The sequence below is a fragment of the Heterodontus francisci genome, chromosome 2 (genome assembly GCF_036365525.1).
Source record: "Heterodontus francisci isolate sHetFra1 chromosome 2, sHetFra1.hap1, whole genome shotgun sequence".
Taxonomy (NCBI): domain Eukaryota; kingdom Metazoa; phylum Chordata; class Chondrichthyes; order Heterodontiformes; family Heterodontidae; genus Heterodontus; species Heterodontus francisci.
Genome location: NC_090372.1, coordinates 124859789 through 125003967, shown reverse-complemented (window position 1 = coordinate 125003967; position 144179 = coordinate 124859789). Strand labels below are relative to the sequence as shown.

The following is a 144179-nucleotide window of genomic DNA, read 5'->3' as shown; positions in this document are numbered from 1 at the left end:
GCGTTAATTTTTCAAAATTCCATAGATTCTGGAAAGGTTCCATCAGATTGGAAAGTAGCAAATATAACCCCTCTATTCAAGTCGGGGGGGAGGCGCGGGGGAGGAGGCTATAAAAAGATAACTATAGGCCAGTTAGCTTGACATCTTTTGTGGGGAAAATGTTAGAAGCTATTATTAAAGACATTATAACAGGGCACTTAGAAAAATTCAAGGTAATCATGCAGAGTCAACATGGTTTTGTGAAAAGGAAATCATGTTTAACCAATTTATTGGAGTTCTTTGAGGGCGTTACATGTGCTGTGGATGGTGGTGAACCAGTGGATATATGGTACTTAGATTTCCAGAAGGCATTTGATAAGATGCCACATCAAAGGTTATTGCAAAAAATAATAGCTCATGGTGTAGGGAGTAACATATTGGCATGGATAAAAGATTGGCTAGCTAACAGGAAACAGAGAGTAGGCATAAATGGGTCATTTTCTGGTTGGCAAGATGTAACGAGTGGTGTGCCACAGGGATCAGTGCTGGAGCCGCAACTTTTTATAATTTATATAAATGACTTAGATGAAGGGACTGAAGGTATCTTTGTTAAATTTGCTGGTGACACAAAGATTGGTAGGAAAGTAAGTTGTGAAGAGGGCGTGAGGCGGCTACACAGGGATATAGATAGGTTAAGTGAGTGGGCAAAGATCTGGCAAATTGAGTATAATGTGGGAAAATGTGACATTGTCCATTTTGGCAGGAAGAATTTTTTAAAAAGCATATTATCTAGATGGTGAGAGATTGCAGAGCTTTGAGATGCAGAGGGATCTGGGTGTCCTAGTGCATGAATCACAAAAGGTTAGTATGCAGGTACAGCACGTAATTAGGAAAGCTAATAGAATGTTATTATTTATTGCGAGGGGAATTGAATACAAAAACGGGGAGGTTATGCTTCAGCTATACAGGGCATTGGAGAGACCACATCTGGAGTACTGTGTACGGTATTGGTCTCCTTATTTAAGGAAGGATGTAAATGCATTGGAAGCAGTTCAGAGAAGATTTACTAGACTAATATCTGGAATAGGTGGGCTGTCTTATGACGAAAGATTGGATAGGCTAAGCTTATATCTGCTGGAATTTAGAAGAGTAAGAGGCGACTTGATTGAAACATATAAGATCCTGAGGGGTCTTGACAGGGTAGATGTGGAAAGAATGTTTCCCCTTGTGGAAGAATCTAGAACTGGGGGTGAGTGTTTAAAAAATAAGATAGAGATGAGAAACTTTTTCTCACAGAGGGTCGTGAGTCTTTGGAACTCTCTTTTTCAAAAGGCGGTGGAAGCAGAGACTTTGAATATTTTTAAGGCAGAGATAGATAGATTCTTGATGAGCAAGGGGGTGAAAGGTTATCGGGGTAGGCAGGATTGTGGAGTAATCAGTTCAGCCATGAACTTATTGAATAGCGGAGCAGGCTCAAGAGGCCGAGTAGCCTACTCCTGCTCCTAATTCATATGTTCGTATGGATAAAGGGGAGCCCATTGACGTACTGTACTTGGATTTCCAAAAGGCATTTGACAAGGTACCACATAAAATGTTATTGCACAACGTAGGAGCTCATGGTGTAGCCGGTAACATATTAGCATGGATAGAAGGTTGGCTGGCTGACAGAAAACAGAGTATGCATGAATGCGTCCTTTTCTGAATGGCAGGATGTGACGAGTGGAGTGCCTCAGGGGTCTGTGCTGGGGCCTCAACTTTTTACAATTTATATCAATGATTTAGATGAGGGAAGCAATGGCTTGGTAGCTAAATTTGCAGATGACACAAAGATAGGTAGGAAAGTAAGTTGTGAAGAGGACACAAGGAGCTTGCAGACCAATATAGATAGGTTGAGTGGGTGGGCAAAAATCTGGCAGATGAGTATAATGTGGGAAAATGTGAAGTTGTTCACTTTGGCAGGAAGAATAAAAAAGCAGAGTATTACTTAAATGGGGAACTACTGCAGAATTCCGAGGTACAGATGGATCTAGGTGTTTTAGTGCATGAGTCACAAAAGGGTAGTAAGCACGTACAGCAAGTAATAAAGAAGGCTAATGGAATGCTATCCTTTATTACGAGAGGAATTGAAAATAAAAGTAAGGATGTTATGCTTTAGTTATACAGAGCATTGGTGAGACCACATCTTGAATACTGTGTGCAGTTTTGGTCTCCTTATTTAAGGAAGGATGTGAATGCGTTGGAGGTGGTTCAAAGGAGGTTTACTAGATTGAAACCTGGAATGAGCAGGTTTTCTTTTGAGGAAAGGTTGGACAGACTGGGCTTGTTTTCACTGGAGTTTAGGAGAGTCTTGATTGAAGTATGTAAGATCCTGAACGGTCTTGACAAGGTGGATGTGGAAAGGATGTTTCCTCTTGTGGGTGAGTCCAGAACAAGGGGGCACTGTTTTAAGATTAGGGGATGCCCTTTTAGGACAGAGACAAGGAGAAATTTTTTTCTCTCAGAGGGTTGTGCAACTTTGGAACTCTCCGCTTCAGAAGGTGGTGTAGGCGGGTCATTGAATATTTTTAAGATGGAGGTAGATAGATTTATAGGCAAGAGAATCAAAGATTATCGGGGATAGATGGGAGTGTGGAATTCGAGACAGAAACAGATCAGCCATGATCTTATTGAATGGTGGAGCAGGCACGATGGGCCGACTGGCCTACATCTGCTCCTAACTCGTATGATATTTATTTTATTTTTAAATACAGCACTGAAACAGGCCCTTCAGCCCACCGAGTCTGTGCCGACCAACAACCACCCATTTATACTAACCCTGCAGTAATCCCATATTCCCTACCACCTACCTACACTAGGGACAATTAACAATGGCCAATTTATCTATCACCTGCAAGTCTTTGGCTGTGGGAGGAAACCGGAGCATCCAGCGAAAACCCACACGGTTACAGGGAGAACTTGCAAACTCCGCACAGACAGTACCCAGAATTGAACCCAGGTCCCTGGAGCTGTGAGGCTGCGGTGCTAACCACTGCGCCACTGTGCCGCCCACTATCTATCACTACCAAGATATACCCTCTTTTGCTGTGGATAGCAAGCCTGTATACTCAATCTACAATGTTTCCCAAAGGTCATCATTCAGGTGGGATGTGTCCATTGAGACCTTTTATTTGGCAGGGGCCAGATTCATTTGGGTGTAGATAAAACACAGGTCCAGGTGGTGTTGGGCATCCTGGTGCAGCATTGGCCACCAATAGCAATTATGTAGCATACCGGCATCTCTAGAAATGGAAGCATACACAAAATAATTATTCTCTGAGGCATAGAGGTATAACCCAAGTCAAATTAGAGCTATCCTTGTCCTACATTATGAGGGTTTGTATCACAAGTGGGTCCTTTCCTGATGCAAAGGTCAAGGGAAAATCTTGTGGTCTCTTTGGCCATACCCACATTAGGGTCAGTGTCTTGACAAGCTTTTAAGTCAGGTATAACTGGAGTCTGCCATATCAATTGTGCTTTGAGTGGATCTCATGGAATCTCCTCAATACTAGCTTTTCTGGCTAGAAAGTCTGCCTGTTTATTAACTTCACCCTCTTCAACAACTCCTGCCCATTGCCTTCACCTTACCAATAGCAATTTACCCCAGAGGCATACCAAGAATATCCCAAATCATTTGGCGTTCAGAGTGGTGGGTAAGCAGTTTCCCTCTTGCTGTGTAGAAGCTGCATTTTTGCCAGATGGGTAAGTATTCTGTGTGAGAATTACAAAGCAGCTGTCAGAATAGATGGTGATTTTTTATCAGTGACAGTTTAAGGGCTATGAGCACCGTAATAACCTCCATTTTTGGGGCTGAATATTGCGGTGGGTGCAACGTCATGTGGAATCCAACATGCAGCACCAGTACGGTATGACCTTATTCATAAATCTGGGAACCATCCACATAAATCCTAAAAGTGGTTTGTCTTTATTAGGTCCATTGGATACTATCTCTTCCACCTTACAAGTATACAGGGCTCCTTCATCCTGCAACATAACCAGCCAAATGGTAGTTCTGAGATTGCAAGATTGTAATTTTTTTCCTTATAACTCCATAATTCATCTACCGGGCTATGAACAAAGAACAAAGAACAAAGATAATTACAGCACAGGAACAGGCCCTTCGGCCCTCCAAGCCTGCGCCGATCCAGATCCTCTCTCTAAACATGTCACCTATTTTCTAAGGTTCTGTATCTCTTTTCTTCCTGCCCATTCATGTATCTGTCTAGATACATCTTAAAAGACTCCATCGTGCCCGCATCTACCACCTCCGCTGGCAATGCGTTCCTGGTGCCCACCACCCTCTGCGTAAAGAACTTTCCACGCATATCCCCCCTAAACTTTTCCCCTTTCACTTTGAACTCGTGTCCTCTAGTAATTGAAACCCCCACTCTGGGAAAAAGCCTCTTGCTATCCACCCTGTCTATACCTCTCATGATTTTGTACACCTCAATCAGGTCCCCCCTCAACCTCCGTCTTTCTAATGAAAATAATCCTAATCTGCTCAACCTCTCTTCATAGCTAGCGCCCTCCATACCAGGCAACATCCTGGTGAACCTCCTCTGCACCCTCTCCAAAGCATCCACATCCTTTTGATAATGTGGCGACCAGAACTGTACGCAGTATTCCAAATGTGGCCGAACCAAAGTCCTATACAACTGTAACATGACCTGCCAACTCTTGTACTCAATGCCCCGTCCGATGAAGGAAAGCATGCCGTATGCCTTCTTGACCACTCTATTTACCTACGTTGCCACCTTCAGGGAACAGTGGACCTGCACACCCAAATCTCTCTGGACATCAATTTTCCCCAGGACTTTTCCATTTACTGTATAGTTCACTCTTGAATTGGATCTTCCAAAATGCATCACCTCGCATTTGCCCTGATTGAACTCCATCTGCCATTTCTCTGCCCAACTCTCCAATCTATCTATATTCTGCTGTATTCTCTGACAGTCCCCTTCACTATCTGCTACTCCACCAATCTTAGTGTCGTCTGCAAATTTGCTAATCAGTCCACCTATACTTTCCTCCAAATCATTAATGTATATCACAAACAACAGTGGTCCCAGCACGGATCCCTGTGGAACACCACTGGTCACACGTCTCCATTTTGAGAAACTCCCTTCTACTGCTACTCTCTGTCTCCTGTTGCCCAGCCAGTTCTTTATCCATCTAGCTAGTACACCTTGGACCCCAAGGTACCCCTTGGACTGGGGTAAAGTCAAGGGACAGAGAGGTGAACAGTAATCATGTATAGTGAATAAGGTCCATACAAAGAATAATTATTTAAAAAAAATTAAAGCCTCTTTATCTGAATACATGTAGCATTCATAACAAGATAAATGAACTAGTGGTACAAATAGAGATAAATAGGTTTGATATAATTGATATAACAGAGACATGTTGCAAGATGACTAAGATTGGGAATAAATATTTGAGGGTACTTAAGATTTTAAAAAAGGCAGGCAGAATGGAAAAGAAGCATGAGTGGCCCTGATAATAAAGGATGATATAAGGACAGTAGTAAGAAAGGATCTTGGCCCACTAGATCAATAAGTAGAATCAGTATAGATGGAGAGTAGGAATAACAAGGGTCAGAGACACTGGTGGGAATAGTTTATAGGTCCCCTTACAGTAATTATAGCATTGGAGAGAACATTAAGCAATAAATAATTGCAGCCTGTAACAAAGGCAATGTAATAATTTTGGGAGAATTTTATCTTCATATAGACTGGACAAATCAAATTGGCAAAGGTAGTCTGGAAGGTGAGCTTGCGGAATGCTTTCACGACAGTTTCCTAGAACCATACAATGTGGAACCAATTAGGGAGAAAGCTACTTAGTCTAGTATTATGCAATGAGGCAGGGTTAATTAGTAATTTCATACTAAAAAGTCCTCTGGGAAAAAGTGATCATAATACAATAGAATTCCATAGAGTCATAGAGTTATACAACACAGAAACAGGCCCTTCGGCCCATCATGTCTGTACCAGCAATCAAGCACCTATTTATGCTAATCCCATTTTCCAGCACTTGGCCTGTAGCCTTGTATGCTATGGCATTTCAAGTGCTCATCTAAATACTTCTTAAATGTTGTGAGGGTTCCTGCCTCAACCACCCCTGCAGGCAGTGCGTTCCAGATTCCAACCGCCCTCTGGTGAAAACATTTTTCCCTAAATCCCCTCTAAACCTCCTGCCCCTTACCTTAAATCTATGCCCCCGGTTATTGACACCTCCGCTAAGGGAAAAAGTTTCTTCCCATCAATCCTATCAATAACCCTCATAATTTTGTATACTTCAATCATGTCCCCCCTCAGCCTTCTCTGCTCTAAGGCAAACAACCCTAGCCTTTTCAGTCTCTCTTTATAGCTGAAATGCTCCAGCCCAGGTAACATCCTGGTGAATCTCCTCTGCACCCTCTCCAGTGCAGTCACATCCTTCCTTTAGTGTGGTGCCCAGAACTGTACACTGTGCTCCAGCTGTGGCTTAACTAGTGTTTTATTTAGCTCCATCATAATCTTCCTGCTCTTATATTCTATGCCTCGGCTAATAAAGGCAAGTATCCCCATGTGTCTTCCTAACCACCTTATCTACCTGCGCTGCTGCCTTCAGTGATCTATGGACAAGTACACCAAGGTCCCTTTGACCCTTTGTACTTCCTAGGGTCTTACCATCCATTGTATATTCCTTTGCCTTGTTAGTCCTCCCAAAATGCATCACCTCACACTTCTCAGGATTAAATTCCATTTGCCACTGCTCCACCCATCTTAGCAGCCCATCTATATCGTCCTGTAATCTAAGGCTTTCCTCCTCACTATTTACGACACCACCAATTTTCGTGTCATCTGTGAACATACTGATCATACCACCTATATTCACGTTTAAATCATTAATGTACACTACAAGCAGCAAGAGTCCCAGCACCGATCCCTGCAGTACACCACTAGTCACAGGCTTCCACTCGCAAAAACAACCCTCGACCATCACCCTCTGCCTCTTGCCACTAAGCCAATTTAGGATACAATTTGCCAAATTGCCCTAGACCCCATGGGCTCTTACCTTCTTAACCAATCTCCCATGCGGGACCTTATCAAAAGCCTTACTGAAGTCTATGCATCAACTGCTTTACCCTCATCTGCACATCTAGTCAGCGCCACAAAAAATTCAATCAAGTTTGTTAGACACGATCGCCTCCTGACAAAGCCGTGCCAACTATCCCTGATTAATCCCTGCCTCTCCAAGTGGAGATTAATCCTGTCCCTCAGAATTTTTTCCAATGGCTTCCCTACCACTGATGTTAGACTCATCTCACATTTGAAAGCAAAATACTCCAGTCCAAAATAAGAATCTTAAACTCAAGCTAAGCCCATTACATAGGCATGAGGGGAAAGCTGACTAAGTTTGATTGGGTAAATAGACTAAAAGGTATGGTGGTAAATAAACAGTGGGAAATGATTTAAAATGTTCAACAAAAATACATTCCATTAAAAAAAAACTCAGCAAGAAAGATCCATCTAAGGCTTACTGGGGAAGTTATGGATCGTATGAGATTAAAAGAGGCTTATAATATTGTGAAGAGTATTAGTAAGCCTGAGGATTGGGAAAGCTTTAGAACCAGCATAGGGCAACCTAAAAGTTGATTTAAAAAAAGGGAAAAAATAGAATGAAAGTAAATGAGCTAGGAATATAAAAACAGATTGTAAGACCTTTTACAAGTATATAAAAAGGAGAGTAGCTAAAGTAAACAGTGATCCCTTAGAGGCAGAGACAGGAGAAATTAACATGGGGAATAAGGAAATAGCAGAGACATTAAACGATATTTTGTGTCTGTCCTCACAGCAGAAGACACAAATTACATCCCAGAAATAGAGTGTACCCAAAGGGCTAATAAGAATGAGGAACTTAAAGCAATTAATATCAGCAGAGAAAAAGTATTAGAGAAACCTGAAGACTAAAAGCTAACAAATCCCCATGACCTGATCACTGACATCCTAAGGTTCTAAAAGAGGTAACTGTAGAGACAGTGGATGCACTGCTAATGATTTTCCATAATTCCCTAGATTTGAGAATGGTCCCAGCGAATTGGAAATTAGCAAATGTAATACCACTATTCAAGATAGGAGGGAGGGAGAAAACAGGGAACTACAGGCCAGTTAGCCTGACATCAGCTGTTGGGAAAATGCTGGAGTCTATTAGTAAGGAAGTCTTAACAATGCACTTGAAAAAATCATAGTATGATCAGACAGAACCAACATGGTTTTACAAATGGAAAATCGTGTTTGACAGATTTATTGGAGTTTTTTGAGAATGTAACTAGTAGGGTAGATAAAGAGGAGCCAGTAGATGTGGTATACTTGGATTTCTAAAAGGTGTTTGATAAAATGCCAGACAAAAGGTTAATATGCAAGATAAGGGCTCATGGAATTGGGGTAACATATTAGCATGGATGGAGGATTAGTTAACAGACAGGAAGCAGAGAGTAGGTCTAAACACAGGGCATTTTCAAGTTGGCAGGCTAAGGCATACCAAGGAAAGACTGCAAAGTGATAACTATATGTGCCTTGGTAGTTCTGTTGCACATATCAGTGCTGGGGCCTCACCTAGTTACAATCTATATGAATGACTTAGACGAAGAGACCAAGAGTAATGTGTCCAAATTTGCTGATGATACAAAGCTAGTTGGGAATGTAGGCTGTGAGGAGGACACAAAGAAACGTAGACAGGTTAAGCGAGTAAGCAATAAGGTGGCAGATGGAGTATTATGTGGGGAAGTGTGAGGTTATTCACTTTGGCAATAATATAAAAGCAGAATATTTTTAAAAAGGCATGAAACTTTTAAATGTTGATGTTCAGAGACTTGGATGTACTCATACTAGGAACACAAAGTTAGCCTTTTTTTATATTAATTCATGGGATGTGGGCACCACTGGCTAGGCCAGCATTTATTCCCCATCTCTAATTGCCCTTGAGAAGGTGGTGGTGAGCTGCGTTCTTGAACCGCTGCAGTCCATGTGAGGTAGGTACATTCATAGTGCTGTTAGGAAGGGAGTTCCAGGATTTTGACCCAGCGACAGTGAAGGAACGGTATAGTTATATAGTTCCAAGTCAGGATGATGTGTGACCTGGAGGGGAACTTGCAGGTGGTGGTGTTCCCATGCATTTTCTGCCCTTGTCCTTTTAGTTGGTAGAGATTGTGGGTTTGGAAGGTGCTGTCAAAAGAGCCTTGGTGCATTTTTGCAGTGCTTGTAGATGGTAGATACTGCTGCCACTGTGAGTGGATGGCGGAGGGAGTGAATGTTTGTGGATGGGGTGCCAATCAAGCGGGCTGCTTTGTCCTGGATGGTGTCGAGCTTCTTGAGTGTTGGAGCTGCACCCATCCAGGCAAGTGGAGAGTATTCCATTACACTCCTGACTTATGGCTTGTAGATGGTGGACAGACTTTGGGGAGTCAGGCGGTGAGTTACTCGCCGCAGGATTCCTAGCCTCTGACCTGCTCTTGTAGCCGTAGTATTTATATGGCTACTCCAGTTCAGTTTCTGGTCAATGGTAAGCCCTCGGATGTTGATAGTGGGGGATTCAGCGATGGTAATGCCATTGAATGTCAAGGGGAGATGGTTAGATTCTCTCTTGTTGGAGATGGTCATTGCCTGGCACTTGTATGGCGTGAATGTTACTTGCCATTTATCAGACCAAGCTTGGATATTGTCCAGGTCTTGCTGCATTTCTACACGGACTGCTTCAGTATCTGAGGAGTCGCGAATGATGCTGAACATTATGCCTTCATCAGTGAACATCCCCACTCCTGACCTTATGATTGAAGGAAGATCATTGATGAAGCAGCTGAAGATGGTTGGGCCTAGGATACTACCCTGAGGAACTCCTGCAGTGATGTCCTGGAGCTGCAATGATTGACCTTCAACAACCATAACCCATCTTCCTTTGTGCTAGGTATGACTCCAACCAGCAGAGAGGTTTCCTCCTGATTTCCATTTACTTCAGTTTTGCTCGGGCTCCCAGATGCCATACTCGGTCAAACCGTGCCTTGATGTCAAGGGCAGTCACTCTCACCTCAGCTCTTGAGTTCAGCTCTTTTGTCCATGTTTGAACCAAGGCTGTAGTGAGGTCAGGAGCCGTGGAACCCAAACTGAGCTTCACTGAGCAGGTTATTACTAAGCAAGTGCCGCTTGATAGCACTGTTGATGACACCTTCCATCACTTTACTGATGATTGAGAGTAGCCTACAGGTACAGCAAGCAATTAGGAAGAAAAATGGCATGTTGGCCATTACTGCAACAGGATTAGAGTTCAAGAATAAGGAAGCTTTGCCATAATTTTATAAAGCTTTGGTGAGACCACACCTGGAATACTGTGTGCAGCTTTGGTCTCCCTATCTAAGGAAGGATATACTTGCCTTGGAGGTGGTACAGCGAAGGTTCACCAGATTGGTTCCTGGATGAGAGTGTTGTCCTATGGCTGAATCAATTGAGCTTATACTCTCTGGAGTTTATAAGAATGAGAGATTAGCTCATTGAAACACAAGATTCTGAAGGGGCTTGACAGGGTAGACACTGAGAGATTGTTTCACCTGGCTGAGAAATCTAGAACACGGGAGCTCAGTCACAGGATAAGGGGTCCATCATTTAGGACTGAGATGAGGAGAAATTTCTTCACTCAGAGGGTGGCAAATCTTTGGAATTCTTTACTCCAGAGGATTGTGAATGTGCCATTGTTGAGTATATTTAAGGCTGAGGTGGACAGATCTCTTGGGGAATCAAGGGATATGACGAAGCAGGTGGGAAAGTGGAGTTGAGGCAGAAGATCAAGCATGATCTTATTGAATGGTGGAGCAAGCTCAAGGGGATGTATGGACTACCCCTGCTCCTAGTTCTTATGTTCTTATGGATACTCCTTTAACTTGGCCTTTATTAATAATGCCACTGGTGTATGAGTGGTGTGTAGACTTATTGAATTGAAACCTACCAGGTACTCGGTGTGCTTAACTAACCAATGAACCCCAATATCTGCTTAGTACACTCTCCAAACGATGTTTCCACAGGGGTGTGCATATGAGAAATATCCTACCAGAATACCTTTCCTGCATACTTCTTGCATTACTACAACAGATGTACATGGTCTGAAATTGCCTCTTCCATAATGAAAGATTTTGAGGAATCGGGGCTCATTAAGTCTGAAGGCTGCTTGACTGTCTTTTTAAGATTTTCAAATGCTCGAGGGGATTCTGAGTTCCAACTCTCAAGCATCATCTTTACCAGGGTTATTTTGTAGATGGCGATACAGAGAGGCTGCTATCTCTCTGAAATCCTCAATAAATTCTCTGCAAAATCCCACAATACCAAGGAAAGACTGCAAAGTGATAACTGTATGTGCCTTGGTAGTTCTGTCACTAATCATATTTTAGCTGGATTGGGATTTTTCCTTCCTGTTCAATTTTGACACCCAAAAAAGTTAGTTTACTGCATAAGCGCAGCATTCTTCGGATTCATCTTAAACCCAGTCTCTTCTCTAACAGGCTTAAAACTTTCTTTAGAGGGAGGTAATGTTCTTCATCGACTCTGACTGCAACAGTATGTCAACAACATACTGAATCACATGGCTAGGTCATGAACATGACAATACATCTGCCACAGACTGATGAAACAAAGAAGGCGAGTTGTGAAAAATCGCTGGGTGGCCCTACCCAAGGGGAATGCAAATTAGTGCAAAGTGTTTGGATGCAGTGAAATGATCTAACATCCATTTGAGATGTCCAGGGTTGAATAGACGGTAATAAAAACAAAAACTGCTGGAAAATACTCAGCAGGTCTGGCAGCATCTGTGGAGAGAGAAGCAGAGTTAACGTTTCAGGTCAGTGACCTTTCATCAGAACTGGCAAAGGTTAGAAATGTAATAGGTTTTAAGCAAATAAAGTGGGGGTGGCGCAAAAGAGAACAAAAGGGAAGGTGTTGATAGGACAGAGGGTCACAGAGAATAACTGACAAAGAGGTCATGGGGCAAAGGCAAAGAGTGTATTAATGGTGCGGTGAAAGCCAAAGCTTTAGTGCAGAGAGGGTGTTAAATGACCTAATGAAAGCCTCAGTCAAAAGCACAAATATGAAAAAAAGTAGGCAGGCACATGGTAAAAAAAAAATTGAATGATGAAACAACCTAAAATAAAATGAAATAAAAATAAATAAAAAGTGAAACTAAAAATAAAAAAGGTTGGGGGGTGGAGGGGGGGGGGGGGGGGGGGTGGGGGGGGAGAGAAGCAGTCATGCTCTTATATTATTGAACTTAATGTTCAGTCCGGCAGGTGTAGTGTGCCTAATAGGTAAATGAGGTGCTGTTCTTCAAGCTTGCGTAGATGTTCACTGCAACACTGCAGCAAGCCCAAGACAGAGATGTGGGCATGAGAGCAGTGGGGGGGGAGGGGGGGTGCTGAAATGGCAACAGACAGGAAGCTCGGCGTCATGCTTTCAGACTGAGCGGAGGTGTTCCGCAAAGTGGTCATACAATCTGCGTTTGGTCTCCCCAATGTAGAGGAGACCACATTGTGAGCAGCGAATACTGTATACTAAATTGAAAGAAGTACAAGTAAATCACTGCTTCAACTGAAAGGAATGTTTGGGGCCTTGCATAGTGAGGAGACAGCAGGTAAAAGTGCAGGTATTACACCTCCTGTGATTGCATGGGAAGGTGCTGTGGGAAGGGGATGAGGTGTCGGGTGTAATGGAGGAGTGGACCGGGGTGTCGCGGAGGGAACGATCCATTCGGAATGCTGACACGGGAGGGGAGGGGAAGATGCGTTTGGTAGTGGCATCACGCTGGATGTGGCGGAAATGGCGGAGGATGATGCTTTGGATGTGGAGACTGGTGGGGTGGAAAGTGAGGACAAGGGGAACCCTGTCGTGGTTCTGGGAGGGAGGGGAAGGAGTGAGGGCAGAGGTGCAGTAATGGGCAGGACACGGTTGAGGACCCTTTCAACCACAGTCGGGGGGAATCCTTGGTTAAGGAAAAAGGAAGACATATCAGAAGTGCTGTTGTGGAAAGTAGCATCATCAGAGATGGAGAAACTGGGATATTTCAGAATACACAGAATAGATACATTTCAACGAGAAAGAAAAATGCAAGGGTGGGACCCACCATCCGTGGTTAACTAAAACAGTTAAAGATAGTATCAAACTTGAAGAAAAAGCCTATAATTGCACAAAGATAGGAGGCAGGTCAGAAGATTGGACAGAATATAAAAAACAGCAAAGAATGACTAAAAGATTGATAAGGAAGGTAAAAGTAGAATACGAGAGAAAGCTAGCTAGAAATATAAAGACAGATAGTAAGAGTTTAGATATTTTAAAAAGAAAAGAGTTAACAAAGTGAGCGTTGGTCCTGTAGAAAGTGAGTCTGGGGAATTAATAATGGATAATAAGGAGATGGCAGATGAATTGAACAGATATTTTGCATCGGTCTTCACTATTGAGGATACAAGTAACATCCCAGTATTAGCTATAAGTCAGGAAATGGAAGGGAGGGAGGAACTCAAGAAAATTACAACCACCAGGGAAGTGGTACTGAACAAATTGTTGGAGCTGCGGGCTGACAAGTCCCTGGGTCCTGATGGACTTCGTCCTAGGGTGTTAAAAGAAGTGGCTAGTGAGATAGTTGATGTGTTAGTTTCAATTTCCCTAAATTCCCTAGATTCAGGGAAGGTTCCATTAGATTGGAAAATAGCGAATGTAACTCCTTTATTCAAAAAAAGAGGGAGAGAAAGCAGGAAACTACAGGCTAGTTAGTTTAGTTTAGTTTAGTTTAGAGATACAGCACTGAAACAGGCCCTTCGGCCCACCAAGTCTGTGCTGACCATCAACCACCCATTTGTACTAATCAGACTACTAGAAAAGATCGGATGTCCACCAAAGCTACTAAGTATCATCACCTCATTCCATGACAATATGAAAGGCACAATTCAACATGGTGGCTCCTCATCAGAGCCCTTTCCTATCCTGAGTGGTGTGAAACAGGGCTGTGTTCTCGCACCCACACTTTTTGGGATTTTCTTCTCCCTGCTGCTTTCACATGCGTTCAAATCCTCTGAAGAAGGAATTTTCCTCCACACAAGATCAGGGGGCAGGTTGTTCAACCTTGCCCGTCTAAGAGCGAAGTCCAAAGTACGGAAAGTCCTCATCAGAGAACTCCTCTTTGCTGACGATGCTGCTTTAACATCTCACACTGAAGAGTGCCTGCAGAGTCTCATCGACAGGTTTGCGTCTGCCTGCAATGAATTTGGCCTAACCATCAGCTTCAAGAAAACGAACACCATGGGGCAGGACGTCAGAAATGCTCCATCCATCAATATTGGCGACCACGCTCTGGAAGTGGTTCAAGAGTTCACCTACCTAGGCTCAACTATCACCAGTAACCTGTCTCTAGATGCAGAAATCAACAAGCGCATGGGTAAGGCTTCCACTGCTATGTCCAGACTGGCCAAGAGAGTGTGGGAAAATGGCGCACTGACACGGAACACAAAAGTCCGAGTGTATCAGGCCTGTGTCCTCAGTACCTTGCTCTACGGCAGCGAGGTCTGGACAACGTATGCCAGCCAAGAGCGACGTCTCAATTCATTCCATCTTCGCTGCCTTCGGAGAATACTTGGCATCAGGTGGCAGGATTATATCTCCAATACAGAAGTCCTTGAAGCGGCCAACACCCCTAGCTTATACACACTGCTGAGTCAGCGGCGCTTGAGATGGCTTGGCCATGTGAGCCGCATGGAAGATGGCAGGATCCCCAAAGACACATTGTACAGCGAGCTCGCCACTGGTATCAGACCCACCGGCTGTCCATGTCTCCGCTATAAAGACGTCTGCAAACGCGACATGAAATCGTGTGACATTGATCACAAGTCATGGGAGTCAGTTGCCAGCATTCGCCAGAGCTGGCGGGCAGCCATAAAGACAGGGCTAAATTGTGGCGAGTCGAAGAGACTTAGTAGTTGGCAGGAAAAAAGACAGAGGCGCAAGGGGAGAGCCAACTGTGCAACAGCCCCGACAAACAAATTTCTCTGCAGCACCTGTGGAAGAGCCTGTCACTCCAGAATTGGCCTTTATAGCCACTCCAGGCACTGCTTCACAAACCACTGACCACCTCCAGGCGCGTATCCATTGTCTCTCGAGATAAGGAGGCCCAAAAGAAAGAAAGAACACTAACCCCATATTCCTACCACATCCCCACCTGTCCCTATATTTCCCTACCACCTACCTATACTAGGGGCAATTTATAATGGCCAATTTACCTATCAACCTGCAAGTCTTTTTGGCTTGTGGGAGGAACATGTCTTAACATGTCTCAGGGAAAATGTTAGAAGCTATTATTAAAGACAGTATAGCAGGGCATTTAGAAAAATTCAATGTAATCAGGCAGAGTCAACATGGTTTTGTGAAAGGGAAATCATGTTTAACCAATTTATTGGAGTCTTTGAGGGAGTTACATGTGCCGTGGATAAAGGGGAACCCGTGGATGTATTGTACTTAGATTTCCAGAAGACATTTGATAAGGTGCCACATCGAAGGTTATTGCAGAAAATAAAAGCTCATGGTATAGAGGTAACATACTGGCATGGATAGAAGATTGGCTAGCTAACAGGAAACAGAGAATAGGCATAAATGGGTAATTTTCTGGTTGGCAAGATGTAATGAATGGTGTGCCACAGGGATCAGTGCTGGGGCCTCAACTTTTTACAGTTTATATAAATCTCTTAGATGAAGGGACTGAAGGTATGGTTGCTAAATTTACTGATGACACAAAGATAGGTAGGAACGTAACTTGTGAAGAGGACATAAGGGGGCTAAGTGAGTGGGCAAAGACCTGGCAAATGGAGTATAATGTGGAAAGTGTCAAATTGTCCACTTTGGCAGGAAGAATAAAAAAGAAGCATATTATCTAAATGGTGAGAGATTGCAGAGCTCTGAGATGCAGAGGGATCTGGGTGTCCTAGTGCATGAATCACAAAAGATTAGTATGCAGGTACAGCATGTAATTAGGAAAGCTAACAGAATGTTATCATTTATCGCAAGAGGATTTGAATACAAAAGTAGGAAGGTTATGCTTCTTACGAGGAAAGATTGGACAGGCTAGGCTTGTATCTGCTGGAATTTCGAAGAGTAAGAGTTGACATGATTGAAACATGTAAGATCCTGAGAGGTCTTGACAGGGTGGATGTGGAAAGGATGTTTCCCCTTGTGGGAGAATCGAGCATTAGGGTTCTGTTTAAAAATAAGGGGTCACCCATTTAAGACAGAGATGAGAAGTTTTTTCTCTCAGAGGGTCGTGAGTATTTGGAATTCTCTTTGTCAAAAGGCTGTGGAAGCAGAGACTTTGAATATTTTTAAGGCAGAGGTCGATAGATTCTTGATAAGCAAGGGGGTGGGAGGTAATCGGGGGTAGGTGGAAATGTGGAGTAATCAGTTCAGCCACGAACTTATTGAATGGCGGAGCAAGCTCAAGGGGCTTAGTGACCTACTCCTGCTCCTAATTCGTATGGTCGTAGAATGGAATGGAGTCCTTACTGAGGAAGTGCAAAGTAGAAAAGTTGATAAAAGTTTTCCAGTTTGGGGCGGGAGCAGGAAACGGCACCAATACAGTTATCAATGTACCGGAAAAAGAGTTGGGGGAGGGGGCCTGAGTAGGACTGGAACAAGGAATGTTTGTCCTATCCCACAAAAAGACAGGCATAACTAGGACCCATGCGGGTACCCATAGCAACACCTTTTCCTCGAAGGAAGTGAGTGGAGTTGAAGGAGAGGTTGTTCAATGTGAGAACAAGTTCAGCCAGGCGGAGGAGGGTGGTGGTGGATGGGGACTGGTTGGGCCTCTGTTCAGGGAAGAAGCGGAGAGCCCTCAAACCGTCCTGGTGGGGGATGAAGGTGTATAGAGATCGAATGTTCAAAGTGAAGAGGAGGCGGTTAGGGCCAGGAAACAGGAAATTGTCAAAATGACGTAGGGCTTCAGAAGAGTCACGGATGTAGGTGGGAAGAGACTAGACCAGGAGAGAAAAGGGATAGGAAGAAATAAGTTAGTGGGGCAGGAACAGACTGAAACGATGGGTCTGCCGAGACAATCCTGTTGTGGATTTTAGGAAGGAGGCAGAAGTGGGCTGTCTGGGGTTGCGTGACTATGAGTCCCCATCCACCACCACCCTTCTCTGCCTGGCTGAACTTGCTGTCACATTGAACAACTTCTCCTTCAACTCCACTCACTTCCTTCCAGTAAAAGGTGTTGTTATGGGTACCCGCATGGGTCCTAGTTATGCCTGTCGTTTTGTGGGATATGTCGAACATTCCTTGTTCCAGTCCTACTCAGGCCCCCTCCCCCAACTCTTTTTTTCCTGGTACATTGATGACTGTATCGGAGCCATTTCCTGCTCCCGCATGAACTGGAAAATTTTATCAACTTTGCTTCCAATTTCCACCCTTCTCTCACCTTTACATGGTCCATCTCTGACACTTCTCTTCCCTTCCTCAACTTCTCTGTCCCCATCTCTGGGGATAGGCTGTCTACTAATATTCATTATAAGCCCACTGAATCCCACAGCTACCTTGGCTACACTTCCTCACACCCTGCCTCCTGTAAGGACTCCATTCCATTCTCCCAGTTTCTCCGTCTCCGATATATCTGCTCTGATGATGCTACCTTCCACGACAGTGCTTCTGATATATCTTCCTTTTTCCTTAACCTGGCCCATTTCCCACACCCCTTCCCCTCCCTCCCAGAACGGCAATAGGGTTCCTGTTGTCTTCACTTTCCACCCCATCAGTCTCCACATTCAAAGGATCATCCTCCACCATGTCCAGCGTGATGCCACTACCAAACGCACCTTCCCCTCCAGTGTCAGCATTCCGAAGGGATCGTTCCCTCAATGACACCCTCGTCCACTCCTCCATTACCCCTGACACCTCATCCCCTTCCCACGGCACCTTCCCATGCAATCGCAGGAGGTGTAATACTTGCACTTTTACCTCCTCTTTCCTCAGTTTCTAAAGCCCCAAACACTCCTTTCAGGTGAAGCAGCGATTTACTTGTACTTCTTTCAATTTAGTATACTGTATTCGCTGCTTACAATGTGGCCTCTTCTACATTAGGGAGACCAAATGCAGAAAGTCCGAAAACATGACCCTGAGCTTCCTGTCACTTGCCATTTCAACATTCCACCCTGCTCTCATGCCCACATCTGTCTTGGGCTTTCTGCAGTGTTTCAGTGAATATCAATGCAAGCTCGAGGAACAGCACCTCATTTACTGTTTAGGCACACGATAGCCTGCCGGACTGAACATTGAGTTCAATAATTTCAAAGCATGACTTTTAATTTTAGTTTCACTTCTTATTTATTTTTATTTCATTTTGTTTTTGTTGGTTTCATCATTCAATTTTTTCACTATGTGCCTGCCTACTGTTTTTTTTCATGTTTGTGCTTTTGGCTGAGGCTTTCATTATTCTGTCATTTAACACCCTCTCTGCACTAATACTTTGGCTTTCATCACACTATTGACACACTCTTTGCCTTTGCCCCATGACCTCGGTTAGTTATTCTTTGTGACCCTCTGTCCTATCAACACCTTCCCTTTTGTTCTCTTTTGCCGCACCCCCCAGAATCACAGAATAATACAGTGCAGAAGAGGCCCTTCGGCCCATCGAGTCTGCACCGATGCATTAAAGACACCTGACCTGTCTACCTAATCCCATTTGCCAGCAATTGGCCCATAGCCTTGAATGTTATGACGTGCCAAATACTCATCCAGGTACATTTTATAGGATGTGAGGCAACCCGCCTCTACCACCCTCCCAGGCAGGGCATTCCAGACCGTCACCACCCTCTGGGTAAAAAAGTTCTTCCTCAAATCGCCCTTAAACCTCCTGCCCCTCACCTTAAACCTGTGTCTCCTCGTAACTGACCCTTCAACTAAGGGGAACAACTGCTCCCTATCCACCCTGTCCATGCCCCTCAATCTTGTACACCACGATCAGGTCACCCCCCAGTCTTCTCTGGTCCAGCGAAAACAACCCAAGCCTATCCAACCTCTCTTCATAGCTTAAATGTTCCATCCCAGGCACCATCCTGGTGAATCGCCTCTGCACCCCCTCCAATGCAATCACATCCTTCGTATAATGTGGCGACCAGAATTGCACACAGTACTCCAGCTGTGGCCTTACCAAAGTTCTATACAACTCCAACATGACCTCCCTGCTTTTGTAATCTATGCCTCGATTGATAAAGGCAAGTGTCCCATATGCCTTTTTCACCACCCTATTAACCTGCCCTTCTGCCTTCAGAGATCTATGGACAAACACGCCAAGGTCCCTTTGTTCCTCAGAACTTCCCAGTGTCAGGCCATTCATTGAATACTTTCGTGTCACATTACTCCTTCCAAAGTGTATCACCTCACACTTTTCAGGGTTAAATTCCATCTGCCACTTTTCTGCCCATGTGAACATCCTGTCTATATCTTCCTGTAACCCAAGACACTCAACCTCACTGTTAACCACTCAGCCAATCTTTGTGTCATCCGCGACCTTACTGATCCCACCCCCCACATAGTCATCCATGTCGTTTATATAAATGACAAACAATAGGGGACGCAGCAAAGATCCCTGTGGTACGCCACTGGACACTGGCTTCCAGTCACTAAAACAACCATCTGTCATCACTCTCTGTCTCCTACAGCTAAGCCAATTTTGAATCCACCTTATCAGGTTACCCTGTATCCCATGTGCATTTGCTTTCTTGATAAGTCTCCCATGTGGGACCTTGTCAAAGGCTTTGCTGAAATCCACATAAACTACATCAACTGCACTACCCTCATCTACACACCTGGTCACATGCTCAAAAAATTCAAATTTGTTAGGTATGACCTCCCTCTGACAAAGCCATGCTGACTATTCCTAATCAAATTTTGCCTCTCCAAGTGGAGGTAGATTCTCTCCTTCAGAATTTTCTCCAATAGTTTCCTTGTGAGACTCACTGGTCTATAGCTCCCTGGCTTATCTCTGCAACCTTTCTTAAATAGTGGGACAACATTAGGTGTTCTCCAGTCCTCTGGCACCTCCCCCGTGGCCAGAGAGGAATTAAAAATTAGGGTCAGAGCCCCTGCAATCTCCACCCTCGCCTCCCACAGCATCCTGGTACACAAATCGTCCGGACCTGGAGATTTGTCTACTTTTAAGCCTGCCAAAACCTCCAATACCTTGTCACTCATTATGACAATCTCTTTTCCTTCTCATCGTACCCTGAATGTTTCTGGTCATCCATGGTTCTCTGGGCTTATTGCTCCTACCCGTTACCCTAGAGGGAACATGTTGGGCCTGTACCCTCCCCATTTCCTTTTTGAATGCCCCCCACTGCTCTTCTGTAGAGTTCCCGACAAGTAACTCTTTCCAGTCTACCTTGGCCAGATCCTGCCTTATTTTACTAAAATTCGCTCTCCCCCAATCCAAAACCTTTTTTGCAACTTGTCTATTTCTTTCTCCATAACAAGCTTAAATTGTACCATGTTGTGGTCATTATCACCAAAATGCTCCGCCACCAACACATCAACCACCTGTCCAGCTTCATTCCCCAGAATTTATTTGCTTAAAACCAATACATTTTAACCGTTGCCAGTTCTGATGAAAGGTCACTGACCTGAAATGTTAACTTTGCTTCTCTCGCCACAGATGCTGCCAAACCTGCTATTTTCCAGCAGTTTTTGTTTATTTCAGATTTCCAGCATCTGCAGTATTTTGCTTTTATTTAATTGAATAGACGGTAGCTGTGCCATGTAACTTGGACATTGTATCAGGATGATTTACTATGAACAGAGTGGTAGATGGGGTATAACTTACTTAACTGGCAGTAATCGTAGGCAGTTTCTTTGCAGGGCATATGGGTACATTATTCCAGGAGAGAAATTCCCATTGTATCCCCTATCTAATAGAGATTTAATAATTTCCCCAGTTGCTTGTTCTGCATCCTTTGGATAGATACGGCTTCTGAGGTGGGTTGGGTTTCCTTAGCAAACTGCTACCACCATATTTGTTACCCTTGCAAAATCATACTGATGTGCCCAAACTTGCTGATGTTTCCAAATTATACCTGCAAGACATTGATCGGGCATCTGCAATATTTGGGGACGATAGATCTCTACGCCTTCTAAGGCAAATACCGAGTGCACATCATGTTCAACATTCAGCTCATCATTGGGGGTGGGGTGATGGGGGAAGCACTGCTCAGGTCATTGCCAAATCATATGATTTGCAACATCAATGATGAACCTCCACTTTCTGATGCTATAGACAATAGTAATTCAAATTTAACATCCAATTGGAGGGGAATGGTAATGTCTGCTGGAATATCTTCCCATCCTACTCCCAATAATTGCAAGTAATGCCTGCTAGAAGGGAAATCTTCATCGAGTGATAGAACAGGAAGCTCCGATGTCCACGAACAAGTTGCGTCAGTGGCTTCCTGCCAAGATTGGAAGACATGCTCTACCCTCTGCATTGTATGCAAGCTGACTCGCTGCAGCTGTTGAGGCCTGTCCACATCAATCCTTCGTAAAAGGACTTGTAGTGCTAATGTTTTTAACTTGTCATTATCCTCTTACCATCTTCTGTAAGGTCCATAAAGCATTCAAGTACAAATTTGGAGTAGAAACAAAGCTCCCTGTTGCTGTTTCTATTTAGATCCTTGTCCATAAGCACCTTCTCCCTGTAACCAGCATTGCTCTTTGGTGTGCCCTTGCTTGCCACAATGATCTGTTTTTCAGAGCATTACTTCGCTGGCAAAATGTCCCCCATCTCCTGCAACTAAAGCAACATCTCACTGCCTTCACTCCCTCACTTGCCATGAGAGTTGCTGCTCGCTTAATTTTTTGGGATCTCTGATAGTTTCCAGTCAAGCTGGGCCTCATACTAGGCATTCGGAGGCCTCTGGATGTCCCTACCTATTTTCCTTCGTGTAGCATACCGGTGGAATCTATCATCACAAATCAGGCTTAGAAAGGTCTTATACTTATTAATCACCAACTCCAGAAATGTGGAGAAAAATGGAGATCAGCTATAACATCTGCACTTTAACAGTGGGGTGGGTCACCTACACCCTCTTACTTTGGTAGTTGTGTACCCATCTGAAACAACTCACCAAGAGCCAAATCCCTATCATCTGCTGCTCCTATTTGTAAGCTGCTGTCCCATACTTGGGTCAAATTCACCCTTGGACTTTATCTTCCTAGTTACTGGGAGGCTCGTTTGCACTTGAGGAATATGCACTTGAGACCTCATACAAGCAGAAACATGGCTCTCATCACTGGAAGAGTGACGAGGGGCTTGTGGCCTTACTGGATGCCCCCACTCTGTCGTTTCTTCTTATCCCGCTCTCTTCCCTGTTGCTCCTCTCTCTATTTCCTCACACCTTGTCTTTGTTCTCCTGGGACAAGCTTGATAGGGTCTCTAGTAACCTTTTTTAATATTTAATTTTCCCTGTGTTTTAATCAATGGCATTCTATAGTTGGGTAAGTGAGCTAGCTATTTCCTGGCACAAAGCAAACTTTTGGGAAATGACTAATTTACATTCAGCCAACATAGTTTTTAATTCATTTTTCAAACTTTCCACCTTTTTCTGAAGGACCTGGTTCGAATTAGTTTGTTTGGAGTCCTGCTCTTTAGAGCTAGTGCTTCTTCCATTCAGATTAACTGCTACCTGTATCATAGCCATCACACAGCTACCCTTTCTCAGATCACTTTTTCCATTTGCATTAGTTATTACATTTAATGGAAAATTTTTCACATGGGCCTTCAATTTTTCATCCCCAAAAGGTCCTTTAAAATGCTTTTAACATTCTTCTGCCCACATCCTCCATAAGGATGCCTCTTTATTAATTTAATCCACCTTATTACAGCTGTATCAAATTTGGCCCTTTCCCTTCGATTTACTCCTTTTTCGAGGTGATCGCTCTCCCGACAACTTTTCCTGCAACCTTCCTTTTCTGTGATGCCTAAAAGGATTGAGGTCATATAATTTATACAATGACTCTTCCCATTGTCACATTAAGACACCATATAATTTTGTATCTGTTCTACACACCTAGGGCTCAATTTTATGAGGCTTCTGGGGTTGGAGGTCATGGCAGGGGGAGGGGTGAGGGGTCCTGGAAAATTCCAGTGGGAGAGGCCTGTCACGACCCCCAATGCCAGGAATGGCCCGCTCCATTTAACCAGCGGCGGCAGAACCTTGGTGCGGCCCATCCGCTGCTTGGTGACAGCACCCTACTTTACATATGGTAACCGATACTTGCTTGCTTGATTATGCATTCCGCTGCTCGCCGATCCTCAGTTCCACATTTTTTGCTGAACGGGTGGCTGCCACGTGTCGTCCCAGTTACGAATGAGGAGCCAGTGGGCCAGAAGAGGCAGCAATCTGAGACAGTGCAGGTAAGTCTCTGTACAGCGGGGTCTGCACTCTACATAATGGAAGGGAGGTGGATGGTGTTATTGGAGATAGAACTCTGCACATTGGGAGGGAGGTGAAAGTGGGCATGTTATTACAGGGATCTCCACTCTGCATATTGGGAGGTGGGGGGATGTTATTACAGGGGTCTGCACTGTATATTGGAAGGGAGGTGGGGGATGTTATTACAGGGGTCTGCACTGTATATTGGAAGGGAGGTGGGGGGATGGATGTTATTACAGGGGTCTGCACTGCATATTGGAAGGGAGGTGGGGGGGATGTTATTACAAGGGTCTGCACTCTGCATATTTCCATTATAATAGAGGGGAAAAAAATTCAAGTAATGAAATGAACCCTTATCCACCAAGAACTCAATCACGAGCAAGCTCTGGGCCAGGAGTAGACTACTTCCACCGTGGGCAGCTTATAGTGACAATTAGGCAGCAGGGTGCAGAATGAAGAACCTATACAGGAGAGTATTGCCTAATTTACTAGGGGCTGCATTTTCTGAGCGTGCTGCAAATTGCAGCGGCACACTCCCATCTGGGCGGCCCGCTCGCGTTGAGCTGCAGTCACAGAGCCCCTGTGATATTTAGTGTGGGGGCTCATTAACATGACAGCGATGCACCGTGCCGCCCTTCTCTTCACCGCCACCCCCCTCCCCATTACATGGGGGGAGATGGCACAGACGGCGCAGCTGACAGCCATGTGCTGGGGCCCTATTTAAAGGGCAGCCAGCACATCAGCTATCCCTGTACCTACAGAGACCATGAATTAAACATCAGTTGAACTGCAGATTCAGATTAATCAGAGGAAAAGGAAAACTTACTTGCATGGAGACAGAGGGGCATGCCAGGGCGGCCCCATGTTTCAATGATGCCTCCAGGCTGTGCGGACAAGGCAGGAGGTCCTCTTCCCCAGCAATGGTAAGAAGGGGCCCTCCTGCCAGACCAAGGCAGCCTGGCTTCAGGTGGTAGAGGAGGTCGCTAGCCGTGGGGCCATCTGGCATGACTGGACACTCTGTTGGGAAAGGATGAATGACCTGCTGTGAACTGTAAAAGTAAGTGCAGCTTTACATCAGGGCTCCACTCAAACTGGGTGTGCCACTGCTATGCCTATGTAAGGGAGGTTGGGCAGGGAGGAAAGGCGTGACATGAATGGAGAAATGTATGATAGAACTTACCCTTGTCGGCTGTTCAGAGAATGGCACCTGCACGCCTGGCTCACTCAGTAGTGCGCACCAGGTATCTCCACCTTTGTGCCCACCAATCCTATTATGACATGTCATTCTGATGAAATGCCATCCGTATTAGCTGCCTCCTTGCTCCTCTAGGCGAAGAGAGTCCACAATGCCAGGGAGGTCACCTGTACCGGTGTATGTGCTGCTGACGTCAGATGGCTGACAGATGCTGAGGAAGAGGCCCTCGAGATAGCAGCCACCGAGTTGACCTGCTCACTCGTTAAAGTAGACATTGGGGTCCATGGTGAACATACTTCTGATAAATATGAACACTGATAAATGTGGAATTGCAATTCTCTGATGCAATGCTGTTGTAATTATGAAATGTGCTACATCAGGACTGACAGTGTGCTCTTCCTATTGTGTCTTAAACCCTGCCTCGGGTATAAAATTAAGGCCCGACCAGACCCGATAACAGCCAACCCGGGCTGGAGTCCTTCAATTTTTTTGAATGCCTAACCCGACCCGAATCCCACACGTAGTCAGGTTTGGTCGGGAGCCAGGCTTTACTGCAGAGTGCGGAGTCTGGACTGCACGTTTGCCGCCTTGACATCTTGAATGTTCATTTGAAGATCACTTCCCAGAGCGAGACAGCACTGTCCACGTCCAGCCCGACCCGACCCAAGCCAAGCCCGAATGCTGGACCTGGAAGAGAGATCCGACCTGCCCCGAACCCGACACGTCACGGGGTCTGGTCGGGTGGCTATGCTTTATAGCGTTTTCCAGCTGGACGCTGGCACCAACTCCAGCTGTGCAGGACCCTTCACACACCTCAGAGGAACAGTCACCTCTGAGGGCCCAGCTTCCCCAGACACTAACGCACCTTCCACCAGCGCAGATACAGCCACCTCGGTGGGTTTCTGTTCGGCCTTAGAGTCTGGGTCACAAGCTGGTGAGATCACTGCACACTCACCCAAGCAGCTGACAGGATGACACAGCCGAGGCCACTGACAGTCAGAGGGCTGTGGGTGTCTAGGCCTATGCCGAGCCCCAGGCTACTGCTGAACTTCTGCTGTTAACAGTACAGGGCATGCTGGAGCTGATGCAGAAGTCCTGGCAACATATGGTGGAGATGCTACAGACTGTGCGCAGCCTTGAGTAGACAGTGGGGAGTCCATCCACGCCAAGACAGCTGCCATGTCCCTGGCATGAGAGCCTGGTGTCATCCACTGAGGCGGCTGTAGCCCTCTTGGTGAGCCAGAATTAATACGCGCTGACTTGCAATTCCTCGCCACAGCCGTGACATCCATTCAGTAGTGGCTAGGCAAGAGAGTGACCAGGGGCATGGAGACTGCCCCTGATCCTTCCTGGGAGAGTGGAGGGGTTCCAAGGAACCCTGCGATGTAGGAGGTGAACCATCCTGACACATCTGGGCCCCCCCCCTCCTCAAGGTGATCCCAATGTGAATGCCTACCCCTCCACCTGTGAGCCAAGCTCCAGCAGTCACAACAGCTGAGGAGAGTTCTGTGAAGGCGCAGGACTCCCCTAGCCAGCTGGGGCCTCTCCAAGCCTCGTGTGCGCAGAGGACGACCGCCGAAGTCATCCACAGCCAAAAGGCAATGAGATCAGCAGCCTTCCTCCTGTCAGTCTGCTAGCACTGAGGTTGCACCGAGAAGGGGCACTCACAAGCATTTAAAAGAAAACACACTGACACAAATGGGAATGCACGTGTCACTGCAACATATATACGTATTTCACTAAATGTTCTTCACTGACGCGTGTCGTTTTTTCTGTGAGAATGATGTGTGCCAGCATTTACTGCTAATGTCTCATCCCTTTTCATCATTGACCTTTCAGGAATGCCAATGTATGCAATGTCATTGCTATGCCACCATTACTCATGTGCGTCTCCGCAGATGCAGTGACGTGGACAATGTCTCAGTCTGCCGCTGCCTCTAACGGTTTAGACAAAGATGTTGCAGATGCGGACTGCTGCACAGCAGGTGAGTGAGGGTGCAGTGTGTGGCTTGCAGGGCTCATGTCTGTTCCTATGGAGCAGAGAGCCTTTGAAAAGCCACTGCTGTACATCCCCAGCCTGCTGCTTGCCCTGCAAGCAGAGCCTGGGTGCCCTCCCATGCACCTTTCCTGTTGTAAGTCCTCAGTGTACTCCTAGTCCAAGGAGGAATCCTGCTGACGTCTCATCATGCCAGGCCTGCCCCCTATTGGGTACATAGTTGTGCAGAGCATAGCGAGCAGCAAAGAAAGCCTTTGCGGCTCTTGGTACAGGGCACCACCCAATGCATCCAGGCGTTGAGTGCATTTTCAGCATGCCAAATCGCCTGCTCAATGGTGGCTCCTGTAGTTCTGTGTCTGGCGTTGTATCGCCCCTCTGCAACAGTGGTGGGGTCACTCACTGGCGTCAGGAACCATGTCTGCAAGGGGTATCCCTCATCTCCAAGAAGCCACCCCTCAATCTGAGACAGTTCAGTGAACAGCAGCGTTAGCTGGGACTGGCGCGAGATGAAGGAGTCATGGCAGCTGCCTGAGAAGCAGGCACAGATTTGCATGAAGCGTGTCCAGTGATCAAATACCAGCTGTACCTAGATTGAGGGGATCCCTTAATGCTGGTAGCCTGGCTGGAGTCCTGATGGCCACATGGGTGCAGTCTATGACCCCTTGCACCTTTGATTACCAGCGATGGTGCCAAAACCAACGGCCCTCTGGGCCTGGCCGTCAGGGTCTGTCTTGAAGCGGAGATACTCACTGGCCCTCTGGTACAAGATCTCCGGTGGGCCCTTGGAATGATGCATAGGCATAAAAGTTAAGATCCGTTGTCATTATGAGGGCCACAGGCATAGGATGTCCACCGAATCCCATGGGCTGCAAGTCATCATAGAGCAGGGCATAGAGCTGTATCACCATCTGCCTCTGACACTGGCGCTCTGACACGCGCTGGAATGTCATGCGGGATCCGTAGATGAGCAGCGTTCTATAGTGGCGAGCTCCCCTTGGGAACTGCTGCCCACGTCCAGGGGCCTCTATGTGGTCTGCACCTACCTGTTGGGTCAGCCTGCAGTGCATATGGATCCTCAGGAGAAGCGGATCAGATCATGTAGGATGAGATATACGCATCTCCGAAGTGCCAAGTAAAACTGTGTTCTTCGCTTTTTTGAAGGTTCCTAACAGGGTAGGCATTGTTGCTGACAGGTACTTTCATGGATCATCTACGTGGCATGGCATTGCCTGTCTTAGTTCTCGCGAAGCGTGGTGCAGCATGAGCACATTAAGATTCTACCAGCTACATCGATTGCCCCACGGGCCAGGTAAACTTTACATGCCTATTGTTTATGGCACCCCCCCCATTCACAGGGTGACTGGAGTGTTATTAATCCATCACACGCCCAAACAATGGTGCAGAGTGGCCACTGTTTTTGGAGGGTGGTGGTACACAGTACCTTCCTTGATGCCTAAGGAGGAAAAAAACCCTTTGAAGAGACCATTTATATTGCTGGAGGTAGCAAAATTATTTTTCTTTACTTCCAATCTAAGAGTCTTTGCTTCAAGATTGACTCTCTCTTGACTGATTGTGTTTGCTGGAATTCGCAGTGAAGTTTCAACTGAGACACTGTCTATTTTTTTTTAAATTCAAGTAGACCTATTGCTATGCTCATCATTGAAAGAACTGTCTGATGCCTGCTGCAGAAGAGACTGTTTCAGCAAATCAGTGTGGAGACTTAGAGTGGAATTTGATTATTTTTACATTACTCACCACCTCCAGGCGCTTACCCATTGTCTCTCGAGATAAGGAGGCCAAAGAAGAAACATTAGGATACTTCACCAATCAGAAACGTAACTCACAAAGACCAACACAGTTATTTATTTATTCTTAAGAAACAGCTAATTTTTTACATTTAAAAAAAAAGGTTAGCTGTTTTTGAGTGTGTGTGTGAATGGGGGAGGTTATGTTACAATAAGAAGTTATAAGGTCTTTAGACATAGGTTTATCTTAAACATCAACTATTTATTAAAATCTAAATAGTGTTTATTTGTTGTTGTCTAAAGATACCTGGTTTGGTCTGTTTTATTCTGGGGGGTTACTAGAGTGTTTAGTTTGGCTGTTTTCCAGTTGGGTGGGAAAACTTTAATATGCTGCGACCTGTGGAGCGATGGGACTGAATTGACAGTGCATTGCTCCTGCCTCAGTCGTGACACTACACATATCTGACATTCACTTTCCTCGCCAGACATTTATAAGGCTACATTTCCCTCTGCCAGAGAAATCGAAGAAAGCAGCAGAAAATGAACAAAAATGGGATGGGAACATCTACTGCAATGCTATCCAGAATCTTCTTCCACCATCCCAACTTTACCACGATTCCACATTTAAATATTGGCATGGGATGCCAAGGAAACAGCTCCTTACACACCATCCCAGGACACCTCCAAACATAACTTGCACCACTGACTGATGAAACCAGACACTCTTATTTTACAAATGGCTCAAAAGGAAATCAGGTCTCACAAGAAAACAGTCATACAATATTTATTTTACCCAAAACACAGAAGTGAAAGATTTCTCATCAGAACAAATAAAATATATGCTTGTACTGAAAATTACTGTCTATAATGATTACATGTGGCAGAAGGGCATTCAAATGAAAGTAGAGCAACTCTTGACAAATGATGAGTTTGAAAAAAGGCATTAATGCCATTTCTTGAAGGTGTTGCTGAAAATTAAATTGAGTTTTCAAACACAAAATTGCAATTGTGTTCTACGATCAAGATGATGGGCAATGACTGACTGCATTTCTCAATGGCTCAGTAAAATGTTAATATGAGCTGATGGAGGGGGAAATATTTGTATTTGTAAAGATTAATCCTTCAGCATATACAACTTTGCACCAATAAGCTTGTGGAGTCTTTAAAGCATCAACTCTATGAACAAACACTGGTTACACTTTTTTCAATTACATACAACTGTGGCGTAACAAAGGTCTTAGGCAATAAATGATTCCTTTACTATCTATCTTCACTGCAGTTCATTAATGACTAACAAATTATCAAGCAAGCAGGATTTCTAAAGTCATACATTTGGGGATACAGGTAAGCATGCTCCTGTAAAAAAAAACCTTAGTTTGTTTTGTAATGTTCACAAGAAATCCTCAAATTAATGAATTAAAACTTCCAAAAGCAAAGCATCAGCTCATAACAGATGGCTTCCATCTGTGTTAAGGGACATACTGATGGCAATGTGAAAATTATTACAGGTATTAAGAGAATACAAGTACCTTTTGGAACTACAGGTCAGTCAGTAGTCAAAAGATTTACTTTACTTATCTTGAGCATCAATCCCCTGCTGTGAATCAAAATGGTTTGAGTTTGTGTTAAATAAATAATGGGATCTCTCATTAGATGTGCATATTGTTGTTGGGGCAGCCTTCGAGACTACTACTTTCAGGTCAATGCCAGTCATCTTTTAACTATCAAAATGTTTGATCTTCACATTTCTAATGATTTCAGCAAACGAACGAACAGAACACTTCAGCTAACTTTGAAATTCAGAAGGTTAAAGCTTTGTTGCGGCCAGAATTTAAAGACCTACATCAAAGCTGTAAATCAACCGCACCCACAGAAGTTAATTTTGTTCTACAGACATACTTAACTGACATTTCAACATCTTGGAATGCACAAAACAAGCTTTTTCCCTAATCTAAGCATATAAACAAGGTTTAAAAAAGGAATTTTTTATTGATTCATAGGTGTTTTCTTGTAGGTGACCAGCTGGATAGGGTGCTGAATAGTATATCTTAATTTGGTCTTTTACTAAGCACACCAGCCTCCATCAGCACAGTAACCAAGGTTGAAATCCTTATACCTAGAAAGAAGACAGCAAGGTATTGATGAACATAGTTTTCTGCCAATCAACTGCTACAAAACAAATTAAAATATTTTAATGATGTATTTTAATCATATTAGCATCTTTGAGGGAAGATGCTGCTTGTGATCCTTTCCTGATGAACAGCAGAGATGGTCAATGGGCACGTGAAGGCTGAACAATTTAACATTAAGCTTCTATATTCAATAATGCTGTAGATCTGGAAGGTAATATAAATCGTAATTCGGAGTCCTGACCAACAATTATCCTTTAACTAACAATAATACCAAAAAACAAATTAATTGGTCATTCATCTCACTGCTGTTTGAGGAACCTTGCTTTGTGCTGCATTTTCATAAATAAAAAAAATAGTAAATACTTAATTGGCTGTGACGTACTTTGGGACACAATATAAAAAATGCAAGTTCATTCACTATTTTTTCTTGATGCAGTTTAAAAAGTAGTTTACCTTCAAATGCAGGGTTGTTGGCAGCCAGCCTAGTCAGAGTATTAGTAATTGTATTCACATCCATTCCACGAATAGAATTCAGTAGTGAGGGGGTCAGGAGGTTACTGTGTATCGATGACATTGACGCACCCCCAATGTTACGCACAGCAGGTTGAGCTGTAGGATATGAGGAGCTTCTGGTTAGAGTACCAGAGGATGGATATGATGAATATTCACCAGACTGCCTCATACTTTGATCCCTGCCAAGACCACCTACAATATTTAGAATACACAACATAAAAATAATCCAGTAATGGTCAAACTGGAAGCATTCAACATCTCTGTAAAATGCAACATATTACAAATGCATTCACTCAAAAGCAATAAATTACATGAGAGCTCGTTTCTGTATACATTTTCAGGCCAAATATCAATGTGTTGGCCTTTTACTATATTTACGTCTGTACGATAACTTGTTTATACAAAATGAAAGCAAAATTCAGGTAAGTATAAAACAACACGTTCTGCCATTCTTCGGGGGAGAAGTGTGCAACCTTAAAATAAAACTGTTGTTCTGTACCTATTTAAAAGTGAAAATGTTTTAATGAAAACCTTCACTATAACATAGCTCTCAATAAACAGGGGAGCTCTATCAGCATATAATGCTGCTGTATAAGCTTCCAAGATCTAACCAACTGAATCCTTCCACTGAAAATGTGTGATGGAACCCACTTTTTTCTGTTTTTTGGGATGTGGACAATGCTGGCAAGGCCACATTTATTGCCCATCCCTAGCTGCCCAGAGGTGGTGGTAGTGGGCTCTCTGAACAGCTTAAGTCCTTGTGATGATGATACTCCCATGGTGGTAGAAGATGGGGTATTCCAAGATATTGACCCAACAACTCCAAAGGAACAAGTCAGGATGGCGCGTACTTTGGAGGCAATCACATCTCCATGACATTTCTGCTCTGGTTCTTTGGTGGTCAAAGTTATAGAGGAAAGAGGTACTAATTAAAGTAATTGTGTTCAGTTGTGCAGTGCATCCTACAGATGGTACAAACTGCACCTACAGTGCATTAGTGATGGAGCAGGTGGATACGGAATCTAGAGGCAGAGGCATCAATCAAACAAACTGCTGGGTCTTGGATGGTGTTGAACTTCAGTGTTATGGTTGCATCCAGGTGAGTGGTGAGCGTTGCATCAAATTCTTGATTTCAGCCTTGTAGATGAAAGATAGACTTTGGAGGGGCCAGGTTAGCTACTCACCACAGAAACCAGCCTACTCTACTCTTGGAGTCTTGGTGACAAAACAGTTGGTCCAATTAAGCTTCTGGGGAATAGTAATCCAAATGATGCCAATGGTTGAGGATTAGGAGATATTGAAAGTCAAAGGCAGAGGTTGAAAGTCAGGGTAGGTGATTGGTAATTTTCTTGGTAAAAATGGTCATTATCTGGAACTAATGTGGCATAACTGTTACCTGCACTTGACAGACCAAGTCTATATGCTTTCCATTTCCTCTGCAGGCTGCTTTTTTTGGGAGGAATTTTTAATGCAGCGGAACACAGTGGAATCATTTTTTAGATTTATTTTAGATTTTTAGATTTAGAGATACAGCACTGAAACAGGCCCTTCGGCCCACCGAGTCTGTGCCGACCATTAACCACCCATTTATACTAATCCCATATTCCTATCACATCCTCATCGGTCCCTATATTTCCTTACCACCTACCTATACTAGTGACAATTTGTAATTGCCAATTTACCTATCAACCTCCAAGTCTTTTAGCTGTGCGAGAAAACCGGACCCACGCAGACACAGGGAGAACTTGCAAACTCCACACAGGCAGTACCCAGAATTGAACCCGGGTCGCTGGAGCTGTGAGGCTGCGGTGCTAACCACTGCGCCACCCTTATTTGCAAGCAATTTATGACAGAGGAAAGGTCACTGATGCTGTAGCTAAGGATTATTGGCTCAAGGACACTCTGGTGGTAGTTCTGGGGCTGTGATGACTGGCATCTAACAATTATGACTATGTCCCTTTATGTCAGGTTTGACAAAGCAATGGAGAGGTTTCCCCTCAACATCCATTAACCTCAGTTTTGTTAGCCCTCCTTGCTGCCATACTCAATCAAATACCGACTAAATATTTAGGGCAAATAACCTCAACTCTCCTGTCATTCAGCTCTTGCATCTATGCCTAGATGAAGCTCATGATGAGACAGAGCCAAATAGTCTTGACAGAACCAGGTTATTAAGTGATATTTGATGGTACTACTGATGATTGGGGGAATGATACGATAGCCAGGAGCAGCACCAGGCGTACCTCAAAATGAGGAGTCAATCTGATGAAGCTACAATACACTTGCTTAGCAATAACCTGCTCAGTGACACTCAGTTTGGGTTCTGCCAGGGCCACTCAGCTCTTGACCTCATTACAGCCTTGGTTCAAACATGGACAAAAGGGCTGAACGCAAGAGGTGAGGGGAGAATGACTGCCCTTGACATCAAGACAGCATATGACCAACTATGGCATCAAGGAGCCAGAGCAAAACTGGAGTCAATGGGCATCAGGAGGAAAACTCTCCGCTGGTTGGAGTCATACCTAGCACAAAAGGAAGATGGTTATAGTTGTTAGAGATCATCTCAGCTGCAAGACATCACTGCAGGAGTTCCTCAGAATAGTATCCTAGGCCCAACCACCTTTAACTGCTTCATCAATGACTTTCCTTCAGTCATAAGGTCAGAAGTGGGGATGTTTGCTGATGATTGCACAATGTTCAGCACCATTCATGACTCCTAAGATACTGAAGCAGTCCGTGTAGATATGCAGCAAGACCTGGACATTATCCAGGCTTGGACTGATAAGTGGCAAGTAACATTCATACCACACAATGACTATCTCAAACAAAAGAGAATCTAACCAACTACCCTTTACATTCAATGGCATTACCATCGCTGAATCCCCCACTATCAACATTCTGGGGGTTACCACTGGCCAGAAACTGAACAGTAGCAGCCATATAAATACCATGGCTACAAGAGGAGGTCAGAGGCTAGCAATCCTGCAGCAAGTAACTCACTTCCTGACTCTCCAAAGCCTGTCCACCATCTACAAGGCACAAGTCAGGAATGTGATGGAATATTCTCCACTTGCCTGGATGGATGTAGCTCCAACAACTCTCAAGAAGCTGGACAGCATCCAGGACAAAGCAGCCCGCTTGATTGACACCTTACTCACCACCTTCAACATTCACTCACTCCACTACTGATGCAGTGGCAGCAGTGTGTACCATCTACAAGATGCACTGCAGCAACGCACCAAGACTCCTTCGACAACACCTTCCAAACTTGTGATTTCTACCACCTAGAAGGACAAGGGCAGCAGGTGCATGGGAACACCACCTGCAAGTTCCCCTCCAACCCACACACCATTCTGACTTGGAACTATATCATTGTTCCTTCACTGTCACTGGGTCAAATAACAGCACTGTGGGTGTACCTACCCCACTGCAGTGGTTTAAGAAGGTGGCTCACCAGCGCCTTCTCAAGGGCAATTAAGGATGGGCAATAAAGGCTGACCTAGCCAGCGAAGCGCACATCCCACTACCAACTAAGTCAAGCAGCCTTCCTAAGGATGCATTTGTATTTCAGACTATTTTGCATCCAACTGTTCAGTGCCTACAATCAGGGATGTCACAAAACTTGGATCTTCACAATTTTTATCTTACAACGTTAAACAGATGACAAAGGTTTTCTTGCAATTACCACAAAACTTTTCAAAACCATGCGTCTTAACAGACAAGCTATTAGTTTGAGACTGAATGAGAGCAAAATACACATTAGGGGAAAAGACGAGACTAAAATGTCTGTTAGGAGAAAAGATCTCTCCTGTTGGACTAACAATGTGTCTCCAAAAATGGGAATAGCTCAAAATCACAGCTAACTGAGCCAATTGTAAGGTAATGTTAGATTACCTAATGCACATATGGGGTCCCTCATTCTTTGAAAGAATCTCACTATCCAACTACAAATATAAACTGCTGTTTCACATATCTTCCCAGTTCAAAAATGTAGTGCAAAGAGCTGGCCTGAAACAAAACTAGACCAATAACAGAACCAAGAAGTACTGATGTAGGAGACTTTGAATGTTAGGATTAACTGCTTTCGAATAACAAGTATACCCAAAGCAGCTAATCTAGCACGCTCTCTCACGTTATCAACTTTTAAAACATTTTACTTGTGCAAGTTTGAACATGTACATATTCAAGCCGGCTTGGAGTGTTGTAACTCCAAATATAAAATATTTGGAAGTGTACAAACTGTTTCAGCAGCTATTTCAAGGGGTTCAACTAAACGGTTAGTCTCTGTTCAGTTTAAGAAAAACAAATCATGCAAGGGAGTTTGTGATAAGAGACACCGGAGCACTAAAAACTGCTTGTAGGCCAGCTCGCCACTTGCTGTAACACTGACGTGACATTGTTGGCATGGTTGGCCAGAATCTGGCCCACCAATCTGTGAGACTGACAGCAGGCTGCTTGTGGCAGGACTCTGACAGCAGGATTACTGGGACTGGTCAACAGCCACTGGAGAAGGGGCATAGTTTGGCTTTGATTGACAGCTCTCTTATTAAAGTGTACAAAGTGACGACTGACAGCACAGCCCAGCACCAACGTCATCATAGTGCTCCCATGTTCACACATGCGCAGAAAGGTCTCTTGCTGTCAGTATGGTGCTGCGCATGCACAGCCTACGTCAGCACTCGGCTTACTAGGACTAATTTGCGCATGGGCGAGAAACATCATCACGTACTGCAACGTCTGCTCACCGCTTGCTCCCCCATCGGCCACTGCCTCAACCCCCCACCCATCTGTGGGTCACTCACTCCCTGCCTCGCCACTTCTACACACTCTGCTGTGCATCTGCTTCCCGCTCCCTCTTGCTTTTGGTCTCCGCATCCTCCTGCGATCGCCACCTCTCTTCCCGCACAGGGGGGGGGGGGGGGGGTGAAGCGGGGGAGAGAGTGACAAGATAGTCAGGGGAGGAGGAGACTGCAAGCGGGAAGCAGTGGGACACTGTTGGGGGTGGGATGGAGATGGCAATCACAGCCAATGTGGGGATCTGGGTTACATTTGTTTCTGTGATGAATTGAGCAGTGCCATCTTTACTACTGGTAGCTGCCAAAAAACATCTCAGACAGTGACGTTTCAGCGCATGAGGCTGCATTTGCACATGTGCAAGTACTGCACCACCGTAAGTCAGGTGGAGGGGGTAGCCAGGAACGACAGTGACAAGAAAGGTGATAAATTAGTCTTATTTAAAGCTTGTTCACAAAAATGCACATTTTCTGTTGTTTTAATAGCAAGATAAATTTCTAATGCCTTTATCTTTCCAAAGTTTGCTCACCGGCGTCCCAAATAGGATAAAAATTGTAATGTGGCCCCTCACTCGAAAAAGTTGGACACCCCTGGTCTGTAACATCCTTAGGACATGACAAAGTGCAGCTAGGAGTGATTAAAAACCCTCAACTAATCAATATGTACTATACAGATTGAGCAAAGTCTAACATCTGAAACCCAAATTACCTGGGTAACTCCCTAAGGTCGCTCCCATACGAGTTTCATGTCTGAGATTTTCATCTGGTATACGTGCTTTTGTTTCTTCAAGTAATTTTTCAGCAGAACCCTGAATGAATAATACTGATTCAAATATCAGATGTACATACCTACAGTAAGTGACATTTGTAACAGAGAGAGATGTAAAACAGTAACATGATTACATGAACAATTTTCCTGGCTGGGGAACACTGGCCTGGTGAAAAAATAAAGAAGTGTGGGAATTATTGTAACATACATTTTTGAAGGCAAATCAATCCAGGTCACTATGGCATCTGTACTAGCAACTGGTTTAACAATAACTGATGTTAATGTCTGAGAATTGACTAGGAGCAGAGAAACAAGAAACAAAATTAAGATTTTATTCACATGTATTTGTATCTGTTGGAAGGGACAGTGATAAAACATAATGAAAACATGCCTAAAATTAGCCCAGTAAGCAAACATACTGTATGGCTTGATGGTAAGCTACACAAATCAGAAAAAGGCCATAGGTTCCATCCCTTATTAGTGCTAATTTTGCTAATCCGAGCCAAGGTGGAGTCGGGGCACTGCATTTTGCGCTCGTGTCTCCAACATCAGAAAGAAAAAGCAAAACATACTTTAAAAGAAATAAAAAACAGGGCTTCGGTTCCTCTATCTCTGCTCTCTATACAATGACCCCACTAAAAGTTTGAGCACTTTATGTGGCTATACAATCAATTAGCCCAGCTACACATACTGGCCAGGGTCACACATGAAGATGACCATTTAACCAGATACTATTGCCGATGGAACTGTACCTTGGCATAAGTTATTGACTTCAGCAAAGGGAAACGTGGAGATTGGGAAAGATTAACAATTACATGGAGTTAAGTATTCTTCAAAATATTTACCGTGATCTTCATGGCCTTTTGACCAAACTGCAGCAGTCGATTGCTAAGCTTGTACATAATCCCCTTGACATATCCAGCATCAGTATCATTAATAACTTTAAAACTGGTCTGAAATAAAATATAGAATAGATTAATTTCTAATCAAAAATCTTAATTGACAACTTTTCTAACAGAGCTGTTTTAACACTTCAACAGGAAACTTGTGGCTTTAAAAATCTACAGTACATCTGAACATCCCTTTAACAATGCATGCGATTTTCAATCTACTCAGCAGCATCCATTTATTTGGTCTTCTCCAGCATTGCATCAAGTCTCACGTGTTGGTTCTCTCATCAGAAGAGCAAAATACAAAAAGAACACAACACCTGGGTGCAATTACTCCTTGGAGAGACAAGAGCAGCAATCTTGGTATGTGGAGAATGCTTCAAAGAATGAATGAAGGTGACTCTAGAAACTAGAGAACATTAGAGTACCAAATAATGATGTAAATTAACAACATTTTAGTATCGATTTCATTGAATACAGATGTGAACATCGGAGAACATTCAGGAATTCACTCTACCCAGGATAGGGGAAAAAAGTGAATCACCTATTAACAGTCCCCTTGAAAAAAATTTCAACTTTCAAATTGTTTTCTTTCTCCAGTTTCATTTTGAGGCAGGCAAGCATCCAATATAAGAGTTCCATTAAAATGGTGCTAAAATCCAACTATAAAAAGGTACAACTGTATATCATAACTGGCAACACAGTTCAGAAAATAAATGGTCAGGCTGGGAGAGAGCTTGTATAAAGGCTGAAGTTCAATAAAGTCTGCACCTATACTTTTATTCGTCAACCGGCGTGCAATCAGGATGTACGTCACAGTAATACAAGAACAAGAATATTCGAGATAAACCTCTAAGTATTTACACTTTCAAGTCAAAATGAACAGCATGCAATGCCAATAATGCTTTAAGGCTCCAAACAGACAGCTTATACAGGAACCTTCCACAAGCTGGCCCATACAGGTAGTTATTGTGCAAGTAGAGTTAATTTATTTTATCTGATGGCACCGACTAGGGGACAATGTAAGCACCAACAACCAGTTTTGAAATCTCTGCATAGTAATGGGTTTCCCTAATAGTTTGTTTCTGAAGGAAAAAAAAAAATTCTGTTTAGGTTCAATATCCTATTTCCATCTATATAGGAAGCAAGTACCCACATAAATCAACTTTCTTTCAATAGATAAAAATATGAAAAGGTAGATAAACTTTCAGCAGGATGATTTCAAAAAGCCAATAGAATTCAACTGACTTTAGGTCAAAATTAATAGAATTACGCATGGTATCTTCTTCGGCATGCAGGTCTCGAGTTCACGGAATTAAAACAGAAAATTTTCATAACTCAATAGGTTTGGCAGCATCTGTGAAGGGAGAAATAGTTAATGGGCTGCATTTTGAAAGCCCGCGGGCAGGCGAAAAACATGGCTGCCCACACGCTATGGAGCAACCACAATTTCAAACGTGGCAGCTCATTAGCATGGCCAAACAGCTCCCCCATCCCCCACCCCACCCACTGGCATGGAAGGTGCAAGTGAACTGTCCCCAGCAACGACGTCCATGCGCAGGTGCCATCTTAAAGGGCTTACAGCCCTAACTGATCATTAACATTTTTAAAGGTAAAAAGTGCTATACAAATTATTGTAAGTAATTTAAAAAAACTCTTTCCAGCCCCTCTCCCACTACCCCCCCAACAAATATCATTACACTTCATTCCTGCCTTTCCCCCTCCCTGGAATATCTACCTTGAATATATCATCACCCTCCCAACCAATCCAAAGTGTTTGACACCCCCCCACCCCCCCCCATGAAGGAAAGTACCTGCTTCCCCCCCTCCCCACAGGAATCGAGCCTCATTTCCCCGGATGGGAACTCGAAGGTGCAACATTGCTGGCTGCCAGAATGAAGATCGGTGCGGCAAATAAGGAGGTGACAGGACCTTTGTTAATTCAGGTAGATTAATTTATTTACATATGAAAATCGTGGCTCTGTTGCCGAGTGGCAAGGGGATCGCCAAGAGGCCTCTCCACCTCCACTGAGATCAGGCCGGAACCCAGCCGGTGTTGGGCCTCATCTGTAGCAATCTTCATACCCACCGCCCCCCACAACCACCGTTCCCGGTGTCGGGGACCCTCTAAAACCCAACCCGAACTCTTTCCAGAATCCCAAAGGCCGACCCTTCACCAGCTGCATGAAAAAGATACTAACGTGCTATGTTCACTGACCCTGGGTTCAACATTTAAATGAGTGTACCAGCATATGAGTAGAAAACTAGGCTTTACTTCCTCTTAGGTAATCCTACAGCTTCCCTGTGTGCCTATCTTAGCATTCGCTGAAGGGCCCATTAAACTACTCGTCACTGCCTCCTTACGAGTACCAACTCCAACTGCCCATTCAACTCTCTTGCTGACTTTCCTCACCCAGTGCGTCTACTGGGAGCTAATCTCTCCAACCTCCTCCTTGTTCCATGCAGCCCTCCCAACAGTGGCCCTGTGGACTCTGCCAGCGGATCAGCTATACTGCACTCTCCCTCCAGAACATCATTCACATATGAACAAGGTCCTCGCCATCCATGAGCTTATTTGGATGACTGGATCGACATCATGGCCTTGATGCAAAGCTGACTTAGGGGCGATGATACCTGCCCCCATAAAGTAGGCTTCCCTCTTGGGTATTCCTTCTACCACTTGCCCAGACCAAAGTGCTGTGGCGACAGTGTGGCCATCACACCCTGGGCTGCCACCTATCCCTTTGGCCCGGTTTCTTTATTTGAGCATATGGTCTTGTTCTAACCCGCTCACCTACCATTTGAAATCTTTGCTCTCTACTGCCCACGTGAGTACCATGCCAAGCTTCTCAGGAATATCTTCACTGCTTTTACTGCCTTAGCCTCTGCCACCAAGTGACTCCCCAACCTCAGTCATCTCAACCCATCATGCTCTCTCATTGTCCTCCCACCCTCCCATAATCTTTCCCTCCATATAACCTCCCCATATTCATGGTCACCCACTTGACCTTGCCATCTAACATGGACTGTCTGCTCCCACTGTCAATCACAGACAAGGCCATCTCTGTTCACTACCTTGTATCAATCCCCACCTATATTCACATGCCACCCTGCTTCCTTCTGTGTCCATCCCTTGAAAACCTCTCCCCAATTCACTTACAACTACACTTTCAAATTCTCAACTGTCTAGACTTTGGCCCTCCAAATTTCTGTAGCTACCTTATTGACCTTCTCAATCACACCCTCAACTCCCTTTTGATGCCCTTGTCTATTAAAACCATTATCACCCTCTCTCTTTGGTTGTTCCCACTGGCACAGCCCTCATTTATGCTCCCTTAAGTCCAAGGTAGAGATCTGAACGTTTATGGCAGACAACTGGTTTAGCCATTCATCACCAGATCTGTCTGGACCACACAAAGCACTACTGGGTCCTGCTCTCCCCTGCCAAAACTGCTCTATTCCAGGAACATCCTGGAATGCAAAGATAACCCCTGGCTCCTCATCTCTAACAGAAACAGTCTTCTTTAACCGTTTTCCCCCTGCTTCCTCCACCCTTGCCCCAAACATGTGGGAGGAGCTCCTGGATTTCTTTATCACTAAGATTGAGACCACCTGCTCAGCTGCTTTTCTCCCTTCCCCTAGTCACTGGCCAAACTTTCTCCAAGGTAGCCACCTGCCCTAATGTTGCAGCTTTCTCTAGTTTCTCTCCCCTCTCATGCCCTCTCCAAGTTTATCTTGTCCATGAGAGCCACTTCCTGCTCCCTCGAACCTATTCCTACCAAACTGCTAACCACCCAATTTCCCATCCTGGTCCCATGTTAGCTAATACAGTTTCCTGCCCCGCAGGTACTAATCCCCCTCCCTTCAAATCTGCCGTCATTAATCCTCTCAAAAATACCCACCCATAATGTCTCTAGACTAGCAAACTGCTGGGCATACAGACAGATCATCAGAGCTATTTGCCCAATGTTCCTCAATTTGGAGCAGAATGCCAGTAACCTCTTGTTCTCAAAGTTAGCTTGGACTGCATCCTTATGTAGTGATTCCCTGCACAATCAAACTTCAACACTGCTGAGAGAACCTTCTGTTTCAATTAACATCCCACTACCTCAGCTACTCACAAGTTGCTCCTATTCTTCTCGACCTCTATCACCTAGAACAAGGGCTGCAGACTCATGAGACCACCACCTGCAAGATCCCCTCCAAGTCACACACCACCCTGATTTAGAAATAAATCGCTGTTCCTTCACCGTCACTGGGTCAAAATCCTGTAACTCCCACCCCAACAACACTGTGGGAGTACTTAAAATCACAGACTGTAGCAGTTCAAGGCAGTGGCTCACCACCACCTTCTCAAAGACAACTGGGGATGGGCAATAAATGTTCGCCTTGCCAGTGACACCCACATCCCATGAACAACTAATAAACTTGTACAATGGGAAAATAGTTGGCAAATGAAGAACACCGATAAATGTGACGTAGTACATTTTGGTAGGAAGAACACTTATATGACTTGAGATGCATAGAATCATAAAAGGTTTACGGCACATAGAGGCCACTTGGCCCATCATGTCTGTGCCAGCTAAAAAACGTTCCACCCATTCTAATCCCACCTTCCAGCATTTGGTCCTTAGCCCTGCAGATTATGGCACTTGAGGCGCATATCCAGACTCTGTCGAGTAGAGGAACAAAGGGATGTTGGAGTACAAATACAGTAACCACTAAAAGCTGTGCTACAGGTTAGCAAGGCCATTAAAAAAGCAAACCAAAGATGAGGCTTCATTTCTAGAGGGACAGAATTGAAAAGTAGGGAAGTTATGCTAAACATCTATTGAACCTTGGCAGACCACAGAGTACTGCCTGCAGTTCTGGTCACTATGTTATTAAAAGGAGAGGGTGCAGAGAAGATTTACAAGCAGGATACCAGAAATGTGTAGGTATACATATCAGTAAAGGATGAATAGGCGGGGTCTCTTTTTTTCTTGAAAGGCGGCAGTTAAAGGGTGACTTAATAGAACTCTTTAAAATTATGAAAGGTTTTGACTGAGTGGATACAGAGTGTGCTTCCAATTGTGGGGAAGAGCACAACTAGGGGCCATCAATGGAAGGTAGCTACCAAGAAATCCAATAGGGAATTCAGAAGAAGCTTTATCAAAGAGTGATGAGAACTTGCTACCACAGGAAATGGTTGAAGTGAATAGTATAGATGCATTTAAGGGGAAGTCAGACAAGTATATAAGGGAGAAGGGATTAGAGGGTTTTGATGATCGATTTAGATGGGGAGGCTCGAGTGGAGCATAAACAGCAGCATGGACTGACTGGGCCGAATGGCCTGTTTCTGTGCCGTATATCTTATGTAAACATACAGGTTTGTCCTCGTCTACATAACTTGAATTCTGGTTGTCCGAATTAAATATGTTTTTATTCAGACGACGACACTGGAATACTGTACATATTAACATCAGTAATTCAGTGCTTAGGCCCCAGCTGTTCACAATATATATTAATGATTTGGATGTGGGGACCAAATGTAATATTTCCAAGTTCGCGGATGACACAAAACTAGGTGGGAATGTGTGTTGAGAGGAAGATGCAAAGGGGATTTGGACAGACTTAGAGAGTGGGCAAGAACATGGCAGATGGAATATAATGTGGAAAAATGTGAGGTTATCCACTTTGGTAGGAGGAACAGATGTGCAGAATATTTTTTAAATGGTGAGATTAGAAAGTGTAGATGTACAAAGGGACCTGAGAGTCCTTGTCAATAAGTCAGGTGCAGCAAGCAATTAAGGTGGCTAATGGTATGTTAGCCCTTATCGCAAGAGGATTTTAGTACAGGAGTAATGAAATCTTCACTGGCATCACTGATGCCATTGATTCTCTAGCCAGCGGAAAAGCCCCTGGGAAGGACAGCATTACCCCTGAAATAATCAAGAGTGCCAAGCCTGCTATACTCTCAGCACTACATGAACTGCTATGCCTGTGCTGGGACGAGGGAGCAGTACCCCAGGACATGCGCGATGCCAATATCATCACCCTCTATAAAAACAAAGGTGAACGTGGTGACTGCAACAACTACCGTGGAATCTCCCTGCTCAGCATAGTGGGGAAAGTCTTTGCTCGAGTCGCTCTGAACAGGCTCCAGAAGCTGGCCGAGCGCGTCTACGCTGAGGCACAGTGTGGCTTTCGTGCAGAGAGATCGACCGTTGACATGCTGTTTTCACTTCGTCAGATACAGGAGAAATGCCGTGAACAACAGATGCCCCTCTACATTGCTTTCATTGATCTCACCAAAGCCTTTGACCTCGTCAGCAGACGTGGTCTCTTCAGACTACTAGAAAAGATTGGATGCCCACCAAAGCTACTAAGTATCATCACCTCATTCCATGACAATATGAAAGGCACAATTCAACATGGTGGCTCCTCATCAGAGCCCTTTCCTACCCTGAGTTGCGTGAAACAGGGCTGTGTTCTCGCACCCACACTTTTTGGGATTTTCTTCTCCCTGCTGCTTTCACATGCGTTCAAGTCCTCTGAAGAAGGAATTTTCCTCCACACAAGATCAAGGGGCAGGTTGTTCCGATGAAGGGTCACTGACCCGAAACGTTAACTCTGCTTCTCTTTTCAGATGCTGCTAGACCTGCTGAGTGGTTCCAGCATTTCTTGTTTTTATTTCAAATTTCCAGCATCTGCAGTATTTTGCTTTTATTTTTAAGGAATATGGGGAGTTGAGGCAGAAAATCAGCCATGATGGTACTGAATGGCGCAGTAGGCTCGAGGGGCCATAGGGTCACATGTGCTCCTATTTCTTACATGCTAGTAGCAGGGGAGTTATTACTGGTGTCCTAGCCAATATTTATTCCAAAATCATCATAAAAACAGGTTATCTGGTCATTATCACAATACTGTTTGTTGGAGCTTGTTGGCTGCTGTGTTTCCTACAACAGTGACTACACTTCAAAAAGTACTTCATTGGCTGCAAAGTGCTTTGGGACTTCCTGTGGTCATGAAAGGCATTAAGTAAATGCAAGTCTGTCTTTCTTTCACACAGAAAGCCTTTAAATTCAAATTATAGCATTTGTAGAAGAAAGTTAACTGCAGTTAAATTGGGACTTACTTCATCAACACAAAAGCTGCAGTAAACCCAGAGTCAGATTACAATCTGTCTCCTGAGCGCATTAAAGTCAAGCAATGCAAGATGCCTTTCAGGTGACTGTCGCATATCATTTGGATTTTGTATTCGGTGGAGTGTAACTCCAGCCCAGTAGACAGCTGTGTTTAAACAGAACTCAGATCATTGGATCCCATGGACACTTTACACATCCAGTAAATAGCCTTTTGGATGTCATATGAACGTTCTTTGCTAATATTACAAATATTAAAACGTGGAGCTCTCTTCTGACAGAGGCTGTAAACTACAGTGCAATAGAATTCTGGTCTTGCCAGCTGCACTTCCCACTCTACAGTTACCATCTTAAACCAGCACTGCAGTACAACTGTAGTCTTGGAGACTTGCCATCAGTAAATATACAATGGTCAACTTCCAAACAAGTCTTTTGCCAGCATTATTATCTTCACATTTGTCACCACCATCTTTGTCAAAATAGGCTCATCACAATGTAAAGAACTAATGTATTTGTGATCACTTTTGGGAGTTTTTGTTTTAAAAGCACATTATTTTTGCCAATTAATTATAACTTGCTTTGTTCAGCATTTTTGGATAATTGGTCTTTAACCTACAGATTTAAATTTCTAAATAAAACGGAGTTGTCTTTACTTTGTAATCAAAATGTTTGGATTGCAAGCATAATTCTTGATTCTTTTCATCTTCTCACAAAATTCTATATTTTGCACTCACCAAATATCTCAAAATCTCCTTCTTTATGATAGCTTCATGTTGGGAATGACCATACTACAAAATACAAAAATATTTTGCCTTAAAATTACTTTTGCTGTTAACACCAAATATTACTTACAAAACCATTTCTCAATCAGAATTTGCACATTAATATTAAACTAGAGTAATGGAACACACTGAAGCTTGTTTTTCCCATGTGACCTTAAATGAACAGCTTCAATTCATCCACAATATGGAGGCTTTCCCCACTGAGAAAACATACAGAAATGTAAATAAAGCAATCTCAGTTTGGTAGTTATAGCACTTGCTCTTTTCTCAATGTGCCATAGAAGGGTTTATTGTCTGAGTATAATCAGGCTCTATGGGCTGCCACCACAGCAATTATCCCTGCTTTCACATATCAAAGACTGACTGTCACATCTATGATGTGACCATGTCAACTTCAGATCCCGAATTATTTATTGGCTGAAAAACCAGCTTTTAGAGCTGGAAATGGAATAAAAAGATGGCATGGTCAGATTAGGAAAAGTAAGCAGGACTTTATTTGGATATACCTGACATCTCATCTGTTTGAGTATCAGTTTCTTATCCACATCAGTGGAGCAAAACCTCAACATAATAGTGAAGAAATTTTTCTAACCAAAACATATCAAGCTGCGAGTAGTAATAAAGCATGAAGGTGAACTGACAGACTGCATTAAATGCAATTCTAAATGTTAAAAGAGGGCCACTGAGATGAATACTCATCAGTTTCAGAGTCTTAAAAATAACTAATGCTTTGAGTGCTTTTTAAAATTAAAACCAAGAATTGATTCTGTGGAACCTATTCATTTGCAAATGCAAGTTTTAAAAAAAAAGGTTCTTGAATTTTTGATATACCTTTTCTGATGCCCGATAACTGGCATGAGATCCTCTGTGGTCATCGTCTTGACTGCTCCTATGGGGGAAAAAAAAACATTTTCAAGTCCTCAATATAGCAGTGGAATGTGGATTTGAGTCAGGATAGAAGGAACACATGGACTTCTAAGAAATTGACCAGATTGCTATTTTCATTAGAATTTTGCCTTTCCTCCACATATGTAATTTATAGAGTAGAAACATGCTGCACCCAGACAGTGATCATGTTTCAACTGAGTGAGATAGGCAGATAAGACATTAATCAAGAGAATGAAAAGTACCTCACTGAAGGTGCACAATTCACATTTATATCTCTGCTACATAACAGACCAGTAACCACAAAGGTTAGGAGACACATCTATCTAATTTTAAGCAGCTGGCTTTGGAGGGCTGTAATAGGAGAGACTGCTCTGCCACATTTCAGATTTCTGCCAGAAACAAAAGATGTTTCACAGATCAAAGTGGACTGTTTGAAAGCTAGCTCTTAAAACAGCCACTGGTACAATGGGAAAATTGCAAAATTCTACTTTCAAGTCCATAATCTTGGATATTGGTAATAGCATGTCACTGTAGGGTCCCTACAATATTTCACAGTGGGAATCCAAAGATTAGCATGCTGTATCTTTTCAAGGTATGCGGTGCAACAGATATCATTCAGTTCTTTAGAATCCCTAGTAAGTAATTCCCCTTTTACTGAGGTGCACTCCTGATTCTGACCTAGTTTTAACTAGATATAATAAATTAATATGACTGGCATATTTATTCCTAGCAACCAAATTTCAGGCTCCATTAAAAGAAATGAAAAAGCCATAATTGGGATAAGTATTGAGCACTAACAACTTTGGCTAGTTTGCAAGTTTACGACTCATCCTTTCTCTCCTGACCTAAACTTGCTCTAGTCTGTAACAAAAACAAAAAGTGCTGGAAATACTCAGCAGGTTTGGCAGCATATGTGGAGAGAGAAGCAAAGTTAACGTTTCAGTTGTGACCTTTCATCAGAACTGGCAAAGGTTAGAAAAGAATTAGGTTTTAAGCAAGTGAAGGGAAGTGGGGTGGGGGTGGGAAGAGAACAAAGGGGAAGATGTTTGATAGGGCAGGAGAGATTAATTAACTTTTGTTAAGGTCCTGCATGGGAGATTGGTTAAAAAGGTAAGAGTTCATGGGATCCAGGGCAATTTGGCAAATTGGATCCAAAATTGACTTAGTGGCAGAAGGTAATGGTCGAGGGTTGCTTTTGCGAGTGGAAGCCTGTGACCAGTGTGCACCGCAGGGATCGGTGCGGAGACCCTTGCTGTTTGTAGGGTACATTGATGATTTAGACGCGAATATAGGAACTATGATCAGTAAGTTCGCAGATGACACGAAAATTGGTGGTCTCAAACAGTGAGGAGGAAAGCCTTAGATTACAGGATAATATAGATGGGCTGGTAAGATGAGCAGAGCAGTGGCAAATGGAATTTAATCCTGAGAAGTGTGAGGTGCTGCATTTTGGGAGGATTAACAAGGCAAGGGAATATACAATGGATGGTAGGACCCTAGGAAGTACAGAGTCAGAGGGACCTTGGTGTACTTGTTCATAGATCACTGAAGACAGCAGCACAGATAGATAAGGTGGTTAGGAAGGCATATGGGATACTTGCCTTTATTAGCCGAGGCACAGAATATAAGAGCAAGGAGGATATGTTGGAACTGTATAAAATGCTAGTTAGGCCACAGCTGGAGTACTGTGTACAGTTTTGGGCACCACACTAGGAAGGATGTGATTGCACTGGAGGGGGTGCAGAGCAGATTCACCAGGATGTTGCCTGGGCTGGAGCATTTCAGCTATAAAGAGAGACTGAAAAGGCTAGGGTTGTTTTACTTAGAGCAGAAAAGGCTGAGGTGGGACATGATTGAGGTATACAAGATTATGAGGGACATTGATAGGCGAGATAGGAAGAAGCTTTTTCCCTCAGCAGAGGTGTCAATAACCAGGGGGCATAGATTTAGGGTAAGGGGCAGGAGGTTTAGAGGGGATTTGAGTAAAAAAAAATTTTACCTAGAGGGTGGCTGGAATCTGGAACGCACTTCCTGAAGAGGTGGTAGAGGCAGGAACCCTCACAACATTTAAGAAGTATTTAGATGAGCACTTGAAACGCCACAGCATAGAGTCAGAGATACAGCACTGAAACAGGCCCTTCGGCCCACCGAGTCTGTGCCGACCAACAACCATCCACTTACACTAATCTGTCATTAATCCCATATTCCCTACCACATCCCCACCATTCTCCTACTACCTACCTGCACTAGGGGCAATTTACAATGGCCAATTTACCTACCAACTGGCAAGTCTTTGGCTATGGGAGGAAACCGGAGCACCCGGCGGAAACCCACGCGGTCACAGGGTGGCCAAACTCCGCACAGGCAGTACCCAGAACTGAACCTGGGTCGCTGGAGCTGTGAGGCTGCGGTGCTAACCAATGCGCCACTGTGCCGTCCAAGCATACAAGGCCCATGCTGGAAAATGGGATTAGAATAGTTAGGTGCTTGATGGCTGGCACAGACACGATGGGCCTGTTTCTGTGCTGTATAACTATGACTCTATGACTAACAAAGCCTGTCCTGGGACAAATGCAAATCATGTGTTAATGTTTGTGGTGAAAGACAAAGCATTACTCCAGAATAATGAGCAGCTCTGACTACATAAAAAGCAGGCATATGGTTAAAAAATATTTTAAAAAGGCCAGTCATGCTCTGAAATTGCTGAACTCAATGTTCAGTCTGCAAGGCTGTAGAGTGCCTAATCAAACGATCAGGTGTTGCTCCTCGAGCTTGCATGATGTTCACTGCAGCAGGCCAAAGACAGAAATGTTGGCATGAGAGAAGGGGGCAGTGTTGAAGTGAACTGTAAGCTTGGGGTCATGCTTTTGGACTGAGTGAACGTGTTCAGCAAAGCAGTCACCCAGTCTGCATTTGGTCTCCCCAACGTAGAGACAACCGCATTGTGAGCAGCAAATACAGTATACTAAGATGAAAGAAGTACAAGTAAATCATTGCTTCACTTGCATGGAGTGTTTGGAGCCTTGGGTAGTGAGGAGAGAGGAGGTAAAAGAGCAGGTATTACACCTCCTGCGATTGCATAGGAAGGTGCCAAGGGAAGGGGACGAGGTGTCGGGGGTAATGGAGGAGTGGGACCAGGGTGTCGCAGAGGGACCGATCCCTTTGGAATGCTGACTGGGGAGGGGAGGGGAAAGATGCATTTGGAGGTGGCATCTTGTTGGAGGTGGCGGGAAAGACAGAGGATGAACCTCTGGATATGGAGGCTGGTGGGGAGGGGAAGGCATAGGCGTGAGGGCAGAAGTGTGGGAAATGGGCCGGACATGGTTGAGGGCCTTACCAACCACAGTTGGCGGGGGGGGGGGATCCTCAGTTGATGAAAAAGGAAGACATATCAGAGGCGCTGTTGCGGAAGGTTGCATCATCAGAGCAGATGCAGCCTATCCCCAGAGATGGAGACAGAGAAGTCGACGAAGAGAAGGGAATGTCGGAGATGGACCATGTAAAGGTGAGAGAAGGGTGGAAATTGGAAGCAAAGTTGATAAAGTTTTCCAGTTCAGGGCGGGAGCAGGAAACAGCACCGATACAGTCACCAATATACCGGAAAAAAAAGTTGGGGGAAGGGAGCCTGAGTAGGACTGGAACAAGGAATGTTAGACATATCCCACAAAAAGACAGGCATAACTAGGACCCATGCAGGTACCCATAGCAACACATTTTACTTAAAGGAAGTGAGTGGAGTTGAAGGAGAAACTGTTCAATGTGAGAACAAGTTCAGCCAGGCGGAGGAGGGTGGTGGAGGATGGGGACTGGTTGGGCCTCTGTTCAAGCAGAAGTGGAGAGCCCTCAAACTGTCCTGGTGGGGGATGGAGGTGCAGAGAAATTGGACGTCTATAGTGCAGAGGCAGTTAGGGCCAGGAAACTGGAAATTGTCAAAATGACATAGGGCATCAGAAGAGTCACGGATGTCGGTGGGAAGAGACTGGACCAGGGGAGAAAAGATAGAGTCAAGATAGGAAGAAATAAGTTCAGTGGGGCAGGAACTGCCAGGACAGTCCGGTTTGTGGATTTTAGGAAAGAGGTAGAAGTAGGCTGTCTGGGGTTACATGACTACAATGTTGGAAGCTGTAGAGAGAAGATCTCCAGAGGAGATGAGGGCAGTGAGTGTCCTGTGGACAGTAGCTTGATGTTCAGTGGTGGGGTAATAGTCAAGGGGTGGCAGGAAGAAGTGTCTGAGAGTTGGCACTCAGCCTCTTCAAGGTCATCTAGCTCCACTCTGTGCCTGAATACAGCGAACACTTTCTCTTATTTTCTCAATGAGTTCAGAGAACACTATTAAGAAGATGCTATCACAGTATCCTTGACAAGTGACAGTGCTTTAGCATGACAACAGACAAAAATAGAAAAAGTTGTTCTGCACATAATGCATTACCTAGACCTATCTCTTTTCTTGTAGTCATCTGTCGAGTCCCATCTGCTTTTCCGTCTTCGGTCTTTATCTCTGTCAGAATGTATAATTTTTTCTCTCTCTCTTTCTTTTTTATCTTGCTTAACAGATTTTGTCCGCTTAATAGATCGTTCCCATTCATCTCGCCAGTCTTCTCCAGAATGTCTAGCGTCTTCAAAAACATTTAAAGAGTGATTATCCAGCTCAAGTAACATACTACAAAGTATATTACCATGACAACGTAATGCCAATTTTATGGTTTGAAATGGCAAACCAAGGACTAGGCTTTATTTCTAGAGGAAAAGAATTGAAAAGTAGGAATGTTATGCTAAACTTGCAATGAACTTTGGTTAGACCACACATTACTGCGTGCAGTTCTGGTCGCCATATTATAAAAATATACAGAGACTGGAAAGGGTGCAGAGAAGATTTACACGCATGATAGCAGAAATGTGTGGGTATACATATCAGGAAAGGATGAACGGGGTGGGTCTCTTGAAAAAAGGTGGCCGAGAGGCGTCGTCATATAGGTCATTAATATTATGAAAGGTTTCGATATGGTGGATAGAGAAAATGTTTCCACTTGTGGGAAAGAACCTAACTAGAGGCCATCAATATAAAATAGCTACCAGGAAATCCAATAGGTAATTCAGAAGAAACTTCTTTACCAAGAGTGATGAGAATGTAGAACTCGCTAGCACGGGGAGCGGTTGAAGTGAATAGTGCAGATGCATTTAAGGGAGGCTAGACAAGTACGAGGGAGAAGGGGATAGAGGGTTGCGATGATAGATTTAGATGAAGACGGACGGGAGGAGGCTCAAGTGGCGCATAAATGTCGGACATGGACCAGTTGGACGGAATGGTCTGTTTCTGTGCCATACATCCAATGTAATCCTATTGCTTTTTCACTTCTGTTGGAAATAGTGCAAAATCCAGATAAATCAGCAAATAGTAAGACAAACAAAAATGCAATTCTCTAACTACTAGGAGATGCAAAACAAAAACAGCTTCCCATCTGCTTTTCCCTGCAGGTAGTAAATTATGGTAGAACAAAGCTGCATGCGCCACTTGTGGTCTGCGTGCTAGAACGTGTACACCACTAACCCAGCTTTACTTTTTCTTGGATTTTGTCTGAATCCTAGATATGACCATACAGACTTTTAACTGAATCGATATGATAATAATAGAATACTTTAAAATATGTTCTACCTTTCGAGCTTTCTCTTTTCCTCGTCTGGTCACGTTTACTCGTTGAGGAGACGTGTCGAGAATATTTGGAATCTGACCGAGAACCAGCTGAAACATTGTTGCAAAAGATTCTTAGCATTGCTTGCGAACTGGTAATACAGCCTTGAGTCAGGGATTATTTCCTCCAATTAAAACACTGAGAACAAAGTTGTCATTTTTGGCCCCCATCACAAACAATCCTCCACCTGCCATAAGTTTCAGTTCATCATAACCTCTGTTCCTCATATCCTATCCCATATCGAATGCTACTTACCCATCCATCATCCATGTCCTCGCTAAGCTATACAGACCTTCAAGGCCAAAATTTTTAAATATTCATCCTTATTTTTAAATCCGCTGCAACTTCACCCCCTCTATCTCTCTTTAAAACCCTTCTTAAAACTTCAATGAAACTTTTGGTCATCCCGCTTAGTTTTTCCTTTTGCTTCTTAAGTGCCTCAAGGTGCACTTCATGTTAAAGGGTCTATATAAATGCAGCTCGTTGTAAACCTGGTGATTGTTATGGCAGATAAGGGATAAGGATGCCAGGCTTGGGAACATTCAGAGGAAATATGAGAATCTCTAATAAGGTATCAGCTGAAATGTTTTGGCAGTGGTCTACCAAACTTCACAATCCATACCTGCCTTACTTTGCCAGCATGCAGGACATGACGACTGAAGGTTCTCACGCTAATGGTAGAGCAGAGGGAGGCAGAAAAATCAAATTGGGGGGGAGGGGGGGGGGGGGACAGGGCAGGGAGCTGAACCAGAGAATTTTCACTGTGATGCAAGGCTGGGGAAGATTACTAAATAGGGTTGGAGAGGGGGCAAGAAGGCATGTGAAAGTGAAATCAAGTATTTCAATGTCAAAACGTCAATGGATAGGAGCCAGTGCTGGTTTGTGAAGGGATAAGTGATGGGTGTGCAAACTTTGTCCAGGATGGAATACAGTCATACAACTCTGCAGGGCTTTGTGTAATGTGCAACTAGAGAAACTGGTGACTGAAAAAAAATAAGACTCAAAGTGGAATAAACATGGATGAAAGTTTCAGCAATATTGACGTTAGATAGGAATACAGCAGCACTATGGAGATTTTGAATGGTTGTTGAGTATGGCACCCTGCCTGACAATCCTGCCATCAGGAAGTGTGACTACCGTGGGCAATTCTCTCCCCTGTAATCAAAGTTGCCTACAGAAAAGTTCTACTATTTGTATCTCCTTTAAATTTTCTCTTCCTATCTCTCCCTTGAAGAGTCCATGCCTTTTTCTTCCCTGCATTTCTTTATGTTTATACTATTGTACTTGTTTTGCAATTTTTCTGCAGCCTTGTTACTTTCTTATTGCAAGTGGGAGGGGAGCAGGTCACTGTACAAGCCAAAGGAGGAGGCTGTATAAATGAGGTAAAATGACCAAGACAGAAGTAGGTACGTGTGACTGCAGGGAACAGATAGTGCCTCAGCAATCTTCAACTACATGCTAAACTAGAGATTCAGAAACACTGGGGCCAGGGTTAAGAAATAGTGAGATGCTATGTTTGTAAATATAAGCAGGCCTAAAATGCACACAACAAAGAATAGGCCATCCTGTTGCAGCAGGAAGTAGCCATGTTGCATTGTGGTGGTGCTCTCTGACCTCAGGTTACTCCTATGTAGATATTTAGCTCTATTCAGGCAGTACAGCAATCAGGCGAATGGCCTACTACCAAGCCGGAGCCTGTATTGGTTTGCAACAGTTTCTAACAAATGAGAAAACACAGCTAGCTGGATTCCTCATATTTCCACCACTCCAGCCACAACAAGCTGCAGAAGCATGCTTCCCTCTGTCGCATAGTAAATTGAATTTTGATTGAGACAGGGATATTGTAATACTGTAGACAAACATACCTCTCGAGGCACTTGTTCTGCTAGATGGTTTTGAACTTGTGCTAGCAAAAGCCCTTTTTGTTCTCATATCTGGAGAGCGAGACTTTTCTGTGTTAGGGCTCTGGTCTTGGTCAATACTACTGTATTCCATATCTGGCAGTTGATTTTCTAAAATTAAAAGAACTCATTTGTTAAATAATGAAAACTTAGCTAGTCAAAAAAACACACCAAATAAAATCTGACAACTTCAAACAGCATCACTTAGCAGATCAAACAGAGAACACAGCTCTGGTCTTCTAAATGCTTCAATACATCTGTTTATGGCAGACTGACTTGAGAATCATTAGTTTATCAGCCATGATAAATTGCTTGTTGAAGAGCTCCTCCATTCAACTGGAAAGCTCCCCTGGCTTCTACACCCCCTGATGAAACTGGGGCTGGCTGGTATCACAATGCAGATGTAAAAATAATCAATGCACAGATCAGTCAGCCGTTATATTTACTGTCTGTACTGCCACCATTCCCTTCCAGGTGATCATTAGCCATTATGCATTCAGAAGGCAAAGCATCAGTGAAATTAGGTAAAACACTTCTACAAAGGGTGGCAGAAGTTTGGAACTCTCTTGCGTAAACGGCAATTGATGGTAGAGGAATGGTTAATTTTAAATCTGAGATCGATAGATTTTTGTTAACCAAAGCTATTAGGCAAAAGCAGATAGATGGAGTTAGGTCGCAAATTAGCCATGATGCCATTGAATGGCAGTACAGGCTCTGGGGCTAAATGGCTGACTCCTGTTCCTATGGAAGTTGCATCAAGCTCAATTATTCCACTTAAGTATGTAATATGAAGTAAATACTAAATCATTTGAAACATGTACTACTGAGATGAGTCACGAGAATTTAAATAACTGATAATGGAACATACAGACACCTTCATATTGTTTAGTAAGCCTCTTAATGTCTAAACTAAAAGTAGCGAATGCTGGTGCTTTACCATCTTCAGATCTTTTCACAGCAGCTATCCTCTCACTAAGTGCAGGTCCCTCAAAATCTCGGATAACCTGGAATTTCAAGAAATTTCACTTTTAAGAGAAAACAATGTTAGCCAATTCTGCTCTATTAAAATATTAATTTTAGTGCATTTGAAAGACAAACAGCATTTTTTCTGTTTTTCTGTAAAGCTTATTATTGCTAGAGAGCAGCACTTCTATCAATAGTTCAATGTACAGAAAAATCCTCTTAAATGACATGTTCTCAAATTCATTATATCGTCAAGAATTAAGCACAAATTATCTTTGCATCCTTGACCATATGAGTTATGTTTGGTCTGGTTCTGGGTGGGTAAATATATTCAGTCCAAAGGTAAATTGTCACGACCTTCTGGATTGGCAGTGCCCCACCTGGTCTTTACTCCCACATGTGGTAAGGTACCAGGACCAATGGCATTGCTATAGTTGATTTTCAAACAAAACTAAATTAAAACCAAGTTGCAAAACCTGAGGACCTGAGGGAATAGTGGGGTAGAACTGTAGTGTGGAGGATGCAACAACTCGTATTTATATATTGCCTTTAGTGTAGTAAAATATCCCAAAGCACTTCATAGGAACGTTATCAAACAAAATGTAACTATGAACTACATAATATATTAGGTCAGATGATCAAAAGCTTTATTAAAGAGGTAGGTTTTAAGAAATAAAACAGAAAAGGAAGAGAGGTGGTGAGGTTTTGGGAGGGAATTCCAAAGCTTAGAGCTTTGGCAGCTGATTAAAATCAAGGAAGCTCAAGAGATCAGAATTGGAGGAGTGCAGCTATTTTGGAAGGTTGTCAAGTTGCAGAAGATTAGAGATGGGGAGGGGCAAGGCAATGGAGGGATTTCAGAACAGGCATGAGAATTTTAAAATGGAGGTGCTGCTTAACCAGGAGCCAAAATAAGTCAACAAACAGAGAAAATGGGTAAACAGAACTTGAATTACACAGGCAGCAGAGATTTGGGAGACCTCAAGTTTACAGTGGACAGAATGTGGGAGGCTGACCATGAGGGTGTTGCAATAGTCAAGTCTACAGGTAACAAAGGCATAGATGAGGGTTTCAGCAGATGAGCTGAGGCAAGGTCAGGGTTGGGTGATGCTATGGGAGGTGGAAAACTGGTGGTCTTAGTGATGGTGGAGACATGTGGTTGGAAGCTTGTCCTGGGGTCAAATACGACACCAATGTTAAGAAAAATCTTGTTCAGCCTCTGACTGTTGTCAGGGAGAGGAACGGAGTCGGTGACTAGGGAACGGAGATTGTGGCAGGGACCAAAGAAAATGGCTTCAGTCTTCCCAATATTTATCTGGAGGAAGCTTCTGCTCATGTAGTATTGAACGTCAAACAAGCAATCTGACAGTTTAGAGACAGTGGAGGGATTGAGAGAAGCATAATTTGAAGGATGAATACAATTCCACGGTGGAAATGGGGTCAGTCATGTTTCAAATCCTAAAAAGACTTTTAAATATGGTTATTTCTGAAATTCTGATTGCTTTAAATTGATCACTGCAACAGCTAATCTAGATGCATATCCCCAATATAGATACATAGAGAAAGACATATGTGGTGGGGTGCATCTTGCAATAGTAGCTGCACAAGGATTTAAGTTCAGGGACAAAAACAAGAAATGCTGGAATCACTCAGCAGGTCCGGCAGCATCTGTGGAAAGAGAAGCAGAGTTAACATTTCGGGTCAGTGACCCTTCTTCGGAACTGACCCGAAACGTTAACTCTGCTTCTCTTTCCACAGATGCTACCAGACCTGCTGAGTGATTCCAGCATTTCTTGTTTTTGTTTCAGATTTCCAGCATCCGCAGTATTTTGCTTTTATTTAAGTTCAGGGGTCAGTTTAAAAATCCTGAAACCCCTGTCTTAATATGTCCCAATCAAGTTACAATACTTGCAGCTAATTTTTTTTTTAATCCCGCGAGGCAAATCATAAGAAGTCTTTGCAATTCAAGCGGTTCATCAGCTTAAATGAAACAACTTTCAACTGAAAGTATGTCCCAAGGATCCCCTGGTCAGAATCCCAGAAATTTCAGCTCAGGAGGCAGCACCCACCCCAATGAAGCGGCACCTAAATGAAACACCAGACAAAACTTAAGAGCACATATGTCACAAAGGGAAATAAACACTAGGGATTCACACACAATACATTTATTCCTTGGAAGTCTGTTTGCACTGAAGTTAGCATGCAGAGAATGCTCTTACAAAGGTGTGTCAAGATGTTTCATCAGGTGCTATGAATGCGATATTTAAAATTGCCTGGAAAATATGCGTATTGTAACAGACAGCAATGCTGCAGAGGACATGTAGACAAGACTGTTCATCAATGAATACAATTACAAGTTAAGCGGTGTCCTGTACAAGAGCTAGCTAAATGGCTCTCAGCCAGCACAAGTTCTGTTCTGAACCACAGCAATGTGGTTGACTCTTAACTGCCTCCTGAAGTGGCTTAGCAAGCCACTCAGTTCAAGGGCAATTAGGGTAGAGGCCTGCTCAGGTCGGGAAAAAGGAACTTGACCCGAACCACAGCGGACCAGAGCCCGAGTCCCTCCCATTTTGCCCCGAGCTCGACTCGACCATCCTTCCTACTCAGAACGTCTAGGAAGCTGCAGTGCATGCGCGATGATGTCATAGTGATGTCACTCGCTCACTGCGCAGACTCAGTTTCATCCCGGACTCCCAGCTCATAAGTTTTTAAAATTTCAATACTTACCAGCAGAGCACTTAGTATGTGTGACCTGACCCGAGCCCGAAAGCTGTACCTGACCCGACACGTCGTCAGGTCCCGTTGGGTTTGGGTCGGGCAGCAGGCCCTTAAATTAGGGATGGGCAACAAATGCTAGCCTTGCCAGTGACACACAAATCCCATGAAAGAATTTTTAAAATTCAGTAAAGCATCAAAAATACTACTTCAACATGCTAACAATATACTTAATGACAACTCTAACAGATTCCAATATCTCAACTATTCTTAACTGGTGTCCTGGTATTGTCGTCATCAGACCTTGAAACAAGGATGATGTCTGCCAGGGTTTATGATTTGTGTGTTCTCAGGTCAATCAGGCGGCCAATCCTGGAACCACAGGTCTTTGCGCAGAAAGGACAAGTTTTGCCCTGAGGGTTCTCGAGCCAGGGTGCTGCTCTCTCTCCTTCCGCTTTCAACGCTTCTCCGCAGCAGAGTTTATGCAGTCAGTTTTCGACTGTGTTGAGGTCTGTTGGATGAAGTGTTGCCACATAGCACGGTTAGTGGCAAGCTCTTCCCATGCACCGATGTCAATTTGCCCCCTTTTCAACGAGGTTTTCAGTGTATCCTTAAAACATTTTCTCTGTCCTCCTTGAGATCGGGTGGCATCTGTAAGTTGTGAAATGTCCTGGGATACCACGCAGTTGTTACCAACCACAGCTCTAGAAGATAGCCCCGATCACGCAGGAGCTACCGTGAGACCTGCTTTGTGGATCAAATAGGGGTGGGACAGTGGGTTGCTTTAAAATGAAGTCATCACGATAGATGGCAGTTGAACACAGACTTGCAAATTAGATGATAAGCAAATTGAACACAGAGTGGAATCACCTCCTGTTTATGTCGGTAATGCCACCATGCAAGACTGAAAATGGTGCAATAAGTTGCACGGTCTCTCCTAGAACTTCAGGAATCCTGCCAATCTATAAAATTGCAAAGTTTACTTATGTTGGTGAGAAAGGATACAGAATTGCTTGATCAAGCAAACAAGGTATCTATAGGCAGTTAACTGACTTATGTTGCTTATGCCCCACCTCTCCCCCCTGGAAACCGGAAATGATTGAGCCATAAGTGTTCAGTACCTGCAATACTGTGTGAAAGAATCTGCTGCAGATCCATTTGGAGCATGCGGCATAATTCCGTCATGATGTCCATTATAAATCATTGTCCTGGAGGCACTGCACCTCTGACAAGTGTTGATATTTTTGGTGCAGAGGTATCAGAGGGTGGTGTAGAGCATCTCTAATTAGTCTGAAGTAACTCTACTGGCACTCCGTTTCTGTCAAATAGCACAGATTAACAGGGGAAACCCACTGTGTCTACTCCTGGAGCTGTTAGGGCAATCGAGGCAGTATAATTACTGCCACAAAGACTCCTGAAAACAAAGTGACAACAAAGGGGAAAGAGCCAGAAGAAAATGCAGAAATAGTCTATTAAATCCTCTTACTGGCTTTATTAATTAACTGCTGTATCCAGCTCAATCCCAAGCAACCTGGGAAGACAATTTCATATGGGTGAGTATATCTCAGTTGGTGTGGGAAAGTGGGTTCACACTAACTGTGTACCTTAATGTCTTGGACTGTTTGTGGGATCAGCACAAGATGAGTTAAAACAGCTTTCTGCTCCGTGAAGCAGGCCTAGAGCAAGGATGAGATGAAGAATTATTGAAGGAATCTGTGCAGGCCATTCATCCATGTCTTGTGGATCTGGGGAGATGCTGGTCTGGTCACTATATTTATAGTAACGAAGTGACTGAAGAGCTTAAATGGACCATATAACCATGATAACAGGATGATTGAGGGGTTGACTAATTGGGCGGCACAGTGGTTAGCACCGCAGCCTCACCGCTCCAGCGACCTGGGTTCGATTCTGGGTACTGCCTTTGCGGAGTTCGCAAGTTCTCCCTGTGACCGTGTGGGTTTCTGCCGGGTGCTCCAGTTTCCTCCCACAGCCAAAGACTTGCAGGTTGATAGGTAAATTGGCCATTATAAATTGCCTAGTGTAGGTAGGTGTTAGGGGAATTGAGGGGATGTGGTAGGAATATGGGATTAATGTAGGATTAGTATAAATGGGCAGTTGATGGTCAGCACAGACTCGGTTGGCCGAAGGGCCTGTTTCAGTGCTGTATCTCTAAATAAAGAACAGTACAGAACAGGAACAGGCCATTCGGCCCTCCAAGCCTGCGCCGATCTTGATGCCTGCCGAAACTAACACCTTCTGTACTTCCGGGGCCCATATCCCTCTATTCCCTTCCTATTCATATATTTGTCAAGATGTCTCTTAAACGTCGTTATCATATCTGCTTCCACCACCTCCCCTGACAGCAAGTTCCAGGCACTCACCACCCACTGTGTAAAAAAAAAAAAAACTTGCCCCTCTCATCCCCTCTAAACTTTGCCCCTCGCACCCTAAACCTATGTCCTCTAGTAACTGACTCTTCCACCCTGGGAAAAAGCTTCTGACTATCCACTCTGTCCATGCCACTTATAACTTTGTAAACCTCTATCATGTCGCCCCTCCACCTCCGTCGTTCCAGTGAAAACAATCAGAGTTGATCCAACCTCTCCTCATAGCTAATGCCCTCCAGACTAGGCAACATCCTGGTAAACCTCCTCTGTACCCTCTCCAAAGCCTCCACGTCCTTCTGGTAGTGTGGCGACCAGAATTGCACGCAATATTCTAAGTGTGGCCTAACTAAGGTTCTGTACAGCTGCAACATGACTTGCCAATTTTTATACTCTATGCCCCGACCGATGAAGGCAAGCATGCCGTATGCCTTCTTGACTACCTTATCCACCTGTGTTGCCACTTTGTGACCTGTGGACCTGTACGCCCAGACCTCTCTGCCTGTCAATACTCCTAAGGGTTCTGCCATTTACTGTATACCTCCCACCTGCATTAGACCTTACAAAATGCATTACCTCACATTTGTCCGGATTAAACTCCATCTGCCATTTCTCCGCCCAAGTCTCCAACCTATCTATATCCTGCTGTATCCTCTGACAATCCTCATCATTATCCGCAACTCCACCAACCTTTGTGTCGTCCGCAAACTTACTAATCAGACCAGCTACATTTTCCTCCAAATCATTTATATATACTACAAACAGCAAAGGTCCCAGCACTGATCCCTGCAGAACACCACTAGTCACATCCTTCCATTCAGAAAAACACCCATCCACTGTTCCCCTCTGTTTTCTGTGACTGAGCCAGTTCTGTATCCATCTTGCCAGCTCACCTCTGATCCTGTGTGACTTCACCTTTTGCACCAGTCTGCCATGCGGGACCTTGTCAAAGGCTTTACTAAAGTCCATATAGACAACAATAAAAAATAAATAAAAAAAATAAGCGAGCGCATCATACTGGCTCTATGTTGATATATTCAATATCACATATGTATCTGTTGATGTATTGTGATTTAGTGGTAGTATGTATGAAATATGGAGATCAAACGTAGAATTGGTTTAACAGTTTTGAATGTACCACTATGTTGTAGTCACACTGGATTGTGGAGCGTGGCTTAATTGAGCACTCATGTTGGATCGTGTAACATGAGTCATTAAAGACCTGATTCAGTGGTTGTTACAACTGATGTCTGTGTACTCTGGTATTTAAAGTAACAAAACAAAATTAGATCATAAAGTAGCCCCAACAAATGCATGAACGAACATCGGAATGTGCTCAAGTATTTGCAAACATCACCAGCCAAAAGTGCTGATGAAAGGTCATCGACCTGAAACATTAACTCGGTTTCTCTCTCCACAACTGCTACCAGATCTGCTGAGTACTGTTAGCACTTTGTTTTTACTTCAGATTTTCAGCATCCACTGTATTTTGCTTTAGTGTTAAATGGACCTGGCCTCCTCCCAAGGTTCCCAGCATCATAGGTGCCACTGTCCAGCCAATTTGGTTCACTCTAAGTGACATTAAACAAATGAGTGAACAAGGCACAACAAAATCTATAGGCCCAATAAACATCCCAGCTGTAGTGCTGAAAACCTGTACACCAGAACCAGCTATCCCAAACTCCACCAGTCAAGCTATTCCAATGCAGCATCTACCCAACACACAAAAAGTACAGCAAATTGAACCTAGTTATTTAACAGCTTCCTTCCACTCATCGACAAAGCGATGGAAAGAGTTACTAATAGTGCCATCAAATAGCACCTAGACACCAATAACCTGCTTGCTAAAGCTCTGTTGGGCTTTGTCATAAGCATTCTGTTTCAGACTTCATCACAGCCTCGATTCAGATGGATGCATGAACTAAAGGGCAGGCAAGATTAAGTATCCTAGACATAAAGGCAACAAAGTACTACACCAAGGAGTCCTACAGAAGTTAAGTAACAAAGTAGTCTTTTGGAAAAATTACAGTAAAGATGGTTGTGGTTGCCGGAGGCCAATCATTCGAGGCACAGGATATTATTGGAGAATTCTCAACTCAACTATTTTCATTTACTTCACTGACCTTCCTTCCCATCATATCATGAGGGACTATTTCCTGATGATTCCATGGTGTTTACTTCCATTTACAACTCTTCAATATGAAGCAGCTCATGCCAGCTTTTTGCAGGTCTTGGACAACACCCACACTGGCGAGTAACAGGTTAATATTCACACCACAGAAAAATGCCAGACAATAATCATATGCAACATGAAAAGGCCCAACTACTTTCTCCCAACCTTCAACAAAACCACAATGACCAGGTTCCCCACCATCAACATCCTAGGAGTCACCATTAACCAGAAACTTAACTGGACCGGATACATCAACATAGAATAGAGGCAGGGCACACTGCAACAAATGGCCCACCTCCTGAACCCTCAAAACCTCGCCACCACCTACAAGGCTCAAGTCAGGAGCTTAATGGATCACTCAGCACTCACCTGGATGGTGCAGCTATAACATTTGAAGCTCAACAGCATCCAAGACATTGTACTCTGCTTAATTAGGGCACTGTGGCTGCAGTATACTCTACCAAAAGGCTGCACTGCAGTCACACTAAACCTACTTCAAAAGTGACTTCTACCATAAAGAGAAGCAGCAGTTCCAGAATCCCCTCCAAGTCACAGACCATCTTGTTATGCAAGCAGCTCTGTAACACAGGAGTTTGTGCTCTATGGGCTGTTCCAGGGACGCACACAGAGATTATCAACTGCTGCTTGAGGACTATAAATTCGGTGAAAGACGCCCTTTGGTCTGCCCGAAACTTGCTGGTCTTCTAGCGCAAAGAGTTGTCCACGACCGAATGTTGCAGACTGGCACATTCCAAGGTCCAGGACTATGTGCTGAGGGACACACTAAAACTTGGGGCAGCCGTGGCAAAGGCTCAATGGGGAAAGGCCACTGTGTAAGGTACCCCCCACCAAGGTGAACTGAGGGGCTGGATCCATGGAAAACCCCTCGGGCTGTATCCAGAAAATATTAGTTTGCTGCAAAAAGTACATGGCAGGTAAAATGAAATTTTACTCACTCCTGTATTGAAGGAAACTGATCTCCTTTGCACTCTTTGTATTGTTGACTTGGTGCTGTTTTGAACTGTTTTGTAATGTAATTTTTAAACATTTTTTAAAAATAAAGTATATTTTGGAAATTAAAAAAAAAAATGGTCACTGCTGGACCCCAACCACTTTTCTCAGGACAACTAGTGATGACCAAATACTGCAGCTTTGTCAGAGTCATCTACAACCTAAAAAAAAAAGCATGCACGTCTAAAATGACATCACCACAACTTATTTTAATTATAGTGAACCTCTTCACTGTTTCAGCAGTGGAAATTCATGGTGTGTAAAATGGGAGAAGATCCACTGTGATCAATGTCTTCCATTTTCTGATCAAAAAATGCCCACTTGGTGCCCAAAATATGGTCATTACAGATGAGAAAAATATGCCCAAAGGAACAAAATGTTCAGTTGGCAAATTCTAAATTATTTCTTACATTGGAAAGAAACTTCTGGCTGTGAATGACTACCAGGATTCAGGAATAGAGGAATTCATCCTATTTGCCTCTTGGAATTGAGATAATTATTTTAATATCAGTTACTGAATGGAAGAAGGGCTCAATCAATATAGAGCAAATAATGCCTATATAGAGACATCACCCTACTTTGCCAATTAGTTGGATGGTCCACACCTAGCCACCTATGATTTGGATAATTCATCAAAAGAAGCTACTTGCCAAAACTATCAGCTGAACATTTTGTTTTTTAAAAAAAAAGCTAGCAGCACTGAAGGTTTACCTCCATTTGGAATCAACATTTTGATGAAGCTAAATAGCAACTATTATTGACCAGAACATTAAAAAATGAAATTGCTTGATCTGTAAACTTGGTTGAAGATAGAGAATATCAGTGTAGATCAAAGGCAACTTTACTTCTGAAGTAGCTTCTGCACCAAATTTCACACACACACCACCCCTGTGCTTGCTGACCCACATTAGCCCGATACCCTAATGCTTCCAATTTAAAATTCTCCTTCGTGTTTAAATACTCAGAAGACCGAATCTATTATCTTTGTTCCCCAATCTCATCCTCGTTTTCAAATCCCTTCATGGCCTTACCTCTCCCTATCTCTATAAACTCCTCCAGCTCTACAAGCCTTCGAGATATCGACACACCTTCAATTCTGGTATCTTGCATATTCCTGATTTTAATTGCCCCACCATTGGCGGCTGTGCCTTCAGCTGCCTTGTCCTTGAGCCCTGGAATTTTCCCCCTAAACCTCTTCGCTTCTACCTCTCTCTCCTCCTTTAAGATACTCCTTAAAACTTAACTCTTTGACAAAGTTTTTGGTCATCTGCCTTGAATTCTCTATGGCTTGTCTAATTTTTTTTTTTTACATATAACTCTCTTGTAAATGCTTTGAGATGTTTTGCTATATTAAAGGCGCTATATAAATGTACTTATTGCCTAATCCCATCATGGCCCCATCACTCCCCACCAGCTCTACAATTGACCCTTCCAAAAACGCTGCCTTCCTTTGACTGTAACCGTGGCATAAAGCAGGCTGGGAGCGGAACAGAAAAGCAAGAAGCTATCCAGGATTGGTGCGGGTTGTGAGCCTGAACTGAATTGGAGGGGGAAAAAAAACGAGAAATTACGTCACAGGACAAGGAATCATGTGGTGTGTGTATACTGGCAAGCTTTTAATTTTCTTTTAATTTAATCCAAATCAATTAAGTGAGACTTTATCGATTAATTGTTAAGAATTAAAAACTAAAGCGAATTTTATAATTCATCATATAATTAGAATCAGTACTCAATTAATCAGAGATAAGGTATGAAGTTAGAAACACCAAGGGATAGTAACACAAAAGTGTTCTGAATTTTTCAGTAAATTAAAATCCAAGTTATTTAGAAAACAGGAGTGCAGTAAAAACATTTCCGTTAACCTCCCTATAAAATAAGTGATATCAACACAAGAGAAGCAGTTGATTGGTGAGTTTTATTTATTTAAGTTGTAGGTTTAATAGTCTAATAAATAGAAATATGGCAGGGCAGCTGAGTCCTGTGCCGCACGCATCCTGTTCCACGTAGGAACTCCAGGACAGTTCCTGTGTCCCAGACAATCACATGTGCAGGAAGTGTCCTAAACTACAGCAGCTCGAGCTTCGGAGCTTGAGCAGTAGCTGGAAATATTGTGGCACATCCGCGACGCTATGTTTTGTGGAGAGCACATTTATAGATGCCGTCACCCACAGCTTAAGGGTGTGCAGGCAGGGAGGTAATGGGTGACTACCAGGCAGTCAAGAAGGACCAAGCAGGTAGTGCAGGAGTCCCAAGCCCATTTCACTCTCCAACCAGTATTCAGTTCTGAATACTTGCATGAGTGATAGTTCCTCTGGAAAGTGCAGCCAGAGCCAAGTCCAGGGCTCCACATTTCATTCAGCTGTACGGGCCAGGGCAGCAGGAAGATTGGAAAAGCAATAGTGAGAGGGATTCAATAATAAGGGGACCAGACAGCTGTTTCTGCAGCTGTAGATATGAATCCAAGATCATATGTTTCCCCCTGGTGCCAGAGTCAAGAACGTCACTGAGTGGCTGCACAGCACTATTGGGGTGGGTGGGGGTTAAGGGTGAACAGTCAGCAGTCAGGATCTATATCAGTACCGACACAGGCAGAAATATGGATGAGGGCCTGCAGGCAGATTTTGGGAGCTGGGAAAGTAAGCAAGCAGGACCTCAAAAGGTAGTAATCTCCAGATTACTCCCAGTGCCACTCACGAGTATAGAAATATGAGGATACAGTAGATGAATGTGTGGCTGGAGAAATGGTGCAGGAGATATGACTTTAGATTCCTGGACATTGGGACCAGTTCTGGGGGAGATGGGAACTGCTTAAGCTGGATGGGTTGCACCTGAACAAAGCCTGGACCAATGCCCATGCAGGGCCATTTTCTAGTGTGATTAAGCAGGGTTTAAGCTAACTTGGCAGGGGCGTGGGAATCAGGAAGTAATACCAGAGGGGAAAACAAGGTGCATAAAGAATTGGGAGAGACAGACAGCACTAGAGTAGAAAATAGTAAGGTACTAAGGTGGAGTCAGAGTGAGAGTAGTAAGGTCTAAATTAGGTTTACTGTGCATCTATGTGAACACACGGAATGTGATAAATAGTGTTGGTGAGTTGCAGGCGCAGTTGGCCACATGGGAACATGATGTGACGATACCGGAGACCTGACTCAAAAAGAGCAGGTCTGGGTATAATATTCCTGAATAGGTGGTATTCGGAAAAGAGAGGAGAGGTAGCTGTACTGATTAAGGCAAACATTACCGTGTTGGAGAGAGCGCATGCTCGAGAGGGGTCAAGGACAGAATCTATTTGGTTACAGTTAAGAAACAAGAGAGAGGTACCATTACACTACTAGGTGTATTCAATCGTCCACTAACCAGTGGGAAAGATACAGAGGTGCTAGAATTATAGAGTAGTTATAATGAGGGACTTTATCCTAATATAGACTGGGATAGCAATAGTGCAAAGGGCAGAGAGGGGCAAGAATTTATGACAGGCGGATAATACAAGTGAGAACCAGGCTGAAAATAGAAAGTTCAGAGGGAAAGTGAGAAAAGAAATAAGTAAATAGAAAGTATGAGAAGAGACTGGCAGCTAACACGAAAGAGAATCCTAAAGTCTTTGATAGGCATATAAATTGTGGTGAAAGGAGGTGTGGGGCCGATTAGGGACTTAAAAGGGGCTCTGTACAGGGAAGCAGAGAGTATGGCTGAGATACTAAATGAGTACTTTGCATCTGTCCTTACCAAGGAAGAAGATGCTTCCCAAGTCATAGTGAAAGAGGAGGTAGTTGAGACACTGGAAAGGCTAAAAATTGATTGAGGTATAAGATAGGATGCCTGTAAAGTTGATAAGTCACCGGGACCAGATGAGATGCATCCAAGGATACTGAAGGGAGGGAGGGTGGAAATTGCAGAGGTACTGGCCATAATCTTCCAATCCTCCTTAAACATAGGGGTGGTGCCAGAGGTCTGGAGAATTGCAAATGTTACACCCTTGTTCAAAGAAGGGTGTAAGGATAAGCCCAGCAACTAAAGGCCAGTCTGTTTAACCTCAGTGGTGGGTAAACTTTTAGAAGCAATAATTCGGGACAAAATTAACAGTCGCTTGGACAAATGTGGATTAATTAAGGAAAGCCACCATGGATTTAAGGGCAAATAGTGTTTAACTTACTTAATTGAGTTTTTTGATGAGCTAACACAGAAGATTGATTAGGTGCTTATTGACTTCCAAAAGGCATTAAATAAAGTGCCACATAACAGGCTTATCAACATAGTTAAAGCCCATGGATTAAAGGAGACAGTGGCATCATGGATACAAAGTTGAGTGACAAGAAACAGACAGCAGTGATGAACGGTTGTTTTCCAGACTGCAGGAAGGCACATAGTGGGGTTCATCAGGCGTTGGTGTTAGGAGCATTGCTTTTCTTGAACTATATCAATGACCTTGACATGAGTGTGAAAGACAATTTTGGGTAACACAAAACTTGGAAGTATTGTGAACTATGAGGAATGCGCAGATATGTATGTGGCAGATGAAATTTAATGCAGAGAACTGTGAAGTGATTCATTTTGGTATGAACAATGAGAGGCAATATAAAATAAAGGATGCAATTCTAAAGATGGTGCAGGAGCAGAGGGATCTGGGGTATTTGTGCACAAATCATTGAAGGTGGCAGGACAGGTTGAGAAAGTGGCTCAAAGCATATGCGATCCTGGGCTTTCTAAATAGGGACACAGAGTACAAAAGCAAGGAAGCTATGATGAACCTTTATAAAACACTGGTTCAGCCTCGAGTTGAACATTGTGTCCAATTCTGGGCTCCACAATTTAGGAAGGATATGAAGGCATTAGAGAAGGTGCAGAAAAGATTTACAAGAATGGTTCCTGTGATGAGGAACTTCAGTTACGTGGATAGAATGGAGAAGCTGGGGCTGTTCTTCTCAGAGAAAAGAAGAAAAGATTTGATTGAGGTGTTCAAAATCATGCGAGGCCTAGACAGAGTAGATAGGGAAAAACTGTTCCCGCTGGGGAAGGGTCAGAAACTAGGGGACACTGATTTGAGATTGGCAAAAGAAGCAACATTGACATGAAATTTTTTTTTAAAAAAAACACAGCAAGTGGTTAGGATCAGAAATGCACTGAGAGTGGAGTGGAAGTAGATTCAATCAAGGCTTTCAAAAGAGAAATTATTTTCAGGGATATAGGGAAAAGGCATGAGAGTATAACGAGGTGAGCTGCTCTTGCAGAGAGATGGCACAGACACGACAGGTCAAATGGTCTCCTTCTGTGCAGAAACAATTCTATGATTGCGCAGCCCCCCTGTGTTCACCTTACCATTGATGGTCATGCCTTCTGACGAATAAGCCTTATGTTCTAGAATCCCCTTTCCAGATTTCCACCTCTCCCTCCTCGTTTAAGGCCCACCTTAAAACACACTTTGACAAGCTTTTAGTCAACCCCTCCTTTGAATCAGTAACCATTTTTGTCTGATTATGCCTCTATGAAGCACCCTGGGGAAATTCGCTACGTTAAAAGGTAAATGAACAGTGGGGAATATTTAAAGAAACAATTCAAAGTGTTCAACAAAAGTAGATTCCGTTCAAAAATAAAAACTTGTCAAGAAAGACTCAACCGTGGCTTACTCAGGAAGTTAAGGAGAGTATTAGACTAAAAGAGGCTTACAATGTTGCAAGGAATAGTAGCAAGACTGAGGACTGAGTGTTTTAGAAACCAAAGGGCCACCAAAAAGCTGATGAAAAGGGAAAAAATAGAATGAGAGTAAAACTAACCAGTAATATAAAAACAGATAAGAGCTTTTATAAGTACATAGTTAAAGTAGACATTGGTCCCTTAGAGGCAGACAGGTGAAATATCATGATGGGGAAATGAGGAAATGGCAGAGGCATTGAACAAATATTTTGTGTCCGTCTTCACATCAGAAGACACAAGTTCCATCCCAGAAATGGGCAGTAGCCTAGGAGCTAAAAAGAGTGAGGAAATTAAGGAAATTATCAGCCGAGAAAAAGTATTGGAGAAACTTGAGGGACTAAAGTCTAACAAATCCCTGGGACCAGACGGCCTACACCCTAGGGTTCTAAAAGAGATAGCTGCAGAGACGGTGGATGCGCTATGATTTTCTAGAATTCCTTCGATTCAGGAATGAATGGTCCCGTCAGATTGGAAGTTGGCAAATATTACACCGCTTTTCAAGGGGAGAGAGAAAACAGGGAACTACAGGCCAGGTAGCCTAACATCAAGCGTTGGGAAGATGCTGGAAGGTAGTAAAGTAGTCTTAACAATGCACTTGGAAAAGCACAGTGTGATTAGAACAATTGAGCATGGTTTTACTAAAGGGAAATCCTGTTTGACAAGTTTTAGAATTTTGAGGATATAACTAGTAGGGTAGATAAAGGGGCACCAGCTGATGTAGTATACCTGGAGTTCCTAAAAGTATTTGATAAGGTGCCACATAAAAGATTAATAGGCATGATAAGGGCTCATGGTTTGGGGGTAACATATGAGCATGGATAGAGGATTGGTTATTTTTTTATTTTAGAGATACAGCACTGAAACAGGCCCTTCGGCCCACTGAGTCTGTGCCGACCAACAACCACCCATTTATACTAATCCTACATTAACCCCATATTCCCTACTACATCCCCACCATTCTCCTACCACCACTAGGGGCAATTTACCTAACAACCTGCAAGACTTTGGCTGTGGGAGGAAACCGGAGCACCCGGTGGAAACCCACGCGGTCACAGGGAGAACTTGCAAACTCCGCACAGGCAGTACCCAGAACTGAACCCGGGTCGCTGGAGCGGTGAGGCTGCGGTGCTAACCACTGTGTCACTGTGCCATTAACAGACAGGAAGCAGACAGTGAGCATAAATGGGGCATTTTCAAGTTGACAGGCAGTGAATAGTGGGGTGCTGCAAGGATCAATGCTGGGGCCTCAGCTATTTACACACAAGATTAATGACTTGGATGAAGAGAGAGAGAGTAATATATCTAAGTTTGCTGATGATACAAAGCTCAGTGGAAAGATAAACTGTGGGGAAGACATAGGCTGCAAAGAGATATAGTGGGTACAAGATGGCAAATGGAAAGTATGAAGTTACTCACTTTGGTTGTAAAAATAGAAAAGCAGAAGTTTTTTTTTTTTTAAAGGTGTGAAACTGGTAAGTGTTGATGTTCAGAGACTTGGGGGTACTTGTACAAGGAACACACAAGGTTAACATGCAAGTACAGCAGGCTATTAGGAAGGCACATGGCATGTTGACCTTTATTGCAAGGGGATTGGAGTTCAGGAATAAAGAAGTCTACTAACAATGTACAAGGCTTTGGTGAGACTGCACCTGGAGTATTGTGTGCAGTTTTAGTCTCCACATTTAAGAAAGGATATACTTGCACTGGAGATGGTACAGCAATGATTTACTAAATTGGTCCCTGGGATGAGGAGGTTGTCCTATGATGAAAGGCTGAGTAAATTGGGCCTATATTCTCTGTAGTTTAGAAGAATGAGAGGCAATCTAATTGAGACATACAAGATTCTGAAAGAGCTTGATAGGGTAGAAGCTGAGAGATTGTTTCCGCTGTTCGGGAGTCTAGAATGCTGGGACACAGTCTCAGGATAAAGGGCTGATCATTCAGGACTGAGATGAGGAGAAATTCAAAGGGTTGTGAATCTTTGGAATTCTCTACCCCAGAGAATTCATTTGAATACATTTAAGGCTAGGATCGATAGATTTTTGGTCTCGCAGGGAATCAAGGGATATGGGGAGAGGGAAAGTGGAATTGAAGCCCAAGATCAGCCATGATCGTACTGAATGGTGGATCAGACTCGATGGGCCACATGGTTTACTTCTGCTCCTATTTCTTGTGTTCTTAAAAGCACTATATAAATGCAAGTTGATGTTCTTCAAGATCTTGATTCCCTATTACAGCGTACTAATAAGAGCACTTTGTTACAGAGGTAGTCTTATTTGTAATGTACACAATCACTTTTAGCACTTTGCCTGTGTAATAAGGAATTAAGAAACTTGAATGCAAGGAAAATATTAGGTAAACTGTGTTTAATTAGTTTACTTTGAAAATACGCTCTCTTCAAGCATTACATACAGGAATATGGTACTAAGTTACAAGTTAAAACTTTAAATATTTATGCTGCTGGTCCAACTTCCAGTATTAGATAAGCAGAGATTTTCTTCAATTAAATATTGGGAACACCAAAGCAATTGTCTTTGGTCCCTGCCATATGCTCCATCCCTCTCTCTAGCCACTTTGAGGCTGAACCAGACTTTTTGCAAACCTTGGCGTACAGAACTTCTAACCCCATTTTCTCATCACAAACACAGCTTACTTCCACCTCTGTAGCATCGCTTGTGCCCTGTCCCAGCTCATCTTCATCCATCCCTTTGTTACCTCTGGACTCCTGGCCAGCCTCCCACCATTCACTCGCCATAAAACTGGAACTCACTCAAAATCTGTTGCCTCTGTCCTAGCTTGCACCAAGTACCATTCACCCATCACCCCGGCCTCATTGACCTATAACGGCTCTCAGCCCAGCAAAGCATCAATTTAAAATTTTCTTCTTGGTTTTCAAATCCCTCCGTGCCTTTCCCCTTCCCATCCTTGCAAGTTCCTTCAGCCCTATAACCCTCAGATTATGGTGTTCCTCCAATTCTTGCCTTGCGCGCATCTCCAATTTTCATTGCTCCATCATTGGCCCCCGTGCCTTCCGTTGCCTAGGCCCCAAGCAATCCCTCCCTAGACCTCTCCGGCTCTACCCATCAGTCCTCAGACCTACCTCTGACAAGCTTTTGGTCATCTGTCCTGTTACCTCATTCTGTGACTTGGCGTCAAAATATTATGGATACCCCTTGTTAAGCACCTTAGGATGCTTTCCGACATTCAAGATGCTATATAAATGCAAGTTGCGCTAAGACAACTTGCTCAACCTTTTTTACTTTTGCATTCTTACTGCATAGGCAAAACAAGTTAGAAAGCTACACAGGTGAAGAACCATGGTACTGCATTTTAACAAATTGCATTTACATAGCACTTTTGATGTATTAAAACATCCCAAAGGATGTCATAGAAGCATCATCAGCCAAAACTTGAAACCTAGCCACATATGGAGATATTAGAACAGGCGAGCAAAATCTTGGTCAAAGAGGTAGTTTTTAACAAGTGTCTGAAAGGAGGAAAGAAAACTAGGGAGGTAAAGAGGTTTGGGGAGCGAGAGAATTCCAGAGCTTAGGGTCCAGACAGCTGAAGGCACAACCGCTTGATGGGCAAAGGAAATCAGGGATGCAAAAGAGGTCAGAATTAGAAGAACACAGTTCTTGGAGGGTCGTAGGGCTGAAGAAGGTGACAAAGAAAGAGAGGGGCAAAGTCATGAACAGATTTGAGAATTTTAAATTTGAGGGGTCACTGCACGGGGAGCCACCACAGATCAGTGAGCACAGGGTCAAAGGCAGCGCCAAGGTAGGGAATAGTATGGTTCAGCCTGACAATAATCAGGCAGGGGGATGGAATTGGTTTTGCCACACTTATGGATTTCTATTGCCCCCAACAATGAGCACTTCATAATGTATACTTACCCTAACCATTCCTCTTCCATCCATCTGCTCAATTTCTGCTGCTTTCTTCTTAACAATTAGTTTGTATTTTCCTGCATTTAATTTCAGTAACTCTGAATGCCGCTTTTTCTGAAAAATAAAGACAATAAACATGCTTTATGCATGGAAAATCACCGATAGGCATAAAAATTGAACATTCTAGCATCGTCCACATTTAACCAAATTTAAAAGTGACAAATAAGATGAATCACATGAAAAATGCTGATTTTGCAAGCAAACTAGTATTGAGTGAGAGTATTTGTTAAGTAGCTTGATTTAAGCGGTAGGACTACACAATATCATACTGATAGGTTGTTCATTTTTGAGCCCCCACCCCCCCCAAAATTAACTTATTTATGCAGGCTATAGGAGAAGTACTGTTGTGTTTTTCATTCAGAAGTATTTCCTTATTGTTCACTTTTAGAACTGGTAACAATCACATCAATAGCAAAGTTGCTAGGTCCCGATAGAATGGCAGCAATGGGGGTGGGGTGGGAGAGAGAGGGAGGGCAGAAAATCATACTCATTCTAATATGCTTTAATGTTCAAAACTCTTAACTTATTACCTCAAATTACTCCCATCACCAGTGCCAAAGCTGTAACCACCAATATGTTACCTCAATCTTTACACAGATCAAACCTGTCTCTCTAGATACAAGCCAGCTCTGCAAACAGAAAATCTATAATTGCACTGCAGGATGCTTTTCACAGTTCAAATGAACATAAAAATATTCTTCAAAATTTGAAGTACATTGCACCCTAATTGTAATAACCACTTTATATGGCTCCTCTTCTGTGTCTGAAATCCTGTACTCATTGTATTTTGCTTCCCCCCGAACACCGCACCCCCCCACCCCCAAGCTAGTTCATCTTGTTTGTAGGCTCTCTTGGTGCTTCAAACAACTAAGTGCAGTATTTAACTACTGAAACCCTGATCTTTGGTCCATCGGAAAAATGTGATAGTTATTCACTTATTTCAATGGCTAAATTTAGAGGAGAAAGCTCATATTATTCAGGCGGTAGATGCAGAACAAAAATCTCTGTCACTAGGATATTAATCTCAGCACAACAGCAACATAGAAAGGCTGCAAATTGAAAGTAGCAAGTGCAAGGTTCACCAGAAAAGTTAAAACCCAGTGCATTTTAGCAAAATTTATAGGCATGAAATGAATCCTCAGTGATATGCAGAATGCTTCAGTATCCTTAGAATTCTGTATTTTTTCAATTTTAGGGCAGCTCAACAGTATATATTTAAGCAGTCATAAATATAACCATGCAACTTCTAAACCAAAGATATCAGATTTAAACCTGCATGGGTTCATCAATTTAAAGTACTCATCCTCAGTAACATCCACAGTTGAAAGGCAATCTAAAGTTCCCATCAAGCATAACATAGAGTCGAATTTTTGCTGTGAAAGCAGCAGCCTTCCGATAGGGAAGTTCCGCTGCCCAGCTCCTGCAATATTACGAGCGGGGGCTCATTTAAATAGAGGGTACGGAGCGGCCACCCCCCTTGACGTAGAGGGGGCAGCTGCCGTGACCCCGGCAACAGCGTCCGGCGCCATTGTTAAAGGGCTTAAAGCCCTTAGCAAAGATTTAAATTTTTAAAGGTGTATTACAATTAATTTTTATTAAATACTTAGGAGATGGGAGGCCTTTTCCCCAACGCCCCCAGTGGTCTTTGCATTGCCCTACATTAACAGAACTTATTTTATTCCAGACCCGTACTTTCTCCCCCAACCTTCCCTTCCCACCATCCCCACAGCCAATAAAAATTGTTTTCCCCGTTCCCCTACCCCTCCTGCCCTGAAAATGTCACTCCTCCCCCTTCCCCACCAGTTTCTCGTCTCGGATGGAATTCTGAAGGCGCGCGAGTTGCATTCGACGCCCGTGAACTCTGCATGGGATGGCGCGGCCAGCAGTTAAGTTCATTTGCATCTAATTTTTGTTAATTTAAATATTTTGATATTTAGATGAAGGCCCCACCACTTGGCAGTAGGGGGGGCTGCTCTGAGGTCGCCCCATCCCCCCGCTGGTAATATTGGGGGTCGAGGCGGGCCTCTCCCCACAGAATTTTACCGCCCTCTCCAGAGCACCCCCCCACCCCCACCCCACCGTGACCCATGGCGTCAAAGGGCTGGTAAAATTCAGCCCATTAAGCAGATTGCAAGAAGATTTCTTCTGCTCAATATTGTATCAAAATCAAATCTTTTATACACACACTTACAATTTTGCTATAGAGTGTAAAATCTTTAACACTACATAATTTAAAACAACCTAGATCATGACAATAGGAAGGCACTCATTAATCCATTATCAGAGCCGAATGATTGTTAAATGGACTGTTCCAAATGCATTGCCCACGTTTCCCCCCAGTCACATTTTCTTTCCATTATTTTCTTTTTTTTGGTTAGGTACCCCTGCAGCACACATTTTCTGACTGAGAAATCAAGAAAATAAGCTAATCCCAGCAGCCTCCTCGTGCCTTTCAAACTGATTGAGGTGCACATAGAAAGCTATTTTGTACCCACAGTGTCTCCCCAAGGTGGAAAAGCAGAGATGCATGGAAAAATTGCAAGCACTATATTCTATCAGCAACACAAGAATGAGGGTGAAGCAAGAACTATAGAACAAAAATATGTACAGTAACCAAGTGGAAATTATTAATGCTTAATATGCATTTCAAGCGATGCAGAGTCAACATCTGAATGTTTTAGCAAATATGCATCTATCCGGTTCTAACGTTTGCTGCAACTTAAAAAAAAAAAATTACTACTTTACTTGTCAAATATATTAATGATGCAAGTAAATAAGTAATAGTCAAGCACCATTTCGGGAAGGTGATCATATCCAATGTATCTTTGGAGATTCCTGCCAGAGTATGCCAACATTTCTTATAAGTCCAGGTCAGTGATGTTGCAAACCATCATCTCCATGGGGAAATATGATATTTGCAATTTGTTTGTTCAGTTCATGCTAAGATAATATTCCTAAGCACACCCGACAGTACAAATGTCAAATACATTAATAGTGCATTTACCACAGTGTGTACTTACTACATAATTCATTTTGTGTTTAAGTCCAAAGATATGTGCCAGAATACACTGAAGAGGCAATTCACAAGTGCACAGTTCACAGTAATATAATGGTTCAGTTTTTCCCTTATAATGGTATTCAGTCACAAAATCCAATCCTGCAAATAGAAACAAACATTGTCAATCCATAATAATTAAAAGCCAAGAGCTTGGGATATTAACTCAATTCCTAAGAAATTTGGGCTTACAGCACTACAGTGCCCGCAATCTGGGGATTTTGCTCACAGGCAATAAAAAACTTACACGAAGAAACTTGGAAAAAAACAAATCAACAAACACTTCCATTGCACTCTGCACTTCACACAAGTTGAATATTTTTAGTTTCTACATACTCTCCATTTCGAATGGACAAGGTAGTGGGCAAATTACCTGATGTCAACACAAGATTAGTGAGTTCACTCCCATTGTAAGATATTACTTTTGTTTTTGAGGCCTATTTCTTTGTTCAATCAGCCAGCACACTCAAGGGGATTAATGGACTAGAAAACAACCCTTTTTGCACATGCATTTATGTTCCCACCTGAAACAGGTGGGGCATGTTTTATTATAATATTCAAAGGACATATCAGGGACATCATAGCAATTGACACACCTATTTTCAGCCTTTGCAATGGGACCATACCACTTAGAAATCACCCATATGTGGTTGGCAGAGTTACTGGGTGCTGAGCTGCATACAAAACTAAGTTTAAATAGTCTGGTAAAAAAGATTCTTTAAATATTTTGGAGGCTTTTTAAAAAAATTCTTTTTTTTTCCTCTTCAGGAACTCTTTCAAATGATACAATTTGTTCTTGCTTTTGGTACCATTACTAGTATAAGTGGGGTTCTTGTGTTTAGAGGAGATAGGTCAACAATCTCATTTTGCTGGATTGATGCAGAAACTCCAAGTCCCAAGGTAAATTTTGACAGCAGGCTCAATAGGTATAATTGTAATGGCCTAACTGCTATGTAGGAAGATTTTCCAGAATCACTCAAATTATAGCAGGTTATGTTTGATGTGCTACTGTATAACATCTTTCATACAGTACCAGGATAACCAGCCAGCAAAGCTGGACTGGCTGCACCCCACCCCCCCCACCAGGATGTCACTAACTACATTTGCAGACATCGTTATACCAATCTGGTAACCTCTGGGACCTGTCTTCACAGGGCCTGGATCACCAGAGCACCGATGCAGAGCTGATCAACCAGTTATAAATAGCGCTAATCAATGGCACCATGCCTACAATCATCTCTTCCTAGCCATGCTGTAATGTGAACTTACAAGGTATTGCTGTGGGGTGCGAAAATGGGGAATCCTCAACTAAATCATACAGGAACACCTCCCATTCAGCAAACAAACAGGGGCTGGGTGCTGGACCACTTTATCACTTGCCTCCAGACTCAAATCCGAGCTTTGAGTTTACTTTCCCTTCATTTTTGCCTGTCACTTCAGCCTTAGCAAAGGCTAATAATAAATTGAGATGCCAGTTTAACATTGCTAAAGGCTTATAGAATGGTTGTCACCTTATTGCAACACTACACATTCCTTTAAATTTAATTTCTAAGCAACTCTCCATTCTCATTAGTGTGCTTCCTGCACCTGCCCAAATTTGCATCTGGGTCTCTGAATAATGTAACCAGAAATTTAGATAATATATGAATCATAGAATAATACAGCATAGCAGGTGGCCACTCGGCCCACCGAGTCTGTGCTGACTCTTTCGAGGAGTAATCCAGTTAGTCCCACTTCCCTGCAAATTTTTCCCCTTCCAGTTTTCATCTAATTTCCTTTTGAAAGCCATTACTGAATTGGTTTTCACCAGCCTATTAGGAAGTATGTCCAAATGCTAACCACTTGTTGCATAAAAAAGTTTTCCCGCTCGTTGCCTCTGGTCCGTTTGCTAATCACCGTAAATCTGTGCCCCATGATTGTCGAACCTTCAGTCTTTGGAAACAGTTTCTCTTTACTTACTTGACCTAAACCCTTCATGATTTTAAACATAAGTAGGAGGAGCTGGCCATTCAGCCCTTCGGGCCTTCTGCCATTCAAGAAGATCACGGCTGATCTGCGACCTCAACTATACATTCCTGCACGATCCCCGTATCCTTTTGATTCCCTCAGTATTCAAAAAAATCTGTCGATCTCAGTCATGAATATACTCAACAACTGAATAATCGCAGACCTTTGGGTACAGAATTCCAATGGTTCACAAATCTTTGAGTGAAGAAATTTCATTTATTCCAGTTCTAAATTGCTGCCCCTTACGGAGTGTGTGACCGCTAGCTCTAGACTCCCAGGCATGGGAAATGTCCTCCCAGCATCTACCCTGTCAGGCGCCTCCATAAGAATTTTATACGTCTCAATGAGATCACCTCTCATACCTCTAAACTCTAGGGAATATAGGCCAAGTCTACACAGTTTCTCCTCATAGGACAATCCCCTCATTCCAGGAATCAGTCTAGTGAACCTTCGTTGCCCTGCCTCGAAGGCCAATATATCTTTCATTAGGCAAGGAGACTAAGAGTACACTGTACTCCAGGTGTAGTCTCACCAAGGCCCTATATAATTGTAGTAAGGCTTCTTTACTCTTATACTCCAATCCCTTTGTAATAAAGGCCAACATATCATTTTCTTTAATTGTTTGCTGTACCTGCATGTGTGCGTACAAGGACGCCCAAGTCCCTCCGAATGTCAAAATTTCCCAGTCTGACCATTTAAAAAAATTTCTGCTTTTCTATTTTTCCTACTAAAGTGGGTAACTTCATATTTCTCCAGATTATATTCCATCTACCACATTCTGGTTCACTCACAAACTATTTTCCTTTGCAGCCTGTTTGCCTCCTCCTCACAGCTTGCTTTCCTGCCTTAACTTTGTACAATCAGCAAAGCTGGATACATTACACTCAGTCCCCTCAAAGAAAGACTTGGATTTATAGAACGCCTCCAATGACCACGAGACACAGCAAAGTGCTTTACAGTCAATGAAGTACTTTTAAAGTGTAATCACTGTTGCAATTTAAAGAGCATAACAACCAATTTGCGCACAGCAAACTCTCACAAACAGCAATATGATAACGACCAGATAATTTGTTGTTTGTGATGTTGACTGAGGGATAAATATTGGCCAGAAGACCAGGGATATCTTCTCCCCACCTCTTATTTGAAATAGTGCCATGGGTTCTTTTACATTCCCTCATCCAAAAGACTGCACCTCTGACAGTACAGCACTTCCTCAATACTATACTGGAGTGTCTGCCTTGATTTTTGTGCTCAAGTGCTGAACATGAACCCATGACTCTGGGTTCTGACTCAGAGGTGACAGTGCTATCAACTGAGCCACAGCTGACATCTATATCATTAATATAGACTGTACACAGCGGAGGCCCAGGCACTGATCCTTGCTGACCTAACAAACACCTCTATCAAATCTTATCTTCCCCTGCTTGACGGAGAACAAGCAAAAGAAAAAGTTCTATTTGCAAATTACCATCCTGACTAGATCAATGCCAATTAACCACTTAGAACTGATTTACACCAGCATAAGTGTGATGGCTCAATACTGTTCGACAGTGATTACTAATTTTGTAGCTTTTTGGAGCAAATTTATTCTTAAAACTACACACACCAACAAATCAAAGGAAATGTATAATAAAGTAAAAATTTGCATAGAGAATATGGAAAAATAGATACCTATTATAGTCTCCTCAAACTCAGTTCTTTTGATGTGATCTTCCAGAATTTTTGATCCTATAGGACTCAACAGGTCATTAACTGCTGCAGCTGTGAAACAGAATCCAAAATTAGCTACAACAGAATGAGTGCTAATAACTGAGATTGTTGTTAACCTCTTTCCCCCACACCAATTTTCTCCATTCCTCTCTTGGAGGTACTGACTGATGCCAAGCACAGGTCATGTTAAGTACTCGCAGCACACTGGTACTACGCCCACAGCTAAGCCTAGACAGTTATTCGCAGTTTGTTAATGAGTACATGAGTCACCACTCAACCCATCCTAAATTGATAATCACTTTTCAGTATGAGTCACAGGATAGTCATCAGCTGCAGAGAGCATGGCCCATATTCCCAAACAGGGGGACACGGAGGTCAACAGCACCATCCTACTGCTGCCAGAACAGAAATCAGCTATTTATGCACAGATCAGGTATCAAGCCTCAGACCTTCCTAGTGTGGAATCTTACTTATGTATTGAACCAATTGAGAGATATTTATGTAATGCAGCAAGGATTTTACAAAATGATTCAATGATAATTATTATAATTGTGAAATTCTCATAATTCTTGCTATTTTACAGGAAATGTTTCGATAGTGTGAAACATATATGTTGCAGATTCATACAGTTGCTCTTCAGACTCATCTAGCACCTCAACATAATAAAATGTACCCAAGGCACTTCACAGGAGCATTATGAAGCAAAATTTGACACCCAGCCACATAAGGAGATATTAGGCAAGTGACCAAATGCTTGGTCAAAGGGGTAGGTTTTAAGGATCATCTTCAAGGCAGAAAGAGAGGTAGAGAGATGGAGAAGTTTAGGGATGGAATTCCAGAGCTAAAGGCCAAGGCAGCTGAAGTCACAGCCACCAATAGTGGAACAATTAAAATTGGGGAAGCTCAAGAGATCAGAATTAGAGCAGTGCAGACATCTTATGATCACCTGGTTCATGGTTTGTATTAATATTTTAGAGGTCGCTTTTAGTTTTGGGGAATTAAATGTGTAGTTGTAGGAATTTCAAAAGGTTGCAGACACCCAAAATTTAAAATTCAAAAATCTCTCAAACGCTTACACAGAATTAGAGGTGACAGCCATAAAACCGGTGAGCTCATTTAGTTGGGCAGTTGGAACTAGAAAGTTTAGAAGAAATTGCTCTGCCATTGTTAGTAATATCAATTATTCGCATGGCTATCAGAAATTAAAGAGATGTTTTGGGAGTTGGAAGTAATTAGCTTAAATTGCCATCCGGAACATCCTACATGTACCACATTGCTATGGATATAAACAATGCAGTGGGTGCCTGTTAGTGTTTTGATCTATGCGCTTGCTGACAGAGAAGGCAGTTGGCTTTTGGAAAGCTGTTGGCTTCAGACAGGCTGTTGGTCACAGATAAAACAGTTGGCTTTGGGAGCAGCTGGGCAGAGGAGCAAAGAGGCGATTGAGAACCAGGCATATTTCTGTTTTGAATAAGGCTCATGGTCAAGTTGGGAAGTCCAGATTTGGCAGGGGGGTGCGGTAGCATGTTGGAAGCAAACTGGAGGATTTGCCTAGCCAAAGCTAGAGGGAAAATCCCCAGGAAATCTCAAACCTTGGAAGACAGCTGAGAGATTAAGGAAAATTGAAGTGAATTCCTAAGAGCTGTGGTACACTTTGGATTGGTCCCAGGAGAAATTAACAAGAGAAAATAATCATCTATATAGATAAAAACATCCTTCCTGATCTCTTTCCACTACTTGACAACTAATATATGCAAGGATAAATCAAAAACCAGTATATAAATGCAGGTACAAAGCAGATAGCAGAGACTTTAGATTCCATGCCACCGCCTTAGCAGTGGCCAATAACAGTACTGCCCACCTCAGAGCCTCTAAACTCTACTACTCCCTCCAAGTCTTCAGTCCTTTGCTCCCATCTTAATTTTCTCTCTTCTCACCTCCATGTGTTGCAGTGGCTCCCTGACGTGCCAATACCGGTCGGGGTTGTGGCTTTGGGTCCACTGGGAGGTTGATAGGAAGACCATCTGGGTAGAGGTACATCCCCGTCCAGTTCTCGTCTTTCTTTTTGTCCTGGGCTTTAAGGCAAGTGATACAAAGGAGTACATACGACAGGCACTGATTAAGAGAATGAAACATACAAATGCAAAAGACAGGAGAAGTTTACAGAATTTTGGAAAGACTGAAAAAGAAAGATTTAGAAACAGTCAAGACTTACAAAGAGAAAGTATGCAAGATGGACAGCATGAGAAAAAAAGGACAGTGGAAGACAATTAGAAAAACAGAGCAAGATAGCAATATGAAGTTGGAAACAAGCAGCAACAGTTATAAGAGAAAAACAACTTTATTTGTACGTCAGCAACGCAGAGGTACATCAACTGTAGAAAGAAAACTGCATAGTAGAAAGGTAACAATACTGTTTAACACTGCAATATAGACAACCTGTACATAATGTAGCAATGTAATCCACATGTGAACTAATTTGTACAGGGGAACAAGCAGTTTGGACAATGGCCTTTCACCTGGATTAAGATCCTGCCCCAGACCATACACACCAAACTAGAAAAGCAAAGAAAAAAACATCTGACAACTCAGGACTGGCCTTGACATGCAAAAACAAGTAGTCACATGGGCTTTGTCCTTGAGCAATAGGTACACAATATTGCAATGAAAGCCTGAAGGGGAAACTCAAATGCTGAAATCACAAAATTGGTTGCTCATTTCTGAATTTTTACATTAAAAAAAGGATACATTCCAATAAATTTTACATATTTCTTTTCTTTTCCATTCATAGATTTTTAATGTTAAATGTAATTCAACCTCCCTTTCCTCTCCAAAGTCCTTGAATGTGTTGTCGTTTTACATGTCTGTGCCCTTCTTTCTCGCAATTCCATATTTCAATCCCTCCAAAGAGGTTTCTGCCTGGCGACAGTTCGGAAATACCTCACAAATGGTATTCTTTGTGACTGTGATAACAATCAAAATCCATCTAAGCTTCACACCATCATCCTCCAATACCTCTGTCATCCAGCTGGGTAAAACTTGTTGGTTGATTCCATTCTTACCCAACTGTAGCCAGAGAATCACCTACAATGGTTTCTCTTCCTACTTTTGCACTATTACCTCTGGAGTTTTCCAAGGATGTATCCTTGACCACCTTCCATTTTTCACCTACATGTCACCCCTCAGCATTATCATTCAAAAACACATCAGGTTCCATGTACATGCCCATGACACTGAACTCTATTTCACCACCATGGCCTTGGACCTACTCCACTGTCAGATGTCACACTGCTTGTCTAATACCCAATACTGGATGAGCAGAAATTTCCTCTAACTAAATATTGGGAAGACGGAAGCTATTTTCTTTGGTCCTTGCCACAAACTCCGTCCCATGTCAGTTTCCATCCCTGGCAACTGTCCTAGCTGACCATAACCGTTTGATTTCGAGATGAGTTTCCAACCACGTAATTGCACCAAGACTGCCTACTTCCACCTCCATAACATGGCTTAACTCTGACCCTGTGTCAGCTCGTCTGCTGCTGAATCCCTCACCCATGCAGGTTACCTGTAGACCTGACTATTCCAATGCTCTCCTGGTCGGCCTTCCATCTTCCACCCGTGCTCATCCAAAACTCTGGGTCCATATCTTGACTCACTCCAAACCTAATTCAGCCCTATGAAAACTAACTGTCACTGGTTCCTCATCTGACAGTGCCTCAGTTTTAAAATCCTCATTCCTTGCTTTCAAATCCCACCATGGCCTCACCCCTTATCTATGCAGTCTCCTCCAATTCTACAAGCCTTCAAGATCTCTGCACTCTTCCAATTCTGGCCTCTTGTATATCTGATTTTAAATCACTTTGCCATTGGCAGCTGTGCTTTCAGCTGCTTTGGCCCTAAGCTCTGGAATTTTCTTCCTAAACATCACTCTCTCTCTTTCCTCTTTTAAAAGGTGCTTAAAACCCATCTCTCTGATCAAACTTTTGGTCACCTGTCCTGATTTCTCCTCCTGTAACTCAGTGTCAAAAAAGTCAAATGTTTTTATTGATATGACCCTGTTAAATGCCTTGGGACCTATTACAACATTAAACGTGCTATTATAAATAAAAGTTGTTTCAAATGAAAGTGCTATTTGAATATCAACAGGCTGTCACTTGCTTCAAAACTAGATCAAGTTACTCTCCCACAGTAGACCCCCATCACTCCAGTTCACAAAAGTGCACCACCTCTCCTATGATTACTTCAGAGACACTGCACCCCATCCAACTCTCCACCCTTTCACTTAGACAGTTCCAGTTCATACTGGCACTTTTCCCTTTCCCTAGACTGCCTTCAACCCAGTTAAGCTTCCATTCCCACTTTATAAGCTAATACTTATCTTGGTATCCCTTCCCATCCTCAAGTCCTTTAACAGCACTTGCAGGTTGATAGGTAAATTGGCCATTAGCAATTGCCCCTAGTATAGGTAGGTGGTAGGGAAATATAGGGACAGGTGGGGATGTGGTAGGAATATGGAATTAGTGTAGGATTAGTATAAATGGGTGGTTGATGGTCGGCACAGACTCGGTGGGCTGAAGGGCCTGTTTCAGTGCTATATCTCTAAAACTAAAAAACCCCACCACACACCATTGTTTATATCAGCAATGCCCTTCTTCCACCACAGAATAAATAAGTGCTTCCTTGCTCAAAGCACTGCTCCTAGCTTCTGCCTCCTTTCATCTCCTCCTCACCACCATTCAGATCCTCCTCCCTGCACTGCCATCCATTTATTTTCCCCTTCTTTCCCAGTTTCCCTTCTCACTCCTCCAGTTATCCATTTATCCCTTTCACTGGTATCTACAATCCTCCCCGATATCCACTGTGCTTCTTCCCTCTGACTATCTTCCCCCTCGCCTTGCCAATCATATCACTCTCTTCTTGCCAACCATTTCCTCATCCCATGCATTCTGCCTTCCTTCCTCTGCAATGAGTTTTGCTTCCCTCTCCCCTTGTGCATTGCGTCTCCTCCCCTCTCCTCACCTTGCATTTGCCACCTCCCTTGCATTTACCACCTCCCTTTGTGAATAATTTCCTCATCCCTCCCTTTGCCATGCATTCTTCACCCCCACCCCAACACAAGCCATTACCCCTTCTTCCTCCCCAAATATTTTTAGCTGATAACTTACACACTTGAATTACCCTGATCCTTCTGTGTGTTCTCAATGCTAATGCTAGGATTGCCAACTATGCATACTGTATGCAGGAATTCCCATTTTGACGAGCTCTGCCTATACAGCAGGAAATGCTGTAGAGGTATATAGATTTCAGATTTCCAGCATTTTTAGGTTTCTTTCCTATTATTTTGTCAACTCAACAGAAGTAAAGGATACATGAAAAATGCTATTTAAATTGAGCTCCGAAAATGAATATGAAAAATAAATCAGTAGCAACCATTTGGAATGATACATAATCCTTCATGTCGATAATTGTACCTGGGGTAGGCTTGGGCTGTTCTTTAGGCTTAGCCTTCTCAGAACCTGAAACATAAAACAGCAGGACAATTGTGAAAATACTTTATTGCCAATTTTGAACAAAAATGTTGAAACTAGGCACTGATAATTCAACTAGCTTCTATTTTAGTTAATACACACATGAACAGCCAGGGTTTCCACCCTATCCTGTGACCCTGCTGGAAAATAAGTGTACCTGGTGGAGGAGACAGGGCTTGGCTCCGTTGCCCCCACAATGAATTAGCATGCCAACATTCATCGTACATGCTCACACACAAAGAATGGCTACTTGAATGAGGTATATGAGGATATCTAATGTCATTTGAACTATGCCACAATAGAGGCAAAGACTTCAGGAAAAGAGCAGAAAATTGTCAAAACAAATTATACGAATGCTGATAATCATGGGGCATTCATTCAAAAATGTAGTCAGAACATCAACACAAGAGCCAGTCATATATGGGGAACCACAAAATACTGAAATTATCACAGATATTACTAGAGAACTGGAAAAACATTAACCGTATATCCTGACCAAAATCCCTTAGTGTGGTGACAGCAGATTCGAGACGACAATGTGCATCTATATCTCTAGTAGAGATTGCTTTAATTCAGTCATCAGTGATAAACATAGAAAAATAGAAGACGACCATTCGGACCTTTGAGCCTGCACCGCCATTCAATACGATCATGGCTGATCATCCAAACTCAGTACCCTGTTCCCACTTTCTCCCCGTATCCCTTTAGCCCCAAGAACTATATCTAACTCTTTCTTGAATATATTTAATGATTTGGCCTCAACTGCTTTCTGTGGGAGAGAATTCCACAGGTTCACCACTCTCTGGGTGAAGAAATCCCTCCTCATCTCAGTCCTAAATGGCTTACCCCTTATTCTTAGATTGTGACCCCTGGTCCTGGACTCCCCCATCAGGAACATCCTTCCTGCATCTAGTCTGTCCAGTCCTGTTAGAATTTTGTAGGTTTCTATGAGATCCCCTCTCATTCTTCTAAACTCTAGCGAATACAAGACTAATCGACCCGATCTCTCTTCATTCGTCAGTCTTGCCAACCCAGGAATCAGTCTGGTGAACCTTCGCTGCACTCCCTCCACAGCAAGAACATCCTTCCTCAGATAGGGAGACCAAAACTGCACACAATACTCCAGATGTGGTCTCACCAATGCCTCGTATAATTGCAGCAAGACGTCCTCGCTCCTGTACTCGAATCCTCTCGCTATGAAGGCCAACATATCATTTGCCTTCTCAACTGCCTGCTGCACCTGCATGCTTACTTTCAGCGACTGGTGCACAAGGACACCCAGGTCTCGCTGCACCTCCCCCTTTCCCAATCTATCACCGTTCAGATAATAATGTGCCTTTCTGTTTTTGCCACCTAAGTGGATAACCTCACATTTATCCACATTATACTGTATCTGCCATGTATTTGCCCACTCACTCATGTCCAAATCACACTGGAGCTTTTCTGCATCCTCCTCACAGCTCTCATTCGCACCCAGCTTTGTGTTGTCTGCAAACATGGATATATTACATTTAATTCCCTCATCTAGATCATTAATGTATATTGTGAATAGCTGATCCCTGCAGTACCCCACTAGTCACTGTCTGCCACTCGGAAAAAGACCCCGTTTATTCCTACTCTTTGTTTCCTGTCTGCCAACCAGTTCTCTATCCATGTCGGTACCTTACCCCCAATCCCATGTGCTTTAATTTTGCACACTAATCTCTTATGTGGGACCTTAGCGAAAGCCTTCTGAAAGTCCAAGTACACCACAACCACTGGTTCTCCCTTATCTATTCTACTAGTTACATCCTCAAAAAATTCCAGTAGATTTGTCAAGCACGATTTCCCTTTTGTAAATCCATGTTGACTTTGTCCGATCCGGTCATTGTTTTCCAAGTGCTCTGTTATTACATCTTTTATAATGGACTCTAGCATTTTCCCCACTACTGATGTCAGGCTAACCGGTCTATAATTCAGTTTTCTCTCTACCTCCTTTTTTTTTATAAAAGGAGTGGGGTTACATTAGTTACCCTCCAACCCCCTGGAACTGTTCCAGAGTCTATAGAATTTTGAAAAAGGAGTTTTAGACAGTCAGAATCTTGCCCCAAGCTTAATGTGATACAAATACTGCAAGTACTGTTCATAACATATCACTAGTTATTTACTTAATTACTAGTTCAACCTCAGCTGGAGTACTGCGTCCAGTTCTGGGTGCCACACATTAGGAAATATGTCAAAGCATTGGAAAGTGCAAAAAAGATTCGAGAGAAAGAATGGTTCCAGGGATTAGGCACTTTGGTTACGAAGATAAATTGGAAAAGTTGGGACAGTTTTCCTTGGAGAAGGCCAAGAGGTGATTTGATATATTCAAAATCATGAGGGGTCTAGACAGTAGATAGTTCTCCCTCACGAAAGGATCAAAAACGAGAAGGCACAGATTTAAAGTAATTGGCAAAAGAAGCAAAAGCAACGTGAGGAAAAACTTTTTCATGTAGTGAGTGGTTAAGGACTGGAATGCACTGCCTGAGCGTGTGGTGCAGGCAGGTTCAATCAAGGCATTTAAAAAGGGGAATTAGACAGTTTTCTGAAAAGGAAGAACATGCAGGGTTATGGGGAGAAGATGGGGAAATTGCACTCGGTGACTGTTCATTTGGAGAGCCAGTGCAGTCACAATGGGTCAAATGGCCTCCTTCTGTGCTGTAACAATTCAATGATTCTGTAATTTGATATAAATACTGCAAGTACTGTCAGTTGCCTGCAAAGCTTGATGGAGTAACCAATTTACTTCTGAACAGACTATCTAATTTGATCAGTTATGTGAACAGCCAGTTGATTTTATTCTTCAAATCCTGGAGAATCTAGAAACTGCTTTCTGGGATACGTTCAAGGATATTTAAAGAGCTGTGGCTGCTTGAATACCAATCAATTTGGAACTTTCAAGATATAGTTCCAACTAGCATGATGCTGCAGTGGTAAGAAATACAAGCAGCATTGCTTACTAAAAATAAAAAACTTACAAAAGAATAACTTCTCAAACAGTTTCCATTACAATTAGAAAAATAGGTCATCCAAAAAGAACAAGGATAAAATCATCATTGATGACAACAAAGATGTCATCTACAATACAGGAAGAGACTTGCCCAAGAACAACTGATGAAATTAAAATGAACGCATGACGAAGTATTTTTCACTGGAGATTTTATAAAATACTTAAATAAAATATGCCCGAGTTATATAGTGGCTTCTTGCATTTATCCAACTGTTATAACATACAAGAATATCTTAGAAGCACTTCAGAGCCTTAAGACAGAGGTGATCAAAAGTTAGGTGAAAAGCTGAGTGTTGAAAAGACTTAAAAGCAAGGAGGGAGGTAGAGAAGGGAAGGAGGCCAGAGTGCAAGGATCATGTGATTCGGGACTTTATCACAAAAAGAGTGGAGGGAGAGATGGGTTGCATAGAAGGCCAATGCCAGAGGACTGAAAGGGACTAACAGCTGGCAACAGTTGCAGAGGTTGGGTGGGGCGAGCTGAGTAGGAGGGTGCTAAATTCAGATTGTTGGGAGAACAGGGAGCTAGTATGGCTAATGATGCCAGGAATGATGGGTAAGTGGGGACTAGTTTGAGACAATGTGGACAGGAGTTGAGAGGATACAGGTTGGGAAGCTGACAAGAAAAACATTAGATGGTTTCAGTAGCAGTGAGGATAAGATAGGGGCTAAGGTGAAGTAAGCAGACTTGGTGAGGGATAAGATACTTATTTTGAAGTTCAGCCTTTGGGTAACACGGATACCAGAGGACAAACCCTTGTTCAGCAGTGAGTAACAAAGGAAAGGGATGGAGCCAGTGGTAGTAAGGGCACAGTTTTTTTTTAATTAGGGGATGAAAATTCTCCCTTCGTTTTCCCTATGTTCAACATGCACAACTTGACAGCACAAAGACAATTCTGAAAATAAGGAAAGTGGAGGAGATTTACAGCTGGGCATTGTCAACATACATACATAAAATAAAGACAATAAATGTAACATAAGTTCACCTTTGATAGGGTCAATAGCTGTACTTGGCGCAGCTTCAGACTTCTGCAATTTACGTTCTGGCTCCGCAGCAGCTGAAAAACAGAACCAGAGGACTTTAGTGATAGTGCTTTAACTAGGAAGGTAGTTGGCTAGACAGAACCAAGCTTCCTTTTCTGTATTTTGAAATGGATAGGATTTGCCAGACTGGATTTTTCTTCTTCATTCTCATTCTTAGTCTGAAATATCCATGAACGGTGTGATCTTCTCCAGCTTCAAATTGCACAGCATCATCCAAGATGCCCCATTACTGTAAGTCTAGCTTCAGATGAAAATGAACAGTAGAAGGATTAGAGGGGAGTTGGAGAAACTTTTCCACCTGGAGTGGTGGGTGTCAGGAACTCACTGCATGAAAGGGTATAGAGACAGAAACCCTCACAGTATTTAAAAAAATTCTTGGACATGCACTTGACATGCCATAATGTACAAGGCTATGGACCAAGGGCGAGAAAGTGGATTAGGTTAGATAACTCTTTTTTTGTCAGCACAGACATGAGGGGCTGAATGGCCTCTTCTGTATTGTAAATTTCATTGATTCATATCCGAATAAATAGGGATACATAGGAATATCGTCCATATTGCACACAATTGACATTATCTGCACATATAAAGACTTCAGATTAGGAACATAGGAACAGGAATAGGCCATTTAGCCTCTTGAGCATGTTAAGCCATTCAGTAAGATCATAGCTGATCTGCAATCTAACCCTTTAAACCCAGATTGCTTGTACAAGTACAAGTTTAACAGCATTGACAAAGGGCAGGGCTCGAACATCACTACCTTCCATTTCCCACAGAATTAAAAACACTTTTCTCTTCAAATAGACCAGCTTGAAATATTTAGTTCTGGATTTTACAGCCCCCCAGACGTCGGGGTTCGGAAAATGCCTCCTTGAGCCCTACCATGTGCCTCAGCACCGGGAAGGCCCAGCCCTATATTGCTGGCGGCAGCGAGGCCTCGTGGCAACCCCCCCACCCCCGCGCCACTTGGCAACGGGAAGCAAAATTTACATATTTTAAAAATACAAATTAATGAATTAATGACTTAACTGCTGTTGCTGTCCGTCCCGCGCCTTCGGATCTCCATTTGGAGATCCGATGCGGGACACTGCTGGGAAGGGGGAGCAGTTAAGTATTTCAGTGCGGGAGGGGGTGGGTGGGAGTCTGGTATGGGGGTGGTGGGAAGGGGTTGAAGTTAAAAGTTTATGAACTTGGGGGTGGGGGGGGGGGGGTGCGGAAAGGAGGTCAGATATTTTTGGGCATGGGGAAGAGAGCAAGAAATGTACTGTATGGTTAATGCGGGGTGGGAGAGGGGCGCGGAACATTTATTTAATTTTAATTAATTCAAATGCCTCTATCTTTAAATTTTTAATTGTAACGCAAGGCTCACAGCCCTTTAAAAATGGCACCTGACGCCGTTGCCAGACCGCTTCGGCCGTTTAAATGAGCCGTCTCGCAGCGGTTCTGTGACGAGCAGTCCGCACCCGCCATTGTTGAAGCTCACCACTTATAAAATCCAGCCTTTAGTGTGGAGTTCACCCCAGACCTACAGTTAGTGTGGAGCAACAAGGGAGGATCCATCCGTGTCCAAAAAGGAGTGGCAATGAGAGAGAATTGCCAGTCACTGCAAATACTAAAGGAGGTGCGGTCCAGCATAAACGAGAGAATTCCACAGTTACGTCACAGCGAGTACAGAGGAGCAACTCTGAGGGTGAATAAGTCAGGTGAGTAAACTGTAATAATTTCTTGAACAAAACCAGTCTTCAATTGGACAGTCCGGAGGTAAGGGAGCGTGGACCCGAGAACGTTTAGTGGTGGAACAGCAGAAGAGGTAAAAACAGCAAACCCCTAATATCAGGCCTCAATCAGGGGGCCCAGAGGTAAGGGAGCACGAGGTATTTGGTGCATAGCTGGTGAGTGTTTTTTTTTGTCCAGATCGGGAACTCGTCTTAAGTTTATTTCTGATAGGAACATAGGAGCAGGAGTAGGCCATTCAGCCTGTCGAGTCTGCTTCGCCAGTCAAACAGATCATGGCTGATCATCTACCTCAACGCCATTTTCCCACGCTATCTCCATCTCCTTAATCATTAGTATCCAGACATCTATCGATTTCTGTCTTGAGCATGCTCAATGATTGAGCTTCCACAGCCCTCTGGGATAGAGAATTCCAAAGATCCACCAACCGAAGTGAAGAAATTCTTCCTCATCTCTGTCTTAAATGGCCAACCCCTTATTCTGAGACTATGTCCCCTGGTTCTAGACTCATCAGCCAGAGGAAACATCCTTACCACATCCACCCTGTCTCGCCTGTAAGAATTTTGTAAGTTTCAATGAGATCACCTCTCATTCTTCGAAACTCGAGAATACAGGCCCAGTTTCCTCAATCTCTCCTCATAATACAATCTCACCATCCCAGGGATTAGTCTAGTGAACCTCTGTTACACTCCCTCTATGGCAAGTATATCCTTCCTTAGGTGACACCACCAAAATGATACACAATACTCCAGGTGCAGTCTCACCAAGGCTCCATACAATTGCAGCAAGACTTCTCTACTCCTGTACTCAAAATCCCTGGCAATGAAGGCCAACATACCATTTGCTCTCCTAATTGCTTGCTGCACCTGCATGCTAGCTTTTAGTGACTCATGAACAAGGACACCCAGGTCCCTTTGGACATCAACACTTCCCAACCTCTCACCATTTAAGAAATACTCTGTCTTTCTGTTTTTTCTACCAAAGTGGATAACTTCACACTTATTCACATTATATTCCATGTGCAATGTTGTTGCCCATTCACTTAGCCTGTCCAAGCCCCCTGAAGTTTCCTTGCATCTTCCTCACAACTTACATTCCCACCTACTTTTGTATCAGCAGCAAATGTGGAAATATTACATTTGGTCCCCACATCCAAATTAATATAGATTGTGAACAGTTGTGGCCCCAGCACCGACCCTTGAGGTACCCCACTCGTAACAGCCTCCCATCCTGACAATGACCCTTTTATTCTTACTCTGTTTTCTGTCTGTTAACCAATTCTCAATCCATAGTAGTATATTACCCCCAATCTCATGTGCCCTAATTTTGTTTACTAACCTCCTGTGTGGGACCTTATCAAAAGCCTTCTGAAAATCCAAATACACTACATTCACTGGTTCTCCTTTATCTATGCAACAAGTAACATCCTCAAAAAACTAACAGGTCTGTCAAACATGATTTCACTTTCATAAATCCAAGTTGACCCTGCACAATCCTACCATTATTTTCCAAGTGTCTAGTTACCACAGCCTTTAGAATAGATAACATTTTCCCTACTACTGACATCAAACTAACAGGTCTGTAGTTCCCCGCTTTCTCCCTCCCTCCTTTCTTAAATAGTGGGGTTACATTTTCTACTTTCCAATCTACAGAAGCCTTTCCAAAATCTATAGAATTTTGTGTGCAGAAAATTGCCAAATGCAATTCAGTCTGGAGAAAGAAGAGGTAATGCATTTGCAGGGGCAAGGGAATGCAGAATAAACGGTAGGATACAGAGTAGTGTAGAGAAGCAGAGTGACCTTGGAGTGCACATCTACAGTCCATTAAAAGTATCAGGGCAGGTAGATAAAATGATTAAGAAGGCATACAAGATATTTTCCATTATTAGCTGAGATACAAGGTAAAGAACACAAGGGCAGGGAGGTTGTGCTGGAACTGTATAAGCCACTAGTTAGGCCATAGCTGGAGTTTGCGTACAGTTCCAGTCACTGCATTACAAGGATGTGATCGCACTCGAGAGTGTACAGAAGATATTTACAAATAGACTGTCAGGATTGGATAATTTTAGTTACGAGGATAGACTGGATAGGTTGGGGTTGTTTACTTTAGAATAGAGGCGGTCCAGGGCAGATTTAATTGATGTATAAAATTACGAGCAGCCTAGATAGATGGATAGGAAGGACCTATCTCCTTTAGCAGAGTGGTCAATAACTAGGGGGCATAGATTTAAAGTAATCAGAGGATTAGAAGGGAGTTGGAGGTTTTTTTTCACCTGGAGTGTGGTGGGGGTCTGGAACTCACTGCCTGAAAAGGGTGGTAGAGGCAGAAATCTTCCTCACATTGCAAAAACAAAATCTTGAATGTGGGATTAGATTGGATTGCACTTTTCGGCCAGCACAGACACGAAGGGCTGAATGGCATCCTTTTCTGACATAAATTTTCTATGTTCTACAATCCCTGTACAGGGTTAACTACTCCCACCACCCCATGCACAATACACAATAATCTGGCCTGGTAGAACATCCGACGAACATCAGCAACCTCAAATGAACACAGTTCACCAGGCTGCTTTACTTGCTCTGAACGCATTTCTGGAATCACTTAAATTGAAACGTATATCTCCTACTCTCTCTTGAAAGGCATGCATCAGCCTCAAATTTATCAGGCCCTACTGTGATGGTTTCCATTCAGAAATTCAGGACCAACACATGCTGGGGGAGCGGACAGAAGTAAATGAGAGAAGACTGGAATGAAGAGAAAAAGCTAAGTAAATGGAACACAGGTACAGTACATTTCCTATAATTGAGTGTGCATTATGGGAGCTCTAAAACACATCTACCAACTAAAACAAAATCAACCCATTACCAATAAAGTCCATGGACTGAATGAGCAGCCCATTTTCATAAACACAAAACTTTTCAAAGCCAACTTTGAAGATTAACCCACACCATATTTCATTGTCTGTGTATATGCCAATTGTGTACAGAAAACAAAGTTTAACACTTAAACTTTAAACAGATTAAAGTTTAAAGAGTATTAGAAGAAATAGGACATTTTATGGTAATTTTACTCTAAGTAGAAAAGAAAATAGAAAGCAAGTCATAAAAATAAAAGCCTGGATAAATTTTCATTAGGAAAATGGAAACATGACAATCTGATGCAGAATCACATATTTGGCAGTTGAACGGACAGTGTTATTACACAAAGTACATAAAAATCAAATACAATCCAGTATAGTACATATAATTTGCATGGCCTAATCTAAAAGAACTCTGTGCTCATAACTTACATTGCTCAGCGACTCTTTTTACAGCAGTTTTTTCATTGGCCTTTGTACCTATTTTCTCTAGGACAACCTGAAATTTAAAATATAACCAATAGTTTAACCTTTCAGAAAACATTTTTGCTTATCATAGACAAATTTATTGCAAAATCTTTAGAATGTTTAAAGTTTTTAACCACATCAAACACCCTTCAAAATCTGCGTTTTCCTCTGTTCCCCCATATTTACATAGCATAATGTACAGTGTTTTACACTTTAATGTCAAGGACTATACAAATACTCCATCTAAAGTATCAACTATATTAAAAGTAATTGTCTGAATCATATTACTTAGTCAACAGGAGGCTTCTCATCAGGAAACAAAACTAACAAAAGAATGAACCAACAAATTTGCATTTATAAGTGCCTTCACATCATCGAGATGTCCCAAAGTGCTTCACGGCCAATTATTTTTGAAGTCAAGTGACTTATATAAAGTTTAAGGCAGTTAATCTCTGCACAGCAAAATCCAACAAGTAGCAAATAACCAATTAATCTTTTTCTGTGGCACTGATTGAGGGCAGAATGTTGGCCAGAATCCACTACTCTTTTTCAAACAGTGGTATGGGAACTTTTATTTCACTTGGAACTAGCAGCCAGTAATGATTCCCTACAGGTTGTATTTTCACAATTCCCCTAGGAACCATAAGCTCCAGACAAAATACAAAACATCACATTGAAGAGTTTTGCTGCCTTTAACAGAGCTGATCCATTATAATAACTCACAATGGATTGTTTGGGACTCTGAAGAACAAACACTACACATGGCAGATGTCATTTAACATTTTATTCAGGCTGTCAATATAGAATCGCAGAAAGTTTAAGGCACAGAAAGAGGCCACTTGACCCATCGCGTCTGTGCTGGCCGAAAAACGATCCACCTATTCTATTCCCACCTACCAGCATTTGGTCCGTAGCCCTGCAGATTATGGCACTTGAGGTGCCTATCCAAACTCCTTTTGAATGAGTTGAGGGTTTCTGCCTCAACTACCCCTTCAGGCAGGCCAGACCACCACCACCCTCTGGGTAAAAAAGTTTTTCCTCACCTCCCTTTTAATTTTTCTACCAATCACTGTAAATCTATGTCCCCTTGTCACTGACCTCTCTGCTAAGGTGAAAAAGCCCTTCACCTCCAATCTATCCAGGCCCCTCAAAATGTTGTACATTTCAATCAGATCTCCCCTCAGCCTTCTCTGTTCCAAGGAGAACAACCCCAGCCTATCCAATCTTTCCTCATTTTTCCAGTCCTGGCAACATCCTCGTAAATCTCCCTCTCTAGTGCAATTACATCCTTTCTGTAATGAAGTGACCCAGAACTGAACACAGTACTCAAGTTGTGGCCTAAACAATGATCAAAGGCATCTTTTATCTTAGCAACTTGATGAAGTAGCTGAGGGGGTTGACGCAGGTAGTGCAGCTGATGTGCGTATGGACTTTCAAAAAGATGTCTGATGAAGTACAACATAATAGACTTTAGAAAAATCAAAGCTTATAAGATTGAAGAGGCAGTGGCAGCATGGATACAAAATTATTTAAGAGACAGGTTGCAGAGAGTGGTGGCGATTGGTTCTTTTTCAGACTGGAAGTACGTATACAATATTGTCCTCAGGGGTCAATATTAGGACCACAGCTCTTTTTGACATACATTAATGACTTGGACTTGGGTATACAGGACGTAATTTCAAAGTTTGCAGATGACAGGATACTTGATAATGCAGTAAACAGAGAGGATAGTAGCAGAGTTCAGGAGGACATACAGATGAAATTTAACACAGTAGTGTGAAGCGACGGATTTTGGTAGGAAGAGTGAGAAGCAGCAATATAAACTATAAGTTATAATTTTAAAAGGGGTGCAGGAACAGAGAGATCTGAGGGTGACAAGTTGAGATGGTTTAACTGGAAATTTAAGAGGTATTCAAAATCATGTAGGGTTTTGATAGGGTAAAAAAAAAAGAGAAACTGTTTCCAGTGACAGAAAAGACAGCAACCAGAGGATGCAGATTTAAGGTATTTGGCAATATATAGATGAGATGAGAATTTAAATTTTTTTTAAAATGCAAGTTATGATCTGAAATACATTACCTGAAAGGATGGAAGCAGATTCAATAACTTACAAAAGGGAATTAGATACATGCTTGAAGGGGAAAGATTGCAGGGCTGAGAATCAGCAGCAAATGGAATTAATTGGATAGCTCTTTCAAAAAGCCAGCGCTGGTACAATGGGCTAAATGGCGTACTGTGCTGCATCATTCTATGATATACTGTCAGTTTACAGTGTCTCAGATCCACCATTTTGAAACAGTGATAAAAGGTATTTCACTGGAAAGTAAAAGAACAAATTCAGAAAAATTGGACGTAAACATAACATCCTGGAGTACTGAAGGAATTCGGAGACTAAACAGCATTGGCTCTGACTTTGCAATGTCCTTGGAATATTGTGCCGATTGTTAGGATTCCAACTTTAGGAAGGATATCCAGGCCTCGAAGATATCAGGAATGAGGCTTCCCTCAACAGGAAAGACAAGAGAAACTGGGGGCACATTCCTTAGAGCAGAAAATGTTGATGACTAAAAAGGAGACCCGATAGAGGTGTTCTAAATTGTGTATGTGTTTTTTTTTTAATCTGTGAAGAGTTAAGACATGTTTCTCATGCTTCAGCCCTTCCTCTTCCTCCCAGACCACAATTGGATACCTCTGCATGTTCACCTTTCACTCCACCACCCTCCACATTCAATGAATAATCCTCCATCATTCCCACCATCTCCAGTGTGATGTCACCACCAAACACAAGCCTCCCACTCGCCCCTTTGAGCATTCCAAAAGGGACTGTTCCCTCTGCAACACCCTGGTCCGCTCTTAAATCACCAACACCCCACCCCTTCCCACAGCACCTCATCTTTCAATTAGGCACTTTAAAGCCTTTCAAACTCAGTTCAACAATTTCAGATCATAATTATTCCCATTTTTTCAGAAAGCAGTTGCTGTTTATGATTCCACTGACAATTTACAGCTCTAGACCCAACTTTAGTTTCTTTACTTGTCCCATTACCACCTGGCTTGCACCATCATCCCTTTTGTCAGTTAATCACTCCTGCCTTTCACCCCATAACAAAGGCTCCCCTTTTGTTCTTTCCACACCTTTGTACTTGCATAAAATCTGTTACACCTTTAACCTTAACAGTACTGATGAAAAGTACTGATGATCTAAAATATTAATTGTTTCTCTCTTGTCATGGTCCTGTAGTTTTCTTTCCTCCAGGAATATGCAGTTTGCCTTTAAGGCTTGCAAAGGATCAGTACTGCTTTAAGAACCAGCAAGCCTCAGGAGTGAGAAAATGCATTTTCGGTTGCCGTTGGATACAACTATTTGGCGACTGCGATTCAAATGGTGCATTCTTGTTACCATGGATAGAGCCACTTGGAGTCAGGATTGTGCGATACATTTGTTACAATTCAATTTTGAACTAACTTTTTAGTTGAAGAGTTTGTTCTAACACAGAGACAAGCAGGAAGCTGGCATTAGCACCTGAAAAAAAGAGTTCTCAGCCATTTAAACTGAAGGAATAGAATTTCACCTCCGCTCAGTCCGCAAGCAGGACCCTGAGCTTCCGGTTGCTTGCCATTTCAACACTCCCCCCTGCTCACATCTCTATCCTGGGCTTGCTGCAGTGTTCCAGTGAACATCAACGCAAGTTCGAGGAACAGCATCTCATTTACCGAATAGGCACACTACAGCCTGCCGGACTGAACATTGAGTTCAATAATTTCAGAGCATGACGGGCCCCCCATTTTACTTTTACTTTTAGTTATTTTTTTCTTTTTTACATTTTTCACAATTTTTTTTTGTATGTTTATTTCATTTCATCTTAGTTTGTTCAGTTTGCTTACCCGCTTTTTTTTTTCATGTTTGTACTTGCTGTTCAATATTCAGTCCGTTAACACCCTATCTGTACTAATGCTGTGTCTTTCAACACACCATTAACATATTGTTTGCCTTTGCTCCATGACCTTTTGGTCAGCTATGTGGCCTTGTCCAATCTATACCTTCTCATTTGTTATCTCTTGCCCCACCCCCGCCTCACTTGCTTATAACCTATGACATTTCTAATATTTGTCAGTTCCGAAGAAGGGTCACTGACCCGAAACGTTAACTCTGCTTTTCTTTCCACAGATGCTGCCAGACCTGCTGAGTATTTCCAGCATCCGCAGTATTTTGCTTTTATTTTAGAATGGAATTTTAGTCTGTTTAATTATCTCCCAAAATTCAAAAAAAGTTCAAGCCAAAACAGAGATCTCTGATAATTGAACTGAAGGAAGGGAAGTTAGACTGTGACAATCTTTTATCCCTCAAAAACACTAAAGTCAAATTGATTCATTTAAAAAGTGTTTGCAAGTCATTAATTGTTGAAATTCGCTGAAGGAAGGAAAGAGTCACATACTGCTGGAATTAGACTACGAACTGTTCTACTGTGGAAGCACCTTTTTTCCCCCCATCGGACAGCTGTGAGGACTTCAAGCAACTGTAAATTTGCAAGGACTCTTATTTTTTCTATTTTAAATGTTGTTGATATCTTCATAGTGTTTCAGAATTTAGTTCTTCTGATTAAATAGTTAATTTGTTGATTTAAAGACACCTGGTTCGGTTAGCCTCATTCGGGGGTTAATAGATGGTACAATTTGGCTGGGTCTTTAATTTGGAAAGTTTTAAATGATATGTTAGGTGATCTGTGGAGCGACGGGATTGAATTAACAGTACGTTTCTCCCAGCACAATCAGAATCGTATATTTTGATTGAGGGTTTTGACTGGAGCAGTCGGTCGTAACGCTCTCCACAGATGCCACCTGGCCTGAGTATTTCCAGCATTTTGTTTATATTTCAGATTTCCAGCATCTGTAGGATTTTGTTTTTGTCATAAAATATCTAATGCACATCAAAAAGTAAAAGTAGGGTGATGCAGTGGTTAGCACCGCAGCCTCACAGCTCCAGCGACCCGGGTTCAATTCTGGGTACTGCCTGTGTGGCGTTTGCAAGTTCTCCCTGTGTCTGCGTGGGTTTCCTCAGGGTGCTCCGGTTTCTTCCCACAGCCAAAAGACTTGCAGGTTGATAGGTAAATTGGCCATTATAAATTGCCCCTAGTATAGGTAGGTGGTAGGGGAATATAGGGACAGGTGAGGATGTGGTAGGAATATGGGATTAGTATAAAATGGGTGGTTAATGGTCGGCACAGACTCGGTGGGCCGAAGGGCCTGTTTCAGTGCTGTATCTCTAAATCTAAATCTAAACTGCTCTTTCAGAGAACAGGCATAAGCATGATGGGTCTCCTTCTGTGCTGCAAAATTCCATAATTCTGTGCTAGTTATAAATTACATTGGCAGTGTTCAAAGTGCTTACTGGATAGAGGTGTGAGGAGAACTTGGCAGTCTAATGTATGACTGATCAGTTCCTCTTAAAAGATATTAAAATCAGTAGAAGAGAAATAAAACAGGACCAGTTGCATGGGAACTCATGCAGAGTAATACCACTGCAGCTTCACGACCATGGCAGATAGTAGGGTAAAATAACTGGTGAGCTGCACCTAAGTGTCACTCACCTTGAGAACGTCTTATAGGAATATTGCCTCTATGTTCCTTGATGTTACTACAATACATGGGTAACTCGAGGAAAGCTTAGTATAAACATTTACAATTATTGCAGTTAGCAGGATAATTTGTACATAAACAACCAACAAGCATACTTTGTACTTACAGTCACCTTTCCTCTTCCATCCTTTTTTTCAATTTCCAGTGCTTTTTTGATGACAAATTCTTTCCATTCAGAGGGTTTTAGCTTTTCTCCCTCATAATTGAGAATATCTGGATGGTGCTTTTCCTGAAAAGAACCACCATATTATCAAATGTCATGCTACCAACATACAATCATTTTGATAATTAGCTATAGTACTAGTCAAGAAAAATGCATCATGCTCAAGCATTTATACTGCCAGCATCAAACTTTAGAGGCTTGGACACATTCTGATTAGTCGAAGTACAGGTCAATAACAACTTGCATTCATACAGCACCTTTAACATGGTAAAACATCCCAAGTAGCATTATCAGACAAAATCTGACACCGAGCCACATAAGGTGCCATTAGGACAAGCGATAAAAAGCTTCAGCAAAGAGGTAGGTTTTAAGGTGGGCTTCAAGGAGAGGGAAGTGGAGAGCTGGACAGGTTGAGGAAGTGAATTCCAGAGCTTAGTGCCATGGTAGCTGAAGGCACAGACACTGGTTGTGAAGTGATGAAAACTGGGGATGTGCACGAGGCCAGAAATGGAAAGGTGCAGAGATTTTGGAGGGTTGTAGTGCTGGAGGAGGTCACAAAGATAGGGAGGCATGAGAACATATCAAAAATAAGAGCAACCATAGGCCATATGGTCTCTCGAGCCTGTTTCAGCATTCAATAAGATCATAGTGCATCTGATTTTCACCTCAACTCCACTTTTCTGCCTGTTCCCCATTATTACTGATGTCCCTCTATGCATAGAAATCTGCCCAACTCGGCCTTGAATATATTCAATGAATTAGCCTCCACAACTCATTCCAAAGATTCACCACCCTGAGAAAAAAAATTCCTCCTCATCTACGTTTTGAATGGGCGACCACTTATTCTGAAACTATGTCCCCTAGTTCTAGATTTCCCCCACGAGGGAAACCATCCTCTCAACATCTACCCTGACAAGCACCCTCAGAATCTTATATCTTTCAATAAGATCACCTCTGATTCTTCTAAACGCAAGTATAGGCCTAACCTGCTCAACCTTTCCTCATAAAGCAACCCATTCATTGCAGGAATCAACCTAGTGAACCTTCTCTGAACTGCCTCCAATGCCATTATATCTCCCCTTCATCCACTGTGCTTGTTACTTCCTCAAAAGAACTCAAATTTGTCAAACAAGATTTCCCTTTCATAAAACTATGTTGACTCTGCTTCATTACTATTTCCTTAATAATGGATTCCAACATTTTCCCCAATGACAGATGTTGGGCTGACTGGCTTATAGTTTCCTGCGTTCTGTCTCCCTCCTTTCTTGAATAGAAGCATTACATTTGCAGTTTTCCAATCTGCTGGGGCCTTTCCAGAATTTAGAGAATTCTGGAAGATTACAACCAATGCATCCTCACCATCTCTGCAGCCACTTCTTTTAAGACCCTAGGATGCAGGCCATCAGGTTCAGAGGACTGGTCAGCCTTCAGTCCCATTAGTTTGCCTAGTACTTTTTCTCTAATCAGTGATTATTTTAAGTTCTTTACTTTATTTAAAATTTTTAAGTTATTTTAGCCCCTGATTTTCTACTATTATTGGTATGCTTTTTGTGTCTTCTACCGTGAAGACAGATACATAATATTAGCCATTTCCTTGTTTCCCAATAACTCTCCAGTCTCATCCTCTAAGGGACCAATGTTTACTTTAGCAACTCTCTTACTTTTTATACACTTGTAGAAGCTCTTACTGACTGCTTTTATATTTCCTGCTTGTTTACTCAATCAATTTTCCGCTCTTTTTTAAGTCACACTTTGATGGTTTCTAAAATTTTCCCAATCTTCTGGCCTACCACAAATCTTAACATTGTATGCCTTTTCTTTCAATTTGATACCATCCTTACCTTCCTTAGTTAGCCACAGATGATTCATCCTTCTCGTAGAGTCTTTCTTCCTCAATGGAATATATCTTTGTTGAGAATTATGAAACATCTCCTTAAATGTCTGCTCTGCTTACCTACCATCTTACCTTTTAATCTATGTTCCCAGTGCACTTTAGCCAACTCTGTCACCATGCCTTTGTAGTTACCTTCATTTAAATTTAGGGCACTAGCTTCAGACCCAAGTTTGTCACTCCCAAACTGAAGTGACATTCTATCACGTTATGATCACTCCTCTCTATAGAATCCTTTACTATGGGATTAATTAATCCTGTCTCATTACACATGACCAGATCTAACATAGCCTGTTCACTGATTGGTCTACAACATATTGTTCTAAGAAACTGTCCTGAATACACTATGAGCTCATTCTCAAGGCTATCTTTACCAATTTGATTTATCTAATCTATATGATGATTAAAATCACCCATGATTATTGTAGCACCTTTCTTACAAGCCCCCATTATTTCTTGATTTACACTCTCTCCTACACTTTAGCTACTGTTCGGGGGCCAATAGACTACTTCCACCAGTGTCTTCTTTCCCTTGCTATTTCTGATCTCCACCCAAACTGATTCTACATCTAGATCTCCGAGCCAAAATCATTTCTCACTGAACTGATCTTATCCTTTATCCCAGAGATACTCCATCTCCTTTTCCTTACTGCCTATCCTTCCGAAATCTCAAGTACTCTTGAATGTTCAGTTCCCAGCCTTGGTCACCTTGCAACCAGGTCTCTGTAAAGGCCATTAGTTCATACCCATTTATTTCTATTTTTGCCATCAATTCATTTACCGTGTTACAAATACGGTGTGCATTCAGATGAAGTGCCTTTAATTTTGTCTTTTTCCCATTTTTCCCTACTCCAACCTCATTTGCTGGTCCACTCTTACATTTGTACACATTGCCCATTCCTGTCACACTCTGGTTATCATTACCCACATTGTTACCCTGCACTATAGCTTTGTTCTCTTAGTTTCTAAATTTCTCCTCACTTGAACCCTCCACCCCCACTATTTAGTTAAAACTGTATCTACAGTCCTGGTTATTCGATTTGCCAGGACATTGGTCCCAGCACAGATCAAGTGAAGCCCATCCCAACCGAACAGCTCCTTCTTTCCTCAGTACTGGTACCAGTGCCCCATGAATTAAAACCCTTTCCTCCCACACCTATCTTTGAGCCATGCATTCAACTGTCTGATCTTGTTGACCATTTGCCAATTTGCTCATGGCTCAGGTTGTAATTCAGCGATTAGCTTTGTGGGATAGCTTTTTAAATTTAGCCCCTAGGTGCTCATAGTTGCTCAGCAGAATCACTTTGTTAGTCCTACCAATGTCATTGGTACCTACATGGACCACAACAATTGGATTTTTCCTCTCCAGGCCTGTGGAGACGTCCTTAACCAGGGCAGATAACACAGCCTTCAGGACTTACACTCTCGGCTGCAAAAACAGTAACCATCCCCCCAATTATACAGTTTCCTACCCCTACTACAATCCATTTTACTCCCCCAATTTGAATTGCCCCCTGAACTACGGAGTTGTGGTTCATCCACTCTGTAGTGACTGCTCTTGTCCACACAGGTTGCAAGAATCTAAGACCTGTTGGACAAGTGCAAGGGCTGAGGCTCCTCCAATGCTACCTTCCGGATCCCCAAACCTCTCTCACTCGTAGTCACACCATCCAGTCCCTTACAATGGACCAAATCTGAGGTATTTAACCTAAGGCATTTGACTGCCTCCTGGAACAAAGTGCACAGGTAACTTTCTCCCTCCCTGATGCATTGGTGTCTGAAATTCAGATGCCAGCCATGGAAGGAAGTTGAAAATAAGGATGAGAATTTTAAAATTGTCATACCGGGAGCTAATGTTGGCCAATGAACATAGGGGCGATAGGGGAATGGTACTTGGTGATAATTACAATACAGGCAGCAGAGTTTTGGATGCTCTGTGATACTGTGTATGTGAAGCTGTTTGTTGATCCCAGATGTGTGGCTCCAACCTACATGCAGAAACTTAAACAAGCAGAGTCACTGAGTGGAAAATAGGAATCACTCAGATCAGGAAACTTTTATGTTAGAGACAGCTGAGGAAGTACTTTGTATCAAAACATTTTCATCCATACAGTAGTGTTCTCCTTTAGTACAATACTCCATAATTGCAACAATTGTAATCATATAATCAAATACAATAAGTTTTTATTTTAAGAATTCTATTTACTACTGAATATATACTTACCAGATAATTTGTCATGTGTTTAGTGCCAAGGAGGTGGGGGAGAAACCAAGTGAGCTCTGATTTACAGTGGCACAGTTTACAGACAAACTGTGGATTTGTCTTTTGGTCATAACGATATTCAACCACATAGTCGAGACCTACAGATTTGAGAAGAAGCATCAGCAAGTATCCTCCATAGAGACTACTTCCTTTAACATGAGCACAGTTTAGGTGACAAATTCATGTCGTAAAATTATATTGTGAATATTAGTATTTGCATGTTTAATGCTGTTGCATGAAAAAATATGGTCCATTATTTTAAAATAAAGTTATTTCAATTAAAAGGAGACAAATCAATTCCATAGTAATGCATTCAGCATTTGTAGATGAATATTTGCATGATGTAATGTTGAGTAACCTTTCAAACAGCGAGACGTAGGTACAAAAAAAGTTATATAACACCAGTTGTAAACATTTTCTTCAATATGGTAAATATGCTTAAATTGTGTGTCTATGGAAACTGTGAATGTTAGAAACTTAAGAACTGACGACCTTACAACCATTGCCAGTTAGCTGTCAGTAACAATCTGGGTTCTGATGAAGGATACATATCCAAAATATCATACCTTATACCCTTATCATACCCTTTGCAGATGTAACTGACCTGTATATTTTCAATCTTTATTTCAGAATTCTAACATTTGCTGTTCTTTTTATTTTACTGGTCAAGCCACAGTATTTTCTGCTACATGTTTTCTCCTCTAGATATCCCTCCATAGATAGAGGAAGGTTGATAGAAACAGAGTATGTGCTTTTTTCCACCCAGAGATCAGACTTACAAGTACAAATTAAGAGTATTTCTTTCAATGTTATTAAAGTGAGCAATTCATAAGAAGTGTTTCATTAAATACTTCCAATGATAATCAATATTTGATTTTTTTTGTTAATAGATTGGTGACTCAAGGTTGTCTGGGATCTACTCCCCATAAGAAAAAGATACAAATGGTGTGATAAGTAGCTTTATGCAATGAAGAACAAATAAATAGCGTCAGCTTTAGTTTCGCACTTGTTTAAATTCTAGAACTAGCTGAGCAAGAGAACGTTTTGATCTGATTAAAATTTTCTAAAACTAAAAGTTGAGACAAGACTCACTGACTAGCTTATTTACTGAAATTTTAAGAAGTGGAGAGACGGGATTTTGTTTTATTCAACTTTTTTCCTATGAAAGACCAAAAAACAGTATACTTACAGCTCCTACTGTAAATATATATATATTGCATTGAAAACATACCAAGTACAGCCTTGTTTAGCTTCATTTTACTAAGATGATCTTCCACAGTTCGTGTCTCCATAGGGGCTAGAAATTCATCTTTAGTACCTCCTTCCGCAGTGTGAACTAGAATCCAAAATTTGGATATTAATTCTGCTACACATTTATATTAAAAAATAATCACAGGGATGACTGACCATGTGACAACGCATTGTATTACTATACATTTTAAAAATCCATTATGAAATTTCTTAAATTCTGCCTTTTCCAAATCTTAAATTTCATTACTGATATAAAAATACATTACTTTCAGCCTAACCAAGTTCCTCGATTCATCATTACCATGAACCCAATTGAGAAGTACTAGAAATTTTAAAAACCATCATAATCCAAGCAGCAATTTATATAGTTAAATACTAAAAGCTTCCCCAACAAGTAGTTCACCTGTGCAATGTACATGGGCTTTGCTTTTTTGTTTTTTTCAATTTCCTCCTCTACCCTGAACAACAACTTGTATTTATGTAACATTTTCAACATAAGAAGTCTCAAAACACATCACAGGAGCATTATAAAACAAAATCTGAATGCATTAACACCTTGCTGGAGCATCTTTCCCTAGGTGGTGGTTGCCCTCTGGAACCTTGTCCTAAGTGGCCATTATTTAAGTGTATGGATGTTCTGGCTTTGACTGAATCTTGGCTGTGGTGGTATCTTGCTCCTATATGAAGCCTCCTCACTGGGATATACCATTTGTTCTGCCCAAACCATTATGGTAGCAGCATGGCTTTCATCATCCAAGTCACATTACATTCTTCTAACATTCTAAAAAGCACCTCACCCTGTTCTACTCCCTCACCTTCAAAACACCACCTCCCTCCAAGTCCTATCCCAGGTTTCTCCATGAAACAGCCTGCCTGCATTCCTGCCTCAGCCACTGGACTGAGCAAATTCCTCATCATTCATCTCTGGGTTCACCACTCTCCTATTCACCCTGTCAGCTTTGGCTGACAGTGGCCACACACTTGCCCGAGTCATACTGTGGATGCAAGTCCCACTCTAGAGACCTCAGCAAATAACCCAGGCTGACACGCAAGTGCACTACTAAGGGTGTACTGAATGGTCTTTCGACGAAGACATTACACTGAGGCCCTGTCTGTTCTCGAGTAGGTGTAAAAGGATCTCATGGCACTATTCGAACAGCAGGAGAATTTCTCCAGGTGCCCTGGCCAATATTTATGCTTCAACCAACGTAACTAAAGAGACACAATCTGGTCACTGATCTCTTGCTTCTGTGTGACCATACTGTGTGCGAATCGGCTGCTGCGTTTTCCTGCATTATGACAAGAACAACAATTCAGAAGTACTTCATTGGTTATACAGCACTTTGGAATGTCCCGAGGTTGGTGAAAGGTGCTATGTAAATGCAAGTCCTTTTCCTTACTGTCATTTGTCCCTTGAAACAAAAAAATTCTCCAAGTTACTTAAACTGCATTTTCAAACTCAACTGCCTAGCCTTAAAATTTGCTGATACCTGTGCAGCTGCTGATTTGCACAACCTATTTCTCACCTCCACTTTGAATGCCTTTTCCCAAGGAAACCACGATCATCTCCTAATCCAATCACTCCATATGGTACAGCCTCCATGATATTCCCCACAATTGCAAGGGGCATAACAACACAGCTTGTTTAGCCATCCATCAACTCATCTGGCTGGAGCACATCAAGTTCTACTGTGAGTTCTGATGAAGGGTCACTGACCTGAAATGTTAACTCTGCTTCTCTCTCCACAGATGCTGCCAGACCTGCTGAGTATTACCAGCATTTCTTGTTTTTATTTCAAGTTCTACCAGGTCTCACTCTGCTAGAACCACTACCCACGGATCATGCGGATGAGAAAACCTCTCGGGCTTCTTTCCTCCACTATCTCTAGCATGTTCTCTCAGAGCTCATCTTGTCCAAGAGCCCCAACTCCTGCTCTTTCAACCCCATTCCCACTAAACTACTACCCAGCTAATTTCCCTTTCTGGTCTCTAATGACAGAGGAAACAGTCCCCTCTCCTCAGGTACTGTTACCTGCTTTTTTAGAACTGCCATCAACTCCTGCTTAAAAAAAGCCCTCCATGCCCGGTTCTTGAAAACACACAATTTCTAACCTGCCTTTCCTCTTCAAAATTCATCAATGTGTTGTTGCCTCTGAGGTCCAGGCCTTGCACAACACCCTGCTTGAATTCTTCAAATTGGGTTTGTGCTCCTCTTACAGCACCAAAATGGCCCCAAAATCAAAATGACATTCTCTATGATTGCAATCATCATGCATTATGTCTCCTTGATTTTGTTGTAGTCTTTGACACTGTCAACCTGTTCTAACATCTTTCCTCCATTGTCTAGCTCATTACAGCTAAGACACTTGGTTCTGCTCAATTCAAGTGCAGTCAGAGCATAACTTCAATGGCTTCTCTTCACACCCATGGACCATCACTCAGATTCACATCAAGGATGTGATTCTTGGCCCTCTCCTCTCTCTCATGTACATGATGCCCATGGAAACATCATCCTAAGAGATGGGATCAGCTTTCATAAGAACATAGATAACACCAAACTCTACCTCTGTACTCCTTCTCTCAATGCCTCGCCTGTTTCTGTGCTGTTATTATCACTATTCTAATGTTTTCCTGGCTAGTATCCCACCTTCCAAAAATGCGAGCGAATCTAAATCTCTGCTACCTGTACCCAAACTCATGTGCCTCAGTGGCAAATTTTATTTGACAATATTCCTGTGAAGCACCTTGAGACTTATCACTCTTGCCAAGAGTCCAACCCCGTCCCAGGCCACTCTCGGGTTGATCCAGACTGTTTACAACCAAATGATCCACAGCTGAGCATCCAACCCCATTTCCTCTCCATCCCAAAGACCACCTACTTCAACATCTACACTGTTACCTGGCTCTGCCCCTCTACCATTGAAACCCTCATGTCTGTCACCTCCAAAAAAGTGTTCTCCTAGCCAACCTCCCATCCTCCAAAAACATCAATTGATCCAAAAATCCTGCTGCATTTTAGCAGCAAGTCCCCAACATTCATCTCTCTTGTCTTCAACAACTTCGAGGCTCTAGGTCCAACAACTCAAAATTTAAAATCCTCATTCTTGTGGGAAAGCGGGGGCTGTACAGTTGGGACGGCCTTCACCTGAACCTTGCTAGGACCAGTGTTCTAGCGAGTCATATAACTAGGGAAGTAAAGAGGGCTTTAAACTAAATAGAGGGGAAAAGGGATCATGTAGGGGAAGACTCAGTAAATTAATGGGAAATGACAAGGCAATAGATCAAGGTAGCAATAAAAGGTAATGATGATCAGAGTTTTTTTTTTTTTAATTCATTCATGGGATGTAGGCTAGGCCAGCAATTATTGCCCATCCTTAATTGCCCTTGAGAAGGTGGTGGTGAGTTGCCTTCTTGAACTGCTGCAGTCCATGGGAGGTAGGTACACCCACAGTGCTGTTATGACCCAGAAACAGTAAAGAAAAGGCAATACAATTCCAAGTCAGGATGGTGTGAAACTTGGAGGGGAACTTGTAGGTGGCGGTGTTCCCATGCATTTGCTGCCTTTGTCCTTCTAGTTGGTAGAGGTCGCAGGTTTGGAAAGTGCTGTCTAAGGAGCCTTGGTGCGCTGCTGCAGTGCATCCTGTAGATGATACACACTGCTGCCACTGTGCGTCAGTGGTGAAGGGAGTGAATGTTTGTGAATAGGGTGCCAATCAAGTGGACTGCTTTGTCCTGGATGGTATTCTATCACACTCCTGACTTGTGCCTTGTAGATGGTGGACAGGCTTTGGGGAGTCAGGAGGTGAGTTACTTGCAGCAGGATTTCTAGCCTCTGACCTGCTCTTGTAGCCACGGTATTTATATGGCTACTCCAGTTCAGTTACTGGTCAGTAGTAGCCCCTAGGATGTTGATAGTGGGGGATTCAGTGATGGTAATGCCATTGAATGTCAAGGGGGATGGCAAGATTCTCTCTTATTGGAGATGGTCATTACCTGGCACTTGTGTGGCACGAATGTTACTTGCCATTTATCAGCCCAAACCTGGATATTGTCCAGGTCTTGCTGCATTTCTACACAGACTGCTTCAGTATCTGAAGAGTCACGAATGGTGCTGAACATTGTGCAATCATCAGTGAACATCCTCACGTCTGACCTTATGATTGAAGGAAGGTCATTGATGAAGCAGCTAAAGATGGCTGGGCCTAGGACACTACCCTGAGGAACTCCTGCAGTGATGTCCTGGAGCTCAGATGATTGACCTCCAACAACCACAACCATCTTCCTTTGGGCTAGGTATGACTCCAACCAACGGAGCATTTACCCAGATTCCCATTCACTGCAGTTTTGCTAGGGCTCCTTGATGCCGTACTTGGTCAAATGCTGCCTTGATGTCAAGGGCAGTCACTCTCACCTCACCTAGAGTTCAGCTCTTTTGTCCATATTTGAACCAAGGCTGTAATGAGGTCAAGAGCCGAGTGGCCCTGGTGGAACCCAAACTGAAGGTCACTGAGCAGGTTATTGCTAAGCAAGTGCCGCTCGATGGCACTGTTGATGACACCTTCCATCACTTTACTGATGATTGAGTAGGCTGATGGGGCTGCATTTGGCCGGGTTGAACTTGTCCTGCTTTTTGTGTACAGGACATACCTGGACAATTTTCCACATTGCCGGGTAGATGCTAGTGTTGTAGCTGAACTGGAACAGCTTGGCTAGGGGTGCAGCAGGTTCTGGAGCACAGGTCTTCAGTACTATTGCCGGAATATTGTCAGGGCCCATAGCCTTTCCAGTATCTTCGGCCATTTCTTGATATCACGTGAAGTGAATTGAATTGACTGAAGTCTGGCATCTGTAATGCTGCGGACTTCAGGAGGAGGCCGAGATGGATCATCAACTCAGCACTTCTGGCTGAAGATTGTTGCAAATGCTTCAGCCTTACCTTTCACACTGGTTTGCTGGGCTCCCCCATCATTGAGGTTGGGGATATTTGTGGAGCCTCCAGTTAGTTGTTTAATTATTCACCACCATTCACAGCTGGATGTGGCAGGACTGCAGAGCTTAGATCTAATCCGTTGGTTATGGGATCGCTTAGCTCGGTCTATCGCATGCTGCTTACGCAGTTTGGCATGCAGGTAGTCCTGTGTTGTAGCTTCACCAGGTTGACACCTCATTTTGAGGTATGTCTGGTGCTGCTCCTGGCATGCACTCTTCATTGAACCAGGGTTGGTCTCCTAGCTTGGTGGTAATGGTAGAGAGGGGGGATATGCCGGGCCAGGAGGTTACAGATTGTAGTGGAGTACAATTCTGCTGCTACTGATGGCCCACAGCGCCTCATGGATGCCCAGTTTTGCATTGCTAGATCTGTTCGAAATTTAACCCATCTAGAACAGTGGTAGTGCCACACAACACGATGGAGGGCATCCTCAATGTGAAGCTGGGACTGTGCAGTGGTCACTCCTACCAATACTGTCATGGACAGATGCAACTGCGGCAGGCATATTGATGAGGACAAGGTCAAGTATGTTTTTCCCTCGTGTTGGTTCCCTCACCACCTGCCGCATACCCAGTCTAGCAGCTATGTCCTTTAGGACCCGGCCAGCTCGGTCAGTAGTGGTGCTACCGAGCCACTCTTGGTGATGGACATTGAAGTCCCCCACCCAGAGTACATTCTGCGCCTTTGCCCACTTTGTGCTTCCTCCAAGTGGTGTTCAACATGGAGGCGTACTGACTCATCAGCTGAGGGAGGGGGTAGGTGGGAATCAGCAGGAGGTTTCCTTGTCCATGTTTGACCTGATGCCATGAGATCTCATGGGGTCCTGAATCAATGTTGAGGACTCCCAGAGCAACCCCCTCCCGACTGTATACCACTGTGCTGCCACCTCTGCTGGGTCTGTCCTGCCGGTGGGATAGGACATACCCGTGGATGGTGATGGCAGTGTCTGGAACATTGTCTGTTAGGTATGATTCCGTGAGTATAACTATGTCAGGCTGTTGCTTGACTAGTCTGTGGGACAGCTCTCCCAACTTTGGCACAAGCGCCCAGATGTTAATAAGGAGGACTTTGCAGGATCGACAGGGCTGGGTTTGCCCCGAGTATGGCAAGAAAGGACAGTGATTGTAAATTTAAGAGTGTGCCAGCAGATAGGGCCAGAGTTTACAAAAACAGTAAAAAAAAAACACTGAATTAAGGGCTCTGTAATTGAATGCCCACAGCATTCACAATAAAACAGATGAATTGTCAGCTCAAACAGAAATTCATAGGTATGACCTGATAGCCATTACAGAGATGTGGCTACAAGGAAGCCAAAGGTAGGACCTGAATATCCAAGGGTACATGACATACAGGAAGGATAGGAAGCTGGAAAAGGGTAGCTCTGTTAATTAAAGAGGGCATTAATACTGTAGTGAGAGATGACCTTAGTTCTAAAGATCAAGACGTAGAATCAGTTTGGGTGGAACGAGGAAATAGCAGTGGTAATGTAAATCACAGTATAAATAAATTAGAGGTGTGTATAACAAGGGTAATACAGTAATCATGGGGAATTTCAATCTACATATAGACTGGGTAAACTTGATTTGCACTAATGTTCAGGAGGCTGAATTCTTGGAACGTATGCGAGGTGGTTTTCTAGAACAGCATGTTGAGGAACCAACTTGGGAACGAGCTATTTTAGATCTAGTACTGTGCAATGAAAAAGGGCTAATTAATAACTTTGTTGTAAAGCAGCCTTTAGGAAAGAGGACCATAATAGGATAGAATTTCATATGAAGTTTGAAAGTGATATAGTTCAATCAGAAACTAGTGTCTTAAATCTAACCAAAGGAAACTATGAAGGTAGGAGGGCAAATAGGCTATGGTGGAGTGGGAAACTATGTTACAAGGTATGATAGCAGACAGGCAATGGCTAACATTTAAAGAAGTAATGCATAGTTTGCAACAAAAATATATTCCTTCAATGCACAAAAAGCCAGCAAGGAAAGTGTTCCAACCAAGGCACAGTGGCGCAGTGGTTAGCACTGCAGCCTCACAGCTCCAGGGACCCGGGTTCGATTCCGGGTACTGCCTGTGTGGAGTTTGCAAGTTCTCCCTGTGTCTGCATGGGTTTTCTCCGGGTGCTCCGGTTTCCTCCCACAAGCCAAAAGACTTGCAGGTTGATAGGTAAATTGGCCAGTATAAATTGTCACTAGTATAGGTAGGTGGTAGGGAAATATAGGGACAGGTGGGGATGTTTGGTAGGAATGTAGGATTAGTATAAATGGGTGGTTGATGTTCGGCACAGACTCGGTGGGCCGAAGGGCCTGTTTCAGTGCTGTATCTCTAATCTAATCTAAAAAAAAAGAAATCAAGGACTGTATTAGAGCAAAGAGGTGTATAAAATTGCCAAAAAAATGGTAAGCCTGAGGATTGGGAGCATTTTAGAATTATGCAAAAGGAGGAGCAAGAAAAAGTTTAAGAAAGGGAAAATAGAATATGGGAGTAATCTAGCAAGAAACATAAAAACAGACTGTAAAAGCTTCTGTAGGTTTATAAAAAGGAAAAGGTTAGCAAAAACAAATGTGGGTCCATTACAAGCGGAGGCAGGAGAAGTTATAACGGAGAATAAGGAAATGGCAGAGAACCTAAACAAATACTTTGTGTCTGTCTTCACGGAGGACAATACTAAAAGCCTCTCAGAAATAGTGGCAAATCAAGGGACCAGTGTTAAAGAGGAACTGCAAGATATTATTAGTAAAAAAAAAAAAGTTCTAGGGGAAACTAATGGGGCTTAAAGTAGATAAATTCACTGGACCTGATTATCTACATCCCAGAGCATTGGAAGAGGTGGCTATCGAGATAGTAGATGCATTGGTGGTCAACTTCCAAAATTCTTTCGACTCTGGAATGGTTCCTGCAGATTGGAAAGCAGCAAATGTAACCCCACTATTTAAGAAAGCAGGGAGATAGAAAATGGGGAACTACAGACCTGTTAGTCTGTCATCGGAAAAATGCTAGAATCTATAATAAAGGATGTGATAACAGAAAATAAATGGTAGGATTAGGCAGAGTCAACATGGATTTTTGAAAGGGAAATCATGTTTGACAAACCTGTTGGGAGTTTTTTTGAGGATATAACTAGCAGAATAGATGGGGGGGGGGGGGGGGAGAAACTGGTGGATGTGGCATATTTAGATTTCCAGAAAGCTTCTGATAAGGTTCCACACAAGAGGTTAGTAAACAAAATTTAGAGCACATGGGATTTGGGGGGGGGGGGGGGGGGGTGGAAAGACAGGAATATACTGACATGGACTGAGAACTGGTTAATGGACAGAAAACAGAGAGTAGGAATAAATGGGTCATTTTCAGGTTGGCAGGCTTTGACTAGTGGGGTATCGCAAGGATCATACGAATTAGGAGCAAGAGTAGCCCTTCGAGCCTGCTCCGTCATTCATTAAGTTCATGGCTGAACTGATTACTCCACATTTCCACCTATCTCGATAACCTTCAACCCCTCTTGCTTATCAAGAATCTACCTCTGCCTTAAAAATATTCAAAGACTCTGCTTCCACCGCCTTTTGAGGAAGAGAATTCCAAAGACTCACGACCCTCAGAGAAAAAAATTTCTCATCTTGGTCTTAAATGGGCGACCCCTTATTTTTAAACAGTGACCCCTAATTCTCGATTCTCCCACAAGGGGAAACATCCTTTCCACATCCACCCTGTCAAGGCCCCTCGGGATCTTATATGTTTCAATCGTCGCCTCTTACTCTTCTAAATTCCATAGGATACAAACTTAACCTGTCCAATCTTTCCTTGCAAGACAGCCCGCCCATTCCAGATATTAGTATAGTAAACCTTCTCTGTACCATCTCCAACATATTTACATCCTTCCTTAAATAAGGAGACCAGTACTGTACACAGTACTCCAGACGTGGTCTTACCAATACCCTGTATAGCTGAAGCATAACCTTCCTACTTTTGTATTCAATTCCCCTCGAGATAAACGATAACATTCTATTAGCCTTCCTAACTACTTGCTGTACCTGCACACACTAACCTTGCGATTCATGTACCAGGACACCCAGATCCCTCTGCATCTCAGCTCTGCAATCCCGCACCATTTAGATAATATGCTTTTTTATTCTTCCTGCCAAAATGGACAATTTCCCACTTTCCCACATTATACTCCATTTGCCATGTCTTTGCCCACTCACATAACCTATCTATATCCCTTTGCAGCCCCCTTATGTCCTCTTCACAAGTTACTTTCCTGCTTATCTCTGTGTCATCAGCAAATTTAGCAACCATACCTTCAGTCCCTTCATCTAAGCCATTTATATAAACTGTAAAAAGTTGAGTCCCCAGCACTTATTCCTGTGGCACACCACTCATTACATCTTGCCAACCAGAAAATGATCCATTTATGCCTACTCTGTTTCCTATTGGCTAGCCAATCTTCTATCCATGCCAATATGATACCCCCTACACCAGGAACTTTTATTTTCTGCAATAACCTTCGATGTGGCACCTTATCAACTGCCTTCTGGAAATCTAAATACAATACATTCACCAGTTCCCCTTTATCCACAGCACATGTAACCCCCCTCAAAGAACTCCAATAAACTGGTTAAACATGATATCCCCTTCTAAATGCCCTGCTAGAATGTCTTGAATAATAGCTTCTAACATTTTCCCTAACTGGCCTGTAGTTTCCTGCTTTCTGTCTCCCTCCCTTTTTGAATAAAGGAATTACATTCACTATTTTCCAATCTAACAGAAGCTTCCCCGAATCTAGGGAATTTTGGAAAATTAAAATTAACGCATCAACTATCTCACTCGCCACTTCTTTTAACACCCGAGGATGAAGTCCAGCAGGACCCGCGGACTTGTCAGCCCACAGCTCCAACAATTCTCACAGTATCACTTCCCTGGTGATTGTAATTTTCCCGAGTTCCTCCCTCCATTTCCTGACTTACAATACATACTTGGATGTTACTTGTATCCTCAATAGTGAAGACCGATATGAAATATCTGTTCGATTCATCTGCCATCTCATTATCCATTATTAATTCCCCAGACTCACTTTCTATAGGACCAATGCTCACTTTGTTAACTTTTCTTTTAAATATTTATATGAGCTCTTACTATCAGTCTTTATATTTCTAGCTAGCTTTCTCTCATACTCTAATTTTACCTTCCTTATCAATCTTTGAGCCATTCTTTGCTGTTTTTTATATTCTGTCCAATCTTCTGACCTGCTTCCCATCTTTGTGCAATTATAGGCTTTTTCTTTAAGTCTGATACTATCTTTAATTGTTTTAGTTAACCATGGATGGCAGGTCCCACCCTTGGCATTTTTCTTTCTCGTTGAAATGTATCTATTCTGTGTATTCTGAAATAGCCCCTTAAATGTCTGCTACTGCATCTCTATTCACCTATCCCTTAAGTTAATTTGCAAGTTCACCTTAGCTAGCTCTGCTTTCATGCCCTCATAATTACCCTTATTTAAGTTTAAAATACTAGTCTTGGATCCACTCTTCTCTCCCTCAAACTGAATGTATAATTCAATCATATGATCATTGCTACCTTGGGACACCTTAAATATGAGGTCATTAATCCTATCTCGTTGCACAATACCAGGTCTAGTACAGCCTGCTCGTTGGTTGGCTCCAGAATGTATTGCTCCAAGAAATTATCCCCAAAACATTCTATATACTCATCAGTGCTTGGGCCCCAGCTATTCACCATCCAAATCCATGATTTGGATGCCGAGATTAAATGTCATATTTCCAAGTTTGCAGATGACACAAAACTAGGTGGAAGAATGAGTTGCGAGGAGGATGCAAAGACGCTTCAAGAGGACTTGGACAAGCTAAGTGAGTGGGCAAAAATTTGGTAGATGGAATACAATGTGGAGAAATGTGAGGTTATCCACTTTGGCAGGAAAAACAGAAATACAATATTTCTTAAATGGAGAGGGGCGGGGAAATGTTGAACTTCAAAAAAGGACTTGTGTGTCCTTGTTCATGAGTCACTGAAAGCTAACATGCAGGTACAACAAGCAGATAAGGCGACAAATGGTATGATGGCCTTTATTACTAGAGGATTTGAATATAGGAGTAAAGATGTCATGCTGCAATTATATAAAGCCTTGGTGAGACCATACCTGGAACCTGCAGTTCCGAAGAAGGGTCACTGACCCGAAACGTTAACTCTGCTTCTCTTTCCACAGATGCTGCCAGACCTGCTGAGTGAATCCAGCATTTCTTGTTTTTGTTTCAGATTTCCAGCATCCGCAGTATTTTGCTTTTATATTAGCTTGGTGAGACCATACCTGGAGCAGTGTGCGCAGCTTTGGTCTCTACCCAAGGAAAGATATACTTGTCATAGAGGGAGCGCAACGAAGGTTCACCAAACTAATTCCTGGGATGGAGGGATTGTCCGAAGAGGAAAGATTAAACAGATTGGCCCTTTATTCTCTGGGGTTTAGAAGAATAATAAGTGATCTCGTTCAAACTTATAAAATTCTTACAGGGCTCGACAGGGTAGATGCAGGAAGGATGCTTCCCCTGGCTGGGGTGTCAAGAACCAGGGGACAGAGCCTCAGAATAAAAGGTAGGCCATTTTAGGACCGAGAGGAGGAGGAGGAGGAATTTCTTCAGAGAGTGGTGTAACTTTGGAATTCTCTGCCCCAGAGAGCTATGGAGGCTCAGTTGTTGAGTATGTTCAAGACTGATCGATAGATTTCTACATATTAAAAACTTAAAAGGGACATGGGGATAATGCAGAAAAATGGTGTTGAATATGATCAGCCATGATCTCATTGAATGATGAAGCAGGCTAAAAGGGCTGAATGTCTCCTATTTATGTTCTTATAACCTTGCCCTTGCTTTTCTCTGTAACGTCCTTCAATGTTAAATAAACTTTCTCCCACCCGCATTCCCAAGTACAGCCTCTTGTGCACCCACCAGTGCCATCGCCTCACACTTTAATTCCCTATCTAAATCCCTCCACTTCCCTCGCGCCCTTCAGGACTCTCCCTAATACACACCTCTGACCATCTCTAAGATCTCCCAGTCTGTACGGCTTGATTACTCACTAGATAAGGACATTTAGATTAAACTACATTTAGATTGCCAAATATATATACTCCTCCAAGCACACTGAGTCAGAAGTGTGTACACATATGATATCAATGTAATTATTTCAGTGTAAGCAGTACATCTATCAATATACATTAATTGATGACAACGCAACAAGATAACTAAAAAGTAATTACGATACACAACTAATTTTAACCATGGCATTTTTGCACACATTTTCTAAAACTGGAAAGGCTGTTTCACAAAATAAGTTTTAGAAGCAATACAGATAGATCCTTAAAGTGGTAAAATGGAATACAGGTACACATTTTTCTCGGTGCATTATCAAGTTGGCATTCTTAGATTTGTGCTAATGTTTGGTAATCCTTTGCTGTCCAAACTGTATTGGTCCATAATTTAATAGTGCTTTTTGCTCCATTATACCCACTCTTCTACAAAAAACATTATTCTGTAGCAGCTTCAGAAAGTATATTTGGTTAGCTATCCTTTCAACAAGTGATTCTCAGCATATGTTTTCTAAAAGGTCTAACACCCCTGTATGTAATTACACTAGACCTATTACATTCATGTACCCTGCTATAAATGCCATAAGCATTTTGAAGCTGACTGCTATTAATACCAAATCAATACAAAGTTTAGAAAATCTATATAACTCCAATCTTTCCACAGAGAATATATTTCATTTTAATAGTCTCTACAGATTTATTATTGCAAAGAAAAAAAGAGACATTTCCCTACACACACAAAAAAAAATGCATTTGCAATTATTCTAACAGAAACACTTGGTATCTCACTAGTCATCTTGCTCTTGAACGTCCATATAGTTCAACTTGGCATTCCTGGGCAATTCTCATAATCCTCTTGTATGCTGTTACTCACAGAATATGATTGCCAATACAGGCAAACTCTTGATCTTTACTAGGGGGTTATGAAAATGTTACAGCTAAGGGTAGTAGCTTTTTCGATCGAGAGAATAGCACGAAAAAGGTTGCTATTCACAAACTACCCAACAGTCATATCACAGGGAAGAGAATACAAAAAAAATGCACCATGTTATGGTGGGGGAGCATTTGGGTTTATATTTGCAATCTGTAAAAAGCAACACTGAACTTAACTGTGTCCATTAAAATAATGTGTTAACAGTGGGATTGTCCTAAATTAGTGCTGTGACATAAGAACAAACTATAACCGAATATTGCTTATTCTGTTCAATGAAAGATGCAGAAGGTAAAACTGTTCCCTGGGATTATAGCCTGCTAGCTTGTAAGCACATACACTTGTATGTTAAACTGACATTGGAAGTTTATAAATGTTGATTTTCTGTTATATTTGGATATTACCACTTTTGTATTTATATCAATCTGAAACCTATTGTGATTTTTCAAATAAACGAAAAACCAAAAAGATTCAAGCCACTCGAGTATTACTGGATTAATTTATAAAATATTTGCCTCCATCAAATTGGGAAGGCAATTCCAAATGATTTCCTTCAAATTAGCGTCACATAATTCAAATCCTTCATCTTTGAAGTTTAATATCATAACAAATTTAGCACAAAAACTAAATTCCTCACTAGAGATTTAACAGTTGCAGCAATTTATGAACTTCATTTGTCTTCCAAAATTTCTAGCCTCTGATGCTTTTCTCCTTTTAAAAAATTCTAATTATGTCTAGCAGTTCTAATCTTAGATACTGGACAAAGTGGGTAAAACTCCTGTTATTTTTCAGATTGCAAAGATTTTTAGCAGCCAAATTCAAATATTCATAGTACTCTGAAGTAAGTAAAATTATTTGAGTAAAAAAATTGCCCCCCCCCCCCCCCCGCAAAAAATCAGGAATAGGTGGCTAAGGTAAGGAGGAAGTAGTAAAAGAAAAATCATTACAAACATTAATAGAACAGTGTAGGTAATACTTTATGGTATTTAAGCCAGCAGTGAGTTTTGTACAGATTATGACATGGGGCCTGTGTCAGGTCTTGCATTAGTACAAGAATTCATTTGTTCACTTCATTTTTGCTCAGCTAGATGGTTGATCGTGCAGAGATTGGTCACCACGCTTATGTGCTTCCAAACCGAGAAATTCCTACAAGTAGAAATTCAGTTTGCCAGATATGAAGTACGACTCTCTCCAACACCTTCCTGAGGAAGAGGAATTAGGCATGGATTGGTAGAACCAAGCTTAGGGCCTCCCAGTGCACACAGGGTATTGCTCACATTAAAGTGGCTAAAACTGCTGAGTTTACCACCACAGACCACTGGTAAGCTTTCCGCTGGTTGTCCAAGTTGAATAGTGCCTGACACATTAGGGCACTGGCTAGCAGGGTTATCCAGAAACGAACGGGAAGAATCACAGTCCCCAAGTTTACTCCTCCAAGTATCTTCAATGAACCAGGCTGGCTGGCAAATCATCTACTGTGCTGTGGACTTGCCTGGCTCAAGGATCAGATACATAGTCTACCACAAATGATCGACTAAGTTCTAATCACCCATCACCATGCAAGTCATCCTGAACCAACTCAATCACAAAGGGATCATGTTTACCTCTGCCTCTCCTTTCCCTCATTAGGTGGTCATTAAACTAGTGACAAGCAAGAGTGAGACCTTGCTAGATGGACAGCACTTGCCAAGAAATCCTCGAGTAACAGTGAGAAGCACTATTCAGCATAAGTTGTATGAGTTCCTTTCTACCTCTTCAGGCACAATACCTCATTAAACCAATTAATTAAGGTATTGGAAACTGTGCCCAGTAAGAACATTGGTGGTGTCAGATCATGCTGTTTATGCTTGCAAAACGTTTTGCTGCAGAAGTTGAATGGAAGTGATCATCTTTCATTATACAGCACCAATTTACTTCCTTGTGCTCTGATCTTTGAGGGAATGCTGTGAATGCAGTACCAGTGGCAACAGCTTAGACAGTTCTAAGCTATCCCAAACAAGACACTGCATCCAAAACTCCTCAGGACAACAATGCAACACAAAGGCACGGACACCAGGAATTCAGCTTCAGTGAAACCTAGACCATCTGAATGGATATTTTAGGTTTCTTGATTGTTTCAGTTCATAAAAGACAACTTTCTGAACATCAGAAACCCAAATAAGTTTAACCACATGAAGCCAAAGACCAAAGTGCTGACCTTTATGCTTTCCATTTACAGAAGACCTACTTCTTCAGCTCCAGCGCCAGTGCAGTTTCTTTATCTAAGACAACTGACGAATAAGAGATTGGGCCATCAAAACCCAACTCCAAACAATACAGGGCAACGGGCTAATAAGAGTGCAGAATAGTTTTATAGCAATCCCATTTATTTTAATAGTCCTCAAAGATCAACCAAGCAATTTTTTTTAGAAATTAAATTTGATGTGCTCTTTCAGCCACTTGCAACAAAATCAGATGTCCCAATAACATTGTTTTTAATTGTTGTCAACCACCTTACGTAGAGGATTCTCAGAACCATTAAAATAAAAGCTTTAGATGTTCATTAGTTTTAATAAGGACCAACAGTTGAAATTAAATCTCAAAACATCATGAAGAATTTACATGTGTAACATCTGTAGAGATGGGAACAGATCCACAAGGAATCCTGCAATACTTACCATTCCATTTTAAGGCTGCTTCAATCTGCCATAATGGTGTTTGGAGAGAATCAACCAGGAAAGGGAACAGAAAAAGTTAGCGAGATTGTTTCTGTTGGGACATAAAACTGAAACATTTCATTAAAATGCGCCTTTTGCAAATTTTGTTCTGAAGGCCACCATTTCACTGCTTGCTTAAATTAAGGAAACCTTGTGGCTGCTCTGCAAAAATGCAAACAGGAGTCAACACTTACACACATCCAATTACTTACAGCAGATGGATATAGAGACTTTGTGCATGAAAGGCTGGTGTTTACAGCTACAAACTGGCAAACCCAATCACTAATAGGACAAGACTCTGTATTGCTCTATGGAAGTCGAAATTTTGGATCAGCTACTTAGAAAGCATCCAATTAAAAAGTTGGTTAACCCCTAGTAAAGTTTGAAATTTTCTGATCGTGCAGTACATCAAAAACTCATTTCAGATCACTTTAGTAAAATTCCATCCAATACTATTTGAAATTATTGAATGATTCTACAGATTTCAGAGATTATTTCTTGACAAATCGCTGATGGCCTGATCAAGATTCCTTCTTCATATCATTGTCGTTTAAAGATTCTAGTAATGTCCATGATCCAATATTCTTCTTAAAAGGGAGCAAACAATTGAAATTTTCATGGAAATCTCAGTTTCTTAGTACAAGATTTTTTAAAATAAATTATTGAACGTGTATTATCTATGCATTGGTTTACAGAGTTACATAACCTCTACTTCCTCACAGGAACAAATCTTTAAAAACAACTTCATGAAGAAAATTAAGACACTTTATTATCTGATATTATTGCAAAGTTAATTAAGTTGGAAGAATTTAATTTCATTTTCATTAGTGCTATCAATTTGAACAGTTCAGCCAACAATGTAAATCTTGCAGGTTCCACCAATTTCCATTATAACAAATAGTTCTTCCACTGTTAAAGCCTGGTTGCCTCCGACAAAGCTTGTGGACAATGTCCATATCAAAAGACATCACAAAGTATGTGCTTCTGGAACATAAGCACCTTCTGCCTTTGTTATGGTGATGAGGAGTTAGAATCATCTACCATATGGATTTCACTAAAATTTATGGCAAGGCAGAAACATAAATTAGGAAGCTAATTAAGCTTTTACAATGGTTAAACATCACTTAGTGTTATTAATGAAAGCAAAATAACATTTAAGCAAAATATTGTGGATGCTGGAAATCTGAAACAAACAGAAAAAGCTAGGTCAGACAGCATCTGTGGCTAGAGAAACAGAGTTAACATTTCAGGTCGATGACCCAACGTCATCAAACCTCAAACGTTAACTCAGTTTCCCTCTCCACAGATGCTGCGTGACCTGCTGAGGATTTCCAGCATTTTCTGTTTTTCTTGCAAAATAATGTTTGTTTGTTGAGTACTCTCAAACTTCTGCATAGGGAAAATAAGATACTATGTTTTTGAGGAGGTCACTAATAAGGCGGATAAGTGAGTGCCTATGGATTTTATCTACATGGGCTTCCAGTAGACATTTGGTAAGATTCCAGATAGGTCATTAGAAAAAAGGAATTGAAGCTAGCCTTTTGACTTGGGTTTGTTGGTTGTGTCAAGTCGAGTTCCAGAGGTTCAACCTGTTACAATATTTATTAATGACTTGGATGAAGTAGAGTTGTATATTCAAGTTTTCAGACGACATTAAGTTAGTAGAGACAGTAAGTACTGCAAAGAAGCATAGACAGATTAAGCGAGTGGGCAAAACTATGGCAATTGGAGTTTAATGTTGTCAAATGCGAGGCCATCCGCTTTGTGCCCAAGAAAGATAACTACAGGAAGAGCAGAGAGATTTGGAAGCCCAAGTACATAAATTAAAACCCAATAGACAGATACAAAAGGCACTCAAAAAGGTTAATGAAATATTGGTCTTTATCTCAAGTGGACTGTAACAGAAGTGAGACACTAATACTTTAGCTGTATAAAGCCTTGATCAGACTCGATCTGGAGTACTGTGTTAAATTCTGGGCACCAAATCTCAGAAAGGATATATTGGCCTTGGAGGAAGTGCAGCAGATTCACTAGAATGACACTAGTGCTTAAAGAGCTAAATAATGAAGTCAGTTTGCGTAAACCTGGCTTGTCTTCCTTTGAGTAAGGAAGATTGAGGGGTAATCCAATTGAGTTGCTTAAAACATTGAAAAGGATTTGATAGGATAGATAGTTATTTCCTCTGGTGGGGGAAATCAAGAACACCGTGACAATCTTAAAGTTAAAATTAGGTCATTCAGAAGTGAAATTAGGAGGCACTTTTTCTACACAACCGGGAGCAGAAAATTGGATCTCTAGTCCAAAAAACACTAGGATAATTCGAGCTTTCAAGACCAAGATAGATAGATTTTTGTTAGGTAAGGGCATCAAGGGATATGAAGCAAAGGCAGGAAAATGGAGTTGAGGTGCAGGTCAGCCATAATCTAATTGACCCAACAGGTCTGAAAGGCTGACTGGCCTACTTTTGTTCTTGATGTCCCTCATGACAAGAATTGATTTGCACAAACATGATGGTGACAAAAACAGATATGTCAATTATGTTGTAGGGCTTACGGAGTTCCTTTCAGATTCTACCATTTCTTACTCAGCAGCTTATATTTCCCAAAATAGTTATATAGGGTCAGAAAGGGTTAGTACTTAAACTCAAAAGTAAAGCTCCCATATCAGTTTCAACTTCACATGCTCAAAATATTACTTTTGGTATGCCTTAGGATGTGGATATTTCCTTCAGGTGCCTGTCCCGAATAGGTCCACAAAGGGAAATAAATGCCTACTAACCCTGAACTGGATAGATTCATAGTGCACTATAGAGGTCTTACCGACTGGGCATGACATAATCTGCTTTCTGAAGAGAAATTCACAAAAAAAGCATCACCAAGACATGGATTGCATTTTTATTTCGTAGACTGAATTTCATTTTTCATAGTTGTTTTAACAACTTGCAGAATTCTTTTCTTTGAGAACACTATACCCCTCAGAGGAGAAAACTATCAACCTTTTTGTAATTGTATTGCACTGGCAAATAAAGGCCAAAGTTAACTTCAAAGGGGTGCCCCCCGCCCCTGGAAGAGGGGTTTAGGGTTCTACAGGATACAACCAATTTGATGGGAAAAATAAGCCCATGTTCGCAGTTGTTTTGGAATAAAACTGAGAGTTGGAACTATGATTATCTTAAAAATTTGTTTGAATGCACTTAAAATAAAACTTATACATCTGCTTGTGCCGTGGATTTCACACTGGTGTGAAACTGGTTTAAACCTTTAAAAAAAACCAATAGTTTTCTGCAGTAACTAACAAATTCATGCATAAAAGCAATAGTAATTACCAATGCAACAATTAAATACCTAGCCCATATGCACTTATTTGTAAGCCCTAATAAACTAATTTTCCAGAGGAAAGCTTCAGTCTATCAAGATGTACGACAGATTTTAACAGTCTTCTACATTTTATTCAGCCTCTAGAATGAGATTATAGATGCAAAAAAATTCGGAGTTCAGCAGAGTATGTTATGTAGCTCAGCAACCCTGGTCACCTTCTGATATGGCCATTAATAATTAGGGTTGCTGAAACAGGTGCAATGAAAATCCAGCCTTCTATTAAAAGAAGTCAGTCAGGTCGCTCCTCCTCTTCTCTCCCTTCCTACAAGTCCATAATGTGCTCCGCTGTTGGAAAGGATGGTCTACCCATGAAGATCTTCACAAATGCCTCTATCACTGCTCCTTGATCAACCGACTAAAAGGCATATCAAGGATGCAGGCAGATAACTCAGCAGGCTCTTACTCCTTCCGCTGAGAATTCAACGAAGACTGGAGGAAAATATGATGTGTATGGGAGCCTGAGTGAGTATGTCAGGAATGGGATTTAAATTTGGGTGTCCCTGTTGCTTTTTGGAAACCGAGGTGCAATATCTTCAAACCTCTAAATTTAAGAAGTGAAATAAATAGTCTGCCTACTAGTACACACTTCAATGAAATGGCCATTTTTCATGATCAATCGAGTGCACCAAAAGATATTTTGGTGGCTAAAGTCAAATACTTTACAAAGCTGCCATTCATTATCATGTTAAAGAATGAATAAAAGGAATGATTTACAATCATCTTAACTTGAAGGTTAATTATAGTCTTGAAATATACTCCCAAGAAATAAATTATGAAATGTATTCATTCAATAATTCAATGAGATTTAACCGCTTTGTGCAAATTAGCAACATTTCAGTGTTTGAATGCAGTGCTGAGTGACAGTCACTCGGTGATTGCTTTGATAGATTCCTGGGAAATAAAAACGTTGACCTATATAGCAATACACTCCTGTTCAAAACAGTTTTCTGCATCATTTGTGGAGAGTCACGACTTGCCTTGAGTTAACTAGCCAATGGTGATTAACGCACCAATTTTAAAATGTAATACTGACAGCCATAATTACGGCAAAAGTTTAGCCCCATCAGTCCGATAATTTAGCTGCAAACAATCTGGAATTATAATACCATAACTCATTTGATTTAGGGGATGAATGTAGGTTCTACTAAATTCTATGAGATATGTGCTTTGCTGTAATGGAAACAGGTGCACTAACTCTGCCATAGGCATGCACATGCCTACAACATGTGAAATATAATGCTCCTAACATTGTTACAGTGCTGTTGTAAGCAACAAAAATCTCAACTACAAAGAAATTTCAGTAAAGTGCGGTGTAGTTATTCTCAGTTTTTAAATCAGCTCGAAGGTATAAAATTGGAAAGTGCAGTATACCCTTTAAACTCATACCATAAAGAGGTGAGAGTCATCAATCTAGCAATTCTATAAAATGGGGAGACTGAATTCTCAAACCTAAGATATTTCCAAGTGTTTAATGTTTTATTCTAAACAAAAACTCTTCCCAACTTCAATATACAGTAAAGCCCAAAATAATTAATTATTTTCAAGTTATTTTATTGATCCTGACTTACTAAGCAACTGAATGTGTCTCAGACTGCAGATTCCTTTTGCACAGGCTGTAAGCTCACATACAAGTCTATGTTTGCGATATCAAGCAATAGCAGCCGCTTAGGAATAACACTAATGATTATTTTCTTCTGGATGTTAATTTTAGTCAAACAGCTTTGCATCACAGACTTCTAAAAAAAAAAATTCTCAGTAGTTCTCTGAAATCACATACTTTTATACTTACAGTATTAAGCATCTTGGTCTCAGAAAATTATAAAGACTTAAAAAAAACCAAGGTCCTAAAAATTCCTAAAGTAAGGATATGCAACAAATCTAGGAAAACAAACTGGAGGAATGCATTCAGAATGAATTCAGTTAATCCATTTAAACTATCAATGTGAACTGGAAGAAAATTCAAGAACTATTTAATTTCTAGAAGTGTACAGTACACCAAGTACAATGAAACCTCAATTATGCCCATAAACAGAGGAAAATTTATTGCTAGATGAGAGTCCTGAGCACCATATTTTTGATAACAGCTATACAACCAAATGCTGGCAGCCCTAGCTGGTCATCCCTCCTTGGTCATAACTGGAAATGTTTGCTTTCTGTTCACGCACATAGTTAAAAATACTCCAGTACTGTACAGTTTATTTAGAATAATAAATGAAGATCCTCAAAATAAGGTGACTAAATGATTTAATCTGATAACCCAGAATGAGATATTTGCTATCAATCAATTTAATTTCATCCATTTCAATGTATGATTGTTTTTCCTGTACCTGGAAGAGATTCTATTTTTAGCAAATTTACTAGCAACCCCAACTGCCACTAGTCCTCAGACCCACACTGACTTTAGCTACTCTCCCATCAACTCACATGAACATTATGGAAATAATCAAGCAAGCAGATAATTACGAGGATAATCAAGGCTCCACTGTATTTGAAAGTGTCCAACATTACTTTCTAACAGCATATTTACTCCTGACTTTCAACAGTAGTTATCGGTATACTTTAACAGAGGGAAGTGTTTAATTATAGAGCCACTGAAATTGTTCTTACCTTTTTGTGTTTAAAGCCAAGGAAATGCATCTGGAGATTCAAAGCAGATGTGCAAACTACTTTGCAAATCTAGAATAAAAGAGCACTTTTTAAAATTTCAAATGATAAATAAAAATATAGAATTAAATCTTTAGGCATGAAAAATGTCACCAGATTATATTAAAAGCTTCTACAAGTGAAGTAGATCAACTACTATACCATCACTGGGATAAAAAAAGTTACTCAAATCTCCAATGTGGATAATAGGATGCTCAAGAGAAAAGGTTAGTGTTTAAAAAATTGTTTAGCTAAAGGGACAAAAGATCAAATTATTTATGAAAATAAACAAAGCTAAACTAAAAATAAGAAAAAGTGGGAAACAAAGGCAAAACAAAACTGATTCATTCTAGTTTCACTCCACAGGTGGAGCAGGGGTACCTCAATCAAAGGTGGTTTGGTATCACTCACTTAGACTATCTCTTTTTTAAAATTAAGCTTAGAGATGTTCTGAGGTTTATTTTAAAACAAAGGCTAAAGGGAAGTTTTGACCATGACTCATTTTCTGTGGTAGCATGGACAAGCTCAATGGGCCAGCTGGTCTTTTCCTGTCCTCCATTTCTGTTTGTACTGAATCATACAGGTCTGGTTTATGCAGTTAGCAGATCTGATCAAAGGAAATGTTGGACCATTCCGGAGTTTAACAGTTTCAACTTTATTCACAAACCATATTATGCAAAACATTTGACCCCAATTATATTCAGTCTATAAAGATACTTACACATAGCTCTCTACCCAAAATTCTGATGTCCAGTTGCAATCCACAGAAAATAAATTTTCCTGTTATAGCTATGCAATGTTTCAAACCCCTTCCCCTAACACAGCATCATGCACTGTGCCTAAGATGGTCTGGTTTTATTCTTTAGACAGGAGTCATTTTAAAGAAAAATTTACCAAAATTAAACTTGATATTTGCTTACATCAGTACTTTAAATTGTTCTACTCATTGCTGAAACAGAATGACTCAAACGTAATATGCTCAGACAGTGAATGACAGATTAAATCCCATTCATTCAATTTCACTGCTAATTATGTGGTCGAGTCCACATGTTTCAGAATACAAAGACTTTTTTTTTTACCCTTTACTCCTTGTACCATTCATTTTGAAGAAACGTAACATGAAATATTATACTTATACTGCTCTTTTCACAATTCCTGGAAATCAAAGCAAGTAGTACAAAAGGGTTCCTCTTGGGACTGCAAACGCTCAATGTAACAATATCAATTCCTGTTGCAAAAAGTTGAAGTGTCTTCAAAACCGATTTCTTCTTTCTTTTTCTTCTTTTGGGCCTCCTTGATGTACATCAGACCAAGACATATCCAAGCATTGCACTTGCCAGAGGTTAGATGAGAAATACAAGGGAAAGTTGCAATAGTCCACAGCTTTATATGATTATAATTTTCTAGAATCTTAGTGAGAATGAAATCTATATTTTTTATACTCACTTAAGATCTGTATATAAACAAAAAATACAAGTGGCAGACAGGAAAAGGAGACAGTAAAAGCCTACTTTATGAGAACAGACCCAATCGCTACAAAAATTGCCTACTTCAAATAATTTATATATGAGATTACACCCCCCCCACTAAAAAAAACTTTATCCACTGACATTAAAACTTCATTTGTCCTGAACTGAACTTATTTATCCACTAAACCCCACCAAAGCAGGAAGTATACTACTTACAGAACCGCATTGCTAAATACACATTTTAAAACAGAAAGTCAAGACAATACTATATAACCAAATTAATCTAAACATTTATGGGCTGCACAGTGGCGCAGTGGTTAGCACCGCAGCCTCACAGCTCCAGCGACCCGGGTTCCTGTGTGGAGTTTGCAAGTTCTCCCTGTGTCTGCGTGGGTTTTCTCCGGGTGCTCCGGTTTCCTCCCACAAGCCAAAAGACTTGCAGGTTGGTAGGTAAATTGGCCATTATAAATTGCCCCTAGTATAGATAGGTGGTAGGGAAATATAGGGACAGGTGGGGATGTGGTAGGAATATGGGATTAGTGTAGTATTAGTATAAATGGGTGGTTGATGGTCAGCACAGACTCGGTGGGCCGAAGGGCCTGTTTCAGTGCTGTATCTCTAAACTAAATTAGCAGTTACTGTATGGAAAGAATACTGTAATCACTTTAGTATTACACAGCAAGGCATACAATCTTAGATTAACTTTTTTGAAAAGTGAAATAATTCACTGAACAATTGTCTGCCTTGTCTACTTCAGCTGATAAATAAGTCTATCAATAAACACTGACATGTAACATTTGTATCTGTGGTAGCTCAGATTTATCAGATCAAAAATAAGTAATGTATAAAGCAAAAGGTCAAGGAGCCTCTCTGCAAGAGTTTAAATACTTACATCACACCAAAACATAGTCACAGATTTGCTATCTTTACTAGCAAGAGGCCCACCACTCGCAGGCGGCCCACCACTCGCAGGCGGCCCACCACTCGCAGGCGGCCCACCACTCGCAGGCGGCCCATCAACATCTCTGTTAGCTGGGAATTGGTCTTTATTGACCACATCTGCCAACACATTTGCAGCTTTTATAGTGTCACTTGCATGGTTTGTCTTTCCAGCATTCAAAGGTGGTTTGTCCTCATCAGTTGCCAGAGGTTGAATTTTATCTGCCGCCTGAACATTTAACTTTCCTTTTTCAACACTCTTTGCTTGGGATTTGGGCTTGGCAAGTACACTCTTCGACTTAGTTTGGCCTGGAGCACTCTTAGCTTGCGATAAGTCAGTGCTGGCTTTACCTATTTTTCTGGAATTTTTCACACCAAACTTTCGCTTTTTCCCCATATAAGTTGGGAATCTCTTTCCAGTCAGCACACCAGCTCTTCCACTAGTTAGCTGTGGTTTGACTTTGCCTACAGCAGTCTTAGCTGCTACTGCTCTACCACCATTAGCATGAGGTTGTATTTGGCTTTTACCACTCTTAGCTTCAACTTTTTCATCACTGTTAGCTTGATTTTGATCCGACTCATTCTGAACTTCTTGTTCACCTCTATTAGACTGATCTTCAACTTGGACTATCTCACTCTGAGCTTCATCTTGTCCTCCACTAGTCGGCTGATCTTCAACATGGCCCCTCTCACTCTGAGCATCATCTTTATCAACACTGGTAGGCTTATCTTCAACTTGACCTATCTCACTCTGAGCATCATCTTGTTCACCACTGGTAGGTTGATCTTCTACTTGGCCTATCTCACTCTGAGCATCATCTTGTTCACCACTAGTAGGTTGATCTTTATCTTGGTCTGTCTCACTCTGAGTTTCATCTAGTACATCATCAAAAGTATGAATTTGTTCTGTCTCACTCTTATCTGCATCTTTTTCACTACTGTTAACTTGAGATTGAATTTCACCTGTATCATGCACACCACTGTTCTCTTGAACATGGACCTGGTCCCCAGCAACCTTAGCTATATCATTTTCAGCACTGTTAGCTCCAGATTGGATTTTATTTGTGCCACTCTCCTCTTCATCTTGCCCACTACTGTCAGCTTGATCTGCATGATCCTTTACTTTATCTTGCCCGCTATTGGCTTGAGTTCGGACTTGACCTTCAGGGCTCTTGACTATGCCTTTTTCACAACTGATATCATGATGTTGGACTTCACTTGAATCTTTCTTTGCAATCTCTTTTCCACAATCATTAGCAGGTGTTTGGTCTGTATCACTCTTGGCTGTATCATTTCCATCTTTGATAGCTTGGGCAACTTCATCGGCACTCATGTTTCAAAATAAAATCTACAAAAAAATTAAAAAGACACTTTTTATTCGAGTTATTTAAAATTCAGTTAGATCGCACTCAGATACATTTCAAACACCTAAACATGGAAAATACATGACGGTCAATTTTTGCTTTGAGGGGGGGGGGGGGGGGGGGAAAGAGAAGAGATAGGAAAAGAGGCCTAGTCAGCGGCACTCATTACTCCTTTGGTAGTAGCTTCCACTCACAAGAAGCTATTTAAAATAGCCCGGAGCGAAAGCAGGACCCGTGCAGCAACTCACAACAGGGCCGAGCGCCGATCTAAATGTGTTGCCAAGCGCGCCACAAACCTCCCCGACAAATAACACCACAGTTCGGCTGAACCGTCCTTCCTGCCCCTCCCCCAAACCTCTGGATATCTGTCGCCCGTTAACACTGATGTTGAACACGTTCTCTCAGGCCGAGAAATGAGGGAAAAAAAGCCGGGGTTACCCAGCTCGCCGCTCCGATCCAACGCACACAAACCCCTCAAACCGTCGGCCCGTAATCGAAGCAATCGACTTCCGGCACGCTCTGAACGTCACTTCCTTACGGCTGACCCGCAAGCCACATCAGGGAGGATGCGCGAGCATTTATTCCCGCCAAGCCGGCAATCCAAACACAGAGCTGGGCCATGTCCATGCTGTAAGGTGCACGGGACAAAGCGAAAACAAACACAGTATTTTCAAAGCATTTTATTTGAATTAGTTATTTCCAATCTTGGAACTCTTCCAACGCCAGTTAGAAACGTTGATAATATACTCTTTATACGAAAGAACAATCCAACAATCCTTACATAACTAGAAAATTAACAAAAGAATTTTTTTTTTTAAACAGCCCTAACTATGGGCTCTTATTCTTACCGTTACTGTCAGTTAGCTCAGTGGACTAGACAGCTAGCGTGTGATGCAGAAAGATGTCTATACTAGCTGTGGTAGTTCCTCATGGAGGCTTGCCGCAATCTTGAGTGGTACACCTCAAGTTATACATTACCATCTGTGTCTTTCTAAGAGAGAGGTTCCTTTGGGACTATGGCTAGAAGATCAATAATACTGAAGGAATAATGGGTACACAGTCCAGTAATGAACCTACAATGCAATTTGCACTCCTGCCGCAGAACCAAAACAGCCCTTATCAAAGTCACAAATTGCATTCTATGTAACTGTGGTAAGCTTTTCCTGCTGAATCTTTTCGAATTGTCTGGAAACTTTGATATGATTGGTCACACCATCCTCAAATGTCTATCATCCAGCTGGGTAAGATTGCCCTCTTCTGGTTCCGTTCTGGGCTACTGCCCGGGTATGGCCTTATCTCCGCTGCCTTAAGTCCAAGGAACACAGATTAAACAGATATGACGAACAACTGGTTTACCATTCACCGCCAGATCTGGCTGGACCACATACAGCACTATCAGATCCTACTCACTTCTGCGAAAGCTGTTGACTATTCCAGGATCATCTTGGAATGCAAAGATAACCCACAGTCTCTTTTCTCCATTGCAATTTGACTTCTTAAACCACTCTGCCTTGTTTCCTCCACCCTCACCTTTGTCATGATCCTCTTGGAGACCACTAAGAAATCAAAAGAGTCGAATCCACCGACTGACCCCAATTTAGGAAACCAAAAACCAATTGGACAAGATTTTACTTTTATAAATTTTACTTTAACACTCAAACCAAAACCAACATAAATTAAACATGAACTAACAGTTAAATCACGATCGATATAAATATCTTAAAGGTTACATGTTAATTAGCAGATGCAATGAAGTTAGTCCTTATGGATCCACTGAACAACAAGGGATCCAGTCCCACAGTACAAGAAAATCCTTATCTTCCTTGGGTAGATCCACAAGTTCTATCTTCCAGGATGCAAATACGGAAGTAATGAAGTCCCATCGACAGCGAGCGATGCAATCTTCCCTTTAACGGTTCAGTCTTGTCGCTTCTCGAACCACCTTGGCCTTGCCCACTACCGTCCTGATGGTGTGGTTCAGCTGATAACATTTCAGTCAGCAAAGACAACTGCTGTCAGTCATTCACCTGTGGTCATCCCTCAGTCCAGGCTCCTTTACCTGCAATCAAACTCCTTCAACCAGCTGCTTTGTAGTCTGACTCTCTGGAAGCTTGAAGCTCTCAGCCTGTCTCTTTAAAACAATCTGTCTGATTTTCCATTCATTGCAGAGTCCTTCAGAACTCCCCAAAATAATTTTTTCAAAACACACACTACGTTTTCTCTAACAACACCCTGTAGGGTTTTCTCGGCAAACTAAAACTAAAACCTCCAGTCACATGTCCCTTTTAAAAAGAAACTGCTTGTTTTTTCTCCGTCACAGGACTGCTTGTTTGTCTAACCTGGGTTTGACTTCCCAAAATTTGGAAGCCCTTTTAGTTTCAATTTCAAGTCAGGAACTGTCACCAAATTAGGGACAACTTTTTTGTAGAACACAGATACCTAGAAACTGTAACACTTCTTTCTTTGTCTTGAGTTTAGGAAAATTTATTATCGCCTGAACCTTGGCCTTGTGCTGATACTTGACCTTGACCATCAATATGTCCTAAATAAGTGACTTTGGCTTTGGAAACCTTGCCCTTTGCCAAGTTTACGGGCAGCTTGTCAAACAGAGCTCTTAAATGGCAGACATGATGACTCCATAGGCTGCATTTTATAAGCTTGCGGCCGATCTTGGTGGCGAGCTTCAAACATGGTGGTCTGCATACGCGGGCTTTACTCCGCAGAGCCGCTACAATATTAAACACGGCAGCTCATTTACATGGCTGGGGCAGACTGCGCCCCCCCCCCACCCTCCCAGGAGGGGCCATGCGATCCGTCCCCAGCAATGGCGCCAGGCACAACTGCGCAAGTGCTGACGCCATTTTTAAAGGGCTTCCAGCCCATATAAGCCAGTATGTGCAGATAAGCCAGGTCATACTTCTCCCTGCCAATGACCATCAAATTTATTACTTGCCTTCTTCCCCCCCAAAAAACTCTTACCTTGTGCTCCTGACCATCCTCGCTCCCAAATGTCATAAACTATGCACTTTACCCCTTCCCACCACTCCCAAGACTAATCAAAAACATTTGACTCACTGACCCCCACCGTGGCCCTGAAAACTTACCTGCTCCCGCCTCCCCACTTGTGTTCTGCCCCGGATCTCCGAACGGAGATCCAAAGGCGCAGGAGTGCTGGCTGCCGCCACCAATATGGCACCGGGACCGACAGCGGGATTGGTGAAGTATTTAATTCATTACTTTAAATACATTTACATATTTAAATTTGAATGCCACCGTGGAGTGGCGGGGGGGCTGCCACAAGGCTTTGCCGCCACCTGCAATATGGGGCCGGGCTTTTCTGGTGTTGAGGCCTGTGGCAGGCCTCTCCCGGAGGCACTTCCGGACCCCTCCTCCATGACACCCAACATCAGGGGGTTGGTAAAATCCAGCCCCATGTGTCGCTGTGCACCAAAAGGTCATTGATGTATACAATACAATTACTCAATTTGGCAATCACTTTGGCAATCAATCTTTGAAATGTGGCTGGTGCATTTTTCATTCTAAATGGCATGACTTTACACTGGAACAGACCGTCCAGTGTCACAAGAGCAGATTTTTTAAAAACTTGGTCAGATAAGGGTACTCGCTGGTATCCTTTAAGTAAATCAATCTTACCAACAAAAGCCGAGTTCCTCTATCAATACAATCGTCAAGCCTTGGGATCGGATAGGAGTCTGTCTTAGTTACTGCATTAACCTTTCAATAATCTATACAGAATCTTTGAGAGCCGTCTGGTCTTGGTACTAAAACAGCAGGAGAATTTCAACTACTTTGACCAGTTACAATTATGTCATTACTTAACATGTACTGAACGTCCTCCCTGACTTTGGCCAATTTACTGGGATTGAGTCTGTAGGGGATTTGTTTTAATTGGTTTAGCTTCTCCTACATCAACCTCATCAATCGCCAGAGAAGTACGACCTGGCTTATCTGCACATACTGGCTTATACTCCCTCAAAATGTCAGTTATGGCTTTCCTCTGCTGCTCAGGTAGATGTTTTAGCATAGGGTTGTCCAACCTTTTCATGTGGGGGGCTACATTACAATTTTTGACTTACATAGGGACCGGTGAGACAATTTCGGAAAGATTAAGGCAGTAAAAAGGTATCTTACTATTAATCAAAACAACAACAAATGTGCATTTTTGTGAAGAAGCTTTAAATGAGAAGATTAATTTATTGACAAACTTTCTCATCCCTATGTTGGGAACTGATTTAGTGAGATACCGAGCATTTTTTACTTGCACAAGTAGTCATGTTTGCCCACATACTTGTTGTAGCGATGCAGAGTATTCCAGATAGATGTCCATCTGTCAACAGTGATCTTGATCATTCTCTTTCCCTCTTCTCTCTCTATCTCTCTCTCTCTGCCTGTGTTCCACCCCCCCCCACCCCCCGCCCCGCTTCACTCCCCCGCTCTGTGTCGTCCTCGCACTCTGTGTCCCCCTCTCTGTTTCCCCCTTTCTCTCTTGGCCCTCCCTTTTCTCTCTCTGCCCCCTTTCTCTCTCTGTCCCCCTCTCTCTCTGTCCCCCTTTCCCCCCCCCCCGCTCTCTCTCTCTGCCCCCCTCTCTGTTGCCCCCTCCCTCTCACTCTCTCTCTGTGTCTCTCTCTCTGTCCCCCCATCTGTTCCCCCCTCTCTGTTTCCCCCTCTCTCTCTCCCCTTCTCTCTCTCTCCCCTTCTCTCTATCTGTCCCCCTCTCTCTCTGCCCCTCTCTCTCTCTTCCCCCTTTCTCTCTCTCTGCCCTCTCTTTCTCTCTCTGTTCCCCCCTCTCTCTGTCCCCCCTCTCTCTGTCTCTGTCCCCCTCTCTGTCCCTTCTCTCTCTCTGTCCACCTCTGTGGGTGATAAACAGACAACTTGAGCTGCTTCACTCCCAAATTAAACATGACCTTGTCACAGAACTTAAATTCAAACAACTCCAACAGAGGGTAATGGGAGAAATTAATTACTACTGTCACAGAACTGTATTTTTTTCTCCCCTGTTTGAAACAGTGTGCCTTTAAGACTGTTAAAAACAGTGTACCTTCAAGACAGGGAGAGAAGTGTTAGACTTCTGAGGACAGTGTGCCACAGCTGCATTTGTTACCTCCGCGACAGCAAGAGAGTGAGGAGGTCACATGGTATAATGTTTCAATTTAACTGTGTGTAAGAGCAGCTACAACCAGTTTAGAGAGACACCAGCCAAGCATTCTTACTGAAGGAAAGAGCTGTCAGCAAAAATTTTAGAATGAGCTACAGGCCGTGTTAATTGCCTAAGGAGGAAAAAACCCTTGAAGACACCATTTGTATTGCTGGAGGTAGAAAAATTCAATTTCTTTACTTCCAATCTAACAGTCTTTGCTTCAAGATTGACTCTTTCTTGACTGTATTTTCTGGAATTTGAAGTAAAGTTTTTACCAAAAGACTGCCCATTTAAAAAAATTTAAGTAGACTTATTGCTGTGCTCATCATTGAAAGAACTGTGTGATGCCTGGTGCAGCTGAAGTGCTTCAAATGCCTATTTATTGAAGGATTTTTACATCAAATCCACTTGGAGACTTCGAGCGGCATTTGATTATTTTTACACTAGGATACCTCACCCATCAGGAACGTAACTCACAAAGACTAACAACCCTGTTATTTATTTATTCTTAAGAAACAGCTAATTTTTAAAAACATCACTTTTTTCAGTGTTAACTGTTGATTTTTGAGTGTATGTGTGTGAATGGGGGAGTTAGATTAAAATAAGAAGTTACAAGGTCTTTAGACATAGGCTTATCTTAACAGTGGGAATGCCCCAGGATCACCGCCTCAAGCCAGAAAGGAAGGTCCTGAGGGTAGAAGTGAGGTTCACAGGCCAAAGTGTTATCATTGCCACAAAATGGGTCATCTTCATTCAGAATGCTGGAAATTGCAAGATAAACCCATCGGACTTGTTGGGGTATGCAAAGCTAATGCAGAGGAAAAGACTCTGATTGAGAGGAGAGCAGCTTTAACAGCAGCTGTAAAACCAGATACAAAACTAAATTGATTGTAGAGGTTAAGAATAAGATATCCAAAAGTTATAATGAATTTTTGTCAAAGGGGAAAGTAACTCCATATCCTTTAAGTGAGGCAGGAAAACCTATCATTATACCCAGGGATACAGGAGCAACCCAAACCCTCTTGCTGGGGAAAAAATATAACGTTTCCACCAGAGAGCTCCTTGAAAGCTAAAGTTTTAGTTAATGGTATTGGTGGGGAGTATATACCCGTATTTTTATATAAAGTATGCCTAGAGAGTGACTTAATATCTGGGATGGTAGCTGTAGGAGTTGTCCACAATTTGCCAGTAGAGCGAATTCATCTACTCCTAGGAAATGATTTGGCTGGATCAAAAGTATCAGTTTCTCCTATAATTACAGAGGAACCAAGGGAAGTTAGGGGAATGGAACAATTACAGAAACAAGTTCCAGGAATATTTCCTGCATGTGTAGTCACCTGAGCAATGGCTAAACAGGATCCATTGTCAGAGGTAAAAGTGACACCACAAACAGATAGCCAAGTATCTGAAACCTTATTTGGGGATTTAGATAATCCAAATGAGATGTTTAACACATCTTCTATAATTGCAGCACAGCAAGCTGATCCAGAGTTATACCGAATAGCACAGACGGCTCTGACAGAAGCTGAGGCAAGAGGAGTTCCAGAAGGCTATTATATGGCAAACGGGGTTTTGAGGTTGAAATGGAGACCGCCTCATAGTCCCGCGGACAAAGACTAGACAGTTGTTGAACAGATAGTGGTATCACCTAAATATCACCAGTGATTATTAAGGTTAACATAGAAACATAGAAAATAGGAGTAGGAGTAGGCCATTCGACCCTTCGAGCCTGCTCCTCCATTCATTATGATCGTGGCTGATCATCCAACTCAGTAACCTGTTCCCGCTTTCTCCCCATATCCTTTGATCCCTTTAGACCCAAGAGCTATATCTAACTCCTTCTTGAAAACATACAATGTTTTGGCCTCAACTGCTTTCTGTGGTAGCGAATTCCACAGGCTCACCACTCTCTGGGTGAAGAAATTTCTCCTCATCTCAGTCCTGAAAGGTTTACCCCGTATCCTTAGACTATGACCCCTGGTTCTGGACTCCCCCACCATCGAGAACATCCTTCCTGCATCTACCCTGTCAAATCCTGTTAGAATTTTATAGGTTTCTATGAGATCCCCCCTCACTCTTCTGAACTCCAGCGAATATAATCCTAACCAACATAATCTCTCCTCATACGTCAGTCCCGCCATCCCAGGAATCAGTTTGGTAAACCTTCGCTGCCTCCCTCTGTAGCAAGAACATCCTTCCTCAGATAAGGAGACCAAAACTGCACACAATATTCTCGGTGTGGCCTCACCAAGGCCCTGTATAATTGCAGCAAGACATCCCTGCTCCTGTACTCAAATCCTCTCGCTATGAAGGCCAACATACCATTTGCCTTTTTTACCACCTGTTGCACCTGCAATGCTTACCTTCAGCAACTGGTATACGAGAACACCCAGGTCTCGCTGCATATTCCCCTCTCTCAATTTATAGCCATTCAAATAATAATCTGCCTTCCTGTTTTTGCTACCAAAGTGGATAACCTCACATTTATCCACATTATACTGCATCTGCCATGCATTAGCCCACTCACTCAACTTGTCCAAATCACCCTGAAGCCTCTTTGCATCCTTCTCACAACTCACCCTCCTACCCAGTTTTGTGTCATCTGCAAATTTGGAGATATTACATTTAGTTCCCGCATCTAAATTATTAATATATATTGTGAATATCTGGGGTCCTAGCACCAATCCCTGCGGTACCCCACTAGTCACTGCCTGCCATTCGGAAAAAGACCCATTTATCCCTACTCTTTGTTCCTGCCTGCCAACCAATTTTCTATCCAGCGCAATAGACTACCCCCATGCGCTTTAATTTTACACGCTAATCTCTTATGTAGGACTTTGTCGAAAGCCTTCTGAAAGTCCAAATAAACCACATCCACTGGCTCCCCCTCATCAACTCTACTAGTTACATCTTTGAAGAATTCTCGTAGATTTGTCAAGCATGATTTCCCTTTCGTAAATCCATGCTGACTCTGCCTGATTCTACCACTGTTCTCTAAGTGCTCTGCTATAAAATCTTTGATAATGGACTCTAGAATTTTCCCCACTACTGACGTCAGGCTGACTGGTCTATAATTCCCTGCTTTCTCTCTACCTCCTTTTTTAAATAGTGGGGTTACATTAGCTACCCTCCAATCTGTAGGAACTGTTCCAGAGTCTATAAAATCTTGGAAGATGACCACTAATGCCTCCACTATTTCTAGGGCCACTTCCTTAAGTACTCTGGGATGCCCTGGGGATTTATCGGCCTTCAATCCCATCAATTTCCCCAACACCATTTCTCCACTAATACTGATTTCCTTCAGTTCCTCTCTCTCACTAAACCTCAGTTAGCACATGACATTCCTTTTGAAGGCCATAGGAAAATTCGAAAGACCAAATCGCGTATAAGCCAACATTATTACTGGCCAGGTCTTACAAAGGACGTAAAGCAGTTTTGTAGGGGTCAGGAACACCTTAAAGCATTCCAAGCTAATATGAAAAAATGGGCAAACAAGAATGCAAAAAAATGCAATTTTCAACCAGGGGATGAAGTATTGGTGTTGTTACCATTACAGGGGGAACCATTAAAGCATGGTTCAGTGGCCCATATAGTGATCAAAAGAGGGGATAAGGGAGATTACTTGATTGACACCCCTGATCGCCGGAAGAAGAACCAGTTGTATCACATCAATATGTTTAAGCAATATTATCGCAGGGAGGAGTATAAGCCAGTACAGATATGTCATGTAATCGGGACTGTGGAGAAGGAAAAGGATGGTAAGAATGAGACAGAAGGAGGTCTAGACAATTCTTAGATTGAACCTCCAACTATCAGATTAGTGAATACAGAATGGCTAGGAAAATTGGACAACATGCTTTTGCACTTAGAAGCAAAACAACGTGAAGACCTAACCAGACTTTTTACAACATTTCAGAGTCTTTAGAGATAAGCCAGGACAATCATAGCCACACATGATGTGGATGTAGGGGAATCTATTCCTTTAAAACAACATCATTACCGCTTAAGTCCAGACAAACAGGCCCATGTAAAAACAGAAATCCATTACATGCTGGAAAACAACTTGATTGAACCTAGTCAAAGCAGCTGGAGTTCACCAATAGTTCTAGTACCTAAACCTAACGGGTCAACCCGGTTTTGTATAGACTACAGAAAAGTCTATTCAGTAACGAAGGCAGACTCCTACCCAATTCCGCATTTTGAAGACTGCATCAACAGAGTGGGCAGTGCTAAATTTCTTACCAAGATTGACTTATTAAAGGGATACTGGCAAATTCCTTTGACTCCTCAAGCCAAAGAGATATCAGCTTTTGTACCACCTGACGATCTTTATCAGTGCCGGGTGATGGCATTTGGGTTAAAAAATGCCCCAGCCACTTTTCAAAGATAAATGAATCAGGTGGTAGTCAGTGTTCCCAACTGTGTAGTGTATCTCGATGATGTACTAACATACAGTAACACTTGGCAAGAACACTTAAAGCAGCTAGAAATTCTGTTTAAGAAAGCTACAAGCAGTGGACTTAGTGATAAATCTGGAAAAAAGCAAATTTGGAAAAGCAAGGGTAACTTATCTCGGCCACGTAGTGGGGCAAGGACAAGTATTGCCAAAAACGGCAAAGGTACAAGCCTTAGTAGAATTCCCTATCCCTAAATCGAAATGAGAAATAATGAGGTTTTTAGGGATGTCCGGTTTTTACAGGAAATTTGTATGGAATTTTAGTACTGTGGCTGCTCCATTAGCTGATTTGCTACAAAAAAAGAAAAACAAAGTAGTATGGCCAGGCAACTTTTGAAAAGCTAATGGCAATCTTAACTAATGAACCAGTGCTGCCTGCTCCAAATTTTGCTAAACCCTTTAAAATAGCGATCGATGCTAGCGACCTGGGGATTGGTGCAGTCCTATTGCAGGATAACAAATCAGGCATAGAGAAGCCAGTGGGGTACTTTCCAAGAAAACTAAATTGCCATCAAAAAAGGTATTCCACTGTGGAAAAAGAAACATTAGGGCTTTTGCTGGCTCTGAAACATTTCGAGGTATATGTCCACCATGACTATAAGGAAACACTAATATACACTGACCATAACCCATTAACATTTGTGGAAAAATTTAAAAACCAAAATGCTGGAATATTTAGATGGAGTTTGTTGTTGCAGCCTTATCATTTGAAAATCGTACATATTTCGGGGAAAAACAATGTTATCGCCGATGCTTTGTCACAAATTTAATCATGTTAAGTTATATGGATGGCGATGGTACAAAGAAAATGCTGTAAATTATCAGTAGAGTGAATGGTGCATGAATGTGGCAAATGTTAGTGTTTTTTCCCGTTTCTATTTTTTTTGCATTTTGATTAAAAGCATTTTAAGAATGGCGTTTCATGTCGCCAAGGGCTGAGGTGTCTCAGAACTGTATTTTTTCTCCTCTGTTTAAAACAGTGTGCCTTTAAGACTCTGTTAAAAATAGTGTACCTTTAAGACAGAGTGAGAAGTGTTAGATTTCTGAGAACAGTGTGCCAGAGCTGCATTTGTTACCTAGCCGACAGCAGGAGAGTGAGGAGGTCACATGGTATAATATTTCAATATAACTGTGTGTAAAAACCAGCTAAAAGCAATTTAGAGAGACACCAGTGAAGCATGCTTACTGAAGGAAAGAGTTGTCAATTTGTCCAGAAATTCTACAAGGAGCTACAGGCCATGTTAATTGCCTAAGGAGGAAAAAACTCTTTGAAGAGACCATTTGTATTGCTGGAGGTAGAAAAAATCAATTTCTTTACTTCCAAACTAAGAGTCTTTGCTTCAAGATTGACTCTCTCTTGACTGATTGTATGTTCTGGAATTTGCAGTAAAGTTTTTACCAAAAGACTTCCCATTTTAAAAAATTCAAGTAGACCTATTGCTGTGTTCATCATTGAAAGGACTGTGTGATGCCTGCTGCAACTGAAGTGCTTCGAATGTCTATTGAAGGACAATTTCATCAAATTCATGTTGAGACTTCGAGTGGCATTTGATTATTTTTCCACGAGGATACCTCACCCATCAGGAAGATAACCCACAAAGACTAACAACCCAGTTATTTATTTATATTTAAGAAACAGCTAATTTTTTAAATCATAATTTTTTAAAAAAAGAAACCAGTTAACTATTGATTTTTGAGTGTACGTGCGTGAATGGGGAATTAGGTTAACATAAGAAGTTGTAAGGACTTTAGACATAGGTTTATCTTAATAGTGTTTAAGACTTAGTTTTTAATAAATAGTTAATTTGTTGTTGTCTAAAAATGCCTGGTTTGGTCGGTTTTATTCTGGGGGTTACTAGAGTGTTTAATTTGGCTGTTTTTCGGTTGGGTGGAAAAACTTTAATAATATGCTGCGACCTGTGGAGTGATGGGACTGAATTGAAAGTGCATTGCTCCCGCCTCGGTCATAACAACCGCCTGAAATACACCTGACATGAAATTTGAGCCCTGATCAGACTGAATTTCTTTTGGCAGCCCATACTGAGTGAAAAACTGAATTAACCCCTCAATCACAACTTTCGCTCATCTTTTTCAAGGATATTGCCTCTGGAAATTGGCTGGAAAAATCCATGATTGTCAGGAGATACTTGTGACCTGACTTAGTTGTGGGTAAAGGTCCAACACAATCCACAAGAACCTGATTAAACAGTTTGTCAAAAGTAGGTATCGGTATTAATGGGGCTGGCTTAATCGAAGGCTGTGGCTTCCCAATTATCTGACGTGTGACATGTCTTACAGAAGTCGACCACATCCCTGTGCAGCTTTGGACAGTAAAATGCATCATTACGTTAGCCTTTCTCTTCTGAGTGACCAAATGACCTGAAACTAGAATCTCATGGGCATTTCACAAAATTTCACCGCAGTATCAAGGACGGATAACAATTTAATGAGCGACAGCCCAATCCTCACCAGCGTGCCTCTCGAGAGGTTTCCACCTCCTCGTCAAAATGTCATTCTTAACATAATAACACTTTTCAGCTTCTGCTTCAGAACACATCAACCAAGTATTTACAGTAGAGAAAGAAAATGTTGTCGAGGAGAATACTGAGATTCAGGCTACTAGGCTAGATGGGATTGAGGTTCACAAGGAGGAGGTGTTATCAATTTTGGAAAGTGTGAAAATAGATAAGTCCCCTGGGCCAGATGGGATTTATCCTAGGATTCTCTGGGAAGCTAGGGAGGAGATTGCAGAGCCTTTGTCCTTGATCTTTATGTCGTCATTGTCGACAGGAATAGTGCCGTAAGACTGGTGGATAGCAAATGTTGTCCCCTTGTTCAAGAAGGGGAGTAGAGACAGCCCTGGTAATTATAGACCTGTGAGCCTTACTTCGGTTGTGGGTAAAATGTTGGAAAAGGTTATAAGAGACAGGATTTATAATCATCTTGAAAAGAATAAGTTCATTAGCGATAGTCAGCACGGTTTTGTGACGGGTAGGTCGTGCCTCACAAACCTTATTGAGTTTTTCGAGAAGGTGACCAAACAGGTGGATGAGGGTAAAGCAGTGGATGTGGTGTATATGGATTTCAGTAAGGCGTTTGATAAGGTTCCCCATGGTAGGCTATTGCAGAAAATACGGAAGTATGGGGTTGAAGGTGATTTAGAGCTTTGGATCAGAAATTGGCTAGCTGAAAGAAGACAGAGGGTGGTGGTTGATGGCAAATGTTCATCCTGGAGTTTAGTTACTAGTGGTGTACCACAAGGATCTGTTTTGGGGCCACTGCTGTTTGTCATTTTTATAAATGACCTGGAAGAGGGTGTAGAAGGGTGGGTTAGTAAATTTGCGGATGACACTAAGGTCGGTGGAGTTCTGGATAGTGCCGAAGGATGTTGTAGGGTACAGAGGGACATAGATAGGCTGCAGAGCTGGGCTGAGAGATGGCAAATGGAGTTTAATGCGGAAAGGTGCGAGGTGATTCACTTTGGAAGGAGTAACAGGAACGCAGAGTACTGGGCTAATGGGAAGATTCTTGGTAGTGTAGATGAACAGAGAGATCTTGGTGTCCAGGTGCATAAATCCCTGAAGGTTGCTACCCAGGTTAATAGGGCTGTTAAGAAGGCATATGGTGTGTTAGCTTT

At 42.3% G+C, this 144179-nt stretch overlaps 1 protein-coding gene across 2 annotated transcripts; it reads right to left on the bottom strand.

The window, feature by feature from the left end:
* Nucleotides 1-29193: 29193 nt before the first annotated feature.
* LOC137346645 (uncharacterized) lies at nt 29194-131448 on the bottom strand. 2 transcript variants are annotated; one of them, XM_068010288.1, is made up of 24 exons: nt 131367-131448; nt 129518-130912; nt 127121-127189; nt 121098-121122; nt 105407-105511; nt 104137-104273; nt 99965-100087; nt 94186-94252; nt 89105-89176; nt 85034-85078; nt 81500-81637; nt 79524-79613; nt 75811-75947; nt 72737-72844; nt 54844-54910; nt 53871-54017; nt 51969-52055; nt 50745-50931; nt 46259-46316; nt 45380-45433; nt 37477-37584; nt 36572-36671; nt 31010-31261; nt 29194-30540 (listed from the first exon to the last, which is right to left on the bottom strand). In XM_068010288.1, the coding sequence occupies exons 2-24, from the start codon at nt 130895-130897 to the stop codon at nt 30473-30475; spliced, it is 3624 nt and encodes a 1207-aa protein (XP_067866389.1). In that variant the 5' UTR covers nt 130898-130912; nt 131367-131448; the 3' UTR covers nt 29194-30472. The 2 variants fall into 2 exon arrangements, with proteins under 2 accessions (XP_067866389.1, XP_067866379.1); XM_068010278.1 differs by having other exon boundaries at nt 131225-131434.
* Nucleotides 131449-144179: the final 12731 nt, after the last annotated feature.

Coding starts and splice junctions, on each gene's coding strand:
- LOC137346645 (XM_068010288.1), bottom strand. CDS start 130,897: ATGAGTGCCGATGAAGTTGCCCAAGCTATCAAAGATGGAAATGATACA. Junction 81,638..85,033: donor ACAGCCCAAGCCTACCCCAG/GTACAATTATCG, acceptor CTTGCCTTAAAG/CCCAGGACAAAAAGAAAGAC. Junction 36,672..37,476: donor AAAAGGCCATGAAGATCACG/GTAAATATTTTG, acceptor TTATTCATTCAG/GGTTCTGCTGAAAAATTACT.